This window comes from Diplotaxodon limnothrissa, linkage group LG17 (assembly GCF_057381915.1).
Source record: "Diplotaxodon limnothrissa isolate DT_005_m linkage group LG17, D_limnothrissa_male_GT1.1, whole genome shotgun sequence".
Classification (NCBI taxonomy): domain Eukaryota; kingdom Metazoa; phylum Chordata; class Actinopteri; order Cichliformes; family Cichlidae; genus Diplotaxodon; species Diplotaxodon limnothrissa.
In genome coordinates this window covers 25,741,222-25,863,117 of record NC_140612.1, presented here as the reverse complement: position 1 = coordinate 25,863,117, position 121,896 = coordinate 25,741,222, and the positions used below count along the sequence as shown (strand labels likewise).

The 121,896-nt window shown below is 40.8% G+C and overlaps 2 protein-coding genes across 2 annotated transcripts; one reads left to right on the top strand and one right to left on the bottom strand.

Moving 5' to 3' along the window:
* Nucleotides 1-359: 359 nt before the first annotated feature.
* acss3 (acyl-CoA synthetase short chain family member 3) lies at nt 360-65,580 on the bottom strand. The gene is made up of 16 exons (XM_085375885.1): nt 65,113-65,580; nt 62,419-62,563; nt 61,556-61,744; nt 59,908-60,042; nt 58,117-58,257; nt 57,354-57,434; nt 56,986-57,081; nt 54,481-54,632; nt 44,649-44,752; nt 15,939-16,034; nt 15,687-15,750; nt 14,346-14,427; nt 13,663-13,785; nt 13,483-13,582; nt 13,203-13,378; nt 360-1,250 (listed from the first exon to the last, which is right to left on the bottom strand). Exons 1-16 carry the CDS (start codon nt 65,427-65,429, stop codon nt 1,167-1,169), a joined length of 2,085 nt encoding a protein of 694 aa, XP_085232011.1. The 5' UTR covers nt 65,430-65,580; the 3' UTR covers nt 360-1,166.
* Nucleotides 65,581-73,165: 7,585 nt separating this feature from the next.
* Nucleotides 73,166-120,039, top strand: lin7a (lin-7 homolog A (C. elegans)). Its single transcript, XM_085375886.1, has 6 exons — nt 73,166-73,205; nt 92,916-93,034; nt 105,660-105,731; nt 114,164-114,373; nt 114,797-115,011; nt 119,780-120,039. Exons 1-6 carry the CDS (start codon nt 73,169-73,171, stop codon nt 119,802-119,804), a joined length of 678 nt encoding a protein of 225 aa, XP_085232012.1. The 5' UTR covers nt 73,166-73,168; the 3' UTR covers nt 119,805-120,039.
* The last annotated feature ends 1,857 nt before the right edge of the window (nt 120,040-121,896 follow it).

Below are 121,896 nucleotides of genomic sequence, written 5' to 3'. Positions count from 1 at the left end.
TTTCATGAATAACAAAGCCATACTTTGCATTCACATTATTATGTTGTTTTCAATACATATACAAAGGGCAGAACAATTTTATGTTATAATGAATATGGCACCTGTATTCTGTAATGTAACCCTGTTTTGCAGGAATTGTTTTTGATTTCCAGTTAGTTTGGGTTTTCTCATTTAATTTGTATTGTTTGAAAATGTTTAGTTTTAGGTTAGTTTCTATTAGTTTCAGTGTTAAATTTGTATGGAGGGCATATCCTCGGGGCAAGATTTAGGAAAATTTGTATGTTTTTGTTCACAATCATTTCAGCTTTTATTTTTTCAAAAGTCTAGCTTTGAATTTCAGTCAACTTTTTCACCTCTAGTTGTAGTTTTAACTATAATAACATTCATCAAAATGTTAATAATTTGATTCTGATAACACAGGGTTAGTCATTCAGTTCGATCTCACAGCCTGAAAGTGCGTTAATTGGACGGACTTTAAAAAAAAATTATACACACACATATAGTAGCAGTATAGGGGGCTTGTTTACAAGCTGTTGTTTTGTGTGTGTGTGTCATTTACTTTTTGTTCTGTAGTAAAAAATATTTCCCCCTTTTATGGTATTGCTCCCCTTTTTGTCATGCCTTTGTGAGAAAAAGCACCACAAAATGCCAACTCGGCAGCCAAAATGTATCCAAAAATCAAAACAAGAACAAACAACACGCCGTTCCAGCTAAAGCTGTTCATTCATTTGGATTTAGCCTTTGTTAGTAACATAAAGTGACTACATTAACAAATGCTAAATGCTTCATATGACGTTTTTGTTCACTCCCTTGCATTAAACACACAGGTCTGCACTTTAGTTGCATTACTTTTGTTTCATGACTGATAGCCAGAATCATAAAAATGATTATTCAGTTATTTCTAGATCTAACTGTATGATCCATTCAAAATAGAAATATGAATCCACTTGTGTGGATCTGGACTGGTTTCCAAAGGCTAGACATCAATGTCTACCTTTTCTTAATTTAGAAAACAAGAAAAGTTTCTTATTTCACTGAGAAATTGTGCTCACATTTGCAGCACTTTGTGCGTAGCATGAGCATTTTTGCACACTTATTATTAATGGAGTGACTTTTGTGTTGCCAGAAACTGCTTAGACTGTCCTGTTGGCATCCCACTGATGAACTCAGGCTGCACCGTGTCTGGACGCTCTCTCTATTTGCTTCTCGATGTCTTTAAACACCTCCGGGTCCTCAATAGTTGGAGAGATCTGTGGAAAAAAAAAAAAATCTTAACATGTGTAAAATAAGGAGGGGATGTTTTTCTCATTTTCATTCATTATTTTAATATGGCATTATTAGTTCATTAGAAGTATATAACCAGCTTTGCATTAAATATAAATTGAAGTTTTTGACCTTACATTATATTTTGCATTTACAGTGATGGCTATAATTTCAGTTTGATCTTTTTCCTTGCAGGTACCAGAATAATAACATGATTTTCCATTGCAGATGTAACCATGATCATTCCATACACATTGCAGTTTGTCGCTTATTCTAGAGTTGTGCTCAAGTTAATTAAAGGTTAAAAGCTACAGCCAGCGCGAGTCTGGCTGATCTATGGAGGGCAAAGGCGTTGAGCTTGGAAGGCCGCACGCGCTTACACAGCACTTATAAGATGTTATTCTTGGTGATTTTGTGCTTAGTCATGTTTTAATATGTTTTAAGTAGAAGTAGCTGATCCAGCAATATTCATTTAATATTATATACTTGATTTAGAGCAATACACACTGATGGTCTGAGTAAATGAAAGAGTCCTTGTAGCTGCCATGTTGTGTCTTAGCAGGGTACAGACGGTTCCAGGAGACGGGGGCAGTCAGCGTCTGCCCTCGGGAAGGAGACAATGTTATTCTTTGTGTTAAATAAAATTGTCAACATTGATTGTATTGCACCTGTCACTACGCATGAAGGGGCGTTCTAATACCCTGATTTCATAAAACTATGGTGATGTGTTTTTTGAGACGAGATCTGAGACCGTCTGCATACAGTGTCCATCTCCCACGTGTGTGATCATTAAATCATCGTTTGACTCAACCCGACCGGACCAGTGTTGTTATTATGGGTTTTTTCCTCTGGTGTCCATCCCCAATATTTTGAACCTTAACATTTTGGGGGCTCGTCCTGTGATATTGGGGTGGATGTGCGAGGTGTGGACGGTCTGAGGTGGTCGAGCGGACAGGCACGGACCAGGGATCTGATGTGAGCTTCCCGGGTGCATCTAAAAGGTAAGGCACTGCCTGTTGAGTTGATTCCCAAATTGTGCCAAATTGGGCTGCATTAAATTAAAAGTCTACTCACTGACGTTGCTGGTGGGTGTCTGTTTTGATTTTGATGAGAATCACCGTGTGTTATGCAGTTAAAGTTGCTTAAGAGTATTTAATGAAGTTGAAGAAATATGAACGTAATAATGTTGGGTTTGAGTCCCTGGATATTGAGTTAAAGGCTCAGGTAGTTTGGTAGGGAATTGGTCATGTTGTTGGTTAAAGTCCAAATTGGTTATAAGTGTGGTCCTGTGTGATTATAAGTGAGGGTTGGCTCCATTGACCTCTAGGTGGCACTTGCCTTAGTCAGACTCTTGTTTTAGGGTGTTGACTGTTGTTTCAAATTGTTACAAATTATTATAGGACGGCACCAGAAGTTGCTAAGAAGCGCATAGCCCGGAGGTTACGCTCCCTCCTGGCCGTGGACGCGCGGTCTTGACCTGTCGGCGAACAGGGTTAGTTCAGTTTGGCTTAACTGTGGGGTACAGGGCATCCCGGAATCAAGCTAGGAGTTAGAGTCTCCTCACCGTTTTAAACGGTGTCATGTGCTTTTTTGGATACTGTTAAATTGAGTTAGGGATTTTAGAAATTAGGTCAGAAACTGTTCCAGAAGTAACAGATACTGTTTAATTGATTACAAAAAAGTTACCTTTCTTCGGTTGGACCCGTTATGGTTAAATTTGTCGAAATTGTGTAGGTGCTCTTTAGAAATTAGGTCAGAAACTGTTCCAGAAGTAACAGATACTGTTCAATTGGTCGTAAAAAAGTTATCTTTCTTCGGTGAGACCCGTTATATTAAATTTGTCGAAATTTGTTAGGTGCTGAATCTGTCAGGCCTGTCAGTGATTGTAAATATAAGACGTCTTTTGTAATATAAAATAATAGAATTTTGTCTGAGCTTTGTGTGACCCTGTGTGTGACGAGAGCGCACTGCAGCGCTGCGAGCTATTTTTAGACGGTATGTGAACATGCAAATGAGCTGGTGGCAGGAAGGAGAACGGAGCTTCTTCACTTCCTGCCCAGAGTGTGTGAGCCTTATAAGCAGAAGGCTTTTTATTGCTGAAAGCTTGTAAATAAGCTGCTGGCTTTGATGTTATAACAATGTAAATAGTTTTTGATTTAAAAAGAGTGGTTTAAATAATTTTCAGACACACCTTGCAAATGTGCTTATAATGAGTTGGCACTCGGCCTTTTGAAGGTCAGAAGCTTCGTTCGGCGTGACTGTCCGGACTGATAAAGTGTAGTAAATGCCTTGAGTGCAGAGGGCTAAATGCAAACAAGCTTACACACACATAGGTTATGATTAGAATAGGTCCCTAGAAGGCTTTTGAATGTTTTAAACCAAGTCTGAATCACTAGAAGGTTATTAGTTAATTACAGTTGATTTATGTAATATAAAAAGCATTTAAGACTGAGTAACTTCAGTTTTTGAGGAGGATAAGAGAGTGTTCCTAGATCAGAGCAAGTTGCTGTAAGTCAGTTGAAAATAATTTAATTAAATCCTAAACATTTTATACTGATAGCATAACTGATTTTAAGCTATATTTTGAGCAAGTAAAGTTCATGAAGTTTTCTGAGCTGCCATGACACAGAGAAAGTGGAGTGTTTCACCCTGAAAGGATGAAATGATGCTCTGCCTTTGTAGTCAAGTTCAAACATAGGCCGTAAATAAATATGAGCCACTAATAAGCGTGACATAATTAATAACTTCAAACAATAAAGCATATTGAGTGAGTGACCCAGATAACAAAATTTATGAGCACGCAATAAAGTGGACCTGTTAGAACCCCTTTGACATTTGTCCCTTCAACAATAAATGATTATATTGTGTCCCATGCATTAAACAGTCCCATTTAACACAGATAATTTCCTATTTATATAAAATATAAGCAAACATGGCAGCGCTGCATTCTGTCACTTGTTGTATAAAAATTACTGAAATGGAGGGTTTGCTGGGGGTCAGCTGTGAGTGTCACGTTGTCGCACATGAAGGTGATGCACCTTATGAGATGACAGTGTGGTCTGAGATTGAGGTGCATGAATTAAATACCTATGTGCAACGTTGTCTTCTCCTATTTCGAGGCTTAAAGCAGATAACTGAGAATGAAAATGATCCAAATTGGGTGCCTACAGACGCGGCTCATTTTGCCTATGCTACGATAGAACACGGTGAATTTGTCACTTTGTGAGCAAACATGATATTGCTTTGGGGCAATTTTCTGAGAAAAATTTAAGGCTGTGTGAATGAATTCGAGCTGTGTTATTGTTTTGTGCCCCGAGGTCAATATGTAGTGTGTATGATATTATAACATTTATATTACAGAGTGAAAAGTGGTCATTATAAGTGAATATTGAAAGAGGCTTGGTTAAGTCTTGACACACTGCGTTGGCTGTGTGTCTTACCAAGCAGATCACAAGGAGACAGTGACCCTTGGAGGAGTGAAAGTAATTGTGAAACTTAACAGGCAGACGCTGCGGGCTGACCCAAAGGGAGGAGCCGTATAACGTCACAAAAAGGGAGGTAAGCCTGTGTTCTAGGATAATGGCTGACGGCCCGAGCATGACACCTACTGGGCACAGAGGCTATAAGCCTCTGAAGGAGCAGCAGGAACAGTTAAAAAGAGCCATTCGTTTAGCTTCTCCTGGATCATCAAAATTAGCTGAGAAGGAATGCAAAGCAATGGAAGCTGAGCTAAGCAAGCTTATTGCTTCCCAACAGAGAGGGCTGGATGACAAAATAGCCCTAAGTCTTGTGCTCAAAATAGAAAGAGAGAGATGTGAGCAGCAACTGGAACAACTGCAAACCGAGGCAGAGAAACGTTCAATTAACTGGAGAATTAACCAACAAATCAAGAAACTACAGCAAACACATGCAAAGTGTTGCAAGTGGATGTTCTTGTGGAACGGAGCATCTTCCTGGATGGAGGAGGATGACACAGCTGAAACAGAAGATATGGAAAGCATAGTGGAGGCTTTGAAACAACTGAAAAAGCAAAATAAGAAGCTGGAAGACCAAATGAAGAACTGGATTCCAAAACCAGGAGATGCTAACAAGTATCACACAGCAGAGATTCTTCCTTGGGCCACATTAACATCTAATGCTGTAGGACGACAACATGTCATGCCTGTAATGACCCTAAGGGGAGGACAAGTTCAGGGCCCAGATGGACAGACGGCAGCGGTTGTAGGAGGAGTAGCTGATGTTGAATACACCAGGGCACCACTGGTGTTTCATAACGAAGGGCCTATGACAGTTAAATGTCAGTCCCTGAGTGGGGGAGGGAAAGTGATAACATTAGCCGCAGATGAAGGCTTGACTTCGCCTTCCTGTTCACATGAGAGAGGAGACAGGCCAGAAGCCGAAGCATCAAGAGAGAGCCTGCCAGACCAGACTGGAGAAGCGGATTGGACCCCAACAAACGAGGAAATGATTTCACCGGTGGAAAGGATAGCACAACCGGCTTTCATCGAGCTTCCAACACCAGCAAGAGAAGAGCAGGCCCATACCAGCAGGTCAAAACACTCCAAAGCAATGGCCAAGTCAGACACATGGGCAGGAGAAGTATTCGGACGAATGCTTGAAGACCCGCAAGGGCTATTGGAAGTATTAAATACGCTGAAGACCGTAAAGGACAAAATGACCAAAAGCATGGCAGAAGAGGAGAGCGACAATGATTCATCTACCTCAGAGGAGGAAGATAACGACAGAGGAGGAGTCGCGTCAGAACCAAGTATAGCCAGGAATCTTAGGTCGAGACAGGTGAAAAAAGAGCAGGGACAGAGGAGGCCTATTTTTAAGAGTTTAAAAGGCAAGGGAAAATTGGGACAGTGTAAAACTGTGACCAAAGCAGAAAAAGCTGCGGGCACTCATTATAATTTGCCTTTAGTGGCTGGTGCAAAAAATGAACCAGTGTACCGTGCATACAAAGTAAGAGATTTGGAGGCATTGGTTAAACAGCTTCCACCTATAACTGGAGGAGGAGCAAGGTGGTTGCGTGAATTAGGCAGGCTAACAGAAGGAGAAGAGCTTGCGATTGGTGATTTTCGCGCCATTTCTGCGCGGTGTATGCTCGGTGGTGGGCTAGCAGATGTAGAGGCCATAGCTCGCACAACTCGCTATGCAAATGATTTGCCTTATCATGAAGTGCAATGTGCTTTGTCTGACGCAGTCCGTGAAAAGTACCCAACCCCTAACACAGGAGCCATACCTAAAATAACTTGGGACCCCCAAAACACACCTAGAGAGTTTTTAGAAAAAGCCAGAGATCAGTGGTTGTTAGAAACAGGTACCCATCCGGGTAGGGAAGGTGAGCATCGGGCGTGGTTTCGCTCAGCGGTGCTGGCAGGGCTGCCAAATCAGGTCATAGAAGATCTACAGAAAAACCCAGATTTTGCCGTAGCAGATTCGGTGCAGTGGGAAAGACACGTCTCACATCGTTTACAGCTGGAGCAGGACAGGGCGAACAAGCAGAAAAAAAGAGTTGGAGGAGGCACAAGCGTCTCTACTCAAACTACAGTTGGCGGAGGCCAGAAACAAAGCCTGCGAAAAGAAAAAAGAGGAAAAAGAAAAAACAGAAAAAATGATGATAGTTGCGACCCAGCCTGGTCCTGGGCCTGAATGGCCAGATAGTGGCCCGGGTCCCTGCACTAATGACGGATGGCCCGCCAATGCACCAAGGCAGAACCAACCCACAGGGAATTGGGGAACCGGTGGATCGTACAGAGGGCGTGGTGGCTCAGCGGAGGGAGTACTAAGAGCTCGTGACACGGGGAATCTCAGCAGTGTGCCTTGGAATGTCTGTTGGAATTGTGGAGCAGAGGGTCATTGGAGCAAATATTGCCCAGAACGTCGTCAGAACAATCAAAGAAGAGGCTACCAATCCCAGGCACGTGGAGCTCCGAGAGCAAGAGATGGCTATAGGGGAGCATATCAGGCCCCAAACCCGAGTGCAGCACCAGCCGCGCAGTATCCGGTGGCTGACTGGAGGGAGGACCAGTACTGAAGGGACCCGGAGGGACAAAACAGCATGGAAATGGCAGATCCCATGCTGTTAATGACTGTGGAAGGGACAGAATTACCCTTCTTAGCGGACACTGGCGCAACCTATTCAACCTTGAGAGCAGCACCAGACAGTGCAAAGTTGTCCTGCCACACAGCGAACGTGGTGTGTATTTCCGGGATCCCAACAACTCTGCCAGTGACTGACCCAGCTTTGACAAAGCTGGGCAAGCAGACTTTGAAACACAACTATGTGGTGTCATCGCAAGCGCCAGTAAATCTCATGGGCAGGGACCTGCTCGTGAAGTTGGGCGCCACAATCACATGTTCAGCAGATGGATTATCTGTGACTCTGCCAGGGGGCCAGCATTTTCCGTGCCTGGGAACAAATTCAAAGACTCAATATCTGCTTCAAGACTGTGAAAGAGCAAAAGCCGACATCTACTGGGGGAGACTAGTGAAAGAGGATGTTCTGAGGCAATTTCAGCTGTGGAGACCCTGGATAATGAGCTTGGCAGTTTACCTCCCTCCGCGCGAACCTTACCACGTGTCTTTGTTTTATGATAAAGATAGTGACGACACCTATCGTGAATTATTTCAGTCTGATCTTGAGGATCAGACGTGGAATGTGCAAACACATGACATCTACATCGGACCAGAAGGTGTAGCCGCGGCTGTGAAATTAACTGATGAACAACTGCCTTGGTACAATGTGGAAGAAAATTCAACCCCTCACATTACATTGGCGGTCCACCAAGGTCATGGTGCAGGTGATCTGGGTCCAATGGTCAGGCGTGCACTGGACGACACAGGGTGGCAAAGAACCCAAATTCCTAACTTATCTTATGCTCCAAATTGTAAAACCTATCACATAACTTGTGCCTGTGATGACACAGTGATCTTGGAACATAAAGAAATTTCAAAAACACATGGTGAGGAGAGAGTAGATCATTCTGATGCAGTTGCTAGATTGTCGAATCTGCCTGACAGTCTATGGTCAAAAGGGCCCACGGATGTTGGCCTAGCTAAGTGTCCTCCTGTCTTGTTCCAGCTGAAATCAAACACACCAATCAATAGACCACAGTATAAACACAAACCTGAAGCAGAGGAAGGAATTACAGAAACAATAGAAGGCCTGTTAAGGGCCGGGGTGTTAGAGCCCTCTCACTCACTGTGGAACACACCAATTCTACCAGTGGAGAAACATGGAACAGGAAAATACCGCATGACACATGATTTGAGAGCCATTAATGAAATATTACTCTCTACCACTGCACCAGTACCAAATCCGTACACAGCTTTATCAGCTATCACATGTGGCCAAAAGTGGTTCACGTGCATTGACCTGGCAAATGCATTCTTTTGTCTTCCTCTGCATGAGTCATTCAGAGACATTTTTTCATTCACATACAGAGGCCAACAACTCGGAGACACACGGTTGCCACAAGGCTTTGCACTTTCTCCAGGCATTTTCATTAAGGTGCTTAAAGAAGCCCTGTCGTCATGTCATTTGCCTGATGATTGTACATTAATACAATATGTTGATGATCTTCTCATTGCAGCCCCGTCAGCAGCGGATTGTACAGCGGCGTCGTTCGTTGTGTTGAATAGGTTGGCGGAATGCGGCTTTGAAGTAAGTAAAGACAAGCTGCAGTTAGTTCGCCCTGAAGTGACCTTTTTGGGCCGGGTAATCGCACACAAATCAGTGGGTTTGATGAACACACACAGAGACCAAATTCTGACACACCCAAAACCGCGAACTGTGAGAGAAATGCTTTCTTTTCTTGGTTTAACAGGTTACAGCAGGCAGTTCATTCTGGATTATGCAGGTAAAACTGCCCCTTTAAGGGGCCTAATGAAGCAAGTTGGCGTTCGACACCTTAAGGCTGAGCTGCCTTGGACGCCTGAAGCTGAAGTCGCATTTATTAGGGTAAAACAGGATTTATAAAGGGCCTAAGATTTAGTCACACCCAACTATGATGAGCCATTCTAATTGGATGTTTCTGAAACAAACTCAATTGTGAATGGAGTGTTGTTTCAGAAAAAGGGGGGGGGGGGGGGGGGGGGGGTAGAGATGTGCTCATGTATGTAAGTGTAAAACTACATCCAACAGAAGCAAAGCATCCTACATGCACACAACATGCAGCAGGGGTCGCTAGAATTATCCAAAAAAACAGCACATGTAGTGAGAGAACACCCACTAAAAATACTTACTACACATAGCATAGTGGCATACGTGAATTCACAAGCATTTTGTATGTCACCACGGGCACAACAGAGACTGAGCAAAGTCTTAGAGGCCCCAAATTTGATGACTGCGCCAAAAGAGCACAGATTGAGGAAAAGATTAGAGAGGACCTGAAGGCCGAACCCATACCGGGAGCTGAGGACTGGTTCACCGATGGATGTTGCCACCGAGACGAAGGAGGACTGAAAGCAGGGTGTGCGGTGGTTTGCAGAGTAGAAGGAGATTATCAGGTCAGAGAGTCAGGAAGGATTGAGGGAAAGCAGTCGGCCCAGAGAGCTGAAGTGATAGCCCTAGCTCGAGCTTTGAGACTAGCCAAGAACAGGAGAGTGAACATCTACACCGATTCGGCATATGCGTTTGGAGCAGCGCAAGTGGAGCTGCCTCAGTGGAAAAGAGCAGGATTCAGAACAGCAACCAATGCACCTATTTCCCACAAACATGAAATGGAGGAACTGGAAAAAGCCTTGGCTGACCCAGAGGAGGTGAGTATTATAAAATGCAAAGCTCACTCCCAAGGAACCAGCATGGTGGAAAAAGGAAACCAGAGAGCAGACGAAGCCGCGAAGGAGGCCGCAGGCTACAAAGGACGGAGACAAATGATACAGGTAACTCCAGAAGAGGAGATATCTGTTGACCTGATTGAGGAAGTCAAACAGGCCCAGGAGGAGGCATCCCCAGAGGAAAAGGGGGTGTGGAAAAACAAAGGAGCCTGGCAGGATGGAAATTTGTGGAGGGGGCCAGACGGGCGCCCCGTGCTGACAGCCAAAATGGCAGAACAGAAGGTGGATGAAGCCCACGGACTCGCCCACGTGGGGATAGCCCAGATGGAGAGAAACTTGTGTCATTGGTGGCATCCTGAGCTGCAAACAGGGAGACAGTTTCCGGCACCTTGGACGGTGGGCTCGGTTGAACGGGACAAAAAGGGGAACCGGTCCCACGCAGACTACTGGAACGAGTTAAAGGCGCTTGTGTCCAGTTTCACAAAACAGGCGGCTGGTGAAGGGCCCACAGGAGAAGGAGAGGTCCCGGACGCGAAAACAGTGTGGCTGAGAGTCATCAAACGCAAGTGGAAGGAACCCCGCTGGATTGGTCCATACGAGGTATCGGCTCGGACGGCAACAGCAGTCCAACTGAAGGGGAAAGGCGACACCTGGTATCACTGGACGCAGTGGGCTTGGTGGGGAAGGATCAATCTCCACCCAACACAGGTGAAATTGAGAGGCAGAATAAACCCTCACACCTGTGCAACGGGCCGACCGGTGGTCTACCCGGAAGGTCGAAGAAAGAAGAGCAGCCTAGGAGGAGATCGCCGCGCCAACGAAAAGGAGCGGTACCACACTGAACACCTAGAACAAGAGAGAGGCTCTGATAAAGGGCTTTGAACTTTTTACTACACCATAACATTCACATACCACCATGCCATCACAACAATTAGACACTGGTGATGAAAGAAGAGTTTCAAAAGCCATCACAATGTTAAAAATTATTATGAGTTTATGTCAATTATGTTGCTAATCATGGCTATTTGTTTTTTGATTTGTTTGTTGCAGACCGACCCGGGAAACCAGTCTGAGCACGGAGGCCATGCCAGTCCGGCGTTGTTTGATACACCAATTACATCACGCGTGATCTATAGTGATTTAAAGCTGCGGGCAAGAGTGAAGCGCGAGGTCTCTGGTAAAAAGGATGAGTGTCTCAGCACATATGGTGGTTTAGAATTAGATTATGTTATTGGCCCCACAATTTCTTTTATGTTTGATCTGTGTGATGTTGTTAATTGTAGGGACGTCGGCAGTGCCTGGAGGGGATATAATGTGTGGCTCTGTTGGGATTATTCAGTGAGTACGCACTGCGAGAGGGGAAATCGTCCATATGACAGCTGGTGCCGTAATTGGGACCAGGTAAGGGGTTACACTGGGCAAAATTGGGAACCGTTAGAACTAGGATCAGAAAACGAGCTTAAACTACAGAGGGATTTTAGCCCCTCTGGAAACGCGTTAACCTTATCATTGGGGAATTGGCATCGCAAACAATCTATGTATTTGGTTCTGGGGGTGGAAATAGCGGGGGTTGATCCAAAAGGGTTAAGAACGCAAGAACGTAGATAGGATCAATTATGTTCACTATAATGTACTGAGGCTCTCTAACCTCACCAGAGACGGCATGGAGGGGTTGGCGGAGCAGGTGGGTCCGACCTCGTTAATGGGAGTGCAGAATAGAATGGCCCTTGATGTTGTTAGCGGAAAAAAGGGGGCGTTTGTTCTATATTGGCCGATCAGTGTTGTAATTTTATTCCAAACAAGACTGCTCCAAATGTGTCGGTAACCAAGGCTCTGGAGGGCCTAAAGAGCCTTTCTGAAACTATGCATGATCACTCCGGTGTTGATAGTCCGTTGGAAGGCTGGCTGACCTCAGTGTTCGGACGGTGGAAGGGGGTTATCGCTTCGGTCATGTTTTCTTTGTCTGTTGTGGTGGGTATTATGGTTATTTGTTGTTGTTGTCTCATCCCTTGTGCCAGAAGAATGTTTAAAAGGTATGTCTGTGAGGGCAGTGGACCCTGGAGTCCTTACTCCAATGTCCATGATGCCAATGATGCATGTAGAACTGAATGTGTAGGCCAAGGGGGGAAACGACTGTTTGTGACCTCTGGATTCTCCAGAGGTCAACAGAGGGAATTGTAAAATAAGGAGGGGATGTTTTTCTCATTTTCATTCATTATTTTAATATGGCATTATTAGTTCATTAGAAGTATATAACCAGCTTTGCATTAAATATAAATTGAATTTTTTGACCTTACATTGTATTTTGAACCTTAACACATGGGAAAAAAAACGTATAAGAATTTTGAAACTACCTTTTAAGTGGTTCATTTATTCTTTTTTCTTTTAATATATTTATTTTTGGAGTTTTTGCTTTTATTTTGATAAGTCAGTAGACATTTCCTTATGATGGGCACATTAATGAGTATTTTTAGCAAGTTAAAGATTCCTGCGGGTCTTTTGCTGTTACCCTTGTGTTCTTTTTTCTACCTTTTTCAGATGCACGCTCTCTTCTTGGTCTGATCTTTGCAATACACCCACTTAGTCCCCAGTTTTTTCCCCCCTTTGAAGACATTTTTGATATTATTATTTTGATATTAATGGTCTTGAAGCTGCCAGGTTTCTAGTCCAAAGCACAACTTTGATGGTGATAAATAGCACAAGTAATAGTCCAGAAATTTCACAGCGAGAGAGTGGGCGCTGTGTGTTCTTCCTCCTGCACAGTGAAGGCACAATGCATGAAAACAACAACAAACAGAATGTTTTCTGAGGAATCAATGCAGGAATCCTTGTCACACTGAAACATTTTGTGCAGCTGAAAATTTTGTTGACAAATCCACCATATGAGGAGATATTCTCAAGTTATTCTCTCCTGGAGACTACTGAGACTGAAAACTCAAAAGAGCCACAATTTTGTTTTGAGTGAGTGTGTGGTTTACTAATGCACCATCGTCGCTCAAATTCTAAGTAGCAAAATTAGCATTACCATCTCCAGAGTTGCTGTAAAGCCTTTGCAAAAGCAAAAAAAAATTTCATTCAGAGATTTTATCCTTCAGCATCTACTTGTGTTTGATGATAATAATGCACTACATGTGTCCTTAACAGCTGAGTCTTACCTTGTAGGGCTTGCCATTGACCAGATTGGATAAAGAGGAGCGAGGAATCTTTCCAGAACGTGTCTTTGGCAACCCGCGGACAAAGAGCACTTTCTTAAAGGCAGCCACTGGACCGACGGTGTCTCTCACAAGTTTCACAATCTCATTCACGATCTCCTCTTCCGTTTTCTGCACACCTGAGACGTGTAGCGCAAAGCATAAAACGTTAATACCGCCGGGTAGTTTTATTTTATGCCCTAAATTCCTTGCAAAATTATGACACCCAGTGAGTATTCCTCACCATTCTTGAGCACACACAGAGCCAAAGGAACATGACCCTTCAGAGAGTCTTCTTGCCCTACCACAGCACAGTCTCCCACTGCAGCGTGCTGCAGCACTGACTGTTAAAAAAAAACACAAATTATAACCCTCAGAGAAACATTCGCATCCTCTTCATCAACACCTGTAACTGCTCTGATACCTCCTCCAGTGCTCCAGCAGAGAGCCTGTGGCCTGCCACGTTGATGACATCATCAGACCGGGACATGACGTAAAGGAAGCCCTCCTCATCCATAAAACCAGCATCCATGGTGTCGTAGAATCCCTTAAGTCACATTTGGATCAGATTAAAAGAGCAGCTTAAAGTCAATTCATCCAGACAGTTTAAACATCACTCATGTTTAAGGGCTACAAATACCTAAAGTTGATCTGCAATGCAACATGTCTAACACTAGAGGGACACCTCTTCCTATATTATTTCGGCTTGTCAAACTGTGGTCCACAAAGCCTCTGCAGCTGGGGTGTGGATAATACAGGAACAATTGTTTTGTTTTAATAAACAAACAACTGACTTTTTTGTTTTACTAAAATTCACTGTGGAGTTTGGGTGGGTGTTTTGCTTAAACTGTTCAAATAAATACAGGTTTTAAATCTTTTTAAGCTTTTTAAATGATTAATCCTGGAAAAGGTTCAAGAATCACTGAATTAGTCAGGGGTGCTGAAGGAGAATTCTTTATTGTCTTTATTATTCTGCTCTTTTGTGACTAATTTGACTATTTAAAAAAGGGAAATAGTCTTTTGCACTATACCGACAGTCACATATAAATTAATCCCAATGACTCGATGACCAGCGAGAATTTCTAAAGTAATTATGAAACAGCTTACTGGAAACTTTGTGAAGTAGAGTTTCTTGAACAGATCTTGATTCTGCCATAAAAACAATGCTGCCCCAGGTGGTAAAGGCAATCTTAAAGAAGAAGTACAAAATTAATTCAGATAATTGTATGAAAAAGTCCGATTCATGAAAGCTTCTATATAGCAACACAGATAAATTACCTAGATAAATTAATGATTTATTGTTTAAACTCAGAGAGTCAGTGTATCCAACGTTAAAGGGCAGTAAAGGGCTCGTCCTACAATAAAACTCAGCGTTTGTTTAAAAGGAGACAGGAAAGACCCAGTTCTTGAGCAAATGGCCCAATTTCCCAGGTTTTAAACTAAACAACCCTCTGCATGGGTTTATTCACTACAAGCAGAACATTTAAATTTATGCAACAATCCTGTAACAAACAAATTCCATTATGGTGTTGAAAGAATTTACATTTTACAGATTTTTAATAACATTTTAAACAACAGTAAGTCAGCCAATCACATAGTAGAAACTCAGAGGATTTAGGCATGCAGACATGGTCAGCACAATCTGCCGAAATTCAAAGAGAGTCTTAAAATAGTGAAGAAAAGTGGCTTTGAATGTGGCATGGTTGTTGCTGCCAACATGGCTCTGCTGCAACATTTAGATGGATGGGTGGAAATTTAGTTTAAACAACAAGCACAAAAGCGTGGATCCATCCTGTTGTGTATCAATGATTCAGGTCGACGCTGATGGTGTAATGATGTTAGGGATCTTTTCTTGGCACACTTTGAACCCTTTAGTACCATTTGAGCATTATTTAAATGTCACGGCCTACCTGAGTACTTATGCTGACTGTGTCCGTCCCATTATCGCCACAGTCTGATGGCGCCATTTTCTGATGGCTGATGCAGGATAACGTGCTGCATCACAAAGCTTAAATTATCTCAAACTGATTTTGTAAGCATGACAATAAGTTCAATGTACTCAAATGGCCTCCACAGTCACCAGATCTCAGTACGATAGAGCACTTTTAGTATTTGTTGGAATGGGATATATGGATGTGCAGCCAACAAATCAGCAGCAACTGTGAGATGCTATCGTACCAATATGGACTAAAATCTCTGAGGAATGTTTCCAGGACATTACTGAATCGATGCCATGAAGAATGAAGAATTAAGGCAGTTTTTAATGCAGACGGGGGGGGGTGAATAATTACCCTTAATGACTAAAAGATTCAAAGTCCACATTTCACTTGTGTACAAAGAGCAAATATATAATATCTTTAATGTCCGTGTCCAAGAGGCCCAGAAGAAAGAAAGATGAAGCGATAACTAAGCCACTCACGTTGCTGTGAACATATGCACCTGGCTTACCTCACCACAATATTTCCCAGGCTTCTTGGCTTCACCTCCTGCATGTTATCATCGATCACTGTGACTAGAGGAAAGGGAAAAGAGTGCATTTCAAATTCAGAGGTGGTTCTATCCCCCCGCTGGCAAACTGGAAGCGCAAAAAGCTTAAACGTAAGACAGGGAATTACAATCAGAAGACACACTTTTGCCCTGATATCCCTCACGCTGTAATCGTGGGGGTAACACACTGAATACAAAGAGGTCATTTCTTACCATTGTAACCTGGAACCGGTTTGCCAGCTTGGCCTGCAGGTGGCGTGAGTGAGTTTCCCAGACCGATACAACTGGAAGTAATAGCTGAGCCAGTTTCTAACAGGATACAAAGAAACACAAGGATTCATGAAAAATTCATGAGTGAGGCACAAAGTTTTAGCCAAACCACAAGAGTTCTGGATATGTGGTGTAATGTAACTGTTTTACTGTCCTATATGAAAACCCTTTCATGGGGCACTGATCAAAAGAGTCCGTGTGGCGTTGTGTTGCCTCTGTGAGCAGCGTTAACCTACATTGAACTAAAGTATGACAGCTCCTATGGGCTCTCCCCGACTCCACCACACAACTATGCTCCATTAACGGCAAAGACTTGCCTGGCAGGCCTGTTAGCCCACTCACCGAAGGAATAACAGAATCAATCCAGCTCAGTGGGGAAGATTACATCAGAAATCACACAGCAGCAGGCAAGCCCAGCATCTGTGCAGAAACAGTCCTCCCTTTTAAGTTGGTGGTTGAACATCAGTCTCCCGGCATAAATACAAGAACAAAGTCCGCCTTCGTGTCTTCATTCTCACTGGCAGAGAATTTGCTTAAGTTCAGCTCGTGTTTCAGTAAAAATGCACACAACAGGTAACAGACAACACAGTTATTTCTATCATTTTCATCCGTCCATGTAAATGTTTTTTATTTTTATTTTATCTCTTTATACATGCTATTTGCACAAAGGGCAAGAATAATCTTACAGAAGTTTAAGGAACTTATTATATTTTCTCTTTTTCCCCCCAGTCATACAGGCAGACACACACACACTTAGAGTTTTGGAAAATGTTCTACATAGTTTTTTCATACACTTCCAACTGCAAATCTGTTTGTGAGGGGCAGCCAATCAGAACAAAGTTTGCTAGTGCTATAGTCACACAAGGGAATATAGTGGCTGGAGACTGCAGCGTGACCATTTGCGATCAGGACAGTAATTTAACGACAAAATTACATTAGCACTCGGAAATCTTGCACAATACTTCCATTCGAGTCAAGTCCAATTTTTCCATGAAGCAGACTGCAGATGAGTTGCACTCATCAGTACCGACTGCACAGACTGATTGTAATGTGTTGGGAATCTGCCAGCATTTATAAATAAGATGGAGATTATTTGCAAACCCTCCCTAATCTCGAACCGCAACCTGTGCAGTCACCACGCTATTGAAAGTGATTGCCCAGGAGCTTTTGGGTGCTGCATGCTCAACATCTTGGTGACCAATCACCAGCCAACCAACAATTTTGCCTAGCCACAAGGAGGTTGGCTTTCTACATCGATTGAGCAGCTAAAAGGAAAGGACCTCAAACCGCTTCGTCTGACAGTGGATGGAGCTGCGGACAGTACCAAAGCCCAGTATTATTTAAACAGTTAATCAAGCAAAGCTACTCTAGTAGAGTCCAAGAATATATTAGGTCCCATTTAAATTTGGCATTTTAGTGCCAACCAGAGCCTGGGCTTATTGGACCACTTTACAAATAAGGGGTTGCTAAAATGCCTCATATTTCCCATGACGAATATGTAAATGGATGCACAAGCTGCTTCACAAGGTAATGAGCCTACTCTATAGGAAGTGCACGTGGTATAAATATGATGCTCGTATCATACATATTTGATGGTCGTTAACATGCAAATGAATGCAGACAGGTACTCTAAAACCAAATCGGATCATGTCTTGAGCGGGGGAGGAGGGTAGAGCTGGTGGCAGAAATGTCTCGTCTTCTGAGGGAGCAAAAGGAAAATGGCAAAATATTCAAATCTGCAGGCCCGCTATGCAAATGACAAAATCAGACACACCCCCTCATTAAAGCCAGAGGGAAAACTACATTAACAGAGGACTTCGCATGGGTTACACATAGGGCTGCTCGATTATGGCAAAAATGATAATCACGATTATTTTCACTGAAATTGAGATCTCGATTATTTGACGATATTTATTTAACCCTTTAAGACCTACTATAGAACCAAGTCCACCAGAGCTTATATTATTTTTTTACATGTTGTAGTGCCATTTGTGGGAGTATTTCAAGTTGCTAAATAACTGTTATAGCCCATATTTTAATAATATGTATGCATTAAGTCCATAGTAACTACATTAATTGCAAAAAAGTGCAATAAACTACAAAAAAATTGAAAATCGTTTTTGTTTTGTTTACATATATTTCTACTTGGAGAAATTTAAGAGGTTTATCCCTCAAAACTTTAAATACAAAAAAGTTGCAAAAAATAGTTTACAACAACAGGAAACTTATTGTGAGTGTCTTCATAGTTTTATTTTGGAGATACAGCAATTTTTATATACTGCAGGAAAAACAAAAAAAAAACAATCCTATGATGCAAATTTGCAAAGAAAACAGCAGGTGCATCAAAATAAACTATTTCCAGCAGTGCAATTCGAGTTCTAAGCATCCCAGAAACTATTCAGAAAAGTCAAATATGACCAGTATAGGCTTTTAAGGCCTACAAGTAAAAAACTACATTTCCGCGAAAATGACGTCACTTCCGGTTTCGGCCAGGAAATGGCGGACATGCGACAGTTCGCGCTGACGTCTGTTTCACTGTGCGAAGTGTTACGAACAGCTGATAGGAACGGCAAAGCGTGTTTCTGGAATATTATGTTTTTGTTCCTGCAAGCGCTTTTTATGCAATTTTTGCAAAGCTATATGTGGAAGGAAACCGTGGCCGAGGACAAGCTGATGGCATAAGATGTAAGTACAACTCCTCCGGTTTCATATGCAAAACAAATTATTGCGCTAGCTTACACGGTTCAGGTTCTACAGGGATTTAAAAATAGTTACACAAAACGGAGCGTGCTGCTCTGACCGGCTTTAAAGGGTTAACAATGACTTTAAAAAATAATATAAAATAGTGTGCAACACCACTGAAGTTTTTTTTACCTCTTTTCAACCAGCGGCAGTCACTCTCCTCTCCAAATAACTTCTGCTTAGCTTTCCGAGCTTCCCTCGGGTCCTCTTAATCAGCGGTCTCCAACCTTTTTTGCGCCACGGATGGTTTATGCCCGACAATATTTTCACGGACCGGCCTTTAAGGTGTCGCGGATAAATGAGGGAGTGGCTAATAATCGGCTCAGTCATTTTTAATGATCGTTGAAAGCCCAGATCGTAATCGTGATTAAAATTAGATTAATTGAGCAGCCCTAGTTACACACCTGTGTGAATGAACATGAAAGACTGGGCGGGAGCGGGAACCTCTTCGCCAAAATGACTTTACATCCAGAGGTAATGGTGCCCCGTGGTGTTTTCTTGTAAACAAGCAAAATTCTGTTTACATTCAGCACATCTCATCAAAATGCACCGTGTGACTCTATGACATGTGAACAACAAGACTGAGCATGCAAAAGCTGCATTCATGTTCATGTTTACATGACACCAGTCACATAACCTTGGCTAGGGTCCTGCAGCAAGTCTTACATTACAGTCAGCTGTTCATCGTTGGAATAATGTGAATCATCTCACAAGACGTTCAGAGAGATAGAAGTAAATATGTTGGCATGCACATCCCCAAAGATCTCAATTGGTCTGCCATCACCAGCTCCCCCCTAAAGACAATACAATGCCTGCATTTCCTACGGAGACTGAGAGCCACCAATCCTTACCACTGCAAGGTCTGGGTTCGCAAGGTCAGCAGAAAAGAAAACCTTACATGTGGTTTTACAAGTGTCCACAAACCCCATCAACTCCAAACACAGGCTGTTGACCCTAATTGCTTCAGATGGAAGCTTCTGCAGCTCATCTGAATCCCTGAACCCGTTTTTTCACATCACAACGTAGCTCTAGAAGATCTTGGGGGAATGTTGAAACATGACACACTGGCATGGATCAGGACAAAAGTAGCTCTGTATCTTTCTGAGATGTGAATTTGATCTAGTATATAATAAAGTTCCCTCTGCTACTAATCGAAACAGGTGCAGGCAGACAGAGCCGCTTCCAACATCCAGCACAGCAGGTTTCAAAGGGAGGAGGCTGCAGTTGGTTGAGAGGGGGGGGATTAAGTTAGCAAATTATGATGGAGCAAAGGAGGGGGAGGGTGTCGGGGGATCTTTGGCGGAACACATAACACAACCCCTGTGGCCTCTGAACTGGCAACCTCGCTCATCAGTGACAAGTTAGCCACTCTCTGCAGGGTTCAAAACCCATCACTGACAGCGGGTAACAGCACTCACTGCCAATGATTTATTTTTTTTAAGTATTACACCTTACAGGGGGGGATTCAGGTTGACCCACCTGGTAACTGATTTTAACGTGTTAGCATTTATAAATCAGATGGCAGTTATTTAAACACCTTTCCCAACATGTCTGAGAGTGACTGCTGTCATCGTTTGGAGACAACGACGGCACAATAGAGAACAGCTACAATAGTGTGATGAGACATCACCTGTTGACCAGTCAACCCCATTTGATTTCTCTTCAGTTCTGCTGACCGTTACACCTTGCACTGCAAAATCCACACACTTTTAATCGGACTAAGAGATGAGAGTATGCACCATTTGGTGTTTCAAGATCCGTGCTGATACTCTTCTAATGCTCTAATGTTTTATGTCATTTAGTATGTTGTGAAAAACAGAAGTTAACTTTTCTGTGCAAAATAAATAAATAATTGAACAGAAACGCAGAATTATTACAAAGTTAGATGATAAAAAACAGCTGATCGCATGTAATCATAATAGATTCCAATAATATTCTTCTTTTCGCTTTGAATATTAAACCAATACCGACAATCAGCCAATATCAGAATTTCAGTCTGAACCAGGAGGATGCAGTAAGGGTCGTTTACAAGCTCTACTGGATTGCACGTCGATTAGGGCTCAACACAGCTATTGAACCATGTCAGCTTGAGTGGAGTGTTTAAACCTGGCTGTTTACAGCAGGAGCCAGAGCTCGCTGGCGGCGATCCAGGCACAGCCAGTAAATTCAACACTCAAATGAAAAGAGACATTATAATTGGACCTCAGCATTAAACAAGCCATACAGGAAATCAGAAGTGGCTGTGCCGCTTTCAGCCGTGAAATCAAAGATTTATAAAGCAAAGATTTCTCAATAATTGCTTCCATCACTAAAACACGGGTGCTTGTATTTCCACGTGAGGCAAGATGAGAAATTTTCCAACAGCTGATTCAGAGCTTTACTAAAATCTCCAAGGTTTTCTTCATCCTTCAGATCTCAGTGGTCTGCTATATGTGAAAAAACCCTTCTGAAACCTTGACCGGAGCACTTTGACTTACAAAAGCTGGATATATTTTGAGGATACTGCATGCTACTCCAGACGCTAAACTGTTTCACCTAACATTACTCACACTCATTTTTCAACCCATTAATATCTGATGCAATAGGAAAGAAAGATATACTTCCTTTCAAAGTACAAAAGCTGCAATCAAGTAAGTGTTGTGGATGTACTTACAATGTATTTTTTATGACTACCCTGATAAAATCATCTAGGTCGAATTGCTAGAGCACCAACTTCTTCACACTTTGTGCTCCTCCCTGAAGCTGGGAAGGAGGATGTGTACTCACTATTGTGAATGAAGTTGGGCCGATAGTATCTTTGCTTTGCAGTAGACACTGTATGTAATTAAAACTTTGCTTTGGTCTGCAGACAACATAAGACAAAGGTTTTAATTCCATGCTTTATCATCTATTTGACTCCAAATACACCATGATGTACAAAACGAACACCGTGTTTTATTTAATGGCTGAAACTAGCAACTGAAACTGTAAAACTCATTTCAAATGTGTTTACTGAGGTGTTACATGAGCCTTAGTGTGCCTGCACTAATATCCAGTTATGTTTTTTCTTTTTTTTCCTGTCATCCTTATTAACCTGCTCCCTGCATGCGTATAAACCCAGAGAAACATGGAGGCTCTCTCTTAAGTTTCCAAGCACGTCCACATTAGTTTCACTTTTCAGAAACAGAAGTTGCGTCTACTGTTACAGTATGTACAGTCTGCAGGGTTAAAAGCACAGGCAGATGTGTCTGTGTGACGGCAACAAGTGAAATTATAAATGTTCAAATTATAAATGTTCAAATAACCCACCACCAGTGCAAAAGGACAACTCTCTTCCTCCACCAGTGAGGAAGAGAGTGCAGACAGGGTGGAGACAAGTGTCAAGGGGGGATTTGTGACGGTGGGTGTGGAAGGATAGTAGAGAGACCTGCGACGTACAGCTTGAGACAGTGGCACTGACAGAAAGACAGGAGGTGGAGCTGAAGATGTTCAAGCTTTCATTGAGAGTTAACAGACGGGACAAGATTTGAAATGAGTATATCAGCGGGACGGCTCAGGGTGAGCGGTCCGGAGACACAGTTAGAGGAGAGGCAGGGCTGAGGTGCTTTGGACTTGTGCAGAGAAAGGATGCTGAAGATGGAGCTGCCAGGCAGGATGGTAAGTGGAATGGTTCTTATATCGTGCTTTTCTACTCTAACTCAGCACTCAAAGCATGTTGAGCACATTTTCTTAACTACAAGGTTAATTCAGCCAATCACACACATTCTATACCTAAACACTTTGTTTAACATTCACACTTCAATGGATGCATCAGGGGAAACTCTGGGTATTATGTATGGGTAGTGTGTTGTCCAGGGATAATTCGGCATGCAGACTAGCGGTGCTGGGAAGTGAACCACCAACCTTCCTACTTCCCGAGTACCAAGAAAAGAGGAAGTTCATGGATGCAGTTAAGGACTGCATTCAGAGGGCTAGTGTGACAGAAGAGGATGCTAAGTATAGGGCAAGATGGAGGCAGATGATCTGCTATGGCGACCCCTAAAAGGAAACACACGAACAGAGACGAAGAGCAACACAGCACCAGTAGGTTTCTGTAAGTTTTGGGAGCTAAAATACTTTCCTGAGAACTTTTTTTGTGGAGAAACACAGAGTTCTTTCAAAGGTTTTCAGTCCCCAGGGAAAGTTCCTGAGGTGTGGAAACACAACACAGCAAAAGATATCCACTTACACCTCTATACCCTGTGGCTCACCCAAACAAAAATGATTAAAACATCTATCCTGCTTACCTAAAAAAATATTTTTGACAGCCTGACATTTTCACAGCATGCATCACATTCGAGGCGTTTTATTGAATACTTCAGGAGACAGCCATTACCCCAAAAACTTGACTGCACGCACGCACGCACGCACGCACGCACCTTCAAAAGGGTCACCATTTCATCCCGTAAGGTAACATGTCCAAAATGTTCGGCTCAAGACATCTTTATTGAGCTCAAACTGACAAAATACTGGCACTGCTATTATTCTAGTCACATTGTGCGGGGGAGTTTAAATATGCTGCATTCGAAAGGTAGACAGCATGGGCTGAGGCTGAGTAAATGCTAGAAGAAGTTAAAATATCTGGGGGCTGGAGCTGAGCACACGCACACATACACATACATACTGATACTGCTGGGCTGTCTATGTGCTTGTCTGACACAGCTTGGCATCAGTCTATCTCAGCTCCCACCTCAGTCTTTTCCTTTTCACTATCCCTCTGTACACAAACAAATCAATCTTCTTTCGACCTGTTGGAGATGAGCTCCGCCAGTGAGAGAGCCATTTTCAGTGTGATGAATGGGCTGAGGGAGGGGGAGGGATGCTGGAGGACACGTTGGTAGAGCGGAATGGGAGATTTGGTGGCGCCATTTCAGCTGAGAAGGTGCAATCGAAGTGCCGAGCTCATTACCAGCAGCTTGGAGAGAAACTGCTGTTCAGGAAAAACAAAGATGATCCTGCACTCCGTTTCGTCTCTGTAACTACTCGAGCGGCATATTAGTTTGCAAAAACAAAGGATATAACACCCTTCTCCGTGCTTCTACTCTGTCTTTAGGGCTTACATGGAAAACAGGCAACAAGGACTTGAGTGAAACAAAAGGATGGGTGGCAGTGTCTAGTCTGATGTTACAATATGAAACCTGAAAACCCAGGGGAGACCAAAACACTCGTAACTCAAGTGCAATCTTGTAGCATTAATGAAAATAGATGAAATGCTGATTTAATAAATCTAAAATAAAACTACATGGGAGGTGAGTATACCTCAGAGGGGGCAACTGTTGGCAGGAAAACCGCTCTAAAAAGTCTCCCTATACACCATCTGCTCAGCAGCAAATGACAGCACAGGCAAAGGTGAGTAAATATAGTGGGGCATGTGAACACACTTCTACAGGGGGGGAAAAATGCAAAACAAAAAAAAAAAACACACTCATTTAAAATTTAAAATTTGGCCACTCTCTTTGTAATTGTTCTCACTATTTTAGATCACTTCCATAGAAAGCATAAAAAATGAAAACAGTTTCTAGATCACAAAAACTGAAAGTGTAGAAGTGTCTTAAGCCTGCCTATTTTAATGACCAGCAGGGGGCGCCAGCACAGGGCTACAATGACTACTATTGGAAAATGGCGATCAGCTTCCTCACTCTCTGGACTCAGTTAACACCTTCCTGAGTGTTTTATGGGCTTGTCATTTCAGGTTATATTGAAAAAACTGTAAGCTACCTTTAATTACTCTTTACTGTAATTATGTTCATTATTAGTGTCAGAAAGTTACATTATCTCAGGGTATTCTCGTTGACTGGTAGCTTGTCAATGACAAGTCGACAACCAGGAAGGAGCAGCAGCAGATGGCTACTCCTCCCTCGGCCTGGTTCCACCACAGGTTTCTTCCTGTTAAAAGGGAGTTTTTCCATCCCACTGTCGCAAAGAGCTTGCTCAAAAGGAGTATTTTGATTGTTGGGTTATTGTAGGGTCTATACCTTAAATTATAAGGCATCTTGAGGCAACTGTTGTTGTGATTTGGCACTATGTAAATAAAACTGAATTGAAATTGTTCTGCTCTAGAGTCCATCCAGAAGAGGACAGACTCACTGGAGAGGCAGCTGAATATTATTACTCTGTTATTTATTCATTACAAACTACTTTTCAAAAATATATGTATTTACAGAGAAAAACCTTATGAATGCCATCAAATCTTTTGAAACTCATGTGCCAACACCACCCGGCATAATTAGAACCTCAATCTCAAGAAAACACAGCACACTGAAGGAGATCCACCATGCATTAGAAATACACAAGTTTGCTTCTTATTTATTTATTTATTAATTGGAAGATTTACAGAACTTTGCTTGGGTCTCCATCAATTTGAGGTGCAGAGTTAATAAGAAAGCGAATAGTAATCTTCAAATAAACTGTGACAACCATTATTAGTCATTATTATTCTCTTTCAATGCCCTAAAAGTTCCCAAAAGGATTATATAAATCAGGTAAAAAGCTTACATATTTGCTGATATACTGTGATGGTAAAATCAAGTTTGAGGGAAGCCAATTAACTGCACTTGTGACTTCAGATGCACCTGATGCCAATTAACCTTCTTCATTATTAATGCTAAACTTAGATACTGGCACAAGTAAACAATAAAACAGTGAAAAGTAATTAAGTAACAGTATGTTCCTTCATTTGTCAGACATTTGTGAAAGGTATGTAAGGAGATTAAATCTTACTTACAGCCCTACAGCAGCAGCTGTAACATGTAAATAAGCACTGCATGAGTCATGTGCAGTAAACAGCAATCCTGAGAGACAAAGCTCAGAGAGTGCTTTCTGTACAACAACACATATGCACAGTCATATTTGAAGTTGTCCTGTTCCTGTGTTGTTGCTGGGGTAACTTAGTTGAGAGCTTAAAAAAAGGAGACCCAAGGTCAATGTAAAAGAGGCTGATGTGTAGGAGCATGAGAACAGAGAGAAAGAAAATAGATTGCAAGCTCCTTCGCCAGACAATGAAATACGCCCTTTTTTCCCCACATCGTTTTTCTTCATAATAAATGTTTCAGCTCTTCCTACACAAAGTCAAGAATCTATCTACCTTGTAAAAAAACGGTTGTGAAAGAGAAACACCATGAAATTTTTAAATTTCACGAATAATGCTTTTGAGGGAGACTGCAGAGATGCACGCGCTGATACGAAATGGGTGCAGTTGTAAAAGACGTGGCAGCATTTGCTCTCAGAACGAGTGCAAAACAAGTCTTGCTACAAAGCGGTGGGATTAGTTCTGCTGTGCTGGACAGTGCAGACTTTACTGGTCAGACACACCATCACTGGCAACTGAAGAGTAAAGTACAGGCAGTTAGCATAGGCTTTGTTAGCTAAGCCTTTTGGGTTGAGCTGAAAGTTGAAATTATAGGTGAATGAAGAAAAGTTAAGAAAGGAAGCAAAATGCATGAGGAAGAGCATGCTGCAGGAGCTGCAAAAGCTTGCTGAGCTGCATACAAAAGACATGCATGAAAACCAGGATGAGAAATTGCAAACAGCATGCACACATCTCATTTACAGCTCTTCAAGGGGCAATTTCATCTCATCAGCTAAAAACACTGCCTCCCTTATCACTTCTCAGACAGCGCGGCTCGTTCGCTCAGAGCTAAGTTTATGCATACAAATGCACTACTTAACTTGCTAATGAAAGACCCCCATCTTGTGCCTTAAAAACCTCAGCAGACAACAATGCTTTGGAATGAATGCCAAGCGAATTCCCGGGTTGGAGAGCTGATGACAGCGGCTTCCGGTAAACAACGAGGTAACACAAACGTGGCACCTCAGCTCTCTGAGATGTAATTACAGGAGCCACGACATCTGCGCTACTGTCTCTGCTGCACTGTAATGAGACCAAGTGAGCGACAGTGGGAAGGGGGGGGGGCTTGCTTGTTGTTGAATGACATGAGGTACGAAGCTAAGGCTTTCCATGCTTTTCCCAAAGGAGGGCAAGAGCAGGATGACATGATTCAGGAACAATTTACTGAAAAGAAATGTATTCTTATTTAGGATACAAGAAGACACTGAGGGACTGGCCTATCTGCAAGAGGTATGGGGAGGAATATCAACCGTGTGAGGCAAAGGGATGGCGGTTTTGCAATTCCAGTTTTCACCAGGCTGGCCAAAATGAAGCGTCACAGATGTAGCGCTCCATGGATTTTACAAGTAAAGCTAATTTTCTCAAATGTGGCATAGCAAAAGCTTTAAATAATGACCAAAATATATGTTGTGCTTTAAAGAGCAATTGGGAACTATGTAGAAAAATGGCTGTAATTCTTAAACAGTTTTAATATTTTTGTTAAATCCAGTGAATTAAGGCTGAAAGTCTGCACACATCATGAGTCTGATTTAACATTCTTGATGATGTGCAGAGGCAATGTTGAAAAACACTTCTGCAGTGCTGAAGTCAGTTTTCAGATCCCTGCCACCAATTAGCCAATCCAAAGCTGAAGTGTGGAACACTCGAGGGAAATGTGTTGAAGGAAGAACTTTGGATTGATCCATTAATAAATCCCCAAAGCTTTGAAACTGTGCGTCATGCAAATTCAAATTTTATTTGTCACGTACACAGTCATACACAGTACGATATGTAGTGAAATGCTTGGACAACTGCTCGTGACCTAAAGAAAACAAAAAAGGAAAAGGCTATGAATAAGATAGGAAATAAATATGAAAAATTAAAAAGGGTAAATTTAACTAGGAAGGAATAAAATATAAATTAAGGTTAAAAATGAAATAACTGTACAACACAAATTAGAATGAAGGGTAAATTTAACTGGGAAAGAATAAGATAAAATATATAAATTAAAGTTGAAAATAAAATAACTGTACAACAAAATACACAATACACAATATAGAACTATATAAGAATGTATGAAGAAATCTAAATATAAATAAATATATACACAATAACAGCAGCTAGGGCTGCTCGATTATGGCAAAAATGATAATCACGATTATTTTCACTGAAATTGAGATCACGATTATTTGACGATATTTATTTAACCCTTTAAGACCTACTATAGAACCAAGTCCACCAGAGCTTATATTATTTATTTTTTTTACATGCTGTAGTGCCATTTGTGGGAGCATTTCAAGTTGCTATACATCAATACAACTGTTATAGCCCATATTTTAATAATATGTATGCATTAAGTCCATAGTAATTACATAAATTGCAAAAAAGTGCAATAAACTACAAAAAAAATTGAAAATCGCTTTTGTTTTGTTTACATATATTTCTACTTGGAGAAATTTAAGAGGTTTATCCCTCAAAACTTTACAATAAAGTTGCAAAAAATAGTTTCCCACCACAGGAAATTTATTTTGAGTGTCTTCATAGTTTTATTTTGGAGATACAGCAATTTTTATATACTGCAGGAAAAACAAAAAACAATCCTATGATGCAAATTTGCAAAGAAAACAGCATGTGCATCATTTCACTGTGGGAAGTGTTACGAACAGCTGATAGGAACGGCAAAGCGTGTTTCTGGAATATTATGTTTTTGTTCCTGCAAGCGCTTTTTATGCAGTTTTTGCAAAGCTATATGTGGAAGGAAACCGTGACCGAGGACAAGCTGATGGCATAAGATGTAAGTACAACTCCTCCGCTTTCATATGCAAAACAAATTCTTGCGCTAGCTTACACGGTTCAGGTTCTACAGGGATTTAAAAATAGTTACGCAAAACGGAGCGTGCTGCTCTGACCGGCTTTAAAGGGTTAACAATGACTTTAAAAAAATAATATAAAATGGTGTGCAACACCACTGAAGTTTTTTTTTTTAAACTCTCTTTTCAACCAACGGCAGTCACTCTCCAAATAACTTCTGCTTAGCTTTCCGAGTTTCCCTCGGGTCCTCTTAATCAGCGGTCTCCAACCTTTTTTGCGCCACGGACCGGTTTATGCCCGACAATATTTTCACAGACCGGCCTTTAAGGTGTCGCGGATAAATGAGGGAGGGGCTAATAATCGGCTCAGTCATTTTTAATGATCGTTGAAAGCCCAGATCGTAATCGTGATTAAAATTCGATTAATTGAGCAGCCCTAACAGCAGCTGTACAAGTATTAACCGGAAATGAAGAATATAGTGACCAGTGTTGTGCAAAAACAATGTCCAGAATGTCCAGTGTGTGTGTGTAAGAACCATATGTGTGGGTCAGTACTGTGTGGTGGTGTGATTGAGAGACCGTATCGCCTGCGGGAAGAAGCTCCTCCTCAGTCTCTCTGTGTTGGTCTTCAGGGAGCGGAATCGCTTTCCTGACCTCAACAGAGAGAACAGTCTGTTGTTGGGATGGCTGAGGTCCTTCACGATCTTCCTGGCCTTGGTCCAGCACCACCTGCTGTAGATTGAGTGCAGGTCAGGGAGCTCGGAGCGGATGGTGCGCTCAGCTGACCGCACAACCCTCTGTAGAGCTCGTCTGTCCTGCATGGTGCTGTTCCCGAACCAGGTTAAGATGTTTCCCGCCAGGATGCTCTCTATGGTGCACGAGTAAAAGTTCCTGAGCACCTTGGAGGGCAGTTGGAAGTCTCTCAAGCGTCTGAGGTGGTAGAGACGCTGTCGGGCCTTTTCACCACGGTGTTGATGTGACAGGACCATGACAGGTCCTGCGTGATGTGAACTCCGAGGTATTTGAAGCTGTCCACTCTCTCCACTGGGCACTCGTTGATGACGGGGGTCTGGTAGTTCCTCTCCTGCTTAGTGCTGAAGTCCACTATCAGCTCCTTTGTCTTACTGACGTTTAGAAGGAGGTTGTTCCTCTGGCACCAGTTCTCTAGATTCCTAATCTCCTTCAGGTAGGCCGTCTCGTTGTTATCAGAGATCAGGCCCACCACGACGGTGTCGTCAGCAAACTTGATGATGGTGGTGGAGCTGGTAGTGGCCACACAGTCATATGTGTACAAAGAGTACAGCAGGGGGCTCAGAACACACCCCTGGGGGGCTCCAGTGCTGAGAGTGGTGGAGGCTGAGACATGTCCGCCCATCCTTACTGCCTGTGGTCTGCCAGTTAGGAAGTTGGAGATCCACTGACACATAGATGAGCTGAGTCCCAGATGCTCCAGCTTGGTGGTGAGTGTGGAGGGAATTATGGTGTTAAATGCAGAGCTGTAGTCTATGAAGAGCATTTTAACATAATTCCCCCTTCTAGTGTCCAAGTGAGTGAGTGATGTGTGGAGGAGATGAGAGATGGCATCGTCTGTGGAACGATTTGGACGGTAAGCGAACTGTAGTGGGTCCAGTGTGTCTGGTAGTGAAGAAATGATGAAGTCTCTGACCAGGCGTTCAAAGCACTTCATCACTACTGAGGTGAGGGCTACAGGGCGATAGTCATTGAGAGAAGCAGGGTGGGGTTTCTTCGGGACAGGAACAATGATGGACTCTTTGAAGCATGTGGCGATCACCGACTGAGATAAAGAGATGTTGAATATCTCAGTGAACACAGGAGCTAGCTGGTATGCGCAGTCTCTGAGGATACGACCTGGGATGCCGTCTGGTCCTGCTGCTTTCCTGGTGTTCACTCTTTTGAAGGCTCTCCTTACTTCATGCTCGGAGATGACGAGCACGTTTCCGGTGCTGGCAGTATCTTCCTGTCTGCAGCCGTTACCGCCGCTAACACTAGCATTGTTGGAGACCTTAGCTGCAGCCTCGAAGCGAGCATAGAAAGTGTTCAGCTCGTCTGCCAGAGTCACGGCCGCGTTCGTCATACCGGTTGTTGGTGCTTTATAGTCCGTTATTGTCCTTAGTCCCCGCCACAGGCTCCTAGAGTCACTCTGTTGGAGTTGTGACTCTAGTTTCCTCCCGTAGCGCTGCTTCGCCTCTTTCACCGCCCTCCGCACGTTATATGACGCGGCTTTGTACGGGTCCATGTCCCCCGTTGTGAGTCCCGTGTTGTAGGCAGCGGTGCGGGATCTCAGAGCGTTGCGGATGGTTTTATCCACCCACGGCTTCTGGTTGGGAAACGTTGTGATAGTCTTTGTCTCCACGGTATCATCCGCTAGTTTCCCGATGAATCCCACAACCGCTTCCGTAAACACGTTGACGTCATCGTCGGAGCTGTTTCTGAACATGCCCCAGTCTGCGTCATCGAGTGCGTCCTGTAACGCGGCCACCGATTGATCCGTCCAGCGCGCGACCTTCCTCTGAACCGCAACTTCCTGTTTCAGCCTTTGTTTGTATTTTGGCATGAGGAAGATGGCGGCGTGATCAGATTTGCCAAACGGAGGGCGGGATTGTGCCTTGTAGCCGTCCTTGACCGTAGTGTAGCAGTGGTCCAGTGTCCTTTCACCCCTGGTGGGGCAGGTGATGTGTTGATAAAAGTTCGGCGCTGCGCGTTTGAGGTTGGCGCTATTAAAGTCCCCCGTCACAATAAGCGCAGCGTCCCGGTGTTGTGTCTGGTGCTGTGTGAGTGCCTCATGCAGCTCGCATAAGGCAGTGACCGTGTCCGCTTGTGGTGGAATATAAACGGCACTTACAATGGCCGATGTAAATTCCCGAGGTAGATAAAAAGGACGACACATGATGGGCACGGCCAAAGTGTAGTGGAGGGGGGAAAAAAAAAACTGTTTAAACTTCATTTTGGACCAAATTTCCAAATGTTCAGATTTTACTGATGGTTGTATACATGCATTTTTACTGTTAATAACCACTGATATTAAAGGTATTACTCTCTTCCTATCATTTAAGACAGAAGATTCAAAGTAACCACCTAAATAATTGTGGTTAATTGGTTCTTGCCATGTCTTAATTTCTCATTTCCCCGCCATATTAACTTGGGCCCATGAGTTAATAATCTCATCATCTGCTCTATTCCAGGATAAACCCCTTCAGATGCACCATCTCATTTACATGTGGTGCTCAAAACTGACTAATCTGTGGCTATGCAATAACATCTCCCACCAGGGTCGTGAGAAGAACTTGCAAGAAATTAATAAGAGCACAGATATTGGTTTAGCCTGGCTATTAAAACATATTAAAGACAAGCTTTTGCATAATTTATGGAAACTTATGAATCTATGTGAACACCCCATATGTGATTGTTAAACATCCAACTCAAAAACTTTGGACATAGCTACAGTCAAATGTCCTGCAATTTAAGAAAACACCAGCAAATAGACCATGCAAAACAAACAAACACACAAACAAAAACAAAAAAAATGGGAAAAAAATGATGTAAATAGAAAAAAAATGATGTAAATAGAAAAAAAATGTTGCAAAAAAAAAAAAAAAGCCAGGTATCACCAACTCACTCAATGAATGTCAAATCTTCTACAAAGCAGTGAAGAAAACTTGTTAAAATAATTGTAGTAAAACATTCAACACCCCAAGCTATCATTCTATTATATTCTCATACCATATCAAACCTATTACAGGCTAATGCATGGGTGTCAAACAGAGCCCACTGGTCAGAACTGGCCAGTCAGGTGCAATGGCTTTGTACAAAAGTGTGAACATTTCAAAGGAGGATGAGGGGTCTTTTTTTTCCTCTTACTGTCTTCTTACTGAAAAACACATTACCGACAGCCTGCCTTACTACTAGGCAGCAGCAACATGGTTAACGGAACCGGCATGGTTCAATTCAATTAAATTTCATGGTTGTGTGTTGGTCCTTTGCAGAGCCTGCGCACAGCTTTGCAGACTGTCATCTAGGCGTTTACCGTCGCTAGCATGTAACAACCAACCAGTCTGTGGACCACTCTTGCTTTTGCTGTTGCTGCTTCCACTGCAGAGAAGACCAGAGTTATAACATAAAAAAGAGCAGAAGTGAAACTGAATGTTTAAAACAATGAAAACTGTCCACTGGGGCCACCGTCCAAGTGTCTCAGGCTGCTTTTTTCATCCCTGATGCTTTTTTTTTTTTTTTTTTTTTTTTTTTTTTTTTTTAAATAAATGTCATCTCAGGCTGTTCTGCAAGTGGATCGCTCACTAAATGTGAACTATGAACTACTGATATGTTCTTAACAGTAAAAGGTTATTATTCAGAGGTTTTACTGGTCCAGCCTACGTGATATTTAACTGAGTTGTATACAGACCATAAACATAAATGAGTAATATGTGTCACAAAAAGGTTACAAACCACTCTAATAATAAAATATCCATGAAGACTCTCAGATATCCTGATTTAAATTAACACAGCAGAGTAAAATATCCCTGTTGAACCGTTAGGTAAAGATTCTTTATTAACCTTTGATCCAGCCGAGCACTCTTTCTCTTTTCCAACAGCAAGTGCTGGCATGCTAAAAGCTTATTTTATTATGCGTTTTCAATAAGGTTGCCTAAAACTGCCCTTCGCTATCTTACTGAGAAGAGGAGGATGTTTAGAGTCCACTGCTGTGCCAGCAAAGCATTCGGCAAAAGCCGTGGGGAGACATTTCTCAATTCTACAAATTTATTTGACATGACAGATACTTTGAGGAGGTCCAGTTCACTTTTGAGATAAATTCATTCTGTTTGCGAAAGCATCTGCCGTCTGTCAGACTGAGTCGAAGAAACAAAGACAAACAGAGAGAGAAAGCCAGACAGAGTCAGGACAATCTAAAAACACCACTACTGTGGGTCCATCCGTCACCACTCACTGGTGAAGCAGCCAAAACCTGCCAACTGGAAACACATATTTGTTGCCAGGCAACACCAGTGACATCAGCAACCTCCATCATCAACTCCCTCCACCCTCACCAATGGCACTTGGGTCTTAAAATAGCACTTAGATTATTATCAGGCTTCAAAATGGCAGACATTTGCTCATATGAACATAAGGAGAAGTGAGCTGGGGTTGCCAGCCGCGTCAGATGGCCTAAACTATGATATACATTAGGTGGGTGGGGGTGAGTAAGGGGTGTTCATTCATTTTCCAATATCTGTATATATGTGAAAGCAGCATAAAAACAACCAAAATAAAGGTTAGGTGTTAAAAAAAAAAAAAGAGCAGCGTGGTGCCATGTCTGGTTGAAACAGGATGAGTCAGCGCATGACAGAGGGAGGCTGAAAAATAATTGAGTCCACTGCAAATGATTCAGAAAACTAATCTCATCTGCACTGTAAGTACTCCAGAGAGAAAAGTAATCACAAGGTCAAATTAGTCAAACTCGAGCTCGTTAGCACAATTAGATATTCGCAGCAAAGAAGATTTAAATTTAGTGTTGCATGCAAGTCCGGAGAAAATGTCTGAGATCAAGTCCTGCTTGTAATAGTTTTTAAATCCAGAGGCCGCAGACGTGTCTTAAACATGCTACATCCAGCATTTTTAAAGCATCATCTGCTTCCAAGGAGCCAGACTTTCTTGTAAAGTGGTCTTGAGCAACAATTCTCCACGCTTACTGACGGGCTTTCAAAGCTTTTCACTGGCTGCTTTTTTACTCGTTTTCAGTCCAGTCCTTGTACCTGACCATTTCACAGGAAGATTTTTTTGTTAAGCCACTTAACACTGACCCATATAACATTTAAACATCAAAAAGGTCTGCCCAAGGCAAGTGTCTTGCCCAAGGACACATCGACCGAGACTGTCGGAGTCGGGGCTCGAACCGGCAACCTTCCGATTACAAGACGAACGCCCAACTCTTGAGCCACGATCGCACCCAACTAAAGGTATAAACCACTGTTGTGTCTACAAATAACAAACAACTTAGCAAAGAACTCATTTTAAATTGTATCTTTAGACCTTTATTGCTAGCAGCCTATCACAAAAATTGACGTTTTCAATTCTTTAGTTGAAACTATGAAAAAATGTCAAAGATAACACAGTCTGACAAGTATAAAATAGTTTTGTGCCAATAAGGTAATTCCCACAGACATATTGGTTGAAAGACTTGGCATTTCTCAACATGGTGTGTAGTGTGTCCATAAAAAACTGAGATTAGATCAGTAGATTAGGTAAGTGGAGGACAAAGAAGTTGCAGTTTTTCAAGACACTGAGAAATTTAGTTCAGCTTTTGGCACAGCCCTCCACAACAGTCACAGTTTCTAATGTGGCCACCTTGGAAAAAGTATGAACCACTTTATTACCCTGAAAAGTATTACTCTCTCCACACAGAAAGGCCCCAGGTGGCTTTGAACCCAGAACCTTCTTGCTGTGATGTAACAGCACAAACCATGAGATCAGCGTATGTACAAATGATCCTTAGAAAAAGGTCCAAATCTAAGGTTCATTGGATAAAGGTTTAAAGGAGTTTGTGCCGATGACCAAGTTGTCCCCTTACTCCAGAGACTGTCATTTTATGAGTGGAACTCACCTAAACCCCAACTGGTCGCGGCAGATGACCGCCCCGCCCTGAGGCTGGTTGTGAGGGAGGCTTCTTCCTGTTAAAAGGGAGTTTTTCCTTTCCACTGTTGCCAAAGCACTTGCTCATACGATTACTGGGGTTTTCTCGGTTTTCTTTATATTATTGTAGGCTCTATACCTTTCAATAAAAGGCGTCTTGAGGCAACTGTTGTTGTGATTTGCTGCTATATAAATAAAACTGAAAATGAATTGAAACTTTATCATAGTTAATCAACGTTTCTACTCTTAGCTTTGTGTGATGTCAGCAAGGAATGTCCTTAACCCTTTACTGGCCAAGCATCATTTAGGCCGCCTGGACATATTTGGTAATTTTGGCTGTAAAAGGGCCAAAAATCATATTATAAGTGAATTCTTTTGCCCCTTTTTTCAGAATAACCTCAGCTTTCAATATCTGGGAGTCATTTTACATTATTGTATTGTTGTGACAATGGAACAACAGTTAAAAGTGGAAAAAAATAAAAATCAGACTGTTTTTTCAGATTTATAACTAAGTGGAAACTGATATTCAACAGGAACAAAATGTAAAACAACATCAACTTTAAATATGAACTATACTAAATATGTACAATAAAGTTTTGGGGCCTTCTCCACGCCCATCAGTTTGCTCTGTGAGTTATCAATTCTTACATGTGATTGGACCTGTCGCAGTTCGTGCTTCCTAATGATGCACCGTAAAGTTTTGTAAAGCTCGTTTTCTCGTCTTTTAGTCACCATTTGAAATGTCTCTCTTGCCCAAATGGTCGAGGAGTTATGATAGTGCGAAGCGCACCTAAGTGGAATTGGCTTTTCTTTTTCCAGAGCAGTAGCTTGCAAGCCCACTACCTTTGTGCTACCGTAATGCACCAAATATCCCTGTAAAGCGCAGCTTCTCTTCTTTCAGTAACTGGGTGAATTTTTTCTCTTGCTCAAATGGTCGATGAGTTACAGTAGTTCGAAGCGCACATGGTCAAACGTAGGCGGGGTCGTTTAAACAATCAGAAGAAGAAGGGGGGGAAAAAAACGCAAAACTAAAACTGCAGGGCTAAGGCCCAAGGCCCAGTACAAGATTTAAAAAAAATTGAGCCATGACTGACATAAAAAAAAAAAAAAAAAAGAACATTTTTAGATGTGAATCACACAAAGCCGCTGTAGTAGAGCCCATGCAGCTCATTGGGCTCTGCAAAGAGCTAATTTCAGCCAGAGCACAAGTAAGTCGCTTCCATGGTCAAGGATTAGATGAATGGAGAATATTTTGAATGGTTCACAGTTCACTAATGGATTAGAATAATTAAAATGTGGAGCTGGAAATGATAAGCTTCAGGTTATTATGCAGAGAATCTTTGACCTGTAATCTCTCTGTGGTATGTCATGTTACCCCCATCACTATGACACATCAATTTTTCCTCCAGGTCCCTCTGTAGAGCTTGCGAGATCTCTGCTTTCAAAACAGACTGATGCTAGCTCTTTTGTGTGACTGATTACCAATCAGCAGTGGCACATCTTTGGCTGAAAGGCAGGGAGAATCCTCCAGAGACAGATGTGAGAACGAACCGAACCCTGAGCCGTTTTTAATCTTTTCAGTGGTGTGCGGCTGCCACTGCTGATGAACCGCTGAACTGTCAAAGATACTGTCAAAGAAGAAATGAATTGGATGATGCATCTTTTAACAGGAGCTGGAAAACACACATTCTGTTTGATAAATAAAGAATGCTACAGTGATCATACAGCAGCTTTACACTGAGGAGCTTCAGAACAAGACAGCCCCCATCCTGGGAAGGGTTTCAAATGTATGTTATCAGCAAAAAGATACCGTGACAAATATTTAATTTCATTTAACATTGATTAAGGCTTCTCAGTTAAAACAGACTAGAATCAAGTGCTCGTTTCTTAGCTTGCAATGACAAAAATATTGAATTTAATTTACTTTAAATCCAGGTTATGTTGCTCATAAGCCTAAATTCATCCATATTATTCTACTAAACTTTGTCTGCTATTCTCTTCTGCTACTCGTCTCATCATTGCTCGGGGTACCAGTTTTCTCCTCATCGATTACAGCTTTCAACTGCTGAATATTACACTCCAGGATTAGAGGCTTGCAGTTGGGAAGATTTATGAGCAACAAGCACTGACGATTGATTTTGTTCAATTCTATCTGTTTTTCTGGTAACTACAAAAAGAGCACCATGCAAGTAGAGGGACAGATGCATCAATATTTATAGATGAAAGCCAACCCCCACCCACCTACCCACCAAAAGCAAAAACTGTCACCCATTTATTTTGAAGTTGAAAGCCAAATAAGCAAACAGATTTTGCTCTTTAGGTTTTTGACTGTAATGAGTTTCTCAAGGAGTCTGTGTCTTATTTCAGTGATTTATATTTTGGAGTAAATGAGCCTTGAAAACTAAACTGCTTTCCAATGACCAAGTTTCTTCTCTTCTGCTGAAGAAGAAGAAGGAGAGTTGTCAAGGTGCTGGCATTGCTAAAAGTTTGTTGATCGATGACCTGTGTTCATTATGACACTCCCAGATATAGGGCTGTTCGATATAACGCTATATATCGATGACGATATAAAAACGTCTATGTTTCATTTTACGCTATCCTTTGTTTCGTGGTGTCGCAAAATAAACTGTTTACGGCAATATTTGTTCATCGTTTTGATGGTCACTGTAGTGGCTATATTCAAGTTCTCTCTTTCTCTTACATTTAATATAACCACACTACAGACAGACAAGGGCTTGTTTTTATGCGTTGTCGTTAGCAACAACGACGGTAAAACCATCGCGTGTCCGCTTGTTCCACATAAACCTTTCACAATAAAGCTCAAGATCCTGTTGAGACTTTTCAAAATAAACTGAATCACGTGAAAGATGCAGAGTGTTTATGGATGAGAAGCAAAAAAAGAGCCGTCAGGTGCTAAAAACTAAACCTTAGACTCAAACGTTAGAACAGGCTTTTCCCCGCAGCACGCCGTGTAATAAATACAAAGAAAACGGCGGCCGTTACAACTTATGTCTAAAAATGTATAGTTTCATGCATCAGTTAAAACACTGGACTCCAGGTACGCGACGCGCAGCTGGAAACACTTCACGCAAGTCAAGCTGCCCGAGATTCACAGAATTTACAGAAAATGTTACATTTTTGTGATTTATATCGTTATCGGACGAGAGATGTCTTAATATCGGGATATGAGATTTTGGTCATATCGCACAGCCCTACCCAGATAGTTCACTCACAAACTCATGCTGGAGGACACCATACAAACTTTTTTTTTTTTTTTTAAACATCATTTGCTTCTTACTTACACTTGAGAGTTCTGTGCCAACAGAAGTAAACAGTAAGACAGATAAAATAAACCTGTTCACAAATCCATATCCATTATTACAGAATCAAACAGCTACAATGTAATCAAGGCTCATTTGAGCAAGAAAATTAAAAGGGGCCAAGTATGCTTTTTCTAATTTTCTGTCATATGACCACTGTCATGTGAAACCCTTACCAGTTTCTCATAAATTATGAGAGCAAGTAGAAACCAGGAGCTGCTGATCAAAAACGCAAGATTGACTGATCATCAGCAAATGTGACCAACTCCATAAGCAGACCTGTTGGAAGTTTGTTCGATTGGAGCATTCAGGTCTGTGTTAACACAATTCAAAATTAGAAAAAGACTTAAAAAATGTCTTTGTGTGTGATTTTTGGAACAAGGTCCTTTGGGCAGACAAGGCAAAAGTCGAGATGTCTGGCCTTAGTGCACAGCACCACAGTCGGAGGAAACCAAACACAGCATATCAGCATAGGCACATCATAGCAACACTCAAGTGCTATGCTGGAGGCATGATGATTTGGGATTGTTTTACAGCCACAGCACTTGGGCACCTTGAGTCATTGAGTCAACTATGAACTCCTCTGCATAAGACTGAATCTAATGTGAGGCCATCTGTCCCACAGCTAAAGCTTGGTAGAAACTGGGTCATGCAGCAAGACAATGTTCCCAAACAGATGAGCAAATCTGTAACAGAATGTCTGAAAAAGAAAAAAAAGGTGTTGCAATAGCCCAGTGAAAGTCCAGACCTGAACCTGACTGAAATGCTGTGGCAGGACCTTAAGAGAGATGTGCATAAATGATTACACGCCAAACTCAATGAACTAAACCAACATTAGGCCAAAGAACGATGCGGATAAAGTCATACAGAAAATTACTGTTCAGTCCTGTGAGAAATATTTTACATGACTGTACACACTTTTGGATTATTTCAAGTTGAACAAAAAGTTCAGGCTTCAGATTGGACTCTGACAGTTTTCTCTTATCTTTCCAGTGCCATCTCTTTGGTCATCTCAGACACACATCTCTGGATGCAAGCACATTAGTTCAAACCCACTTCTGTTCAAACCTTTTGTTTGCATGAGCCAGACTATCATAAGAAAGGAAGAGGTGCCAGTACAGCTCATTTCTGGTTGGAGACCAACTCGGGGGCACAAACATACATGTACAGTGGAACCTCGACTTACGAATACCCCGTTTCACGAAAAATTCAAGTTACAAAAGGCACTGAACGTCAATATTTCTGCCCGTGTTACGGCAAAATGCCCGAGTAACGAAATCCGCTGGCTCTGATTGGCTGAGCCTACAATGCCCAGAATGCCTTCTGAATCATGTGACAACCCCTTGGCTTCCGTACTTGCCCTTCGCTCTTCCACTTGAATGACGTATTGTTGTTCTAGTTAGCAATTAGCCTATAGCCTATCGTTCAGCATCGCCTCACTCAAAACGCGCAATGGGTGCTTCGACTTACGAAAATTTTCGACTTACGAAAAACCTTTGGGAACGAATTAATTTTGTAAGTCAGGGTTCCACTGTATATTATATTATATTAAATTATATTATATGTATATAGATTACATTATATATGTTGTATCAGGCTATGCAATACCCAAGTGTGTTAATATAATTGTTGGTTTTAATTTCTTCAGAGCAACTGCTGCTCAAATAAAAACTGAAAAGGTGTTCAGCTCAGACAGATAAAAAAAAAAAAAAAAATCAACTGCAGCCTCAAGACAAAATGACAAACTATGATGATTTAATGCATATGTATGTGATGGCAGTGTCTCTTTAACCCACACGCTTCTAGTCAAACAGTCCCTGGCACACAAAGAGAAAGAGGGTGAGACAGGGAGTGACCCACTCTACCGTGAAAAAGTGGAGAACACATTTGGATTGCAGTGCTGGCCACCAGCTGCCAGTTATTGAGTTTAGCAGGGGGTGAAGAATCCAATGGGATTTACACATCTAGACAGAAATCAAGAGGGCGCCAGAGGTTTTTCTCCAAACCCAATAAATCACCTGGCTCGGATAGCCACGGAGCGTGACAGGATTTTGTTTTGGTGCGTGCATGTGTGTGTGAGGGAGAGAAAAGGAAGTGGGATTTAAACTTGACTGATACAAACACCCTTTATGTTCAAGTGGAATGCAATGCTGTCTCTCAAGCACTAAGGCTACAGAGAGGAAGATGGAAATCAACAGCTCTGCACAACACATATTTGATAGTGGGTGTTTGTTTTGGTTCAACACTCTGCACTGCCAGTCAGAGATGGACCTATAGGTGGAAAGCAATAGGTTCTAATATACAAATAAAAGGGAAAGCAGCTACATAAGATGACAGCAGAATGCTCGTGAGCATCATGCTTGTGTTTGGCAGTGGATTACTGCTACTTCTTCGTTACCCTTCAACTCCCACACTGGCGATATGAACAATAAATGCTCATGCAAAGCTTTATGCAACAAAAATGTGAGTCTATGAGTGTTTAAACTAAGAACAGAAATACCATAGAGAAGGGATCCAGTACCGATGCAGCTCTTGTGCTAATCAATAACCGACAATATATGAAACTGTTGCCCAGTAGTGGGATCGGAAGGTCACCACCCAAGAGAGTACCCATCATTAAACCCAGTCTAGACTGAATGCAGGCTGCCTCCCCAAATCAAGCACGCTATCTGTACTGAGACAAAAAATACAGGCATATTTGAATGCTCCTCTGCCTAACAAAAGCAAAGGTGCCCCTAAAGGTTATCTTAAATTGCAGACAATCAATCACGGTGGTAAACAAAATTTACAGGGTGAGGTTTGGCAAGCAATGCACTGTTTGTATATAGAATGTTTTAAATAATGTAAATATATCTTTATGTGATGCACAAAGCTTCACTACATTATTAAACAGACATACTGTGGATTCCCAGCCAAGGCTTTCATTACTTAAATCCTAAAGTTGCTTTTGCCTTTAGGCAAGATGTTGTTCTACTCTTTATTCACCAGTTACCCATAGCCAGCACAGGCTGAATTACCTGGAAAGTTTGTTGTGAGGAGAGGTGTGTAAAGGCTCAAAATTCTTCTGGCAAGACACGACTGGTTTTTGGAAAGGAACAGCTATTCTGGGGGTGTTCAAAAGGTTTTGAAATGTGGGCATACCAAAATTCAACAATATGGACTCAAACTACAATTTGTGGAATCTATTCTGATCTTGGGCACAGTGGCAGCAGTTTAAGCAGACGTACTCAGACCTCCCAGTCAAAAGACACTGACTAACTGCACTTCTCATTCCATCACTATGGGTTAGCCCATGAACCCTTATGATCTTTTGGTCTCTTCATCATAATAGACCACTACTGAATCCATATCATTGTAATTATGGAAACAAAAAACAACAGCAAAAGGCCTGATATCTTAAACGTTTAATGTACCCCCCATTAGGAAACCCCAAGAACAAATGTGCCTTTTCCAAGTCCCAAAAACATGCTGAGTAGTTGGAGAAACTCCCATGACCTCAGTTTAATAGCTCACAATTCTATGACACAAAATGTAAAGCTCTTTACATTTCAATTCATGCTGGACAACACAATCAACCAAGCAGGCTAATCTGTTCTTAGATTGGAGTGCCCTGCATGTACCAACGCTGAAGGTCAATGGTTTCCCCACAGTTCAGCCACAGTATTGAGTCCATATTTAACACAGGGATGTCATCTTCTCCAACATCGATCCCCCATCCGTGCTGACAAGATATTAAAAAACAAAGCGGCATAATAATAATTGTGTTCTGTCACTGTGGCTGACGATATTTATCATAGTTCATTAGTTCAAGAGAACTAAAGAAATGAAACTATGGGTGTGATGGAGGACATGACATTAGCATGCTGCGTGGATTCAAGCCTCCCACTCAAAAAGCTAATAAGGTCTTTCTCATTGAAGAATCAATACAAAAGAAACAGTGCAGTGAGAGCTAGAACTCAAGAGTTCAATTACATATCTTACTCCCCTGAATAACAACAGTCATGGTGTGCCACAGGTTAACTGGAAGATGAAGAAAGGAAGCCTGTGCTCTCTTTCAAAAACCACAAACTCCACCCAGGAAGTTAAAGGACATATGACGCTTTTAAAAAATGATGATCAGAATTCACCTTTCTGGGGAGACCATTAATCCAAAGTACAAAGCGGCAAAGTAACTGACTATGAAAATGGAAATTTTCAGATAGACCCAGGTGAAAAGCCCTTTGCACCAGGGCTGACTAACCACAAATTCCTACATTCATGTTTAAATGAAAAATCAATACGATCAGTTAAATCTTGTTTTATGTATATGTATTATTATAAAGTGTGCACCAACAAACAGAAAGACTCAGCATTAAGCTGTCTAACTCAAAGCATGCTTCAGCTAAAAAGCAATTTGAATTTACACCCCTGAACAGATGGACACCGTCCCCCTGATTCTTTTCCTTCCTCTTTATCTCTTCATTAAATGCATAGATCAGTCCTCACATCTCAGGATCCCAGATGGGTATGGTGACCACAACACATCCCAACAAGTTAAATGTGAGACAAACAGTATTTGTAGAACAAAGTAGGATGTATTAACAAGGCTTGGAGGTAGTCAAATATACTATATTTGAGTTTAGCTTTTCTAACTTTCTCCCTCAGCAAGTAAAATAAGAAAATAAGCTGACATTTGTTCTTATAGTCCCATTTTCTCTTATAAATTCACTGTTATTTCAGCTGCTGTTATGCCTGGTAACAGTGTAACAGTTTCAACGAAAAAGTAGCTCAGAAAAGTAAGCCTATTTGAACAATTTTTAGCCAAGTTTGACATGCATATACTGTGTCACTTCACACAATATTTTCTCATGCGTGAATAACCAATCATATTCAACAAAATCTGTAACTTTAACTTGCGATTTGTGGCTTTCACAGGACATAGCACCGAATAGGCTAACCACTGTTTGACTAGAATAAATAGACTTCCCTTCAAATGCAATGGTAAAAAACGGACTTTAAGAAAAGTACATGCCCTCCAGGGCCAGTCAAAATGTGGAACGTTGTCTTAAGATGTGGGACGGGAGGGGGGGGATATAACTGCTGTGCAGTCTCATTTAAAGAGGGATATCTGGGCACCCTACATATCATTGCAAAGTAAAATAAGTTATAAGGACACACCAGCCAAGCTTCTTGTGTCAGTGCTGCTTGGCAATGTGACCACTTGAGAAAAGAAAATCTATAGTCCCATCAGAATGACAACTATTATAGCAAGTAATGAACTCAGCCTTGGTAAATACATATGATAAAATGGGCACAACTGTCATATGTTATCTGATTCACTTTGAATATGTTAAAAATACAATAATAAATGCAACAATGACATTTTTTGACTTCTCTCTTAACCCTCCAAGCCATTTATCTGACTATCATGTCTATAAATCCCTTTGCTGTGTATGATGCCATATCACTAGAGTGATGATGGGTTCCCAGAAAAGCTTGAATTTCAAGCTTAAAGTGCTACAGTTCCCCCATCAGAGAGGGTCTAATCCCCCAAACTGTGATACTAACCGTACAAAGGATTAATCACAGAGGAAAGTGTGATAAAAATGTGCTAAATTATGTCAGCAGGCATTGTGGGGAATAGTGATTTTCTGGAGTAGCCCTTTGCTCGAGGTCAAGTTAATGTCAAGGTGCTAATAAAATATAGGAAAGCTCACATTTATAGTCATCTCAAGCAGATAAGGTTAAAGAATGGCTGATTCTTAAAGATCAAGTTAAATTACATCATCTCATGGAGTTCATGCTAATAAAGAACTTCAAGTCTTTGAAATCCTTTCCATATCAAAAGGACTTTGTCCCTAAATTTTAAGAAAAAAGTGCTTCTTAACTTCATATAATGGCATAATTAAAACTGCAGTTCACTCAGAGCATATGGTAAAAGATAAATGTTTTAACAATTTTGACATCAACCACAAAAGAAGAAAAAAACAAAAAAAACAGGGGTATTAAGTCTATGAAGTTAACTTTTGTATGCCAGCCTGGCCGTCCTGTGATGATACAGGCCCAAGAAATAAAAGGGTTGCTGCACAGCTCAGTGAGGGATGTTTAAGAATGAGCCAGCTATTTCAGTTTTCCGGCTTCTGTTCAACATGAAACCTTGGCCTAAAGGGAATGCATGGAACAAGATTATTTAGCAAGAAGCTTCCCCAGTTCAGTTTATATCCAGTCTGTCACGAAGATAAAAATATCCTTCCCCAATTCAAATCTCTTGCTTTCTTTTGCTTCCGTCTTTAGAAAGTAAAATTCTTCCTACCAGTTTGCCACCAGTGATCCAGAACAGGAACTCCAAAGTTCCTTTTTGCCCATTGCAGGGTCTCCACATCACATCGCTCTCCTGCCACGAATAATGACCTCAACCTGCGGGGGACACAGAACACATCTGTCAATCACCTTAAGGAAGCAAGGCATATTCACTCCCTCAGAGGAACAGTCGGAATAAATCAAAATCGATGTTCAATGCCCAAACCATAGACGTCTCAAGACTTTAAAGTTGGACTACTACATGTACAGCAGTGGTGAGTGTGTTAGACATTTACACAGACTCATCATGGGCCTGAACACTATGGTAATTTGGGGCTTTTAACGATTTCTTCAGTGTTCTTTTTCCATGGTGGAATAATTGTACAGCAAATATCTTTAATTTTTTTTAAAAAGTCCAAGTCCTAACTTGACAAAGCTGAGGCCTATTAATTTCTCATTAGTGATCATGACTGCCTACTGGTTTCTCTTTTCCAGCCTACACACAAATTCTAGCTCCCAGTTATGGAGTACGCTTCACTGATTTGGTCATTTATGTGCATTTCAATGTGTTATTAAAATTGTATGTAATTTACTCCTTTATTGCCAACGGTGCTGCAAGGGTAAAACACTGGGTTAAATCAACCGTGAGAACCCAAATTAGAAACTATTAGTGACTATCTCTCTCAGTACTCCAGAATTTGACTTCACTTTTCATAAAGGCAAGATAGGCAACCTGCTTTTGGAATGAGTGGGCAAAAAAATCCATTATAAACTTTCAGCCTAGTGTAAATCAAAGGTTCGGAGAAAGACTCTTGTACCTCATCTGAAGCAGTTTTACAGGCTTCAGCACAGCCAAGCTCTTTGGCAAATCACACATCTTTTCAGACTAGATTCGATGAGCTGCATGTAAGGATATAGTGTGAAGGAGGTAAACACAAACAATGGATTAAGCAAAGGTCCTCTGAAGCGGTTTGACTGGCACAAAAAGTCAAAAGTCAGAAATGACTGGCTTTTAGAAAATTAAAATCCCTCATCTAGTGACAAAAATGAGAAAGGAGAGGAAAAGCTGCAGAAAGAGAGCGTACAACTTTCAAGGTATGTTCGTTTGTTTTTTTGCCTTTTATTTCGTTTAGAGCAGCTTTAAATTAAGTAAGAGGCTTTTGATCCACAGCCGTTTGGTCTTCAAGAAAAGACCAAATGACGAAGTATAAATAGCAAACACCAACCCTAACTCCTAGAGTAGATATCCAAAATCAGTTGTTCAAAATACAGCATTATCAGCTTACACTGGGTATTGGTGCAGGTCATCCTCCTCTATCTGAAAGAGTCCATTATAGCTAATGTCCTCCTCGTAACAGTTAACGCAATGCTTTTGTTAAACTCCCTGAATAAAAGCTGTAACTCTAAACTTCAGTCAAACCTCATTGTGTGAGGCAAAATTACATCCATCCCAAAAACGTATTTACCTAATTGTAAATCAGAAAATCAGAGCAAGCTTAATTGGTCTCATTTAAGCGAATAGTTCGTGACACTTTTGCTGACAAAACCCATTCTTTTTCAACAGTTTTCCTTCTTTTCAGGACAGTGGAGGTGAAAGCTTGTTTATCTTCAGCATCTTCTCAAATCCCAGAGTTATTAGCCTCATGCTTTAAATGTCAAAGCCATCAACAGTGAATTCCACTTTTTCCTTCCCCTGAAACTCTGAAGCCTACCTACAGTCCTTCTGAGTTGCTCTTTTCCCCACCAAACCACATGCCCTCAATATGATCTTACAGACAGCAGCGATGAGCCCCTTAATCATGAAGTACCTAAAAAAAACCCAACAAACTCCTTCAAATCCAACCTGCCCTTAGACCCTTCTTGTTCATCTTCAGAATTCTGCTACTTTTTTTGGATAACTGATACTCCCCGAGTTCATGCCCTGCTAGTGAACCCAAACACTACAGTTTCTATCTTCAGTCTCTCTTATTTCTCCCCTGTTATCCACTCCTCCTGATGGCTGCTCATATTTATTTTCAAAGCGTTGTTACCTGGTCGCTAAAAGCTTTTAAGAACAACCCACCAACCCTAGGCTACATTTTAGGCACAGCAGTCATTGAAGAGGTAGTGTAGTGATCACTACTCTACCTCTTCAATGACTGCTGACTTTTTGTATTTATTACCACCTGTAATAGAGCTTCTTTTTGACTAACACTTATTTTCTCTGTATTATTGTGCGGTCTTTAACTTATAATATAAAGTGTGTCGATGTCGTTTTGATTTGGAGCTACATAAATAAAACTGAACTGAACTCTGGCATTGATGTAAACTTTTACACTGATATGTATTAAATCAGATCACGTCATGTTGTCAGGAGCACTACACTAACTTTGACTGCTTATGTGTGTGCCAAAAGAGCACTTTAAAGCAGCTATAACTGTAAGTGAAAACATTAGGGCGATACGAAAACATTAGGGCGATCACATCTATCTATGATGTGATTAACCTTGAAAGAATTACCCATCTATGGACCCTTACAGTTTTCCTCAATTTCTTTTCTCTTAGTAGCATTTGCAGCTACAACAGGAAGCTGATTTTTAGGGGGGAAAAACTCCTAAAAAAAAACCCAACCAGACAGTCGCTTTCCCAGCACAATGCAGCATACAGACAGAGTTAGCAGCAAGCTGGCGAACCTAGTTGAAGCATTTAGCAGCTAAAGAGCCAGATATTTCCCTCAGGAGTTAGTGGAGTCAATGGAGACAGGTTTGCCAGGTGGCCAGAAATGATAATGTTGCTCCATAACACAAGGATGAGAATACTGCTACCAATGCAGCAATAAACAAAATAAATAAACAATCAAAAATGCAGATCTCAAGTTCATTGAGTCATAATATCATGCTGAGGATGAATAGCTTAAAATAGGGCTTAAACAAATAGAAAATATCAAATATGTCAAGGATCAAGCCACGGGACTTAACAATCATCAAACCATCCTTCAGCAGTCAGATTTTTTGTGCACAGGACTTGAGCTGAATTACATGAAATAAGTGAATAATTAGACTGTCCCTGTAGGGGCCTTATGTTCTAGCTGAAAGCAAGTCTATTCCCACCACCACATGTCTCGCTATTCAATTCAAAGGTGGTATTCAAGTTTTCTTTGAGGAGTTAACAGATTAAAGCAGACGATGTGACCTCAGAGACTGTGGTGGGAGGGTGATGATTTAGCTGTTGCCAAAGCAGCAAAGAAACCGTTTTAGACCTCAGTTTGAGTTAATCTAACCATCTGCGTTATGTTTTCAGTAAAATTGTACCAGTTGTGAAATTCTGGACAACCACTGGTGTTTAAAACAACACTGAAAAACAAAAACACATTTCCAGTTTATTTTGTTTCTGCATTTTGCGACTATCATTTCCTCTCCCACTGAGCGATTACAAATATAAAATCTTGACACGACACCATCACACAGTTGCTGCAGATTTCTGTACATGCATGATCCAAATCTGCTGTTTCGCCGCATCCCAAATGTGCTCTATTGGAGTGAGATAAGGTCACTGCGGAGGTCGTTTGAGTACGGTGAAATCATTGTCTGGTTCAAAATACTGTTTGAGATGCGCTGAATTTTGGGATATGGTGTAAGCTGTGATCATAAAGGGATAGACATAGTCAGCATGGTTGTGGTGTTTAAACTATGCTTAATGGGTACTAAGGGCTCAGAGTGCCAAGAATATATCCCACCTGAACTGTTCATACAAGGAAGGAAGGACGGATAGATGGAAGGATGAATGGATGGAAGGATGGATAGAAGGATGGTTGGATGGATCCATGCTTTCATGATGCCAAAACTGTGTCCCTGGTGTACTCTTCCACTTCTAGCCCATTTGCTTTAAGGTTTATCTTCTCCATACCTTAGCTGTGTCGAGTTGACTACCTAACACTTCAAAGAAGCCTGGCCCTTCTCCTCTGGCATCAAAAAGGCGTTTTCACCCAGAGAACTCTTGCTCACTGGATATTTTCTCTTTTCCAGACCAGTCTCAGTAAACCCTAGACATATTCGTGAGGGGAAATCCCAGTAGGTCAGTGGTTTCTAAAATACTTTTTCACCCATCTGGCACTAATAACCATGACATGTTCAAAGTCACTTATATCGCCTTTGTTTCCCATTTTGACGTCTGGTTTGATCTTCAGCAGGTCGCCTTGATCATGCGTACATTCCTAAACCCAATGAATTGCTCCCATGTTAATGGCTAATTAGTTATTTGCATGAACGACAATTTGAATAGGTGTACCTACTGAAATATCCAATCCATGTATGTTTCTATGTTAGGATAGTGATTGGCTCTTCAGTGGTAGGAGTGGGAAAGCTACCATCTTTAGTTTCACAAAACTGCCCCATAGATTCAGGATTGAAAGTGCTCTAATTTGTCAATCCAAACTATGAAGCAGGCTTCTGAATTGATTTATAATGACACAATATTGTGTTGCCTGTTCATTTGAATAATTTATTGAAGTTATAAGACTTACCATTTAGTTGGGGGGGGTTGCACTCAAGGAGTTGTACCTGATGAAGTAGCCACTGAATGCATGCTCTGAGTGGTAAGTTGACCCTCTTAAGGGCATCAACAGCTATTTATCTTGGCTATTTTGTAAAGATAAGGCTACAATACAGTTTGACCCTGAAGCAGACAGAGTAGGAAAGATTCTTTGTTGTCAAGGTTGAGTTTTAGTTTACAAAGCGCAAATATGCTCCAAGCTTATTATGTGATATGAGAAACAGTTAATCAAAGGAAAATACACCTGAAGTGTGTGTTCTGTTTTGTGAACATGTTAACGTGCAGAGCTGCAACTGAACAATGCAGCAGTGTATCTGCATCATGTTATAATTAAACTGAAAGCTGAGCATTAAGGCAGGTGACCCTGAGCTATTACACTACGTGACTGTAGTTCTGATTCGGTGTTATATAAATAAATTTGAACTGCCCTATGATAGTACTGCTTAAGTATCAATCTAAAATAATGAAAGCTGAAATTTAATTGTAGAAGCAAATAGACATGAGGAGGTTTAGAAGTTAGATAATATTAATGGACAAACACAGGTAAGTTTAATAGACAGTCATAAGAAATCCAAGAAATCTTTAAAAATAAATAAATAAATAGGTAACAGGTGACTCAGGAGGTAAAGTGGGTTGTCAGCTAATCAAAAGGTTGGTTCGATCCCTGTGTATGTCGAATTATCCTTGGGCAAGACTAAACCCTCTGAAGTCGTTTTTTTCTACTCCAGTTGTGTTTTATTTAACCCTTTCCCCTCATATTTTCTATGCTTTTGCAGTGTTTGTCGATTTGCTACTGCAAGTTTGGCCTCTTGTTATGGTCTCGTCATTCAATACTGCCTATTGGATGAACAAATTCAATTAACCACCTGGGAATAGAGCTGAAATAACGATCTGAAAACTTAAAAAAAAAAAAAAAAAAAAGTATGGCTAGCAGTTAAGAGTTGGTCTAAATAACAGATAAGCAAAAGAAAATGTTAGCTAAATTTAATACACAATAGTTAAAACCAATAAAGCAAAAAACAAATAATTAGCTTTAGCTCTGATGAGCAGCTGTTACTGTTAGGTAACAATGTAAAATTAACAAATTAAATTGTTAGAAATATACTGAAAGAACACCTGAAATGTCTAGTTAAAGTTCTGTATGTAAAAAAAAAAGCCAATTAATAGCTAAAAGCACAGTTAGCAGGTGTATTTTTTTTAATTTAATATTTTTGGCCAAAAGAGTAGGTAAACAAATTAAACTATTGGCTGAATTAAATAGTTAATTAAAATTATTCCTAAAAGGAAAAATAGTCAACATCAAATGTAAAATTGGCTGAATTGAACACATTGGAACATGAAGTTTTGATGAAGCATTAGATAAAAAAATGTTAGGAACCACTGATCTGTTTTAATAAAAGACAAACACACTGTAAACACTACCACCTTTAAAAAACACCAGATTTTACTATGTACTAAAAAGCACTATCCAATGGATAGTGGACTTTGTCACTTTTGGACAGTGAGGCTCTCAGCAATGACTTAGTTTTCTCCTGTTAAGATACTGGGGACAAAGAGGCAGGTCCTTTTTTCATACTACATTTATAGAGAGCGCTGCTGCCATTACAGCTTCAGACACCCTTGTAGACAGAGTTTCAATGCATTTTTCACGTCTATGGTAACAAATGATATTTCTCAAGCGCATTGACGAGGTGTGCTTGTGCATCTCAGAGTCAATTATCCACAGATGTACGAGGGGTATTTGAGGTTTCTCTGGCATGAAGCTATGCATTTGTAACAAAGTTACATGAGTTTTCTGAAAGGTTTTATTACTTCCATTAAAAAACATTTAAACCTAAAGTTACCACTGACATATCCTTCTGTATTTCACAGGACGGGGCTTTCATCATCTGCTATTATGATTATTGTTTGTTTTTAAGGACCTGAGTTCACGATGCAGGAGGCATAAAATCAACATTTTTTGCTGATAACCCAAAAGACACCCAGTCCAAAATCTTTGAATTCATGAAGGTATGATCAACAATAATCCAAACATTCAAAAAGTACTATGAAACAGAAACAAGAGGACTGTTGGACCAGAGATATACAGCATACTAGTACAACATAACTCTGAACAATGCAATGACAGGACTATTTATATACACAGACACAAATTTGAACACATGAGGAGGTTAAATCCCACACAACGAACAGCAGGTGAACACAAGCAAGAAATCACTGAAATTGGAAAGTAAAACTAAAATGGAACAAACCTACAAAGTGAAACAGGAAATAAAGGAGACCAATCCTAACCCCAAACACGAAGAACTGCACTATTCTCTAAAAAGACAAACTAAACAGAAATCAGGTCACAAGAGAATAACAAGAAGATAATAACAGAAATCCAAATTCAAATATAAGAACTGAAAAGTTGAGCAGGATCCCAAAAAACAAACAAGAAAAAAAAGAAAAATAATTTGCTATAAATTTAAAATAAAAAATGAGCCATAATAATCTTTCATAATCTTAATCTTTATTCTACTAGAATAAAGACAAGACAAGAATCCTAGTTTCCAAGTTATATGGCTTTCTGTCCATTTTAACAAATAAATCATTAAGTTGACCTTGAACACTTTGGTCAATGCAAGCCAAATTTTAACAGATTGTTAACATGACCTCACTCTACACCCCCTTAAAGTTTAATCATTAAAAACAAAACTTTTCGAGCCATCTTATTTACTGACACAGTGATGACATACAGGCACACAATTGCTACCAGAAATATGACGTCCTTGCTGGAAGTAATGATGAAAATAAATAAACCAGAATAAAAGCAGAACCTTACATTGAAAATACACTAGAATAAAAATTCAAAGAACAGACTGAAGCATAATACAAAAGGACATGAGGAACCCAAAAGAACAAACAAAAAAAACACAAGCTACATGAAGCCAAATATAAATACTAAGCTAACAGAAATAAATGATTAGATTTCAACCACAACAACACGGCTCAAAAAAATACATCACAAAGCCCGTCCCAGACATCGAGACAGGCATTTTGATGGGACAACATACACAGACTATTATGATATGCATGTAAGCCTAGAAAAATCAATCTGGGAACTCATGGATTATAGTTTAATGATTTCAGAGACAGCAGCCAATATTTCTTCTAGTAGAGCCAAGACAACCAGATAATGAATAACAGATAGCTGATTAAAGACTGCCTGCACACTGTTTACAACTGCTGACAAATTTCAAGAAGCTGCGATTTCCTCAAATGTTTTGTGATCATTACTCAGATTACAAAAGATCATCTTGGTATCAAAAATCTTCCCTACAGATTCTGACTGTTTATATGCAGGATTGTGTTTATAATGACTGACGATAAGTGAAAAAATAGCTTTCCTTCTTTTTGTGTAGCAAATTAAGCACTCAAGACAGATTTGAACTGACACGTAAACTGTGATTAACAGCCTTCTACACTTAAAGCATTTTGAATTCACTGTATTAGCATCAAAAAGCCAGATTTGATTGGAATGAAAGCTCTTTTTTGGAACAATGACTGCACCACAAAGAAACCCTGTTTTAATGCTGCTTTTATAATGCAGCATGTGTATGATGGCAAATTGTCTTGCTCAAAACCAACGGGAATTGCAGCAATCTTTTACAAATGCACTTCTGCCAAGGGGAAAAAATGCATTAAGAACAAGGAAGTGTACACGGGAACAGTTGCCTAAATGACTGATTGTGGCAGGGTCACAGCTGAGAGGAGAGATTTCAACAATATGTGAAGCAAAAAAAAAAAAATACAGCAGAAAAATCATCTCTGACTGCAGAAAGAGCTTTTAAAAAAGGTGCTATGCATTCAGCACAGGGAACAACAGGAGATCGTCGATTCAGCACACAATGCCAGAGTTACTGAATGATTCACTAGGGCCATAGGTCATTCCCACTTAGCACACAATCATAAAGCAATTCTAAGTGGCGTTTTCAGACTGCGGAACAGACTGACACAAACCCCCCGTACATTTTTACGCTCTGTGCCAAAGAATTAACAAAATCTCATGAAGCATTTAATCCAAGTTAAACTAATACCATGAAAAATGTTGGTTTTTAACTCGGAGCTACAGACGACCTTCACCTGATCACGCAGAGTGATTTAACACAGGTGGGCTGCAGTCAGTGAGATGCTGTTGCTTGTTATCTATCGTGATTAACACTCGAGCGGGTCGAGTTGAGGGTACAGACTGTGAGCAACAGAGGTGGGAGAGGGCTGTGCATCAGCAGATGGCCAGAGACTAACGAGAGGCTGCGCGGACAACCGTCAGCCATGAGATGCTTTAACAAGTCACTCCTGGCGTTTCAAAGTCCTCTGCCACTGACAGCTGATGGATATAGCTGCTGTTCTCTCACCCAGCAGGTTCGTCAGAGTCCCAAGATAATATGCAATTATCTCTCAGTTTCAGTCCATGTAGCCATCATAATAAGGGCAAAGATCATAGTCTTACAGGCTGAGGCTACGCTAAAAGAAAGAATCCCCAAAAACCTTTGCATGGGGTTCTTAGGCTTAAGGTTTTGGATCAACATTAGGGTTGAAAATGAAAAATAACTACAATCACAATCAAGTTGAAACCTCCAAGGCTGAAAAGTTATTGAGCTCTTCACATTCAACTTAACTCTTCCTTTAGTGCATTTATTAACCTTTTTAGGCCATTTCGTTTTGTGAAATTACCTTCATTGGATTAAATGAGGTTTTTCTCATTTGCTTGCTGTAACATGGTTATTTCACAGCGTTTCACATCCTGTGAAATTACACCAACTGAGAAATGTTGCAAACTGCAGGTCCTCAAAGAGCTATTATAGGTCATGGGACAAAAGGCAAGTACAGCCCGGACAGGTCGCCGGTCTGTTGCAGGACTAGATATGTACTGACAGTCTTTCCCTCTCACATTCTCGCCTCTCCCCAATTTAGTCCTGCCAGTCAACCTAACCATGTCTTTCGATTGTGCCGGAGTACCTGGATATGATCGCTATGTCTCAAAAACAAACAACCAAAAAAACTTTAAATTTTCAAAATGAGTCCATAAAAACCTACTACCATCTTCGGCATACAGTCTTTTGTATCAGACGGTGTATAACATGTCAGAAATAACTGCAGTCACGCAGTAACATCGCTACGCTTTGCTTTGTTTTGCAAATACACATGAGAGAAACAATAAATTCTCACATAAGAAGGAAGAAAGGAATTTTATCTCAATTCCATATCCATCCATTTGTTGCTTTAGCACCAATCCCCACTGATTCAAAAACATTTATTTTGTTGCTCTGTACCTGGTCAGTGGATATTTTTTTCCAATTGTAGCTTGGGGGTCCTGCTGGCGGATAGCACGCATAGCAGTGGGCGCTGTGAACATTGAAGAGACTCCATGTTCAGACAAGACACGGAAGAAGGCCCCGGAGTCTGGAGTCCCTACAGGTTTTCCCTGGAATCACACAGTGCAGCAACAACTTGTTACTTTACAGCTTAATTAAGGCGTGTGTATCATCGGAATTTGAATAATGATAAGTAAACACCAGAGATTACACAGATTATTGTTATTGCCTAAAACCATTCCAGGAATATTTGTGCAAACTCCAAAACATGAATATTTATACAACAGCTGTTTAAAATAACAAGGCACACAGGAAGATTGACTATCCAGGCACATGGGCATGAAAACACAGTTGCACTACAGAAGTACTGTCTGTCTAGAATAAAAGATAAAGACACAAGAAGCCTGCAGGCAAAGGTCTCCAGCAGCAATTTCCACTCTTTTTTATTTTCTCCCTGGTATTCAACTAAGTGAGCTCAACAGTGAGAAGACAACTGCGGAAGAATAAGAATGGATAAAAGGAGCAGTGAGTCCTGGCTGTCATTTTCACTCCAAATAAAGGGTTTGAAGATAGATGGGCTGCTAGAAACAAGAACCATGTGGAGCAACCACCGTGACCGAAGTCAAACACTGATTTAAGGAACGGCCAATTAATTCATCGTCCAATAGCGCTGCTGCATCAAACTGGTGAGGGAATATCAGAGTGCAAATGTAATTGGTGGCCCTATACATAAGAACTACACTGAAAGACGCACGTCCTTCTTGATCCTTTGCTGAAGTATAAAAAGAAACAACTTCAGATTTCAAGCCAAAGAAAAGTGCAGAATCTCAGGAATTGATTTTAGGGACAATCTGGGCCTGGAAAAAAGCGCAGTCATCAATGCACTCTATGTAAACAGAACTCCATGTGATGCTTGCTTGTGACATTCACATGATGCATGCATGGAGTCCAAAGAAGCCCATAATGAAGCACTAATACAACAGATCCTCTGTTTTAGGAGCTAAGCAAGAACACATGAAATAAGATAAAAAGAAATGCACAGATCATATGATCATGTGATATTACACTGATCATAAAGCCAACACTAATTACAAATTGCTATATGTTAATAAAAACCCTCTGTGTGAGCCATTTCGTCAAGGTTATAATTATATTATTAAAGTTCCTATTTTTCCATGACCAGTCCCTCCCACTGCAACCTTATCTCCCAGTTTCTCTATAATGAAAAGATGTTTTGCAAAAATTTAAGACCAAGAAGACAAGGATGGCTTATCTGCTTTGCAGTTTCTTGCGATCTAGTGGTGTTATTGAGCTTGGTTTTGGTAATGTAGCTCAAGTACAGCAAAAATATTAACCACAATCAATATGGTTAGCACATTTTGTTGTTATTGAACTTGAAAACATCTCCTTTTACAGGAGATTTCCTTGAACCAAAAGAATACATGAAAAAAAAAATAAAGGTAGTGGACAGTGGGTCACACAGGAGTTGGGCCCGGACTAAGGAGTGTGTTTTCGACCGCATAGCGTGTCGTGCAAAGGCAACTGTTAGTTCATGCTGGCCTGTCTAAACTGCAGAAAACCTGTGGGTGCAGAAGAGGCTGAAGATGGAGAGCCAAAGCCAGAGCTTTTTGTCATATTTCGCCAAAAGCAGACCGGGTGAGATCTGGAGACAAATAAAGTCACAGACAACCATTAATGATTCTTAGACAGAAACTATGCGACGTGCATTTCCTCCAGAAAGATCTTGTTGGCTCAAGGCTCTTGTTTAGTTCTCTTGTCTCAAACCGAAATAAACTGACTGAGTTTGAGGTTTTAGGAAAGTGCAAACACAGCCTGCTATAAAGTACAGGAGTGTGCATTGGAAAAAATAAAAAAATAAATGCAAAAGAGTAAATCCTTTTATCCCCAATATCTTGTTTTTCTATAGATGCCGGAAGGCAAAATTCTAAGATGTGATAACTTGCCCAGCCCTTTCATTGGCTGCTTCAATTAATGATGGCATAAACACGAGCATTGACAACCTGCTCTCCCACAACTTCAACACAGGAAATTTAAAGACTCAAGTCCAACAAATGCATCCTGCAAACTAAAAACTCTTTAATACCCGGGTTGGAAGGTGTAGACTATGTGCTGGTGTTCAACTGACTGGTACCAATAACCAAACAATAAAAGGAGCAAAAGTCTGGCACAGTCAGAGCTGCAGCTTCTCTGCAGCAGCTAGAGTCAAATATGGACACAGGTTCACACAGTTCACCACATCTTGAACTTCTTCAGTTTCACTCCACATAAACTGTAGTCTTTAACCAACAGTGGCTGGCTTCAGTTTGTCGAGCCAACAAAGGTGTAACTTATTTAGCTCTGAACATTGTTCATTTAAGGTTTTATTGCACATATTCTGGCACTTCCTGTTGTAATCTAACACCGCAGTAGTTAGTTTGAGATATTAAACTCGGAGGTACGTACCTCATAGAGAACAGTGCCGTTACCGTGTAGCAAAGGACCATAGCAGATATAAGAATGGCCAACCACCCAGCCTAGGTCTGAAGCTGCCCACCAAACCTGCCAAAAAGGGATCAATGTACCGAGTTGTCACAACAAAAATGCATGAAAAATTAAGTAAAAACTCATTTTACTTAAAGGCATAATAAATGTAAACAGAACAGCCAGTTGTATAGTGAAAATGAAATACCGCAAGTTGAGTGTAGGATTATTGTCTATTCTATGTTTAAATGGTAGTCAGAGGTCTTTTCAAGCAGAGAGCAGTCTGTCTCTGTATGCTCTTTGTTCTTAAGCATGGCACCACCTCAGAAGCGGATGCTTTATTGTCTTACTTCTCCGGGACTGAGTCCATAAATATTTGACATGGTCCATTTCAGCATCACAGCATAGCCTGCAGTGTCTCGCACAACACCCTGGGAGGGGGGAGATAAGAAAAACATTAAGACCGGTGGCAGGTACTGCACTAATCAAAGACGCACGGGTTTAATATCAATTTTAAACCAGCCACTTGGCGCTGCCTTTCCAAAGGGGATGGCAGCTTGTTTCTAGATGACTGCGTCTCAAACCGGCACCCACCTTTTATTAGTTAATAGCGCTGTCTAAACATTCCTGAGCAAAATATTGTGTCCTAACATCCTCAGCTATTGAGTGTGCCTTCTCAAAGTTATGGTCTCCCTACAGCAATAACTGAGAAATTCATGGGAAATTGCACAGGGAAAAAAAAAAAAAAAAAAACTGGCAAAAACCGCACTATTAAGCCCAGGAACTAGCCAGCAGGAGGATATTTTATATCATCTGTTGGTCAAAGACAAAACGATGCTATTTGAAAAGAGCCAGGGCTTTTTTTCCCCTCCATTTGAAATTGCCTGCAGGTAATTCCTCCTGCAAGAGGTTCAGCTCACACTCTGGAAAACTTCTGTCTTATTTATGTCATGTTGGGGGTGTTTAGATTGTGCCTGGACTGTTTTGCAGGCTCAAAGATCAGATGAGTCACACAGCTGCTGCATACAGAATGAGCAGCGTCTAGTCAAACACAGCTAAAAGTAAACCCTGTAACTCATCTGCATGTGAGTGTATGGTTATAGCTGCCAGTACCTTTGGCGTCCCAGTGGTCCCAGATGTATAGAGTACATACAACGGATGGTTGGAGGGCAAAGAGGCACAGTCATGTGGCCTAGCAGTGGCCATCTCTTCATCCCAGTCCAGGCTCAACTCGCGACTCATCGATACCCTTTCCTGAAATATAAAGAAAAATAGAGATGACATACAGTCTTCACCAGATCTAACGTACCTGGCAGCACACCCAGGTATAAATCACATGGATCTGAATGCACTCTGAAAAAGGGGAACTGTGTTAAAAATGGCTGTAATCCCTCAACGTTTAATCCAACTCTTGAATTCAAGCTGATTAACTGCACTTCAAATCATGTCACGACTGTTCGACTTAAAATCCACAGTAGCATTCTAAAGAGGCGAAAACACAAAAACTGCGCCGTCATCCAAGTATTTATGGATCTAACTGCATGCTGCATGCAGCCAAACATATTTTGCCATTTATTTTGATTCTTTCACATCTGCGAAGATAACGCGATTCATTTGCTCGGCGACAGCCTCCTCCTGCTCACTGTGGAAGTTCAGCCGCTGCTAATGACTCGTTTTACGATCGCCGCAGGATGAGACAGTCACTCGCGAAGCAGCCGATCATATCTCCCAGTTATTTATTTGTCACAAAGTGTCACATAGATGAGCTCTCGGAGTGTGAACTATGAGGATCAATTCAACTGACTCCGATGGTTTTGACCATCTTGCTTTATTTGCTTGCCTATGAAGTGAGTCAGTCTCACATGCTGAGTAAATATATATTCCTTTATTTATATTATGTTCCAACTCCCATCTGTCATCGCAATCTGGCAAGCAGCAATCATTTCAGGTCATAGATTATTGCCCCTTACATCTGCTGCCGCTGACAATTCTTCTCATTTCAAACACAGACGTCTCTTTGATACTGCCATTAACATTTAATCACTTTTGGAGGGATAAAGAAATCCTCAAATCTTTTTTTTCCCTCCCCTCCCTTGGCTTCCATAAAAGAGTGTCAAGATGAAGACATCATCAATATCACTCAGACTCTTGAGGCAAAGGCACATCTCCCACAGACATTTTAGCTCTCCTATGCGCATTACTTTTTACTCACTTCACTGAAAGCACAGACAGAGCACCATCTTGGCTGATTTAACAACGCTTACGGAACAGCTACCTCCAGCTTACCGAATGCAATAATTTGCAAAGCAGCTGCAACCATCTAAAGTAGTGGTTCACAGATTTTTATGGCACTGAGCTGCCCGTGAATTTCTTGTATACACATTCCCTGTGTCCGACATGTATATAATCTCCCAAAAATCCAAACGGGCGCTCTTAATTCACCGGATCCTTTCCTGACAGATAAGACCAGACAGGCGCAACAAGATAAAATAAACTGTGCAATGTTCATTTTATTTCACCACAGGGCTAGAGAGCAGTAGCTCAAACAGAGGCACGGATGGTAGCAATTCAGTTCGAGTAAAGAAACGACAATACTCCGCAATCTCCGTTAGAGGAAATGTTAAGTTCACCAAACATAACATTCAGCAATGTTTAATTGACGTCTGTATAAAAGTGAAGCAGAACCAAACATCTGCTCGCCGTCACCGAGCAGCAGCTGAAAATGGCTCCAGGCTGAAGCCAGCACGGAAATACCTTTGAGTTCGAACCTGGCAACAGCCGAGAAGTGCAGGCTCCACAAAAATCCCTGCCTCCGACCGACACCTTCGATGATTTCAATGAGTCATTAAGTGTGCTGCTGCTTACTGTGGAAAAGGAAAATAACATTTTTGCTATGGTTTTTACCATGTTTGGCCTGTTGTAGATGAGGACTTTCGTGGGCCTGTGAGAGCTCATCTCCAGGGCCTTCTTCACCAGAGGGATGTACTCCACTCTTCTGCCTGGCTCGATGCCAAATGAGGCTGTAACCAACAGCTTGGGCTGAAAAACAGATCATTTGGGAATTTAGGTTCAAGTGTAACAAGCTTATAGCTCACTCAGGTATGAATCAGTCATTTTTCTGCCTTTCTACCAAACGAGCCATTACAGGTTTAACCTCCTAGTACCTGGCGTCCACATATGTGGACATCACATTTTGGGTTATTTAGACCAAAATACTCAATTTTGCTCTACAAGGGCCTGATATCCACTTACGAGGACATTATACTGCTACTGTTCTATCAAAATTTTTAACGAATATCCTCATATGTGGCTCTTATTTTTCATAAAAACAAAGGTTTTAAAAAAATAAAAATAAAAAAAAAATCTGGTAATTCTTTGTATTTACGTTCATCGGGCCCCAATATGCCCAAATATCAAAGAGAAATTAAAAATGCATGCCGTGGAAGAGTTCGGGTCTTAGGAGGTTAAGTCTGCTCTGGTGTCCTGTCAAATGTAGTTCACAAACTCAGGGTTCTGCACAAGATCTCAGTGTTCCTACCAATTCTTGGATTTGGAATGTACATGACCAAAACGGTAAAGGACACTTCTCCTATTTGGCAAACACATTTTGGTTCCAGTATTGGTTATATTCTCTTGAAAGCTTCTCTATGTTTCGTTTCGGTAGGTTATGCAAAATTAATATTTCACAACAAATTTGTTCTGCAAAGCAACAGAATACACGGGGCGATTGTGGCTCAAGAGTTGGGAGTTCGCCTTGTAATCGGAAGGTTGCCGGTTCGAGCCCCGGCTTGGACAGTCTCAGTTGTTGTGTCCTTGGGGAAGACACTTCACCCGTTGCCTACTGGTGGTGGTCAGAGGGCCCGGTGGCGCCAGTGTCCTGCAGCCTCGCCTCTGTCAGTGCGCCCCAGGGTGGCTGTGGCTACAGTGTAGCTTGCCATCACCAGTGTGTGAATGGGTGGATGACTGGATATGTAAAGCGCTTTGGGGTCCTTAGGGACTAGTAAAGCGCTATATAAATACAGACCATTTTTTTACCATTTACATGCTTTATGCTAAACTGCATAAGCATTTATTTCTGTGTTAAAATGTCGTAGTTTACTCTTAATTGTCCCCTAAGAAAGAAAGCAAAGAAAGAAAGCAATGCTTAAGACGTCTCTTCCACATTAATTTTTCTATTCTCATATTATTATTATTATTATAAAATCTCACTGGAGACGCCAGGGAAATCATTACCAGTGGTTCTGAAAGGAAAGGCGAGATCTTTGCACTGTAAATGAAAAAAGACACCTTTCTTCTGGCTCTAGTATTTAAGATGTCTTTAAGTATTTTAGCTAATGGCACATAAAAGTCAGAATTGTCCAATTACTGGTATTTGCAGTGATCCGCATCTGCTTACTTCATGTAAATACAGAAAATGAACAAAGACTTAGCCCAACTTCAGCCCGTCCCTGGTTTTTAATGAGTACGGATATAATACAGTTCATGCAGCCCTGTTGCTGAGGCTCAGAAAAAAGATCAATTTTAAGCACAAGGTGAAAAAGCAGCGCTTAACCTTAGCGTGATTGATGCGGACAGACAGCTCTTTAGAGGCGAAGCCGCCAAAAATGAGGCTGTGTGGGGCACCGATCCGTGCACAGGCCAACATGGTGAACATGGCCTGTGGCACCATGGGCATGTAGATGACAACAAGGTCTCCTTTCTGTACCCCATTCTTCACCAAGACTCCTGCTAACCTGGACACCTGGATTGCAGAGACACATGGAGACAAAGCACAGATTTTTTTCTAAGTTTCCAATCTTTTTTTCTTAAATTCCTGCATGAATTATTTTTAAATGTCTGCTCACAACAACCGTAACCAATATGCTAGCACAAAGCAGAGCTGATAACAAGGGTGGAATAGTCTTATGCATGCTGCATATGTTGTTGGATAATTAATGTAGAAAGAAATGCTTAATTTATCCATGGTCCAATTACTAATTAGCTTCAGTTGGAAACAATCTAGAAAGAAAGTCAGTATCTCTTAAATTTCATTAAATGTCATTAAGCCCTTGGGCCAAAAAGACCCTCAAAAAGACCCCCAAATAGTTTTTTTCATTTAAAAAAAGAAAGAAAAAAAGATTGAGTTGTTTTAACAGAATAATTGGTCCAAATGTCAATCGACTCAATCATTTTCCCTTCTTTCTTCTCTTTTGTTTGCTATCTATATGCTAATTATGGTTCAAACCAGCCGTCATGCTACAAAACTCTTGGCCAACTCTTTGATATTTAATGTCCAGAGAGCATTACAGTTTCTACTTTAACATGCTCATAATCCCATAATTTGTTTCATGCTGCAAAATAATGTCATATCATACTGCCATCTATGTCCATGTGCTGTTCAATTCTGCAAGCTCGGTTTTTATTAAAACTATTTACCTGGTCCTGAAGTTCCCTGAAAGTGATGATCTGTTTAGTTCCGGTCACCGGGCTGTCGTATATGATCGCAGGCTGCTCTGCACGGCCGCCTTCTACGTGTCGATCGACGGCATTGTAGCACATGTTTAGCTTTCCGCCGACAAACCTTACAGAGACATACACCTTCAAACAACAAGTAACGGACACATGAACAGAGACGCATGTCAATACTATAGTTAGCAAACATATTTCAGGTGACCAGTCATGTGCCAGCATCTTTACCAGCATATAATATGGGTTTTTGCCTGGTTTAGAGCTCATTTTTAAAAAAATAAAAAACCAGCCTGAGCCAAACATATGCAGCTGCTTTTGACAGTTGCACACAGTGAACCAATGTTCTTGATAAGGCAATCGTTTGAGCTCATTCTGGCACTGCGCATATGGATAAAGAGCAGCAGGCAGGTTGAGCAGATGGTGTCTGGGATCTGCTGTTTTGGAAGCCACATAGACATACAGACACGGTGGCCGTGTCCTTCATTTTCACTGCAGCACATTCAGACAGCTCTCTTTTCCTATGATACATGGTATAGCTGACAACTCCACCCACAAAACAAAAGAAAAAAGAAAGGAATTTCAGTTTATACTATTCTCAGTGCAGGCTGCTGTGCCACATGCTGTTTTGTTTTACAGCTACATTTTGTTTTTTCTTTTTCCTGTAAGCATCCTATAATTTACTTTCACATCTTTAACTGTGGATGCAGGTATAATTACCCTTTTTTAATTTATTTATCTTTTGCACATCGTAGGAAACTAACCACATTAATCATCTCACATCCTTTGATAGTTTTAATGGTTTCCAATTTTTTGTTTGTTTAATAAATGCCCTGAACATGTCAGGCCAAACCATAACATCTGTTCTGAAAATATTACTTTTAAATATTTAACAGAAAAAATATTGCTTTTAAAATCTGGGAATTTGACACTTTGTCATATCTAATTGTTGCTAGTTGGCTGCTTGGCCAAAACTAGTGGTGCTCTGAGACAATTTTTTTTTTCTACTAACCCTTTAAGGTGGCAGCAACCTGATGAAACGACTTGTGTTTTATTTCTTTGATAAAAAAATATATATATTTATCCTACTTTTTGGAGCTTCGGGGGGAGGATAGTACTCAACTTTTGGAGTACTAGTGCAGTCTGGTACTCCATTACAATATCCTCTCCATGCCCCCAACATGCACACATATACAATCATCATCACCTACGTACACACAGTATTGTTTACCCAAACATATATCATACTTCTGACTCTTGACTGACCCTTGATTTCCTAATTATTCCTCAAGCCTCATCTTGGGGACCATCCTTCCTCACTGACATGCCCATTAAGTTAACTGTTCTCACTCTCACAGGGAACCGCCTTAAATGTTCAATCATATTCGTTCCCTCTGTAAAAAGGAAAGAATTGCATTTCAGTAACTCTCAAAAATGGTCCAAGGAAGACACAGTGGTGACCCAGTGACAGCATCATGAGTGGGCAAGGCTCAATGATGCACATGGGAGAAGAACGCTGTAGAATCAAATTGCCAAAAAAAATGTAATGCTAGTTCCCTTCTATGTTGTATTCTGTCACCATAGAAAAGTATCAGAATACACAGTGGATTGCCGTTTTTTTTTTTAATATATGGCTGCATAAAACCAGTCAGTGTCCCCATGCTTACCCCCCAACCACTGCCGAAACCAAGAAGAAGGGGGACATGAGCATCAGAACTGGACAGCTGGACAACAGACTCTGATGAGTCACAATTTCTTTTACATCATATGGATGGCTGGGTGCTGTGCATTCTTTACCTGGTGAACAGCTGGCAGCAGAATGCACTATGAAAAGAATGCAAGCCTACTGAGAGTCCATGCCTCCACATTTCTGTTTCGAAAGGGGGCTCCATAAAAAAAAAAAAAGGAGGCAGGTGGTCATAATTTAATACCAGACAGATATACATCCCACCAATTAATGCTTTCAAAGTGTTACCATATAGGGGTTCTCCTGGGAACTTCCCTGCTCTAAATACCTGATTCAAATAATCATCTGGGTAGTGAACTTTGCAGCTGTCTGTTAACAGCACCCAGGATAGTGCAATAAGCAAAAATGTGGTTTGTTTTCTGGGGTCAACGCGATTCCATAGACTTTCCATCAACAGCAGAGCCGTTTGAAGTCCACACAGTTCCTGAGCGTCACCCATTGGCTCTCAGCAAAACTACCAATCACAGAAGAAATAGGCGTTCCTCCAGGGATCGCTAACAACTTAATAACCAATCATAACAGAGCTGACGTTTCCCCTTCCTAAACCAACCACTCACAACAGGACAACCCTCCAGGTTATCCAGGTGTTAATCGTACAGTCACGCGCATAAAAGAGTAAAATGAGGAAGCTATGTGTGCTGGATGAAGAGAAAATAAACCACAATATCGTGGTTTCTATGTGAGTTGTCCAAAAGTTATTCATTACTAAGCAAATAACACCTTCAGGGTAATGAGATTATTGAGGGCGTGTGTCCTCTCTATGGGATATTATCATACATGAGAGAACGCGTTGAGTTCACTCATGAGAGAGGTGGCGGTCACGCACAGGTTGTTTACCACGTTTCATTCCAACTCGCCCACACAACATTTAACACCAGCTGTTCTGCAGTTCACGTGTAGTTCACACTGAAACCTACCAGTTTGGGAACACCGGATCCTCAACGTGCAGAGTTTTACTCCACGGCTCAAACCAGTTTATGTCGCGCCCCACGTCAGCCCAAAACATTTCAGGGTTGTCCCTGGCCGCCGCGAAGACTCGGCTGTACGCAGCATCAGACGCATGCTTTCTGCAGCACTGCGTGGGGAAGTGCGACTTAAAACTCCCAGATGCTTCACCTGCATTTCGCTTTGCTGCTGCACAGAGAGTCCAAGCAAACCTCCCGAGTGTCTTCTTCCGCAGGACAGGAGCGCAGTTATTCAGGCGCTGGACTGAGTGTTTTACCCTGAGAAGCATTGTTGCTGGGGGCGTTTTTTGAACTTCCACGCTGCTTTCCCGCGTCCCTCTTGTTTTTGTGTGCAGCTTTGGAGCCCGCTTCTAGAGTTCAATGCTAAGCGACGTCATCCGGGCCCGCTTAAAGGCAGAGGACTTCTGCAGAAATTCTTAACAAGTGCCTCAGGGAAGGCTGTGAACTATGAACTGGATGTAGTTGATGCTGCAGGAGGATTTTAAAACACAGTCAGCGTGATTACACAACACATAAGCTCCACCGCAGCTTTCTTAAACTAACTATTTTGGGTGGAAAATAATCCCAAGACATTTTTCTAACTTTAAGCAAGAATTCTGCCGTGCAGTGCAAAGAAGAGAGGAACATTGTTGATAGCAACTGTACCTCCTGTCCACCGGATTTACTTATTTATTTATTTTTGTTTACTTCCAGCATCATTAAATTTTAATTGTCCTCGAGGTAATATCAATACTCCCCCTTGAGTGGAAAAATGCAAATAGCCCCACATCTGCTAAAACTGATCATGGCGTGCATTCATTTGTTTGCTTGTGGGTATTAATGGGAATAATTACTCGTGTAGAGTCATTTAAAAGCCTTAAGAATATTTGCATCTTTCATTAAGCCGATTTTCCAATACAATCACAGCACATGAGCAGCGGCAGCAGCTCTTTGTCCTCTCAGATTGTGCCGCCTCATGCACTTCTTTCCCTATCACTGGTAAATACCCATAATACAGCTGACCCCTTGAAGAAGTGTGCCCCTCGTTAAATAACTCATCCATCTGATATTTCAGATCACCTGTTTATGTTTATATGTGCTGAGCAGTTGAACTGTCCAGTATAGGTGGTGCAATGATAGTTTCGTTATTGGTATCAGAACGATATCAGCATTATAAGATCGATACTTTCTTTAAATCCTGTGTGTTTAGTGTGTAGTCCACTGATGTCTTACATAGATTATTTTTGGTAATGAAAAAATATACCTCAAACGTGCGCTATGAAAAGTATCTGGACCTTCTTGTGTTGACTGTGACTTCTGTTTTATTTATAGCCTCCTAGAGCACATTTAAACACAGAGAGATCCTTTAGAGACAGGAACATTTACATTGCTGTTTACATCTCAAAAAGCCCCATGGTATCAGATGGATACTAAAATTTGCACTGTGGCACAACACTACTTTCCACCAGAGGTGGCCAACTTGAGTTGGATTGCAGCTACTGGCTCTATGACACTTGTCACCATTTCAGTAAAAGTGGGGGGGAATAAAAAGTTAAATCTTTATCCCAGCTGGCAAAAGATATCAGTAATCAGCAACTGATTGATGCCTTCTTACACCCATCACCTGCACGTCTTATCCTCCAGGTATTTGAGCATAACAGAACTATCATTTTCTTTCTTTTTCAGTTTTAAATTAAGTATTGATTCAAATCTCATCATATTTCAACCATGCTTTCTCCTCTCATGCTATAATTTGTTTGGCCAAAAGGTCTCACTAAATCACAGCAAGGAACTGCCATATATATATATATATATATATATATATATATATATATATATATATATATATATATATATATATATATATATATTAGAGTAGATGGTGTTGGCTGAATATGTATCATTCTCTCTGGCACCTTATGTGCATAGACCACTATCTATTAACCACTTTCACAGGCTAATCAGACCCTAAACTTTTCATAACTTTATATAAGCCCTCCGTCTTGATTTGATGTGATGAGTGTGAATGTTTTAAAGCAGAAATCAGCCGACTGCCCTTCAGAAACCGATGGAGAAATGATTCATCACTCTAGCCCGCAGTGTCAGTTTGAAAATCAAATTCGTTTGAAGATAATGATCGCTGTTTTACATTCTGAATGGGTTTTAGATGCAGTTGTCAGAAAGACTAACGAATGATTTCAGTCAATATCATTCATGGTTTTAAGTGAGTGATACTTCATAGCGGTTTATTAGAGCTGAGTGAATTTACTTTCAGCAATTGCTTCATATACAAAATACTAGAGGCACCCAGTCATTACAGGAAATAAATAAAGGTGAAAGCCATTACCCCTTGTTAATTATGCTCTTAGTGCATTCATGATAAAAGAGGAGATGAGATGAAGTTGGACTGAGGTATATTTCAAGGCTTTGACAAAGCTCAATATACATTGGGATGTATTCATGTTTTCAGTTTGCAGAAAGCATCAGGATGGAATTATGATGCCGTCACACAATCAGCCATTACTACTTGACAAAGTAAATTGGTGCTGTTTCCCTGAAGTCAGTAGTCTGTTAGAGCTTGGGTGCCAAATTTGTTTCTGTCCATGGGCCACCTACAGCTCAGTTTGAACTCTCAAGTGCACCGAGCACTTTATAATGTCCCTTCTTTCTCTTCTGTTTTCATCTTTCTGTCTCTGCAGAGCTGTCCACTGCAGTGGGCTTTTTAATGTGCAGATTATAGCTGACAGGCCATATGTTTCACACTCTGTATTAGAGGTTTAAATCCCATAGTGGTGCTGCCGAAGTGGGTCACAATCAGTGTGACAGGCTTTGTTCGATATAGTATTTGAAGGTGGGGTTCTCTGTGTGCTGGCCTGCCTGACTTCAGAAGGCCAATTACATTCACCTGCCATTTGATTAGTACACTTCATGAGTATCTGGATTCTTTCTGCCTTCAGAACTCTTGTCTTCATGGCATAGATTCAATATGAATAAACATTCATCAAAGATTTCGGTCCAGATAGCATGCCATCAGAAATTGTTTACACTATGATCATCAAGGGATGGAGATGGTCAGCAACAAAACTCAGGTAGGCTGTTATGTTAAAATGAAGCTCAGGTGGTACTAAGCAGCCCAAAGAGTGCTCAGAAAATATCCTCCACACCATCAGACGCAACCAAGAAGCTGAGCTATTGCAGGATGGATCCACGCTTTCTTGTTGTTTGCACCAAATTCTGATCCTACCATCTGAATGATGCAGCAGAAATCAAGGAAGGGGATGTAAGGGGAGAATCCCAGTAGATCAGCAGTTTCTGAAGTACTCCGACCAACGTCTGGTACAAGCTAGCGTGCCACATTTAAAGTCACTTTAAATCACCTTTCTTGTCCATGCTTAGTTTGAACCTTGTCTTAACCTTGTCTGCATGCCTAAATGCAATAAGTTGCTGCCATATGATTGGCTTATTAGATATTTGTGTTAATGAGCTGTTGAATAGATGTACCTAATAAAGTGACCATTGAGTGTAAATGTCCCACAACTGTCTTTTTTTCTTAGCAGATATTAACAATAAAGAAGAAAGATGATTTTCTGTCATATGAACGGAAGAACAGCAGATTAACAAACTCTCGGTTATTTCAAAACAAGGATCAGTTTGGTACTCTACTTCCTCCCCCCCGGTTATCCACACATCCAAAGTTTGGCCAAACTTTGAGACCCACTCACAAAAGTGCATCTTGACTTGCCTTAAAACAAAACTTTAACTGTGAGATTCATAGTTTACACAACAGCCTGGAGAAGTGCATGCGCATCTCCATCCTTCACTTGGTTGTTCATACACAGGAAATTAGTTGCATCAACTTGTCTCGTTAAGGAATAAATACAATTTTAAAGAATTATCTGTCACACGTTTTTCAAGATGATGTTTTTTTCATTATCTGCCTGGCACCGTCTGATGGAGCAATATAAGCAACCCAGCTGCTGTGGAAAAGCAGCCTGTCATCCTAACACAAAATATCCAATAAATACTTTATTTTCGAGACGTTATCGCTCAACAGGAAATTTTCATCTTTTTTTTTTCCCACTGTGGCATGCCGGATGGATCACAGTCAGTGCGGCACAAGGATTGGAGTCGATGGTTGACAAATTTAATAATGGCCTGTTTTAATAAGCAGTTGTTACCTGGAAATGAAACCCATGTTATCATTTAGTGAAATACTTGTTTCCCTCACCGTAAAACCACAGTCGGATATATTCGAGCTACTGTTTTATAAAAGCTTTACTCTCTGTGTCAACCAAACAAAATCTAACCTTTATGGATTTTATTAGCCTTTTATCAAAGCCATGTGAGTGATATTGATCTTTTTTATGAATGTGTGGCAGGAAAAGGAATAAGGTTCCAATTTTTCCCCAAATGCCCATATGACCTTACCTGTTGAATTCAATTTGAATGGGTACTGATGGGAATTGAAGATACAAATAGAACTTGCACACTGGCTAATGTGCTGAGCTTTGATCTGCTAGGCAAACAGTCCAGCCGTCTGTATTTGCCCTGTCCACATGGCCTCTTGCATCTCCTTCCGTGGAAGTGGAGGCATTTCAGAAATCAATTCACTTGCAGCTTTGCGGCATAAAGACCAGTGCAGCATAATCCCAACCTCGTAAAAAAAAAGCAGACCTGTATTCCAGCCCATATAGATGGAAGCCTGTAATCTCGCCGTGCCCTCTTTCTGTGTGCTCTCTAAGCCCTCGCCCTCTCAAACCGTCCTTGCAGCCTACCACTCACCACTATTTTGCATCTGCACACAGCTGTGTGGGACTGTTGGTGGATTGAACTTGCTTTTACTTAAGGACTATGTGTTTGTAAGAAGCGTGCAAGTTTAGAAACTGTTTAATTCAAATGCAGAGGAAGCTGTTAAATATTTAAAAGTGCTGAGAATGGAATTTAAATGATATACAACAGGGGTACGTTAAATTTATTTAATGTTTTAGATATAGCAGCCAATTTGAAGTGAAGTGAGGTAAAGAGGTGTGGTATTTGCCTCCCAGCTGGGTGTGGGCTAAAATATTTAGTGCAATGCATGACAAGATAAATGGGATTTAAGTAAAATATCTGTATTTATGAGCCTAGGTTTTGCTCTGAACAGCTGTGCACATATTAGTATAAGTGCTAGTCATTGCCTCAGGTGTGTATTCATGTTTACAACTTGCATTTGTCATGGCGAAGTCATGTTTTGTGAGCCATGTGACACGTCATGCTGCCTTAGCATCTCTCCAACCTGGGAATCTCTTCTTATTTCTGTTGAGCATGGCTTCTGTCAGCTGTAATGTCTGCCCATATATGAGACACGCCAAAGCAGCAGGCACCATTAGGCAACAGATCTACAGTAAATGAAGAGAACCAGCGGTTTGGCACCATTCTGTGGTAGCACATAAACATGAGGATTAATTCTTAAGCCCTCCAATTTAGGTTCACTACCGTCATTCGGTCCTTATCTGGCTGTATGCAGTGCATGTACCCAGGAGAGAAGATAACAGGCGGTATGCCTCAGTGGTTCACAATGAGCCTTCACGACAAGCTTGGTTGCAATCACCTGATCTCTGAAGTGCAAGGATTATAGCTGTGTAAGTGTTCATGTGTGCACAAAACACACATGTGAGCATCATTGTGAGATTCAGCATGCAATCCAGGTCGAGCTGGTTGACTGCAATATGGTGAAACTTTTCAAATACATTACTGTGACAGATGGAATACCAATTTTGACTGTTTTTCAACATATCATTAGCTTAATGACTAAGGTCCGCCATCCCTCTTCTTTTAAAAGGTATCTTATGTGTCCCATGAGAGCACTAGTCAGGCTACCTCTTGTTTTTATGAGCCTAAACTGAGTAACACTCCTGATGTCAGAATGCAGAGCTCTCTCGATATTCAGGAATATAAAGATCTATCTTAATCTTAATTTGGCTTTTGACTTGAAGTACTGAAGTGTTATATCTTTATGCTTAGTTGTTAAGGTTGTAATGTATGTTTTTAAAATCAGTTTTGTGCCTGACATTTGCGTGTAATTTCATTTATGGGCTTGCCATCAAAAGCACTTTGAGATGCCTGCTTTTATCAAAGGCACTTAAGGTGAGTCGAGTCAAGTAGACAGCACTGAATAGAAAATCATCTTGTAGTAACGGTGACTAGCTGTTAGTTCCGATTCTAGGGTTGAATCATGGCAAAGGTAACGCCCTTGTATGTGGTGTTTGGTTATTCTCCCCACACCTCCGTGGCCTCCAACTGCTCCAGTTTGTCCAACAATCAAAACATGCTGGGTTAATTTTCTTGTAATTGTGCCCTTGACCAAGGCACAGACTTGAAGTGTGGAGTTGATCCCACGAGCCCACTGCCTCAAACACTAAGGATGGGATAAATGCAGAGAATTGCTTTTCCTACAGGGAAATAAAGGGTCTCTCACTCTGTGAAGGCCATGAGAGGCTCCAGCCTCCCTGCAACCCTGAATAGGATAAGTGGAAGAAGATGGCTATGATAAACTGTAAAAAATAAACATGTTCAGTAATATGTGTACTTAAATCAATTCAAAGAAGAGGTGTGCTCTGGCAGTTTTACATTGTCTGTATTCACAAAGGCAGGTTCTTTAAGAAATGGCTCACCCTGTTTGGTATGCAAGAAGACAGAGTTGTGCACAGAGTCCTGACTGTAACTCTGTGCAACACTTTTGTGGTGAACTGGACTGTCTGGAAGCAGGACCAGTGCTTTTCACAAAACCTTTTGTGCCTACGTAAGAGTAGAACATTGCAATTAAGTTCCCAAACGCTGCTGAAAACCCATCAAGAAAAGGGAACTCTGATATCACAGCTGCGGCCTATATCCTGTTTTTTAAACAATATGTTCAACATTAAAACTTTGAATACAACACGGCCGCATTCTCTGTTGAACTTACCACATTACTCTTTCTCCTGAAAAGCTGGACGTCTTTTATTTATCGATTTCATTCATTGAGATAAGGTTACATTAACTCAGCTTTTCAAATTAAATGTAGCTTGCAAAACGAAATGAAATATATGATTGTCAGACTGCAACGCTATACGATCAGACTTTTTGCCCCCTGTTAGCCATTAGAAAAACTGCAGAGTATGGCAAAGTTTTCACAAGTCCATCTTTTATATACAGCGCATGATTAATCCAAAGATTGTGTATTAAAGATAAATGTAGGCACTGTGACCTCTCAGAGCCCTGTTGTAAAGCATGAAGGTGCTTTGAAACCAGATGTGAGGAATCCCAAAAGGTTGATTCTGTTCATCTGGACCTAACGTTTTCATCCAGATGAACAGAATCAACCTTTTGGGATTTACTTACCTGGATGATTGAGCATGCATCAAGACATATGTGAGGAATATGTGACACTAAGAGACGTTGCATCCTCATAGGCAAGTGATTTGTAAATCATAGTAAAACATACTATGCTTTAGTCTACCTTTTTAATCTAAATAAGTCCGTAGTTATTCAATTAAACATTATGGTGTATTCAGTGAGGCCCAAAACTAGCATTTGCGACCATAAACTAATCGGGGAAACAGTTTCCTGAGATCATAAATTAAAGCCAAGGTATTGGTGCAACCATAAGAGTCTCCCCCTGCTGGCCATTAGAAAGAGTGCACTTTTAAAGCGCTTCCAACACTTTTTTGTAGACAGTATATTTTTGATCTAATGTAAAGAATAAAAAAAAATTAATGTATTTTTTGGTTTTTATATGTTATCAAATTCCTTTTCATCTTGAAAAATTCAAATGATTTTCTATTTAAAAAAAAAAAAAAAAAAGCCAAATAAAACGTGAACACTATTTTTCATTAAGAGCGTAAACAACAGCGCATAAAGTGCAAAACAGCTGATAACAGCACCAGGTGACGGAGATGGATGGAGATAGTCTAATCCTCTCCCAGCCACTCCCAACCTCTCTCTCTCTCTCTCTCTCCCCCTGTGATGCTGCAGCTCCTGTAGGCTCTTCAGTCTCCAGTAAACAGCAGTCATGGCGACAGTGGTCCAACCGCTCACACTGGATCGAGGTAAGGCGCTCGGAGCTTTGCAGTCTGTGCATGTCACCGGAGAGATTATTTTCAACCTTTCCCCCCCCCCCAAAACTTGAGCGAGGATTTGGTTAGATTCTGATGTTTTTTGGTGTGTGTGTCCAGCTCGGATTTCCTACACATCGTCTGCTCGAGTCGCTATTTCAAGGCAATATGAGCTCTGGCTTTTCGAAATAAAAGCCCGTCGGTTCCGTCCGTGTATTTTTCCAGACCGGAGCGCTCAGTTCTTTCGTCAAACTACCGAGGGGGTTTCTGCGAGCACGAACATCTTGAAATTAATACCCTTAAACCACTTACAAGGCGTCCCGTTTAATTTCATCTGTATTATGTAACCCCTTTGGCAACATTGTCCCGTTAAAGCTCGCTTTTTGATCTTCATCTGGCGGAGACAATAACGCTCAAATCCTAAAGCGCCTTGACACGAAAAATCTACTTTGTTAGACGGGAGATAACTTCTCAGGCTATCTGAACTGGACAGGTGCAAGACTGGCTGATTGGTTCCCTCATCAGGGTGTAGATGTTGTGTTTTGTACTTGTTGGAAGCGGTGTGCAAACAAACCGCAGTTGAGGGTTAATGTCCTGTGATGTTGCCTATAGCCTGTTTTGTTTTCATCTCAGTTAGCGTTCAGAGCTGTTAGTAATTACAGACTTTGTAACTTAGACACACATTAGTCCCCTGATCTCATTCATAAGATACAATAATAATGCATGCAGGCTGAAAAAATGTTCAGTTTCCCACCTAAAGATGCTGTACAGATATTTAAAATACACTAAGGTCTCTCGTAATATCATAGTAATTCCTCTGGGAGATTTGAGGAAGTACAAAATGTCCTGTACACTTGAGAAGATGCCCTTTACAACTCAACACTTTCATCTTAAAGGAGTCTATTTTTGAGGTCACTTTGAAAAATCCTCCCAGTCGCACATTCAGACCAAATGCAGATCCGCTGGTGAAATGTAATATTGCGCAAGCCTTGCATAGGGAATGGATACCGTCAAATATAGAGAAAGCAGACACCTTAACGCTTTACTCTGTGCCAAGTAAAGCCAGCGTCAGCTCTCCTCCCAAACCACATGAGGGAAGTATATAAATACTCTTTATTAATTATTCTGCAGGGATTAATCTGACTGATGTCACTTGTTATTGGTGATTTAAGTAATTAACCACATTAACATCTACTGCTAAAGTATACTATTTTTTCCCCTTCCGTATGTTCAATTTGTTCTTCAGTGAAATTTAATGTCTGAGGGCAGTGAAGCTTTACAGGTGCACAATCTGCTGGGAAGCTGCAGAAGTGCTGTACACGCAGAGTTAATGAAATGAGCCACAGATTGAATCCAGCAATGAGATAAACAATGCAACCTAAGCTTTTCCCACCCATGTCTCATAGTAGACTATAGATTTATTTTAAAAAAAGGAGGCTCTGCTAAGCTGATAAATAGATTTTTAAACAGCAAGGCAAGGAGCAATGTCCTGCAACTTGATAAATTGTCAGCATTCAGCCATGTCTGATCTTAGTCATTTGCTTGGGCAGTGACTCAGCTGTGACCTTCGTGTGTACACACGGGGCCTGATCCATACCCACAATCTGGAAAATGCAGCTGTAATGGCACAAACAGTAGTAATGATAGTTTCACGCAGGAGCTGTCAGAGCCAGGCAACATTATAGGCTTCCTGTCCTCGGATCCTGCCACTTTGATGAAAACACTATAATTGCTAATGAAAAGGTGCACTCCTCTCGTTATTGGGTGGAGGCTTTTGCTGCCGGGTTGCTGAGTTTGTCAAATGCACGCAGGGAGAAAAGGAACAGAGATGTTCATTTCGAGAGCTCCCACTTGGCTTGCAGGGTCACAGCAGGATGAAAAGATATTACATCATTGGCCTTCCTGTTATTGTCAAAGGAAATGACTGTGATAAGCAAGCACCGTAGAGAACAATGGATTTGAACTTCGCTGTATAATTTTTAAAAAAGCCTTTTATTCTCAGTAGATCTGGCATTTATGTAAGTGCAAACTGACACACACCGGAGATGAAAACCTTTCTGTATGAAACAGTGAGAGCAGAGGGCACTGTGACTGAAACTTCCAGAGATAAATTTAAACATCTATTAGGTACGGCTATGTTTCAGGACCCAAATGCAGGACCCAGAGACAATGGAATGAACTAAGTAAGGCAGCTTTATTGCTGTAGCTTGAAAGCTCAAAGAAAAAACAAGGATACAAAAAACCAGAAACTCCCACAAGGTTAAAACTAGAACCAACAGAACAGGAAACAAGGGCCGCAAAGATAGCATGAGTGGACGATGCAACAACGAGCAGAGTAAGACTGAGGACTAAAATACACATAGGATAACGAGAGGATGGGCAACAGGTGGCAACATAGCTGGACCTAATGCAGACTAACGGGACAGGGGAAACGAAACTGAGTGCACTATACACTAGAGACGAGACTGTCAAAATAAAACAGGAAGTATGATAAACATGGAGATGAAGACTAATCACACAGGCTTGACTCGGGGACTGGGGAGAAACAGACGTGGGGAGATGACTGACTGAGGAGACAGAAAGGGAACATCAGACACAGAGACAAGAGAAAAACAAACATGAAAACGAGACTAAACACACGAGAAGACTAGACAATGCGGAAAAAACTCGAAAACCACACAGAACCAAAGCATACTTTATACATGACATAAATATAACTATGAACCTAAGAATCACATAGAATATTCAAAAAATAAACTGCATATTGTTCAGAAACTTAGTACCAGTACCATGACAACGCCGGCAAGCTGCATGTTTCCAGTGAAATGCTTACTCGCTGATGGCAGGATAATGCTGGCCACGTTCTCCATTTCAGTTTTGTGTGTTAATCTGTGTTACTTGTTAACTGGTTGTGTTTTTTTGTGTCATATTCATTATTTTATAATGGTCTGCCTGGTCCAGAATTCAGCTCAAAAAACATTGAACTAATAAAGCTCATTTGCTGAATTGTAGTCCTTCCTTTTAATTGCATTAAAGTCCTTCACTTTATAAAAAATGTCTGGAATGCCAGCAGGTTGACCACTCTGTGTCTAAAACACTGCTTGTGTAGACATCTGTGAGATTACGGCCTCAGTAAACACTTTCCTGATGAGTTTCTGGACTCGGTTACTAATTTCAGGATGTATTGATTAAAACATGAAGTCAGTTTTGTACGATATTGTCATTATTACAGTCAGAGAGGGGGATTGTCTATACTCATTAGCTAATGACTTGTAATTTTAAGTTGCTATCCAGTGAGTATAAAGTGTTCTTAGTTTCACAGTAAGATCCTCTAATCACTGGTTACCTCTTGTTTTAAAACACAAAGATGGTGACGGTGACAAAGGATCCATCACCAATCCATGATGTAATGGCATCTACCGCTAACTTTCATTTAGAGTCTTTAATTGAGCAAAAAGTTGATGGAGATTTTCATCAGTTTAACCAGTGAATGATGTGCAGTAGACGCCTGGCATTATGTAGTTGGTGTTAACAATTGTAGAACAAGGAACGTGGTGTGGAAGTCTCCCCTCAAAAGCCCCCACTGTTTGCAGTTTTCCGAGCTAACAAGTTAACCCCGAACCTGTGGTTGGAAGATTAGATGTTTGTTCCTAGCTCTTCTGCACCACATGCTATGGGATGAAGACACTGATCGGTTCTTTATCCCCACCAGTCTGTTCATTTAGAAGCTGCAAAGCAATCTTTATTCGTCCCTCACTTTGCTGCCATTGTTCATTTCAACCCCAAACGAGTTGGTGATTACGCCTGGGCTTCACGCGCATTTCCACAAACCCAATTGTTGGATATTGCACTGACCATAGCTAGAAGGAAGATTTTAACTCTTTACACTCACTCTAATATCCATGCTGTATCTGTTTTAGTTAGTACAAATTCTCCATTCCCCCGAATACAAAAACATAGATGTAAAATTGTTGAATTTAGCTGCTTGTTACAGAGGTTTAGGGTGGCCGTGGATTAGAAGGTAGATTTAGAGAAGGTCATTTACCGATCAGAAGGTTAGTGGTTCGATCCATGGGTGCTCCTGCCAAAGTATCCTTGGGCAACAATCTGAACTCTGAGTCGTTCCCATTGTGAAAGTTAGATGAGACTAGATTACAAAAGTTAGATAAGATAAGTTAGATGGAAAGTGCTTAGACAGAGAAAAAAGTGTTTGTGTGAATGGGTAATGACACATGTTACACAAAGCATTCTGATTGGTCAAGCAGAGTAGAAAAAGTGCTATTTAGGAACTAGTCCATTTGCCATTTACAGGTTGAAACTGTGTTAGGGGTGAATGCATTGGTTTATCATTGTTAGAAGATTGCGGTTATGTTCCTTATACCTACAGCTGTACAGCATGTACAAGAAAGTGGTTTCTCAGCAGTGCATTTCTTCCTGCGAGGTCGTGATCAGTTCAAATGTCAACAGTAGAAGGAACCCGTTATGAATCATTTTGTTTTTCCTCACTGTGTTGCAGGGACCTTTGGAATAGAACATTTTTTTATACAGTTTATGTCTTCTTGTCTTAGCACAGTGAAATGAATAACTGCAAGATCTGAGAGATCGTTGTGAGTTCATCCATTTGAGGCTAGAACATATTTCCATCACATCCACTCATGCACATGGCTGTGTTTAAGGGATTAAGGAGGTGCTGACAAGCTGACGTCACTTATAGCTGTCTATATTTTAAATGGCCTCCTGTTAATGCAGAAATAAAGGTTCTCTCAGTAATTGTCTTGGAGGGACATTGCCCAGTAATTACCCAGGATGAAGACGACAATAAGAGTGTGATGTTTTCTGGCTCTGTTTTCGCCACAGGCTCCTGCAGGAGCCATTACCCTTCTAGGAGTGATTTATTTCTTGTGGAATCGCTGCAGTTGGACAAATTAAAGCTTATTCTCTTGGCATGAGGAGAGAACTTGGTTGTCCCATTTTTTTGTATTCAGACTGTGATTTCTTTTGTTTTTATCACTGCCTTTAGCAGCAGAGTTGCCAAGGGCACCCAGGTCAAAGTGGCAGCGGCAGATGGCAAGGGCTTTTCAGGACAACTTACTCCCAGATGCATGACATCTGGATAGCATTTCTCAGGGTACAAAGGTGCGATTCCCGTCAGAGAAAGGTCATTAGAGACTTTTTCTGCCTGTCACCCTCCGAGATGGAAAGCAGCATTTCATTTAGAGTTAGTATTTGAAAAGAGGATCGCAGGTTTAAATCTCAGCGTTGCAGTTTAATAAACGCAGACAGATGCGGACGTGTTTATTTACATTGTTGCAGTTTTGTCAAACTGACACTTTTAATACTGAAAATGGATTAGGCTAAATTTTGTAAACTGCTATAAATGACTAATTATGTCAGGAAATGGGAACAGAGCCCAGTGCAAAAACATCCCCTCAACAGTGTTGTGGAGCGTTGAAGCCTTTATTACGTGTTACTGTGGCTTTGTTCAGCTCTGTGCCTTTTCTCTAATCAACAAATGATGAGGATGACCTTTTTTAGTCACAGCCTGATGTTTTCAGGGTATAATGCCACACAGACAGTGGCAGCTATATAATCATTTTATACCGCAATATTTGTTTTAGATACTTTTTTACATTGTAAAATTTAAAATGAGAAATATTGAACTACTGTTCTAGGAAAGGGATTACATCATGTGTTCTGTTCAATATATAAATTGCTGGTTTGTCTAGAAGCTGCATTCATCTCCAATCAATACTCCAGATACTTGCTGATTGGTGACAGCATATTGATAAAATATTTCAAGAACTTCAGTCATCCAAAATAACTAGAGCTAGCAGAATTTGCCAAAAGGTAAGACACAGTATTTGTCAGAGAATTAAATCATTCAAATGCTCCAAAAGATGCTAACAACATAGACATGGTTAAGAGGTCCAATGTACACCTCTAGAAATAGCAATGTAAACAAGCAAGCTAGTAGTTAGCTTGCTAACTATTAGCTAGCTAATAGTTAGCTAGCTAATAGCTAGCTATTAGTTAGCTATTAGCTAGCTAATAGTTAGCTCTAGTCATTTTCTAATATTAGGCTGTTAGTTTATATAACCTCAATTCCCAAAAGTTGGGGCTTTATGGATTATAAATAAATACAGAATATCATAGAGTGAAAAATTAGAATAGAATAGAATAGAATAGAATTCAACTTTATTGTCATTGCACATGCACAGGTACAGGGCAACGAAATGCAGTTTGCATCCATCCAGAAGTGCTTTAGTGATATAGATATATTACAATATATATTAGCAATAATATAGATATGTGAGTATATTACAGAAATGGGTCTATTATGGTATGTTATAATGTACACGGTATGAAGTATGTTGTGAATATTCTATAACTATAAGTATGTACAGGCTGTAGTGAGTACAAGCTATGTACAGGATATGAACAGGATATAAATATGAAAAACTATACAGAATATGAAATAAATAACTTTACAGAATCTGGGATATACAGCTATACAGAAATGGGAACTATGCAAGTTGTAAACAGTTGTAGGATTAAAGATTATCGAATGTACAGAATGATTATTTACACAGAGCTATACAGTAGTGCAGTTAAGATAAGTGAGGGTGTAGATAGTTTCTACAGAGGCTATATAAAGTGCTAGTGGTTGTGAGTGGTGGTTCAGTCCATGTTATTATTGTGTTTGAGGGTACAGTTGTCCATTGTGGGTGTGTGTATGTTCAGTCCATGAGTTTAACGTGGGTCAGATGTCAGGAGGCAGAGTTCAGGAGTCTGACAGCTGTGGGGAAGAAGCTGTTCCGGTACCTGGTGGTCTTAGTCCGGAGGCTCCTGTGGCGCCTCCCAGAGGGCAGGAGGGTGAAGAGTCCATGTGATGGGTGACTGGGGTCTTTGATGATTTTCCCAGCCCTTTTCAGACACCGCTTCCTGTAGATGTCTTTTATGGCAGGAAGTGGTGCTCCGGCGATGCGCTGGGCAGTTTTCACGACCCTCTGCAACGCCTTCCGGTCCGAGGCAGAGCAGTTCCCGTACCAGACTGTTATACAGTTGGTCAGGATGCTCTCGATGGTGCAGCGATAGAAGTTCACCAGGATGTCTGAGGACAGGTGGTTCTTCCTCAGAGTCCTCAAGAAGAAGAGGCGCTGGTGAGCCTTCTTGACCAGCTTGGAGCAGTTGGTCGTCCAGGTGAGATCCTCGGAGATGTGGACTCCCAGGAACTTGAAGCTGCTCACACGCTCCACAGCCGTCCCCTTAATGTGGATGGGTGGATGTGGGTCAGCATTCCTCCTGTAGTCCACGATGAGCTCCTTGGTCTTCTCGGTGTTAAGCAGCAGGTTGTTTCTGTCGCACCACTCAGCCAGACGATCCACCTCCTCCCTGTAGGCGGCCTCATCGTTGTCACTGATGAGGCCAATCACCGTGGTGTCATCTGCAAACTTAATGATGGTGTTGGAACCATCAGCAGGTCTGCAGTCGTGGGTGAAGAGGGAGTAGAGGAAAGGGCTCATCACACAGCCTTGTGGTACACCGGTGTTCATTGTGATGGTAGATGAGCAGCGGTTATCCAGCCGGACATGTTGGGGGCGGTTGGTCAGGAAGTCCAGTAACCATTTGCAGATGAGGGAACTGATACCCAGGTCTGTCAGTTTCCTGATGAGTTGTGAGGGGTGGATTGTATTGAATGCTGAACTGAAGTCTATAAACAGCATTCTGGCGTAGGTGTTGTTGTTGTCCAGGTGTGAGAGGACAGAGTGCAGTGCGATGGAGACTGCATCCTCTGTGCTCCTGTTCCGGCGGTATGCGAATTGGTGGGGGTCCAGGGTGGGGGGGAGACAGGATTTGAAGTGTGCTAGGACCAGTCGCTCTAAGCACTTAGTGATGATGGGGGTGAGTGCTACTGGGCGGTAATCATTGAGGCAAGATGGGTTGGAGTTTTTGGGTATCGGGACGATGGAGGTGGATTTGAAGCAGGCCGGTACCACAGCGTGGGCCAAGGACAGATTGAATATGTCTGTGAGCACTCCTGCAAGCTCCCCAGAACACGCTCTGAGAACACGCCCGGGGATGCCATCAGGGCCTGCAGCCTTGTGGACATTGATCCTGCTCAGCACCGCTCCTACATCGGTGGGGGAGAGAGTCATAGGTTGGTGGTCTGGCGTCATGTCTGCTTTGGTTGTGGTTGTGGGGTTCTCTCGCTCAAAACGAGCATAAAAGTTGTTGAGCTCGTTGAGGAAGGAGACATCAGAGGATGCGGGGGAGGGTTTGGTGGTCCTGTAGTCTGTGATGGTCTGGAGTCCTTGCCACATGCGTCGGGGGTTGGAGTTGGAGAAGTGTTCTTCTACCTTCTTTTTGTAATGGTGTTTGGCTTTTTTGATGCCCTTCTTTAGATTAGCCCTGGCTGTACTGTAGGCGTGTGCATCTCCTGACCTAAAGGCAGTGTTGCGGGCCTTCAGGAGGAGACGAACATCCCGGTTCATCCAAGGCTTCTGGTTGGGGTACATGGTGATCCATTTCTGGGTGGTGACACTGTCTGTGGTTTTGGAGATGTAATCCAGTACAGATGAGAAAAATTACTGGAAAAATTAGCGATAGAAACCAAAACTGTTCTTTGTACCAGGCGCCTCTAAATGTGTTTATTTATGTTTAAAGTTGGGCATTGTAATAGGGAGTCTGTGGAGATTGACTCACTTATAGAGTTAGCCTAAAGTGGAAGTTAGAGGAACTGCAGTTTTGGTACTTATAATTTTTTTTTTCTCTTGTTTTCATCTTTGGAGTTCGGCACTTATAACACAATCTATCTACAAATCCTCAGCTGGGATCTCTTACAATGCTATAATCAGTTTCTTCCACTGATTATGTCCCTGTTCAGCAGTTTTCCTTATTCTCCTTCTCTATTTAATTTTAATTAGTTAGAAAGTCAAGAAAGATGAAGCTGAAAGAAAAAGTAATAGTGAAAGTCGATGAATTTACATGCCTGGGGTTAAATTCTCAAAGCAATGGATGGTTCACAAGAGCGGTGAAGAACAAAGTGGAGGCAGGGTGGAGTGGGTGGAGACGAGTGTCAGGGGTAATTTGTGGTAGAAGGATAGCACAAAGATTGAAAGGGAAGGTTTACAAGATGGTAGTGAGACCTGCGATGATGTGTGATTTAAAGATGGTGGCACTATCATAAAGACAGGAGGCGGAGCTGGAGGTGGCAGAGTTAAAGACGTTAAGATTATTATTGGGGGTGATGGGACGGGCAGGATTAAAAATGCATCAGAGGGACAGCTCAGGTTGAGCAGATTGGAGGGAAAGTAAGAGAGGCAAGGCTAAGATGGTGTGGACATGTAAAGAGGAGGGATAGTGGATATACTGGAAAACAGATGTTGAAGATGGAGCTGCCGGGCAGGAGGAAAAGAGAAAGACCACACAGGAGAAGAAGATGCTCAGGTGGAAGTAGATCATCTGCTGTGGTGACCCCTAAAGGGAGCAGCCTGAATAAGAAGAAAGAAAATCAAGAAAGAACAGCTAGATATGGCCAAGACTTTGTATTTGCCTTTGTAAAAAAATTAGTCATTTTCAAGTAGAACTGCTTGGCCAGGCTCAATTATATTCAACTTGATGTAACTTGAGGTAACAAGTTCAGCTACAATCAAGTTATCCATTTTTTTAAACAAATAAAAGCTTCCTTGGTACTTTTATATTATTAAAAATGTTTTTCTTTCAAATATGATTAAAAGCAGACCAAAAGTGAACATCATCACCAGTGACCCAGAGCGATAGGAAATTTCAATGTAAAGTTCAGATCTCAATTATCTCCCAGTCTCTTTGTGAATACAGCTGGCACACTTTGCTCAAAGTTTTCCGGTCACGTTCATGTAGGATCTCGCACTGAGATGTGAAAAGGAATACTACGTGAATCTCTCTGGATAGTGAAAAAGCCTTTGCCTGGGTATTTGAAGTCTGTTTGAAGCGCTAGACTCCCTTGAACTGATGATATCAGAGCATAAAAGCACAGGAAAGACTCGGTAATAAAATCTGTCTTGTGCAGTTGAAAATAATCCACATTTTAGTGGCTTTAATGCTGCAATTAATGTTGTTTTGGTGGGTTTTTTAGAGACCTTCATAAATGTTACTGCACAGAGTGAAAAAATTAGTTCTGAGAAAATTTAGTCTACTTATACTCCTGACAGCTACATAGCTAAAGAAAACTTGGGCTGGATGACTTTGGAGCCTTTGTTCAGTCAGTAACTCCTACAGCAATCAAGGTGGGGGCGAAAGTGTAAGAGAACAAATAATCCTGCCAGCCAAGAATCAAACTTGGGACTCGCTGCTCGGGGCATTTGAGGCCTACCCACTCAGCTATCAGGTCACCCAGAACTCGGCTCGTTTAATTAGTAAGTATCACTAATGAGAATGCCCTCATCCTTCGTATAGCAGAGGGAAATTAACTGCTGACGGGATCTCTCCTGGTGTCATCACTCTTTATAATATGGCAGCAGTACATTACACTGTAACTGCATCTTGATGCTCATTTACTCCGACCAATGTCTACTACTCCTCATAGAGATGCTCTGTAATTACAACCCATGGTTTTCCTTTGCACTTCGGGACACCTTCTTGTTTTATTTTTCTGGCAGATAATTAGAGAGAAAGATACTTTTTCTTGTGTCATTATTCATAAGAAAAAATATCCTCATTTAGATACAGCAACATCAACACCCTTTCTTCTTACTTTGGAGAAGAATCTGTCAGAGTACACAGTGAGAATGACTTAATTGCATACCATCTGTTTGCCTCAGAGATATGCAAAATTTGACAGTCTTGCAAGTCTCAACGAAGCAGAATTTTCATTGAAATGTGTAAAAAATTTTTTTACAGATGTTGAACACATCTGGGCACATTGAACCCCCCCCCCCCAGCATAAATTTGTGGGGTTTTTTGGTTTGTTTCTTTTTTTAACTTTGGAGTAAAAGTCAGTAAAATCCAGAGTTGAATGGTGGTGAATTGCATTTTTAGGGAAAACACTCATTTGGGCCACGATCCCCGTGAAGTGTAGCGTTAGCAGATGTCTTTAAATGAACGAGAAGGAATGCAGAAATCAAAGGCAAGGGCTCACTGTGCTGATTTAATGTACAGGTAGAAAAGGCAAAGCATGTGGACACAAAGGCGAGAAAAGAGGCATGACGAGGCCGACAGGCAGAAACTAGAAGGCTGAGAGTTGTTGAGCGTGAAGGAAAGGATTGGTTGTCTCCACCAAATGGTTTAGAAGTGGACCAGGAACATGTATGTGCATGTGGGGGGTCAGGCTGATGATGAGAGATGAGTAATAGTTATTAGTTGTTATGTTTTTTTGTTTATTCCATTTTAGTTCATGCAATAGGGAGACATCCTTCGGTCCCCTATGAATCCCAGTTCCTCCCCTTTGTCCAAAGACACTCCTGTTAGGTTAACTGGTGTCTTTAAAATGGCTATAGGTATGAATGGTTGTCTGTCTTTCTGTATTAGTCCTACAACAGACTGATAACCTGTCCAGCGTGTACCTCTCACCCTATGACAGCCGGGATAGGCTCCAGCCTCAGCGCAACCCTGAAATGGATAAACAGAAAAAAAATGAACCAGATGCTAAAGCGGTGATTTTCTGGTCATTGTTTATTTTATTTTTCTGCTATGACTTTTAGTTATTAGACAAAAAACAATTCACAAAGTTCCCACATAAAAAGTCATCGACTCACAGTTTCTATAACCATGTGTGCCAGTGCGTTTTGACTGACAAAGACTAAAGCTTGAGACATTTCATTTACTTTAGTCAGCCTTCTAAGCATAACAGATTGTTTTTTCTTAAGCTTAGTTCTGACTTGATCGATCCACTCATCCTATACCTTTGGCTCTTCAGCTGGGTAAAATACACTTATAGGTTCTAGTCATCTGTTTGCAAACAGGCTTATTGCCTATCTTGACAGCTCTATGGAGACTTTATAGTTGCAAGATTGACTGTGTATGCCTGACGTGTGCACACACACCAGCACCCCCAACTTCAAAGCCCTTCCCTCAGATGTTAGTAAAACACGTTAAATCTGGTAGTTTTCATGTGTGTTGTTATTGTATAACCGTGGTGGTTAGTCAAGGATGGAATTGCATTTCCTATACTACCTCCAGCTGAAGTTTATTCATAGACCTTGCATGTAACAGGAATGCCATGTGGGCGTTGAGCGTATACTTGGTGTTATCTTGAACTATGCTTCATTTGTTTTGTCAGCCTTTTTTGCTCAGTTGCAAGTAAAACATTTGATAATTATGGTCTTTTGCCACTGTTATGTCACTGTTATAATAGAGGTCACTAAGCTGATTTGCCCCCCTCTGTTGCACTATTAGGTAATGTAATATGTCATTTCACTGCACATCTGATTTGGGAGTGATTTCCTGGTGATGTGACGTAACTATGATCCCCTGCGGTCATCTCAGCTGCTTTGTCATGGAAAAAAAAAAAATCACCCTTCAGTGCCTCCTCTCTGTGGGTTTCCTCTGATCCGTCACACAGCTCATCTAACGGGGCCCACTTTCACATTTAGCACACACAGAGCAGTGCACAGTGAAGCGTGACCGTGGGACATTTGTGCTTAAATATGTGTGGTTCATTTGAATCACAGTGGCTGAACTAAAGAAATAAACAAAGCGGGCAATGCGATCTGCAGGACATAATCCATCACACTGGTCCCACTAATTCACAGCACATATCACTGGAAGCATCAAAGAGGAAACGTGCCTGTGCAGTGCGAGCAGACATTTCGTTATCTCTGGTTTGAGGCGTGTGGCTATCATTTACGTTACATTCAGATTTGTATGTCCACCTGCAATTATATCATCTTGTAATGGCAGAAGATGAAGGGCATGGCAAACATGGACTCACAGTATTTCAGTTTTTACTCTCTAGAGCTTACATTGCACAATTTAATTGCATTTAAACTGTGGCAGCTTCTCTGTTTGATGCAGAGCTTCTGAAATTTAAAATACCCCCCCGATTCGAGCTGGAAAGATTATATCAGGAAATGGGAAGGCATCACTTGTGATCAACGAGATGAAAGCACTGGCAGAAATGTCTGCAACATCAATCTTTGAAGTCAAGTTCCGAATGCCTAGTGAAAGTATTTGATGCGGATAAGGAAAATGGTGCTAATGAGCATGTGGAAGTCAATAATGGCAGAGGGGGGGGGGGGGGGGGGGGGGGGATATCTGGATGGCCCTTGACCTGCATGTAATTAGAAAGAAATGCTCGTAAACCTCTGAGACCGTTGCCCTTGCTGCTTGGAAGTGTACCAAGTCATTATGAGCTATTCAGAATCAGTGTTTTGGTTTTTTTTTATATTCAGGCGTACGAGTAACCTTTAGTATTCACCTTGATAAAATATATATATGTGTTAGTGCTGCATGCTTAAGAATGTATTGGCACTTTAAAAAGTGTTATATGGGTATAAACAAACTGCTTTTATACCTGTCGTTAAAGTTTTAAGGCAAAGTTTGCCGTATTTTAAGTAGTAATTCCCACTCCTGTTTTTCAAGGGAGACCTGACCATTGCAAGTTTAGCTGTAGGGAATTAAATTTTGAAAAAAGTTTCAGTGTTTGCAAAACACAAAAAAAGAATGTTTTATTCACCCCAGTGGTTTTTTTGGCAGGGTGGTTGGGCGTATTCGATAACAGGAGAGGTTAAATTGACCATGTGACGTACAAAACAATAAATCTCTCTCAGTAACACAGACTCATGCCAGCCCTGAGAGAGGACAGAAGAATTAAGAACAAAGTTTAATTAAGCGGGCGCAGGCTGGCGTCCAACCAAATCGTCGGCCAAGTACAAAAGGTCACAAACAAGCCGAAGTGTCCAAAAAAGGGCGAGAAGGGGTCCAAAAATAAACAGGGCAGGGCAGAAAACAGGCGTAAAGACCAGAATATCAATTAGAGATCGGACAGGTGACAGATTAAAGGAAAATAAACACCATCAGGTGTCTTGTTTCACCATGTGAGCACTCGGAATAACTTTGTATTGATATGCAGTGACCTTTTCGTGTAAGAGGACAGGAGGAACCTAAGCATGCCAGCACAATGTCCCTGAATGCATAACACCTCACAGCAGGAGTCAAGAATTCAGATTTTAGATAACATCCTGTTTTAAAGACCCTCAACTTCCACATCAGAGTGTTGTTTGTAACTTGGTTCCTCTTTTTTTTTTCCAACTGACTTTTATTTTTGGTTTTGAGTGACAGCCCTGTGTAACTAATGCCATAACCCGAAGTGTCACACACTGCTGCCAAAGGAAACCTTGTGCTTAACCGACACGTGCAAGAAACTTTGACAACGCTTCATTATTCCAGCAATAAGACACGTCCAACTGTTTTTAGTCCTTTTTTTTTTTTTTTTTTTTTTTTTTAAATAAAATCAGAAATATGGTGTTTGGAAACTGTGGGATCCCAACTAAAGCCCAGAGAGCTGCTAGGCTTCTAATACTGTAGCATAAACCCTCCATAAGTGTGTCGACTCAGCATGGACAACACTGAATAAGCGAAGCATTGAAGAAAGCACGAGATCCTCACTGCAGTGTATTTATTTTGCTCAACTGCTAACATGTGTCTCGTTAAATCTGTGTTTAACGCTTCTTAATTAGAGACGCTTCCGCTGTTGTTGTCATTTTATTTCTTATTATTTTCAGTTACATTTTTGTGCCGAATGAGAGAAAGAAGCTGCAGGCATAGGGGCAGTAACAGTAGGGGCTTGGTGTACAGTCCCTCTGGGGATGAGAAGCAGGTGTGAAGGTAAGTGCAGAGCTGAGGTGATTGGAACAGGCGGGAACATGCTGAAGGCTAACGGTGCTTGGACTGGGAGTGATAGAATCTTTAATGTTCGACAGACAAAACACACCAGGAAAAATAGCAAAAATGCAGCTGCTGTCTTTAAATGAAACTCTTGGTTATTAGATTAATGGCTAATTAGCACTTCCCTGAAAATTCACACCACTGTTTGCTCTAAATAAGCCCGTATTAAATGACTGGACTGTCGCTTGCATGCCTTGTTCTCGTGATGGGAACTGACCCCTGCAATTTCAAGAAAATCAATAACATTCTCAGTGCTTTATTACAGAGTGCTTGAAATAGAAACAGGCAGAGGGGGTAGCCCTGACAGCCAATTGGCTATAGCTCATACCACATGGGCGGAAGTGCTTTGAGGAATGAGTCCCCGATTTGATTTACAGCCAGCTGGATTCTTACCATGTCTCTCCCCTGTTCTCTTTCCCCATATTTCCTGTCCGTCTAATAACAGCACAATGCCCCCAAATGACCTTTTAAAGAAATAGAAACTGTACATTTCACATTACCTTATATAGTATTCGCAGGGGTCAGAGCTCAGTACTGCTTCTTTTCTTACCTCCCGCTGGCTTGCATGCAGCAAAAGCCTTTCAGTCTGTCATCTGCTTTGCTGAATTGCTCAATATTCCCAGAATTCAATACCAGTGTGTGTGTGTGTGTGCTGGTATTACTCATATAGTGGGGACATAAGGAGAATCTGTTAAGTACAAGTTAAACTTGTAGGGATCTGAGTCTCCTTTGGAAGCAAAAACCAAGCCCCCTTTATATGAATCATGAAATTTTAGGTTGAAGACGGAAACTGTTTTCACATGTGAGCTCAGGAAAATGTCAGGACATTTAGGTCAGGGATGTTAAACTCATTTTACATCATAGGCCACATACAGCCCACTTTAATCTTAAGTGGGCCGGACCAGTGAAACTCCCCTTTCTGTCAGTATAAAGGAGTTTAATTATACATTTAATCCTTGAGATATCTTAATATTAGAAAAAGGGGTGCAATTTCGAATGTATGTCTCAGTTTTTTTCAATATGGTAGAGAAATGCTGCTGCGGTAAATGTCAGAAATTTGTCACCAGGACTCTGAAATTGTAAGAAATAAACGTGTCAAATTACAAAAACGTGAATCCATGTGTACAGTGGATGGATACACAGTGTATTCTGTGTATCCGTTGTAAATAATAGAAATTATAAAGGGAGAAAAAAAACTTTTCCTTGGTTTTTTATGTATTACCCAGTTACTTTGGTGTAGCGTGTGGGAGGTCTTTGTCAGTAAAGATAAAGCTGTAAAACATTACACCTTCCAATGATGTTCAATGGGGTCGGGCTGGAGTCTTCATCAGGACGTGTCTGGCCCCCCGGGCCTTATCTTTGACACCTCAGGTTTAGGTTGTGATACTGTCAGACTTTTTCTTTGTCACATGTTGATACTCTGTGTGGTTTTAGACAGGGGATCTGACTAGAGCTTGCAGGAAGCAGAAAGCAGGATGATTGGGAAGCCAACAAAATGAAGATGGTTCAGTGTGCAAAGCATCATGCATTTGTCTTCTGGCATTCAACTCAATATTAAGCTTAGGGCAATAGTGCATGTGTGTAAATGGCTATGGTTTTTTTTTTTTAAGTGGTTTTTTATACCAAAGAAACCTGCATGGAGCTATAATACATAGTTGAGCCTTAAAATGAAGGGGACACAGCCTATTAAGTATAGAATAGTCTAAGTATATATTATTTACTTTACTACATATCACTGCTCAGTGGGTTATTTATGGTTCATTTATACTTAGAATTTCTGACTTTTTGCATTTTGCTAAATTATAATAGAGCACTTCACTCTCAGACTGCTCACAGACGGCTTACTTGTGATTCCTAGAGTTTTTCCTTCCTACTGTTGCCAAGCGCTCGCTTGCTGTCTCATTGTTGGGGTTTCTCTCTACACTGTATATTGTATGGCCTTTACCTCACAAAATAAAGGGTCTCGAGGTAACTGTTTTTGTGATTTAGAGCCGTATAAATAAAACTGAATTGAATTGGATTTTCTCAGTCTCTCATATCATTGTGGAGGAATTTTGGTCCCACTCTTCTTTACAGCATTGCTTCAGTTCATTGACGTTCACAGGTCTATGCACAGCTCGATTAAGGGCCTGTCACGTCATTTCATTCAGGCTGAAGTCTGGACTTTGACTGGGCTGTTGCTGCACCTTGATTCTTTTCTTTTTCAGACATTCTGTTGTAGATTTGCTGCTGTGCTTGGGATCATTGTCCTGTTGCATGACCCAGTTAAAACTTTGCCTGTCAGGCAGATGGCTTCACATTTGACTGTAGAACACTTTGGTGTATAGAGGAGTTTGTGGTCGACTCAATGACTGCAAGGTGGCAACATCCTGTGGCTGCAAAACAAGCCCAAACAATCAGTCCTCCAGCACAGCGCTTGACAGTGGATATGAGGTGGCTGTGCCACAGTGCATTATGGGCAAACATCTGTCCAAAGGACATTGTTCTAGACGTGCTGTGCATTGTTCAGATGCAACTGTGTAAACCTAACCTGTCCTGCCATGTTCCTTTTAGAGAGAATAGACTTTCTCCCAGCAACCGTTCTACTGTCATGAACTTTAACATTTAACTTGCTGACTGAGGCCTGTAGAGTCTGCAGTATAGCCTTCGGGATTTTATTTTATTTTATTTTGCAGCCTCTCTAAGCATTACATGGTCTGACCTTGGGGTGATTTTGCTTGGTTCACCATTCCTGGAAAGATTGTGGCATTGGGTTATCACACACCTGAGTGCTCTTGACCAGCAAACTGCCAAAACCTCTGCTTTTATAGAGGTGCTCACACTTGCTGATACTGAATTATTCAAACGCATTTAGTTAGCAGCAGCTGGTTGCTGCTTAACTTTTTAATTGCTATGGAAGCAGTAAAGGCGTACTTATGTTTTCTATTTACATTACTTACCCTTTTTTTTTCTCTCTGTTCGTCTCTGTTACTTGTATCCATGTTTGTGAATCACTGATCTAAATTCTTGATTAATCAACAAAAATCAGCACAATTTGTTGTGTTTGATTGCATTACAGACTTCTGTGTCCCTGTTTTCCCAGTTTTCTCTCTGAACAAGCATATGTGGATACAGCAAAAAACCTAGAGAGTATATTTATGCGTCTGTGTGCTCGATCCCTGGTGGTCAGCATAGATGGAAGTGTGGCCCTGCCATATAACGTCATTAAATATGCAGCGTTTGCTTGTTGATATATCATGACCCTAAACCTGCAACTCAGCTAAACGTCTGTTGCCGCTGGTACGTTGTTTTAAATGAATAACATCAGTCGTTGATATATAATTGTAACCCACTGATAAATCAAGCGGCAGAAACATGTTGCGAGGCTCAAATCTTTTACACAGAAACACTTTTGAGCAGTGTGATATTGACGAAAACAAAGCTAATCACACTTGCTGACAAGAAATAATGTGACCCAGTTTTGAAGTTTATTCTGTAACGGGGCATATTTCAGCTCAATCTATGCTCATCTATTCAGATAAGGCTTTGGCAACTTTCTGATGTGTCCTCGAGAACAGATAAAAAAGACGCCACTCAGTCGCAGATTAAAAGAGACTAATCTCAGAGGCCGCTGGATCATTTATAGCCCTTGAGGCCTTACCAACACTGAGAGACCTACTAAACACAGTGTACACAACATCTACTCCAAGTCTGTCTAGCTGAGGAGAGGGATCCCGCTTCCTTTGTCTTCCTGAGTTTTCCTGCAGTTTAATTTTCTGTTTTTTGCATTTTAGGGATTTTTTTTTTTCTTGTCTGAATTTCCTGTCTAATGTTGGAGGATGCTGTTTGCGTCACATTTGTGATATTGAGCAATACGGTTGCATTTTAATTCGGCTCTACATGATAAATAATTAAATGCGTCTGAAAAAAATATTTGATAGTATTTACAAAACAAACTTTTGTGGTGTTCAGAAGCTAAATGTAATAAAACATGTATTCATTACGTGCTATACTGAAATTATGAATACTTTTTATTGTTTTATCCTTCTGAAGTTTTAACATATTTTGGGGAGTTAAGAGTACTACTAGTTTAAAGATGTGACCTGATTGGCTTAAAGAATGAATTAAATAATCAGTAATTAGTAGACAATGAATATAATCGTTACTTAAATGCCTTATTATGGGGTACTTGCAAAAAATAGCCTGTGTCCCCTTTGGGTTGAAACTAGAGCAGAGGGGGAACTTGAATTGTATGAACTGAAATGTTATTGCCGTCACCCCCTCTTGTGTGGTCACAGGTCTTAGGCATGAATAAAACATGATATTGACAAAACAATCTAAGTCCAGTGATTGAGTACCAAATCACCCTTTCTACCTTTGTGAGTCTATTTGGCCTGCCAGTTTCAGAGGGTAAAAAATTAATCATCCAGGCTGTGGAACTTGTTCAGCAGAAGCTAATTAAGAGAAAAGAGCTCAGAAGACCCCAGAGTCACGGCCTCTACCTTAAGGCTTACGGTTTAGTGTAAACGCTTTGTAATGCCTACTCTTTCCAGGAAGTGTTACCTTTGAACAAATGAGTCCTTGACTTGTCACCCCGCTCCTTTATTCTCATGCTCAGAGATAAGCCAATGCAAACGATCCATGGATGGGATTGCTGTTCTATCGTCCTTGCAACTGCTGGTCTTGACTGAGTCTATTTCCATTATCCTGCCCATTGATTTGCTCTAGCGCCTTTGTCACAGCAGTGCTGTTAATGTAATTGAACGGGGCTTCTTTTTTTCCTCTTCCTCTGTCCCCTTGGCATGAGTACCCACACACATATACATATTTACTCACACCCATTCTCTCTCTCTCGCTTCCCAGATGTTGCCAGGGCTATTGAGCTGCTGGAGAAGCTGCAGGAGTCAGGCGATGTTCCCGGTCACAAGCTCCAATCTCTGAAGAAAGTCCTTCAGAGTGAGTTCTGCACAGCCATCAGAGAGGTGAGTCACTGCTGCTCTGTGAACACCAACAAGAATTTAGATTGTTTTTCTTGTGTGGGGCTCCTTTGTCATGACCTTTCCCATCTGTCTTCTGTACTGGACCTTTAGTAGAATTTGTGCATAATATGTTTTTGTAATTTAAAACAAAACAATACAAAAAGATAAAATGTGGGAACAATAAGCTGAACTCAGGCGTGACTTTTGCAATGGCTTTATCCATCTAACTCCATTTCTTATTCCACAGGGCTAATGACCCATAAGAGCTTGAAGCACCAAAGACAAGCATTATGTAGCTTTTCTTGAAAGGGCACATGGGCATTGTTAGGAATACCAGCAGTGCAGAGACCCATACGAATAATCTCAACATCTAAACCACAATGAGACAGGAATGTAATTCACTTTTAGATATACATAAAGGGGATAAATAAATATATTAAAAATAGGTTGTCTGGTTATACCCCACCATCCATCATGTGTCTGTGGATGTTGGTTTCTTGGATAACGTTTTAAAAAGAGCTACCTTTAAAAAAAAAAAATATTCTCAATACTATTACAAAGACTGACATTCAGCCTAATAATTCAACAATTCATGTTTACGTACTGAGTAATTTTTCTATGGGTTAGGGGTATAAAGGATGTCGAATTCCTGGTTTAATTTGGCTCAAAATGAAAGCTTAGAGGACGTCTTCAGTAAAACTGTCATTTTTTTTCAAGAATGCAAAAACTTGCATACAACACCATCTATTTCTCTTTTTCAAAATTTGCGTTAAACGCAGGCACACTTGCCAGTTTATTTAATATCAATCAGTATCAAACATCTGGTATATATTTGCTGACATTTTCTGCTGTGTAACAGACAGTCAGACAGGACCACTATTGGTATTTATTGATGATTGATGATAATGAAAGTTTAAATGAAAATTTAAAAAGTAAAGAAGAGACACCATTCATATGTTTCTACTGTTGACATTGCATAGTTTGCCCACCTGAGGGCACTGCAACTTCCGTTTTGGTAAAGCACGGCCAGCTAATGTGAGCAAAGTCAGGCAGAGAGTATAAGAGTAAACAAATAACTTTACAAAACAAAAGGTTATGGAGTTTTTCTTCCAGCTGTTGCCAACAATGTTTATGTATTTTGCATTTGAAAGAAAAAGATATCGATATTGGAAAATACTGAAATATCGGATTTTGAAATCACTAAATTTCGGTAGGAGGAGTGGTCTTAGAAATTCTGTCACTTGGGCCCTAAGTAGTTCATTTAAAAGAAATGCCACTGCGATTTGTTGGCTTACTTTGAAGATTATCTTGATGTGGTTACTTATAACTTTAAGTGTATTATTATCTGTGGTGCTTGAAAGGCTTGATAGTAGCAAGAGTACTGATTCTGAGTCCTGTAAGCTCCATCAGACCCAAGGAAATAAAAACAGCAGATAGTCACCTTGTGTTTTTCAAATGAATTTGACACCTGACTTGACATCCAAATCTCTAAACAGCTTTTCGCTCAACATATTTCATATCTTGGCCGAAGGTGAGAAGTAACATTACCTGATAGTTTTATATAATGCAGTGGTGCCAAACTGTGCTGTCAGGTCACTGTAAGTGCCTTGAAACTCAAACCCAAAGCCCACAGTAAGCCTGGAGCAACAACAAGAAAATCAGAGAGTGTAACTTTAAGGCATTGCTGAGCTGCATCAATCAACAAATGACTGCAGCATAATGAAAATGTCAGAGCTTATCGCGCTGCCTTATTACAGCTAGAGCTGAACAGCAGAAGTCAGAGGCACAGTGGGTTTTTGACTGCATAACCCCCCCCCCCCACACACACACACACACACACACACACACACACACACACACACACACACACACACATTTAAATGTTCACAGGGCCAGAAAACATCATGAGCATTTCATTAAGTCTAAGGTTTGATAAGCTCGTTAAACTGAATTTTAATTAAGCGAATCCCTGTTAGGGATTGGTTTCAATCGTATTTTACGGGGATGAAGTAAAATGTGAATCGTGAAACTGAAGTTCTTGTTTTTCTCCTCTTGTTAAAATGCTTTCATTCTCATGCACGCAAAACAACCACCCACTGATCCGTCATCTTGAGATCATTCATCAAGACGGCGGGGGTAAGAAGCAAACAAGAGCGTTCGCTCTACGTGGCGCGGCTGCACAGGCTGATAACAACAGATCTTGTGTGTTTAGTGTTCTGTCTGTTGTGATATACTTTAGCACTACCCAGTGACATGGATTTGTTAAGTAAACAGCAGTTTGAAGAGCAGGGAAGCAGATGACAGAATGTCCTCTGTGCTGCAAGTTAATTGTGAACAAAGTGAACATGTAATTTGTTCTGGAATGAAAGACAATTAGCGGACTTCATCAGTATGTTGGGAAGAGCGCCGCTGTATTTTCTGAAGAGAATTGTGTTGTAAATTAAGTAGACATGCAATAAGATTTTACTGCTGCAGGGCAAAAAATAACCATAATATGTTTTGGAAAATCAGTGATATGGGGAATTGTAAGCCAGCTGCTGTAATTCGCACTTTATAAAACTTACTTTCTCAGCTTGTACTTGTTACTTAGACGTATATATGGGGTAAACAAAATAATAAAGAAGGTCTTAAAATCTGAAGATAAATAATTGCATAAAATATTTTGTCATTTGTTTAAAAGATGAAGAAAACGATGAGTATGACACTTCTGTATTTAACAGGATCTCACCATTTCTTTTACTTTAACAGAGCATAATTAAATGCCATTTCATGCATTAACTGCCATTAGGGTACTGTGATTGATTTAAAAAAAAAAAAAAAAAAAAAAAAGCTGGTCCGATGTATTATAACATACATAATTTATTTAATCAATTTTTTTAAATATAACATAACTTTTGTCAAAGATGCCTCATATTTTCAGACTCTTACAGTTGTCCCATCCACTTTCTGTAACCACCTGTAGGTAAAGCAGCTTTCTTCTGAATGGCTGTGCTTCGTAAGCTGAATGTTTCAGGATCACTTGGGTGGGGCTTCTGTGCTAACATCCAGAGCTGTGTGCATGAGATGACCATGATATTTAGCCTTACTGACATCATACTGATCTAAGAGTAGAAAAAACTGTCTAGATCAAAGTGGTTACAGCACTCTGATGGCTAAGTGTCTACACGTGTTGATAGAATGTACTGTGCAAACACTGTGAGACACCTACCAGTTCTTTATATTTAGCTTACAAGAACGCTGGCTTTGTTCTATTTTTTAAAACGCCCTGGAGCTATAGTTGTTCAGGCTTTCTGAAGCACTTTTAAAGTTTTTATCTACAGCAGATGAACAGTATCTGAAAGTCGTGCCTGATGCATGGCCTGAAAGATGCATCTAGCCCTTCAATTTGTCCTTCTACTGTCAGAAATGGTCTCAGCGGCTACCAGGAAAGAAGAGAAACGGGGAGAAAAGGCTGAGGTATGCCAAAGAACTGGACTGAAAAAATCAGTGTGAACGCGTTTTTTGAAATGTCTGATTCGGATTGATGTCATTATAGACAGAGGAGATCAGGACAGAGTCAGCAGTGAGTGCAACATGGTGGAGGCTCAGTCATGTTGTGGGGCTGTATTTCAGTCAGTGGTGTTGGGGATCTTGGAAAAACTGATGGAATTATGATCCCAAACACACTGCCAACGCAATAAAAACATACCTGGATAGAAAAACACACAATGGGAAACTATCAGTCATTGCCTGGCTTCCCCAGAGCCTGGACTGAACATTTTTGTAGTGTGGGATCATGTAGAAAAGACTTCCAAAGAATGTCCTTCAAGAACCCAGAGGAGCTGTTCCTGAAGATGAATTCAAGATATGACAAGAACACCTGGCTAAGACAGTTCAGGTTGTGTTGAAGACTAAAGGGAGTCATACTGAATATTGGCTCGTTAGACTTGTACAAACTTTGTATTTGCCTTACATACCACATATCCATCTATGTTTGCACATGTTTTGATAAATCACTGCCACTTTTCCCATTTTATATAACAAAATATAAAGAAATTAGGGGAGGCTGAAGACTTTTGTACTGCACTATATGCATATATGTGTGACAGAAAATAAGGTAAAGCACGAAAGGTCCCTTTTAGATCAAGGAAACACATCAAAAAGGAGTGTCATGCAGAGTCTGTAGAGGATGATAAAATGTGATATTTGACAAGACATCCAATTTGAACGCCCTTTATAGTCGCAGTTTAATCAGTGAATGCTGGAGATCATTAATTTTTCAGCTTTTGTCTAGACAAATAGAAAAGTAGAAAGTTCGCCAACACCAGCAATGACACCAATGATCAGAAATTAATTCTGATCAAATGTTACGTAAAACCCATGAAAACATGCAACAGAAGGGATGGGGAATAGTCTTCTGTTCTGCTCTGCTCTGGCCAGCTTGAGGAAGCCTGGCACGTCCTGGCACCAACTGCCCGTCTGGCAACCAGCTGACTGATCCCAGTGCCAGTCACTGGAGTGCAATGACAGTGATTCTCAAAAACCTCATAAAAAAAAGAGCGCGGCAGCAGCAGTAGTTGCTGTTTGCCAAGAGCCAAAGATGCGAAGCACTTCACCCACAAAGAGCTGGCTAAACACAGTCACCAGGGAAACCATCAGAGATGCTGTGGGATTAGTGGGCTGCAGCGAGGACGACTGTGGCTTATAGTCAATGACACATTTGGAAAACCGACGCACTACAACAGCATCTCTCTGTAGTGCTGAGCCAGCTGGAGGACCATTTATAAGTGGTGGTTGTTGCATACTGTAGATTATTACCATTATTATGCGGCGCATTAAATGAGGTCATGTAGTGGAATATCACAGCTCTCAACAGCTGTGTCCTCTGATGCTCTGTTTGCATCAGGAGCAGTTAGCAGAGACAATCTCTGAGTGAAAGGGAATCTCAGTGGGAAAGTAGCAGTTAGGCTGGATTTAATGGTCTGAAATACTAACGCTTTTTTTGATATGTTTGTTTGTGACAAGAGAAAGCAGCTACAGCCACAGGGTTCATTTTTTCTGTCTGGTGATGTCTTCTTCTCACACACAGCCTGCCTTTATTTCAGTCTGTCAATAGGTATTGAAAAATGTTTTTTTTATAATTATTTGAACCGGTAGCTTGTACATAAAGGAAGAATGTAGGCCCTGTAACCCTCTGTAACAGGCCCTGCTACTATCATGACACTTAACTCCTGTGTCCTTGGGCAAGACACTTCAACCGTTGCCTACTGGTGGTGGTCAGAGGGCCTGGTGGCGCCAGTGTCCAGCAGCCTCGCCTCTGTCAGTGTCAGTTTGATTCCATAAAAAGTGACAAAAACATTAGCGTCCGTTGCTCACATGGGAAGAAAACTTCTTTTTACAGTGGAAAAAAACCCATAAACTTCCCAGCAAGCACCGAACCACATAATTGGAAATTCACTGAGAAACTCGCAGATTCTTCCACTGACCGCTGCGGCACACCTGCACCAGGGCAAACCTCCGCCTACCCCACTCCTGCTTTACAGGTGAAAATAGAGCAACAGGACCGCTGAGTCTTTGACTTTATTTATTTCCTGCTGTGTTTTACTTGCATCTATTTGAAAGAGTGAGTGTAAACACAAAAAATATTTTATTTTATGTGCTGGAATGTGTAGAAAAAAGGTTTAAATGTTAAACTAATTTCTTCAAGTCAGAGAATGTTGCATATAATTAAATTTTTGCTTGATGCATAAAGTTAAAAGGTTAAAACTAATAAAACAAGTTTTAAAAAGAGACTTGTCCATTTGATTACATTTTGTATGATGGATTATGTAGAAAAAGTAGAATTGGGCTGAAAGATCTATCGCTTTGTTACCTATTCAGGTTGTAAATCGTGTTTTTAAAAAGTCACTAAGTAATTAATTACTTTTGAAAATAAGTAATCAGTAAAGTAACGGGATTACCTTTTGGGGAAAGTAATCAGTAATTAGTTACTGATTACTTTTTTCAAGTAACTTGACCAACACTGATTACCGTTAACTGAAACATTAAAAGCAAACCTGAAAAAAAAAATACAAAATCCCCACTGCTTTAATTTATTTGTCTATTTCTTGTCTTTCTTTGCTTCTTGATTTTTATCTCTAATATCTCAGATGTCTGAATATTACAGAGGAAGAAATAAATCAGTACTTTCAGCCACAAAATGATACCATAATGCAGACAACAAATGCTCATTGTCATGGAATACCTATCTAAAGTGATTGTGAAATCTCGGGAAGTAGCTTTTTACGCTATAATGGCAGTAATTTCAACTCACTGCTGCCTAAAAGGGAAAAAATATCTTTGTAATTCTAAGAAAAACCCACTGCTTTTTAATCCAAAGGAAAATATACTCAGAATTGGTTTTTAACTAGATCACTTTTTCACTTTGGAGCTGTTTAAAAATTCCTCTCTGTAATCATATTCTAATTCATTTTCACTCACCAGGTTAAAATAGCTCAACCCTCGCCTTGTACATTTTGATCACGCTCACCTTGTGGGATTTCATTATCACAGATGACCTTTCTTTCCAGTACAAACTTTATCCTGTAATCTATGATATGATTCCTTTTCTTACACACATATTTGAGTTGGTTCATTTCAGAGACAGGGGAGGGGACACTAATCTTGTCTATGGAGTATAAACCTGACTTCCTACTATATGTCTGCGTCAAGAGAATTTGCAAAACATGAATCAGCCTTGTTAGTGGATGACAAGGTAACTGTCAATATGAAGAATGGACGGCAGGGAAAAGAGCCAGTTCAGCAGTGTTAGAGATAAATGACAACGAGACAGAGTTTGATGAGCTGGTTGTCTTCCCCTCGCCACGTTCATCGATGGTGTGGGGGAGAGTCTTGTGTCGCAGCATTAGTTTCACTGCAACACCCTGAATGAGTTGTCCGGGTCAATCAGCCTTGCAAATGGGAAAGGAAGGACACAAGATGAGATGACTGGAAGAGCTAACCAGCTGGAAATGATGGAAGGGAGTGATGTGCGGGATATTGGGTTAGACGGAGCCACGTGACCAATACAGGAAGTGCAATAAGCAGGCTCAGAGCGGCCACGTTTTTCATCAGCTTTGAAATTGCAGTTGATTTTCCACTTCAGCAGAGATTTTCAGTCAGCATAATTGACTGGGATTTGTGTTGATTCCGTCACAATGCCTCCGACTCCCACATCACATTAAGTTAAAGGATGAAAGGTACATTAAGTCAGTCTGTTCGAGCTCTATATTTTCCCTCGGTGTCATGGTTTGCACCACTGAGACGCTAACTATAATGGTTTTCATCCTTAACAAAACTACATTAACCAGACTAAGACCTCCTTTTTCCCCACCCCCCGTCCACCCTCTCCATCTCTCACTAGACAAAACAAGAAGCCGTGTTCCTAAGAAGCACTGCATCAATATTCCCTGTAGGCATCCCTTCCGAGATGGGCTTTGTGATGCTGGTATTCTTTTAGAAAGAATGTGTTTGTGTCTACTTCACCATTAAAACCAGGAATGTGTGGCAAACTAAGCAGAAGGGAGCCATGTAGGGGAGGATGGAGTGGCTGTATTGATGTTGTTGGAAGGACAGTGAAGACATTTGGTTAAAGGAAAGGGGAATTGACAAGATGCCTGCAGGAAAGCTGGCCTTTTTAGAGCAAAGTGCACCCACCACAAGAGGAGGCTGACATTCAAAAGCACAAAGCTGTTAGTCCCATTTTTGGCTCTCTGCAGGGCACTGCAACCAATCAGGTTAAATATGAAGGGAGATATCAACTGTGGATCTTCAGAGCACTGTTATTTAAATATGACGAATAAATAAGCCAGGACATATTATATATTAATATTTTTTTATAGAAAAATCAGTGAACTTGGGAATGGGCTTATATAGTTCAAAGTCAACAAGCTTGTCTTTAGACTGGAGGAAGAAGTCTGAGTACCTGGAGGAAATCCACACAGACACAGGGAGGGCATGCAGACTCCTCATGGAAAGATATTGACCATGTAACAATTGGGCTAACCACTGCAACGCCTTGCTGCTTGTGGTATGGATATATTAGTCATTGTTTATAAGAAAATAAAACATTTAGGGTCAAGATGCCCTGCATGAGCTCTGCTGCTCAACTCGTGAAACAGCAAGGGAGGAACTAGGAAATAATCGAACCATCAGCCAGTTCAGAAGGCTTTTTTTAAATTATCTGTTCAGTCAGAGTGGACACTCAATGTTCCACTGTTCCAAAAAAGAAATTATGCAAATGGTCGTCCTTATTTAATTTAAATCTTCAGCTGATATCCATCCACTTATTTTCCCAAATTACAGCACAGGCTAAATAATTCAGCACTCTTCTTCTCTTTCCTCACACCAGAAGTGTTGTATCTGAAGTTCCCAGAGTTGCAGTTACTTTGGCACACCGTATGTGGTATTGCTATGAACATTAAGCAGTAGAAGTAACAGTGAAAGATGGACATGATTTCGAGTCATATTGGATAAAACATTAAGTCCATTTTGTAAATTTTAGTTACGTAGGAGTCAGAAAAGAGGAAAAACACTTTTCGAGGCTTCAAAATGGCACCTTGGTGTCTATCTTTTATACTGTCGATAGATATTATAGGTGTTTTGCCTGTAAATGACTAGTGGGTGAGCAAAGTGACGTATTTAACTAAAACAAACTCTTAGGTTTTTCCAAAGAAAAGTGGACATTACCCTTATATTGGCCAAAAGAAAAGTTGAATCCAGTTGCTGCTCCTCATTACTTGGATGTGTGTTTCAAACCAGTTCTTGGCATCTACGTCTGCGTATCTTTGAGCACTGGTCCGTGTTAAGTTGATTTTGACATTTTTCCAAACTAGTATTTTGCAATTGTCCTCTGAGTCAGTGTTTCCCATCCACTCTGCCGGCCCACATAGGTGTGGCGTGGAAGATTATTGGCTCCACCTGATTAATACCCTAAGCGACCGGCGTGAGTAACGGGCAGAACAATTACATTATCCTCCCCTAGAGGGCGGTACAACTACCTGCTCTAATTAAATGGGTTGCCAACCGCCAGTAAAACAGTAGAAGACGCAGAAGAAATTACATCATAGTCATGCTGTGAGTGAGACAACGAAGCCCGTAATAGCAATGGATAAATATTTGAAAAGAAAAAGTAGTCAATCTGACCTGGGTCCTAGAAAAAATACAGACTGGGGAAAAATTATCAGTACGCTTTTTGTGACATTTTTGTTTGATGGTGTGCCGTGTGATTTTTCTAGTGTGAAATATGTGCCGTGGCTCCAAAAGGTTGGGAAACACTGCCCTGAGTAATTTAACTAAAGCTTTCACCACACCACCAGGGGGCAGGATTACCAGAGGGCGTGGCGTGCGTTTTTCCACTCTTGCCTTCTGTTTTTGATTGTTTTCTGTGATTTTATTCTTCTTTGTGTGTGCTGACATTTACCTCGTTTTCTTAAGAGGCTTTGCCTTTTGTCAGGCTACAATTCTAAGCAGAAATAGTGCTTAATGAATTACAAGGGTAAATACTTTACTGCGTTCTCTTGTGGTATAAACTGGTATTACATGAAAGCGCAGCACAACCCTACTTCATCTTCAATCTTCATATCTTGTCAACACAATACACAGATAAATGGATCATATATTCATGGAAGCTGTTTCTTCACATTTAATTACACATAACAATTAAACTATATTACACTCATGAATTTACAATAAGCACTTTAAAAATACTTTTTAAGTGCATTATTTTAGTCAACCCTTCTGAGACTTTATCTGTGAAATAGTTCACTGTTTGTTTGTTTTTTATCCATTGTTGAGGATCAGGGGATCCAAAAGTGAGATGTTGGCCACCCTTATGCTCACCTTGGCCATTTTGATGCATCAGCGATATATACTGAGAGAAACCTGAGAGTTTTTTATTTTCTGGGTATCATTATTTTTCGGCTCACTGCTGTGCCGCCTTCTCAGAATATGCCAAGTATTTCATACGCATTGCAGTGCTATCTGTAACGTCGTGTTTGAATACTAAATACTAAACATTTACATAACAGAGACCATGTTTTAAGGACCAAAATGCTTTACTTTCACAGACAGATAAAGGCCATTTTTCCTACAGACTTCTTGTCTTATAGGTGCTAAGAGAGAGCATTAGAGACTGTTATGGACTGAATAAATAGCTGTAATTAGGACTTGCTGTAGTGTTTTTCTAACAAAGGGATAAAAGAGAGAAATGAAGCTACTGTGTAGTAAGATAGAGGCAAGAAAAACCTTTTGTGGCATTTATAAAGCTGTGCTAAGCCTCAAAAAGATCAGGAAAAGGTGTCATTTGGGAGTGGTGTGTGTGTGGGGGGGGACTGCAGGCTCCTCTTATCAAAATGCATCAGCGGCACCATGAATCTACAAAAACATGTTGCGCTCTGAAGTGCACCCTCAAAAGCTAGTCATTTGGTCTTTGAGATCCATGAGCAAACAAGCCGACAGGAGCTCAGGGATATTTTTTTCCATGCTCTTGAGATCTCTACATACAAATATCTGAAGGTTTGCATCCTATGAGTATACACCCTTTTGACGATACAGAAAAGCAAGGCCCTTGTAATGTTTTTGCAGGGATACGTCAGAGCTGCCTGCCACATTCGCCTCCAACAAGCTGCTCTGCTGCAATGAGAGATGTGACGTCATCCAGGAAGTGGAATCATTATTTTATTTCTGAGCCATAATATCCAACATAGCATACACATTCATTCCAAGTCTGCTTTGCATTGAGAAGCTGTTGTTTTTCTGCTGAGAAACATTCGTCAGTTCCATTAAAACGCAGTCACTTATTCGTTGAGTTAATTGCAGATGCCATAAATGTGAGATTAAAACAGCTAGATGATAGTTAGAGAATCTTTCCACTGAAATCAATGCTGCCATTACGGTATTTAATCGAGTCATTTGCAAAAGCAGGCCTTGTGTTACGGGGTGGCAGTCACACCTCAAGGCAATGTTTGGAAAGTGCACTGGCAAGTTGCTGCTTTCTGAAAAATATCTTACAAACAATGCACACAAACTTGACTGATGTTAAACTCCTGATTTCTCTCTGTGCAGGTAATGGGTATGTCTGGTTCAGACGTTCTCTTTAATGTAAAGAAAAAAGTAGGAGGCAGTGAGCAACATTGCAGGCAGAAAAATGGGACTGTTTGTCATCAGCCAAAAAGATTTCAGTCATTATTTTATGACCTTTATTTTGAGGTCCATATTTTTATTCGTAGACTCTAGCAGGGGCAGCACAATGGTGCGCTGCTTAGATCCGAGAGAAGAAAAACTCCCTAAAATCAAGGATTTAGAGCAGACTGAAGTCTGAGCTTTACTTCAACATATCCCGATCTCATCATCATTAGAAACTATGCCCATCGTTAATATGAGCATACACAGCTGAATTAGTTTACATGTAACATATCCTTGGATTATATTTCTTATTATGTGACAGTAGCACTGGGTCAGATTTCTGACTACTCTATAGCTGCAAAACATACACAAATTAGATCAGGCTGTTTGTTTTAGTGTGTGAATTGGTACTCCTCTAGTATATCTTCAGTTACCGCATGTTACCCACGAGTCAACATTGGCCATGGTCTCCTCTTTTATAGTCTCCGAACAAGTCTGCTTGTAAGGTTTTCTTAAAAGCCACATCTAAACAGGAAAGGTCAGCTGTCTGCACTTATTCTGTCTGCTTCAGCAAATAGAAAACTTTTTTTTTACCCAGATGGACATGCTCACTAACCCGTGTTTTAGCACCGGCTCAGTCCCGGCAGAATCTGTTACTTCTTGTTCTGTTGACTTTTTATGCTGTCTGTAACACCACAATATGCCTCGTTTGTCAACATGAAAGTTTAAAGGAGACAGAGTAAGTAATCCCTGTAACCCCAAAGCTCAGGCTTTAGACAGTTTTCAGACAGAGCCTCTGTTTCAGACAGTTCTGATCTACCTTTTAGGTCAGTGAGAGGGGATATTCCTAATATGGTCATCTCAGGAAAACCGGTCTGGCCAGGTGCACAGAATTCCCACCCATTTGTTGTTCAAACTCTCTGTTAATAAGGGACAGGAAGAAAACTTGCTTAAAGAGAGGGGATTGGGAGCTAAAAGGATGGATGAACTTGGGGTTATTTTGAATCGTGAATCATGCAGACCTACTCTGGTAGAGTCCAGAGTCTCCCCTTTAATATACATTAACGAAAAAAGAACATCTGACTTTTTCTACAGTAACAGAAATTCTTCTCTGTCTGCATCAACGCAAAATTCTCTCTCCCTTATCTGTCTAGCTGCTGATAACACCAGCGTGTTTGCAGAAAGTCATCGTGCCGGATCGTAATAGGATTTTCTGTTACAAGATGTTATTAAATACAAAGGCTTGAGCGAGGCCCTATCACTTGAGGGTTACTTTGAAATACTAGGAGCAATATTACTGCTCATAGATTAGGGATCAGTCTATGCCATGTGCTTCCTGAGAGTTTGCTATTGTACACATGCAAGTGTGCACAGCCTTCTGTGGAAGGAAACCATTATTTGACTATGAAAAGAAGAGTTTGAGCTCATGTGCAAGTTGGTGGATTCAGATTTCAACCACGTGCATCTCTGTCTTCATTTCTTTCAGGTGTACCAGTATATGCACGAAACAATTACAGTGAATGGCTGTCCAGAGTATCAGGCCAGGGCCACGGCTAAGGTAAGAACTGTGTTGGAAATTTGGCTCAGCAATAAAATCATAATATATAATTACTGAAAGCTGTAACTAATGACTCGGGAGCTGTCTTTTAATCACTTTACCCAGTGATTTCATTCTCATCATTTCATTTCATTTGGCCAAAGCTGCCTGAAATCAGCAAACTACATCCTTTGATAATGGCCCTCATTAAGAGTGTGTGGGTCATCAAGCAATGACACACGAGTGCCAGTTTTCCAAGAATAAAACCAAAGCGTCGCTGTTAGTCTCATCTGCTAAAAGACTGTCTAACAGATTCACATTTATGACATTTCATTTCTTTATCTATTGAGAGAGCACACACATAAAAGGCAAACAAGTTTGTGTTTACACGGGATGGGAACAACTAACATATTTTACATCCTTTTTTTCAAACCATTTTCTTTAACTTCAAGTTTACACGTATATTTGACCACAGACAAAATGTGCAGATGGACAGGCAACTAGCTGTAGACCAGAGTTATCTCATTGATATAAATTACGAACATTTTATTAATTTGTTTGTTTGGAAAGGTCTAAGATTCTTCTTTGACCTGATATACACTGACTGGCTACTTTGTTAGGTGCTCATTAATGAAAACATCTAATCAGCCAGTCATGGCAACAACTTGGTGTGCTTAGGCATGCTCTAAGCCACCTGCTGCAGTCCAAACAGAGCATCAGAATAGAGACAAAAAGTGATTTAAGTGAGTTTGAAAGTGACATGGTTGTTTTTGATCTGAGCAGTTCATGAACTGCCGAGCTACTGGGATTTTCCCACAAAATCACCCCTCAGGTTTACGGAAAACAGTCCAAAAGAGGGAACGAGAAAAATCCAGTAAGCAGCAGTTCTCTGGGACAAAATGCCTTGTTGATGCCAAAGGTCAGGGGAGAATAGCCAGACTGCTTCAAGCTGACAGGAAAGCAACAGTAACTCAAATACAACAAAAGTATTCAAGTATCTTCCCTTCTATCAATGATTCAGGCTGCTGGTGGTGGTGGAGAATGGTGTGGGGCATATTTAGCACAATTTGGGCCCTGTGGTACCAACTAAACACTGAATAAATGAGTTCATTGTACTCAAACGGCCTCCACACTCACCAGATCTCAATCCAATAGATGTGATGGATGTGACGCAATTGGAGATTCTCACCCTGGATGCGCAGCCGATAAATCTTTATCTGCAACGGCGTGATGCTATCACGTCAATATGGAACAAAATCGCTGAGCAATGTTTCCAGCACCTTGTTGAATCTTTGCAATGAAGACAAAACAGGAGTTTGCATTTCAAGGTAGAGGTGTCAAAAGGTTGAAAATACTGTTGGTCAAAATGCTGTTAGTCAGTTTTTAAATTGCGATTTAAGAACTGACACTATGTTCATGTAGGAAAAAGGTATATGTTAAGGCGTTGTATATGGAGAGTGTTGGCAGTGCTCACCTCAAAAATAATTTGCAGTATAATTAGAGCTGGGCGATATGAGATTTTTTCATATCACGATATGTTTTTTTCATTTCAGTCGATAACGATATCTATCACGATATAAGCCAAATAACTATATTTGTAAGATTTAAATGTGCCGTTGCTCACAAGTAAAATGTGAAATAATCAGCAGCTTGTTTTTATTTAAATATTTATTTCCCATAATAAGTTCAACAGGGTAGATGTACTTAAGGAACATGAGACTTTTTCAGATAAATAAAGGCAAATATTGCAAACTACACAAAAGGCAGCCGCTAAAGCGTTTAAGTTTCAAAATAGAACAAACGAAACAGACTACTAAATTGTCAATTCCACTTAGAAACAAAATATTAATTCTAAAAATAAATCTTAGTTTGTTTTACAGAAGAACAGACAAAACTGACTAACTTTTGTCAATATCAAATAAACTGAGAACTAAAAGGAAATTCTCAATCTCTCCTTGTTGTATAGCTTAGCTTTTCAAACAGTTTTAACAGTTACTTTAGTCTGACAAAAGCCGAATGACGAATTAGCGCTTCCAGTCAGAGACTGAGGCTACGTCCACACGTACACGGGTATTTTTGAAAACGGAGATTTTCCGTTTTCGTTTTAAAAAAGAATCCCGTCCACACATAAAGGCAGAAATGAAGGAAAACGCTGCTATGAACATGCCAAAGCAGCAGGTGGAGCTAGATTCCTAACCGTGCAGAAATGTTGGCCAATCAGAAGTCTAGAAGCCTCGGTGGGAAAAAGTAAACAAAGCTGGGGCATAGAAGCAGAACCGAGTCGTATGTGTGGACGGACAGTAACTGTGTGTATATGTAAGCATTTAAACACTGCAGAGAGTAGAATTAACAGTAACAGTATTGTAGAAATTCATTTCACCGAAACAATAACGTGGCGCACAGTGTGACGCATGCACCAGTTTATTGTATTTCCAGACTTGTTTTCGGCACAATTTACAGTGCACGCTACTCTTGTTTTTTGTCAGACTTGAAATAGCCGAAATACCTTCACACTACGGAACTTCTATGGCTCTTCCGTTCGACAATCTCTCCGGCATTGCAACCATCATCTGTTTTCTCTTCGGTCACGCTCGGTTGATTTTTCTAGTTGGCACACTCATTTCCTCCATTACCCGCTGGCTCCATTACCCGCTGGCTGCTTCCCAAACAAACACACGTGCGGCTTGGCACTTGTGCTGTACGTAACAAGTCACGCGACGTGACGCTGCGGCTGTGATTGGTTCGGCTCTGCGCTACTTAATTTGGCTGACCTTTTTTTTCTTTTTTTTTTCTTTTTTTTAAGAGGACAAGAGCGGCGAGGTCTATCGCGATAGCTTAATTTCTCTATCGAGTAAAAGTTATATCGCGATACATATCGTTATCGTTCTATCGCCCAGCTCTAAGTATAATCGATCATTTCTGCGTAGGGACTGTCAGAAGGTGGTGCTGGTGTATTTAAGCGGCTGCTGTAGAGTTGTTGTTTGAGGGAAAATAGCACGACTCATAAGGTCAAACAAAGTTGGAATCAATACTGTCAGAGTACACTTTACCAGAAGAAAGACAGGCATTACAGACCAGAACGAGCTAAATGTTTATCTCAAAGGCTGAAGTAGAAGCTCTTCATCCTTGACTCAACAGTCATCAGTTACTTAATGTCTTTCATTCGAGCTGTAAATCGGTCTTTAATTATGTCTAATAGTCCTCAAGACTCTTCCAATCAGCAGCTGCTGGATTCTCTTCAACTCATTCAACTTATTTCTCTTATGGAAACACAGTTGTCTTGACTTTACCTTCTGAATGTTTGCATTCACGAGCTTTCATTTATTTACAATTCAGCACTCAAACAGAGCTTTTGATTGAGAGGTCATAAATGTCATGGATGCAAGTTAATTGTTAAAAAAACCCATCTTTTTTATGCTTTGGTTTATCCCACCTGATTATTTAAGATGTCCAACGATTTTTTTTCTTCTGCTGGCTATTTAGAAAAGGTCCCATCCATATCACAGGTGAAAGAGGTGCACTGCGTGAGTGGAATAAGCAGATTGTGGTATTCAAAAGAGATGAGCTTGACCCGCTTGACTGAAGCAGGACGTTTCATCAGCACATCACAAGCAAGAGACACAAGCTTTCATGAAAGAAGATAAAGAGAGGGAGAGATTGCCTGATTTAAAGTGCAGAGGAGGAAGAGAAGGGTGGGATGCGATGAGGAGCACTCATAGAGCATGTCCTTCATTGGTTCAGTGTAGAGTCCACTCCTCTCATCGCCGCGAGTGGGTGGAGGACGAGAACAGAAAAGGATGACATAAACAAAGGGATACAAGTCTTTGTGTATGAACACAGAGAGGCTTCAAACGATGAGAGCTGCTTGCCAGTCCTTTTCTCATTTTGTTTGGCTCCACTAACGCTACACCTCCAGAATAGTCCTGCAGAGTTTGGTAAAATACAATTCAATATCTGTTAAAAGGAATCACTCAATATTTTAAGAATTACATCTTTTCACTGTTTTACTTTGAGTTAGATAAAGAGATCAAATCCTCATGCCTGCTGTTAACTATTGAGCTAGAGCTGGGAGGTGGTTAGCAGAGGGAAACAGCTAACTTAACATTCAGAGTTCAAAAATTCTCCTTCCAGCACCTGTCAGTCACTAATACTGTACATGTTGCATGTGTCAATCTATATAGAAAGACAGACATTTGTGGGAGGCATCTTTTAAAATGAAAGGATTATGTCTGCTATAGCTGGAATGCTCTCATGAGAGGAAAACCAGGCTATTGGGGGCCCCCAATTTTACAGTGACAGGGGTCTCCAACTTAAATGAGCTGTAGGCTACTGCTGGCACTGTCATCTCATGTGAGGGCCACTTTAGTGTTCAATGAGTACAAAACAAACATGAAAACACCCACAAATGTTTCAGAAAATGTAGTGTTGAATTTTTAATATTATATAACAAGACAAAACTGCAAATGTGAACGCAATTTTTTAACTAACTGAAGCCTTTCATTGAACTACAAACTGGTACTCACTTTCTAGCCCGACATGTGGCATCACAGTTTTGTTCGTATTTAACAAAATAAAAATGCAGACATAAGTGTGCACATTAGTTTTTGACTGCTAGCGAAAATTGTTTTTTTTTACAAATAACTCTCACTGAACTAACACAGCCAATCCCTCAATATGTTTGTACTTTCTGCTCATATTGGCTTCGTATTAAGTCATTTTTTGCTTTTTAAAGAACTTATTTTAACATTGCACTCAACAACAAACAAATCCTCCCTAACAAAAAAGTAACTTCACGGGCCAAATTGCATTCTATTTCTTCACGTCAGTATAGCAAGTAGGGGTGACGTGGGCCGCAAGTGGCCCTGGGGCTACGAGTTTGAGACCCCTGATTTAAACAGACTTCCATAAATAGACTGTACAGAGCATTAAAGATATCCTATCATCCCCCAAGTGGAGCTAGGTGTGGCTGTAGAAGGGGTTACAAAGGGGTGCCTCTTCTAGCTGCTTCTAGTATAATCTTCTTTTGTGTTTGTGGCTCATGTAAACTGCAGGGAGACCTCAGGGAGACTAGCCATGTGACTGAAGTGGAAAGTAACTGAAATACAGTCTTTTGGTGCGGTACAGCAAAAGACACCAAACAGTTTGGTGAACAAAGTGAAATAAACTAAGGAAAAAAAGAGAAACTTCACTAGAGTAGCTATTACTGCTAAGCTATTCAGATACATTTAGGGAGTAAAGAGCGAACTTTTTCAGGTCTCTTATGTAGTCAGCAGTTGTCTGGACCGTGAATTCCTGTTCCATTCATTGGTAATTATTTTCAAATCTGTTGAATTTAAGGAAATTGAAACCAGACTGAAATTGTCAGTGTGGTTTTAACATATGCAACCCCTCTTTTATTTTCTAAAAGAAGCATTTATCAACATGCAACCAGCGCCTCCTTAAGGATGATCCTTCACTTCCGTTTATTCCATTACGGTAATAACATCCTCGATTTAGCGTCTTAACGTGCCAGAGCTGCCAGGAGTTCACAACAAATTTTCTTCCATTGCATTCAGTCTTGTGCCATTTCACTCACTTTCTCTACATGGAAGCTGTCGGTAGTGGTGCAAGGCAATAATTTCCTTTTCCAATAATTTCCTTAAATATAAAATGTGATGTTGGTTAAAATGTCTGATCCTTGAGAAAGTTCCCCATACTCCCAATAGGCCCTTTAAGGCTTTCCAGTCTAATCTTGTAGTCGTCTGACTCCATAGGTTTCTCGTCTAAATTGTGGCAAGAGTAGGTGTATTTCCCAACCTGTCAAAATATTTTTAAACAGGATGCACTAAATATGACACATTTTTAAACAAACTCTGTTCAGGGTTTTATTTTTTCTTCTCTCAGAGGGAAGGATTCTCTGTCAACAAAGACAATCGTGTCATCTTCTGAAGTATCCTGAAGTTTCTCGAGTGGGTTCCATTGTCTGATCTTAAAAATAGAGATGTTATTTTTAAGTCTTTTTCTATGTCCCTTTTTTCTCTTAAGAACAAAGCATTTCAAACTCTCTCCCTCACACATTTAAAAGTTACTTCTTCTAAATCTGTAATAAAAATGCACAAATTCATTGGGCAATTAAGCACACAGCTAAGGGTTTGAAGTGGCTTAGCTGTGGGGATCTTCCCAACTGGGAACACTGGATATTTTTGAAAGTGCTTTACTCCCTGCAGAGATATCCACAAGGACCACAATTGCACATAATCAGCATCAACATATGGGGAAAGACATTCATACTGTATTGCAGTGAGAATGAACTGCAACAGTGATGAAATACATGACAGAGTTTCGGTTTATCTCGAGTGCTTTAGTTGGTGAGAGAAAAATCTGCAGACATCCAAGATTTGAGTTTCACTTGAACAACTCAATTCACTTTGATCGCATTGTTAATTTAATCAATTCAGCCTCTAATATCTGGCCCGAGGTTTTTATTACTGATCTTAAAGGAGGCGGAGATTATCAGAGCAGCCGGGGGGGGGGGAAGCAAAAAAAACAGGGAGGTGATGCTAAAATGACTTTAGATACTTTAAGCCAGACTTTTACAGTGTTGTGTGTCTACCGAGTATCCTCCAGCAAGTGTTTCATTTAAAATGCCCCCCGTGCGTGAGAGGCACCGGCCATCTGCCAGATTGTTTTTCATTCACAGAAAGCCCGATAAAGTTGTGAAGGTCGATGAGCTGCGAGGCCCGGGTGGCGACGGTATGCATGCTGAGGAGCTGCTGCTTATTTTAACAGCAGGCCAGGGAGGGTGAGTGGGAGCAGCAGAAGAAGAAAGGCGAAGGACAGAGCGAGAGAAGGAAGGAGAAGGGGGGAGTTGTCATAATGCAATAAGCAGATTAATAGGCAGCGGGAGGGGAGAGAGAAATGAGGAGTAATAAATGTGGATCTGAAGATGCATATGAATATGGAAGAGATTGCAGATGCGGGGATGATGCCTGGAGGGAGCCTCAAAGACCTCCAGTTGCCAAGCTCCTCGTCTGCTGCTGGGAATTTCGATTCACATCTGCAAAATCAAAACAGAACTCACCCCACCCGTACTTTCTTATCCTTCCTTTCCCCCATCTCGCACACCATAAATGATGCTGACTTGACAGCGAGGAACCTGTGGCATCGCATCTGTGGATCTTTGGGCACAGGCTCTCTGTTCACCTGCCACGAGCTTTCCCAGCTCGGCTAACAAGCTCCTCGGTGCTTTGTTCTAAATGTACAAGGAGTGTGCAGCTTGGCTTGTGATTCAAAGGAACTTCACCCAGCTGGAAGGGATACACAGGGTGGAAGTGAGATGTGTTAATCCGTGTGCTTGGAAAGACCAGAGAACTTCTCATGTGGAGTCTAAATCCCAAGCCCAGACCAAATCCTGACGCTTTGTTACGGCCGTCGTCGCTTAAATGAGAAGGTGCGTCAGAGGTTCGCGAGCAGCTTTGCAGTCTCTTTGTAATACTTCTAAAATGTGTTCTTCCTTTGCTTTTATTTTCACACTACAGAAGAGAATGAGAAGCTAGTGTAAGCTGCAGAGCTTTCAAAAAGAATTGCTGATTTGATTGAAGATGTGGTTTGCAAAAGCTGCAAATCAGATTTCAGACGAATATCTTTGCGCCGTCTATAATGAGGGCACTATTTAAGAAGCTGCTGTGTGCCTCTGCCTTCTTTCTCATCTTGGTTATGTTTTTCTCTCCACTGTTTAACTAAAAGGAGAAGAAATAACTCACTTCTTGCCCTAATACTTGATTTACTCATAGAATGAGACATTTACTAAAGTTTTTTTGCATTTCTTGGGAAACTGACCTGGCACAGTTCAGGCATTCGCTCCACTTTTTTAATGTGCACTAATATCTTTAATATCATACGCATAATGCGGAACATTAGATTGTATATAAAAGGACTGGTATTACGCTGCGAATGTAATTATTCATTGTGAAATAATAATACAATAATGTGCCATCAAATCTCTTGTAGTAATTTTAGATATATCGTACTCCCCTTCAAATGGTTCACAATGGTTTGGTCCACACCTGTACTTTTCAGAGGTGAATGTAAAATAAAGGATGTGTGAGAGACCTTGTTCTTTAGAATAAAACTTATGTATGATTTCTCGTGAGTTCCCCTTAGGTGCTTCTTGGTCTCCCCCCCTCATTAAAAAATCCTGGAAACTCCTTTTGCTTTAAGGCACTTTCACATTTTAGAACCTAAGGCTACATCTATCATTTTTGTACAGTCTATGATTAACCCATGGATATTTGCATATTGCATAATATATATAATATTACTTTTTTGCACACACAAAGTTGAACCTTGTATTAAATCTTGTGTGTCAAAAAAATATACGTAGAAGTGTATTTTTGTCAGAATTCATGTCTAATTAACCGTCTAATTCATTGGAATAACTAATAAGCCCTTTACCTTTTTTTCTCTTCCTTCAGGCCACAGTTGCGGCCTTCGCAGCCAGTGAAGGTCACTCTCACCCGCGGGTGGTGGAGCTACCGAAGACGGACGAAGGGCTGGGCTTCAATGTGATGGGCGGCAAAGAGCAAAACTCACCTATCTATATCTCCCGCATCATTCCTGGAGGCGTAGCTGAGAGGCATGGCGGCTTAAAGCGAGGGGACCAGCTCCTGTCTGTGAATGGAGTGGTGGGTCTCGCCAGACTAACGTTCTGATCCAGCATGTGGGAAAAGAAGATCAATGGATTGAAAGTAGAGTGTAGATAAGCTTGTCAACCCCTGTTTAAGCTTGTTTCCAAAAATATATTTTTAGCAGCTTCCTGCCATGTATATGATTTCTAGTTTGATATGTGAGTCAACAATCACAGGAGTTATTGAGGTCGCAAGGTTGCATGTTGTGAATAAGTAGCAGAAATTTCTTCAGCTGCTGGAGAGATATGAGCATCATACACTGTAAGCTAAGCCTTCTCATTTCACTTGATTGTGAGGTAATAATAGTGGAGAAAATATTCTTTTTTTTCTTTGAAGGGTTACTATTTTTAAAAATATATATATATTAAAATCAGCCCCCTTTAATATTCTACTCTTTCCGCGGCTCTGAAACCCCTGCAGAGTGTAGAGGGAGAGCACCACGAGAAAGCGGTGGAGCTACTGAAGGCAGCCAAGGACAGCGTGAAGCTGGTGGTTCGCTACACCCCCAAAGTGCTGGAGGAGATGGAGGCCCGCTTCGAGAAGCTGCGTACGGCCCGGCGGCGTCAGCAGCAGCAGCTCCTCATGCAGCAGCAGCAGCAACAGCAGAATCTGGCCTCTCAGCAGAACCACATGTCGTAGGTGAGGCGCTTCATTGCTTTAAGGGTGAGGGGTGGGGGGAGGTGGATGCCAACAAAGGAAAAGGAAACACTACCTCTGAGAACTTTACTTTAAAAAGTTGTGTTTATGCATGTTGATGAAGATTACGGAAGGAAATTGTCCCGCTGGAAAGAACTGAAATGTAACAGAATGAGGAGTGTTGCAGCCTAGGTTGAGGTCGAAACGCCACTAATAGCTCGTCAGGATCGCCAAGCTCATCATTCGGGCACAATGCCATCAACTTTGCTTTGAATATAAATCCACAATACAGTAGTTGGTCCACCAACTGGACTTCATTTAGAGTTAAAGTGAAAAGCTACCAAATACAATTTCAACACATAGAATAAACTGCAGATCTTTTACCTGGTTAATTTGTAATGAAATAACAAAGTAACAGGCCTCACCTGGCCATGACTCTGCATTTAAGATGCAACTGACACACCATGAAAAGGATTTTAAATCAAATAGAGGCAAAGTTATAAAAACTAAAACTAAAAAATAATAAATGTACCATTCTCTATAAACTTCTGGACCCTCTGTTGACCTGTTTCAACATATTTTTTTTTAAACTGTGGCAGAGTTTAGGATCAAAAGTATGTGCTGTTTTTTTGGACTTGCAGGCACTAAAAGAAATCAAAGGTGGATAGGGAATGCAGATGTGCACAGAGAGTACACCTTTTATCATTTCCTGTATGAGCATAAGCAGAGCCTCAGGCTTGGGCCTCCCAGCTGTTCTTGTTTCAAGGTGACCGAGCTTTTATTGTCGCAAAATCTTTCTAGATGAATTATTCATCTTTCCAGACATCATACTTTTACTCGAAATAGTTTTTACCACGATTTGCTTCATTCCTTGGTTGTTGGCTTCATTTATATATTTATTTAATGTCAAGTATATAATAAAAACTTTCTGCTGAATGTTCTGGTGCAAGAAAGTTAAAACATTTTGCAGATAAACAATAAAAGAATTGAGATGGAGAACTGAATTTTATTCACCGTACTCTGTTTTGCCCATGTAAGCACATCTTTCAGCTTGTGTGCAGGTATAGCAGACATATACATCCCAGCACAGAGTCGAAAAGCTCAGTAGTATATTTTGCAAACTGAGCAGCCAGTATCCTCTGTGCAAACATTACTGATTCTTCTTCTGTGCTGCCAGTGATTCTGTTGTAAGGGTTGTAAATTATTCAAGCTTAAACCGATTACATCTGTGGTTCATGCTCTGCAGGTACGCAGGTGCAGCCTGGAGTGTTGTTACTTGTAAGCTAAAGCTGGATGGAGGCTCTACCCCTGACTCGCTTTAGATCATTTTTTCTTACGGTGCCAAATTAGAAGAAGGCTGTGCACTGCCAAGCAAACTAAAGCTCACTCTTGCCTGCTGTAGTGAAAAACACTCAATTTAAAATCAAAAAGAAAGTGCAGACACTATTCAGACCATGAAACCAAGTCATATCATGCGGTCCCTATTTTTGCCCAAACGTCTCAAATTATTTGCCTGACGTGTTAGAGGCATGTGTCCAAGATCTCTTTGGCTTTGATGCTAAATCCCCCAAGCATATCTCTTGTCCTGGACTTGGCACACCACAGCCTGGAATGGTTCTTAGGAGCTTGTAACAGCGTGTTGTGGTGGAGCCACAGAAAGCGAACTGAGCAGGGATCATGTTATATCAATTCCGGCATGCTGACCGCAGTGATCTGCTTTGGGATCCAAGAAGCTGCTGACCAAGTGACAAGAGTGCATTATAAGCCATTCTGTCACATTTTCTGAGTTTCTCTGCTCTCTGTTAACCAGCATAAACTGTATGTAAAGGTCAGAGCCAGATGTAAGTTAAAGAGATGCATTCATAAGTGATACTGGTGCACCTCCTCATCACACACACACACATATATATATATATATATATATATATATATATATATATATATATATATATATATATATATATATATATATATATATATATATATATATATATATATATATTAGGGGTGCAACGATACACAAAATTCACGGTTCGGTTCGGTTCGATACTTTGGTGTCACGGTTCGATATTTTTTCGATACAAAAAAATGTTCATGCCTTTTTAATTTGTCATTTATTAAAATTATAAATATATATTTTAACTCAAAAGTACAGTTTTTAAATTTAACCCTAACCCTTGTGCGTGTTTTTTATTTTGACAGCGAATGCGCACCTGCGGACCACTTATGTGCAGCCCTGGTTATTTAGCTCGTCATATTGCAGCCACAGAAATTATTTTGTCCATGAAACCATAAAGCTGCACTTTCTTTTTGCCTTATAGTCTGATTTGTCATAACTTCTCCGTTTTGTGGTAAGCTTTTCTTTGGCTGTCACTTCTTCACCCTGACCTGTCTTATTTGGCTCAGCAGAACTGAAATGCTTTTACACATGCACTCACATAAGCTCAGCGATTCTCTGCGCGATCAACCTCTCACATGTTTAAGCTTGCTGCGGGAGATTTCACTTGTCATGTTTGCATAGTAAGCTAACGATTAATAAGACGATGTCAGAGGAATTGGTGCACAAATTATCATCACTCACAGATCAGTGCTGTCGCTCTCTATACACAGTTCGCACGATTGCAAAGTGAAAGCAAAAAAACAAGCGCAAATTCAAACGCGACTTCAATATGTCACATATTGACAGTGGCTCACCGATGCCAATGACATAATTACCCAGCTACATTTCTGAAAGAATGCAAAAGCATTGACATATATTTTTCCTACAATAGCCCGACGGGCAGGGAAGAGATAGATTTTTGTAGCCCGACTGAAAAAATCGCTAGCTCCGGACGTCGGGCTAGCGATATTGCAAGCCCTGTATCTGATTGAGGAATCACTCATCTTTGGAAAAGAGAGTTTATTACAGAGAAATGGCTCTTTCCAAAATAAAAGCTATACTATCCGCTTCTTCTGGGCTATATTCTCAGCAGCATAAGGAGAATCATGTGCTAACAGCTGTCTAAATGACTCGGCTAAAGTTAGTAGCATGCTTGCTTTTTTTTGTCTGCTTCCACTTGTCTTTGCACTAGGATGATGTCGGCGTAAATGTGCAGTCATATTCGTTGTGTTCCCACTAGTGCTTTCAGGTTAATCTCGTTGAAATGACCTTAACGCCACAACACGGCAAATCTCCGTTAACGAGCTACCGCCGATCGCTCCGTGCATGGGGCTAGACGGCCAACACGTTAACGAGCTAACTACGCTAACACACTAGCTCCCGCCCATGTAATTGAGCATTGCACGGCACATCCAACATACTGTTTTACTTTAGTCCATGACTCGCTTACCTTCAGGGTCATACGTCACATGAAAACCAAAATAATTCCAAACGCCAGATCTGAATGAGGGTGGGGGAGGTCCATGTTAAAAGGAGAGCTTAACTTCTGTCTCGCTAGCTTGCCCTGCGCTCTTCCTTCTGACTATGCTGTCTGTGTTGAGCGCTCAGTGGATCTGCGCTGGACAGTGCAGCCTAGGCGGAGTAGTCGAACGCAGATTCACTGAGCGCTCAACACAGATCGCTTACGATTCAGCACAGGAGGGAGGGGGTGAGTAGATCAAATGTACTGTTAGCATGTTAGCAGAGCGATGCTACTGTGAACCTGATGTGAGCTTCTACTCAGGGTTTTTTCTTCCAGTTCAGAGCAGAAATTTTTTTCTTAAGATACCAGATGTTGTGTTTTTCTCCACAATTTTAATTATAAGCTAGAAATATTGCTGCTAACAGCAACAGGGATGAGTCAGTGAGTCAGTTGAGGTTGTGAATCATGATTCAGGAGTCAGTAAAGTGATTCTCGAGTATTGAATCGCGATTGATGCGCGAATCATGAACGAATCGTTCATGATTCACGCATCACTAGTCACAGCAGATGGCTGCCCCTTGCTGAGCCTGGTTCTGGTGGAGGTTGCTTCCTGTTAAAAGGGAGTTTTTTCTTCCTTCTGTCACTAAGTGCTTGCTCATTGCTAATTGCTGGGGTTTTCTCTCTATTATTGTAGGGTCTTTACCTTACAATATACTGAGGGGACTGTAGTTGTGATTTGTTGCTAAATAAATTGAACTGAAGTTAACTGAAGTGAATTGAATCTATCCTGTAACTTCAGTTAATTTTAACACAAAAAAAACTCATCTCCAATCTTCTCCTCACCAAAAAATATCCTCCCTCTGTGTTTTTAATTTCAGAGTGTAGATCAAAATTAAGCCCTCTGATATCATCTTTGTCACAATCCGTCTGCAATTATGAGAACATTTTGATTAAAACCCATCCTTTTGAGTTTAACATAAAAATCTGAGAGGTGTGTCTTTTGAAGAAAAAAAAAATCCCTGCTTTGTCCCTTGTCATTTTAGTCAAATGTTTGGATTGCCAAACTAGCGAGATCCCTCTATTCTGGCATGAAAAGAGCCTCGGGATACCTCCAGAACATCTTAAGGAGGTGGATGGGTAAAGGGAGGTCTGGGCATGTCTGCAAACTGGATAAGGAGCAAAAACTGGATTGACAAATGCATTGGGATGGATGGATGGATGGACCCTAAAAGTATATGGTGTCATACTGGGTTGTTTTTTTTTTTTAAGATTAAATGTTTGTCTTGTTGCTAATTTATCCTTTTACCACACCATGTGACATTTTTCAGAAAACAGAAAAAAATTAAACTCAGCATGACTTCATTTAGTGCAGCTGTGTTTCACGGCATTGCTCTCAGCCTGTTTTTCTTGTCTTTGTGATCTCCAGGCTGTTCCAAAAGAAGAAGAAGTGAAGAAGTGTGTGGATCTTTAAGGCCATCTGTTTGTGTTGAGGATCCCAAAGGCGTCTCTCCATCATGGAGCAAAACCGACCGAAAGTAGAAGACTCTTTCACTCTCTCCCTTCCAGTGTACCACCGATTACTGAGCAAAAACGAAGAGAGCGTTTGTCCTGAATTTGGTGCTTCGAAAAACAAGTATGAGGGAGGCTAACACTGAAAGTTTTGACTTTATAGTCCCTTTTCTAGGTTCTACACCCCAGTCGTGACTTGAATACTCCCTTTCTTGTGTTTGTAGTTTGGTTTATTTTATCCACTTGGTTTGCTTTCATCCATTTCGCAGTGGATCCTTCGCCATTTTTCCATAGATATCATTTGTACAGTGGTGTTTCTATTGATTCCTCTACTGGTGCTTGTGTCTCTGTATGAAAGACCATTGATTTCCTTTTTCTGTGTCCTGTTTTTGATGAACTCTTTTTTACCTTCTATATTGTAGCAAGAAAAGATTTTGTATCTCGTAGGTTTAGCAATAACACACTTTTGTTTTGTTTTTTTTGTTTTTACATTTTAAAATGAAATTCATCACCGTACATATACAGAGTTTAGGTGCAAATGTAAATCACCGTAAAGCAAATTGCATCTTATTCACTGTAAGGCAGCTCCTGAGTCCAAATCGGTCTTCGGTGCCATTTAAAGAGATTTACAGACGGCGCATAGAGTTAATGTGCAATAACTGCGATTCATAAAAAGAACTTATAAGCTACTCCCAACTGAAATTAATCTAGAAAATATATGTTACAAGGAGGTTCACTTTAATCCTCAGAAATCTTAAATGTTCCCGACAGATTACCAGAATGTCATCACTTTTGATTTTAACAGAATTAAATGAATATTATGTTTATTTTTCCAGATCTGTCTATTTTATAGTTTACGAGATCAGAGATTTAACACAAAGTTTTAATGTTCATTTAAAATATTATGTATTCTTTCTATGATGTGCAGATTGTTTAAAATCTATTCATTGCATTATGGCTAAATACTAGCACATAGTTCACGTGGATGTGTTACCTGCATTTTGTGTTATGAGTGGAGTGTTTTGGTTTGGTTTTTTTTCCCCAGTGGATCTGTGAGAGAAATCATTTTCTTTGTCACCCAAGTAGCTGAACTCCAGAGTCAAAGTGGTAATCTGCCAAATCTGTGTTTACGTTGTCTCCATCTTTGGTGAGCTTCTTGTTGTGGTTTTCTGCTCCGTCGTTCCCAGAGATGACTTATTTATAAGTCTTTTTAACTCTTTTTTTTTTTTTTTTTTTTTTTGTTTACTGTTGATTTTCTTTACATTTTCAGTAGCTGGCTTTTACTCTTTTATTTATCCCAGGCATTAAACATCACTTCCTCAATGCGAGACTCTGTAAACACCTGTATGCTGAAAGCAGCTGGCGTAAAAGCTGATGATGTTACAGAGATTTTATTTAAAACTGCAGTGAGTGATGATTTCATCGGCTTTAACCCCTAAGCCCAAATGAACAGCAGCCTACATTAATGTGTCCCACACTGCCACATTTGACTATTTCCCAAAAAAACTGTTTCCTCTAAGGTCTACTTAATGTCAAAATATTGTGATTAGGTGACCTTAATGTCCAGGTTTTATATGATTTACAACCATTTCTGACTCTCACAGTACATCTTAATAAGACAGATCCCTTTTTGTACCTTTAATTTATCGGTACTCTTTCTTAATTGACTTGCATTTTTGAAGCGAATGGTCCTGTATTTAACGTAAAGATAAAAAAAAAAATAGATAACAAACTCTTGATATGCAATTGTTATACATACTATATTTGTATAAATAAATCTATGTGCTTGTGTACAGTGATGAACTTGTGCAGTTTTCCTTTGTATCGCATGCATGCATTTTATGGTATTCTAGCACATTGGCCCAATTCCAGTCTGGGTCCTAAAAACTTCACAATTATGGCTGTTGAAGGGTCTCTTTACTTCTGTCAGGGGTGGCCAACTCCAGGCCTCAAGGGCCGATGTCCTGCAGGTTTTAGATGTGTCCTTGATCCAACACAGCTGATTTAAATGGCTCTATTACCTCCTCAACATGT

Bases quoted from the DNA above. Each gene is read 5' to 3' on its own strand.
- acss3 (XM_085375885.1), bottom strand. From the start codon at position 65,429: ATGCTTCTCAGGGTAAAACACTCAGTCCAGCGCCTGAATAACTGCGCT. The intron at 60,043-61,555 runs GTTAAGCGCTGC...TCTGTTTTTCAG, and splicing joins TCCGCATCAATCACGCTAAG to CCCAAGCTGTTGGTTACAGC. The intron at 15,751-15,938 runs GTAAGAAATGAC...CCTTTCCTCTAG, and splicing joins ACCGGTTCCAGGTTACAATG to TCACAGTGATCGATGATAAC.
- lin7a (XM_085375886.1), top strand. From the start codon at position 73,169: ATGGCGACAGTGGTCCAACCGCTCACACTGGATCGAG. The intron at 73,206-92,915 runs GTAAGGCGCTCG...CTCGCTTCCCAG, and splicing joins ACCGCTCACACTGGATCGAG to ATGTTGCCAGGGCTATTGAG. The intron at 93,035-105,659 runs GTGAGTCACTGC...CATTTCTTTCAG, and splicing joins TCTGCACAGCCATCAGAGAG to GTGTACCAGTATATGCACGA.